Here is a 131001-nt window from a genome sequence, read left to right as displayed (position 1 = left end):
GTTTTCATCTATTTGACTGTAGGTTAGTCCATTGTTTATAGCCCACCAGCCACGTGGCTTCCTGTGCTGTCTGTATTGAGATTGCCTGGAGCTAAGCATATTGTGCCAATTAGCTTAGTCCTTCTACAAGGGAATCATCAGAGGGAAGCAAGAAGCCTAGTGTTTAACCTAATTCCAGGTTATGGTGGCATTGCTATCCTTGACCCAGGAGTAGTCTTTGTGTTTCCTCTGTTCATCCTGCCAGTGTTGTTTATTTTTAGCAGAGGCTCCCCTCTGATCTCAATTGACATAGCCATCCCTCAGAATAGGAGAGGACCAGTGTTTGTCTTGCCACCTGCTTGTGAACGTAATAGTTTGGCCCTTTCCTTAAAGCACCATTGTCATTTTAATCAGACCAGGATCTAGGCCATCATTCTGGACTGTTCAGAGTTTTAACTGATCCAAAGTATAATTAGAAGCTTTGCTGCTATGGCTGTAGGCACCAGACCCATGAGGGCTTTCAACTCACATAGGTCCAACTAGATAGAAAATGGTTGTTTTTCTGAGGATATAAATTTGTCTATGTCCCCTGAAATTCCTTACATCAAAATTCCGCTGGTGGCTGCTGCTTTTTTCCTGGCCCTACAGGGATCATCCTGAGATCTAAGATCCAAAGCCCACAGTGAGTAATACCACTAAAGAAAATTCTGGGACAGATAGAGTCAGCTATTTTTAATTGGTCTTATATCATTCAGAGTTTGATCAGAAAAACAGAACCACACTAAGTGATATAGCATATGGAATTTATTACAGGAATTAGACTTTATATAATTGTGGGAACCAATAGAGAAGTCTATGAAAAACTGCTTCTTCTTAGTTGTGCAGGGTTTGAAGTTGCTATAGGTCAGCTGAACTAGCAGTTGGGAATGGAATAGAGAACACTCCCGGGGAGCAAATCTAGGCCTTAACTAAGGAACACTCCCTGACCCCAAAGTAAAAGGAATTAGCAAATGCGCCTGGCAGGATTTCAGATTTGCCATGAACCAACAATTCCCATTGCTCCCCTTTTTGAGTAGGAGTGTCCTTTGTGGTTATCCTGTCCCTGTCTCACCACTGCATATTGGGTGGGAGTAGAGGGGTGATGTGGCAGATAACTTATTTCAGTTCATAAGTCTCTGAATCAAGAGAAGCCGTAATAGAGGAGAACCTGAAAATCACACCCAAGGAGCCTCATCCTCACCTGAATATGATTTTGATGAGAAGCTCCTGTACTTCAAGCCAGAGCCTAATGCCATAATGGTAGGTGACTTTTGGGGGGAAAATTAAGTATATTCTGTACGTGGACAGAGTATAAATAATGTGGTCATACGGCTATGTGTATTGATTGAAAAAGATGGCCATGGTATTTTTCTGCTACTCTCAATGTGAGACGGACTCTGTTTCTTCACTTCTTGAATTTGGGCTCACCTTGTATCTTGCTCTGACCAATACAATGTGGCAGAAATGATATGCGAGTTCTAGGGCCTGCACCTCAAGAAGGCTTGCAGCTCCTGCCTTTGCCCTTGTAGAATGCTCCCTGAGACTGACATGCTGTGAAAATACTTGGAGCCCAAACATCCCAGCTGTCTCAGCTGAGCTGCCCACCCCAACCCAGCTGACATATCACCAAAACTCAGTTATGTGAAGGAGCCCAAGTAAGTCCAAAAGAAGGACCTCCCAATCAACCGAAAAACTGAAAAATGATAAATTGATGTTGTTTTAAGCCTGTGAGTTTTGGGCTGATGTGGCCGATTGTGTTTTCCAATGATGGCCTCTCTGATATATACCATCCCACACGCTCATCTAACAAAGTGATATTGACACTCCCCCCATCTAGTAATGGAGTCTATGTCCCCTCCCCTTGAGCCTGGGTTTCAACCAACTGCGTTAAGCCGAAGTGATGCTACATGACTTCCTAGGCTGTCATAAAAGTACTTTCACTTCTGCCTTGTTCTCTTGGAACCAGCTGCCATGCCGTGAGAGGGTCCAGCCACATGGAGAGGCCAGGTATAGGGGTTGCAGGAGATGGTCCCATCTGGGGTCCCTGCAGACAGGTAGGTTCAACAGCTAGAGGTGAATTAGCCTTCAGAGGATTCCAGCCTCCCCCACACCCCCTGCCCTCAACCCCCCTCAGAGGACACCACATGAGCCAAGATGAGCTGCCCTGCCAAGCCCTGCTCAAACCCTTACAGATTTGTGAGAAAAAAGAAAAATAATGTTGCTGTTTGAAGCTCTTAAATTTGTGATGGTTTGTTATGCAGCAATTGATAACTGATAAATTATATCAGAGAGTGATATATATAAAGGCCTATAAAAATGCTTCAAATCACAAGTACTAAGACTTCCTTAAACCTTTCACTTTCTCTCCACATCTACTACCAGCACTAGTATTTGCCACAGATAGAAAGACTGTGAGTCCATGAGAGTTGTTACCTAAATGAAGAACAATCAAGAACAACAACATGGGCTTCCCTGGTGGTGCAGTGGTTGAGAGTCCGCCTGCCGATGCAGGGGACGCGGGTTCGTGCCCCGGTCCGGGAAAATCCCACATGCCATGGAGCGACTGGGCCCGTGAGCCATGGCCGCTGAGCCTGCATGTCCGGAGCCTGTGCTCCGCAATGGGAGAGGCCACAACAGTGAGAGGCCCACGTACCACAAAAAAAAAACAACAACATACCACCCTGTAGAGTGACTATTTTAATTCATTTCCCAGCAAAGTTATCAATTCCTATAAATCATGATCTCTCAAGGCCATTTAGAAATATTTTGATTACCAGAGGTCCAACACACGGGGCTTTGCAGTATAAAATACTTGTGTGTGATCCTCATGACCGCTCAATATAGAAACCCTGCAGTTGATTAACTTGTGAGAAGAAATGTTTAGCACGCACTTAACGTCCTCTACTCTTTTCTCCTCCAGGCCTCTTAATCTTGTTTGGCTGGTAGTTTGGGGAACTGAAGTAAGTGAATCTGGAATCTGGAAGTTGGTAACTGCTACTTAAAAGCAAAATAAATACCTCTTATGAGGTCAGTTCTTTTTCCTCCTTACCTGCAAGTTACCAGTGTCTCAAGTCTGCTGCTGTGTCATCAGCACTGGGCTAGGGCGTGATTGTGAAATTGAACCCCAGAGAGCATGAATATTATTGTTTGCACCAGGTGGAACGTGGAGCTGCACATTAAGGCCTAGAGTCCAGGAGGGCAAGTTAAAGAGGCATTGAAACTTCTCAGTTTAGCTTAACTTTCAGGGCTCATTTATTTCCAATCCTGGGCTGAAAGAATCCATTTTAATTCAGTGATTTCAGAAAGGAGACCCCTAATTTTGGAAAGGAGCTCAAAGGGATCTGCAAACCCCAGAAATGCAGTGAAATACTTTGAAAATGGAAGCCCAGCCTATCAATCATATCTCATTGAAATCAGTTAAGTCTAACCACTTGCTTTGTTTTTTAACATTCCTAATGTTGTCTTTATGACTATCCCCAATTAATTTTCTTTTTGTCACACTTGACTTTTAGTAACATAGAATATGACATAAGGCACCTACCGATACAGAGTTCCCTTTTGTTACAACTGCTGACAACAACTTGATGAGTATGATATCCATCCTCCTTCACGTGCAGGTTTGTGCCTGCTTACACATATTATATGGGCATTTTTAATTGAGAAAAAAATTCACACACCATAAAAGGCATCATTTTAAAATGTACAATTCAGTGGTTATTAATATAGTCATCAGTTGTGCAACCATCACCACTATCTAATTCCAGAACATTTTCATCAACCTGAAAAGAAACCCTGTACCAATTAGCATTCACTCCCCCTTCCCCTCTACCTCCAACCCATGGCAACCACTAATCTACTTTCTGTCTCTGTGGATTTACCTGTCCTGGATATTTCATATAAATGGAATCATAATATATGGGCTTCTGTGTTTGGCTTCTTTTACATAGAATAAAGTATTCACAGTCCTGTATGTTCTAGTATGTGTCAGCACAGATCTTCCTTGACTTACCATGGGGTTACATCCAGATAAACCCATCATAATTTGAAAATATCATAAGTGGAAAATATATTCGATGCACTTAACCTACTGACGATCACAGCTTAGCCTAGCCTGCCTTAAACATGCTCAGAACACTTACATTAGCCTACAATTGGGCAAAATCATCTAACACAAAGCCTATTTTATAATAAAGTGTTGAGTATCTCATGTAATTTATTGAATACTGTACTGATGTAAGACTACAAGAGCTTCCAATCTAAGTTTACATTTCAGTTCCTTATTCCTTTATTAAATTATCTTTAAAATTACAAAAGTAATCTATGCTCACTATATCACAAAAAACACAAAACATGCAGGTATATCATGAAAAAAAGTAATTCCATCTCCCTACCCCACACAGTGACTATCAAAACAGACTAGTATCTATCTTTCCACACTTCCATTCACCATTCACCAATAAATGCTTGTTGACAACCTACAATGAAGGTTAGATCAATGAACAAAACAAAGATTATTTCCCTTGTGGAACTTATATTACAGCAGAGGAGAAAGAAGCCATTTAAATATAATTGTTTAAAAAGATAGAATGGGGTCTCTCAGGTAAATATGAGTCACATGTTCAGGCTTTGAAGCCCTAAGGCCATGGAAAGGCAAAGGTTCAAGAATGAAAGGAATGAGAACTCTGATGAAAAAAGCCAGGCCCCCTGGGGTCTGGACCAGTCACAGAACAGCAATAACAGGATGTAATAGTGTTTGAATGTTTGACATGTGGTAACCCTTTACATGCTTTACCTAATCTAACCCTCACAAACACAAGTAGGTACTACTTTAATCCTTATTTTGCAGCTGATAACATGGAGGTTGAGTAAAATGAATTTGCCCAAGAATACTCCAGACAGTGAGCAGCAAAAGTGGGCTCAAACCAAGATCTGCTAACATTGGAGCCTGCCATATTGGAAGAAAGTATGCAATGAGGTTGAAAATAGTCTTAGTGAGAGCAAAACAGGGAACTAGCTAGACGGGATCTGGTCATAAAGTGGTGCTGTGATTTTGAAAATGATGCACAGTTGAGACTGTAGGGTATGACCTGAGAAAGGCTCGTGTTTCTCCTAGACACATCTCTGAAGGGTGGCCACAGATGGTCGTGCATACTAGATTCTAGTGTCTGGTCCTCAGCTTTGCTGGATTGGAATTGAGAGTTTGAACACCAGCTATGATCAAGTTCTAGGAGAAAAAAAATAATAAACTCAAAAAAGACTAATGCATATAAAAGCAAGAAGCAAGAGACTTTCCTGGTGGCGCAGTGGTTAAGAATCCACCTTCCAAAGCAGGGGACACAGGTTCAGTCCCTGGTCCTGGAAGATCCCATATGCTGCAGAGAAACTAAGCCCATGCACCACAACTACTGAGCCTGCGCTCTAGAGTCCACGAGCCACAACTACTGAGCCCGTGTGCCACAACTACTGAAGCCTGAGTGCCTAGAGCCCGAGCTCCACAACGAGAAGCCACTGCAATGAGAAGCCCGTGCACCTCAATGAAGAGTAGCCCCCGCTCATGGCAACTAGAGAAAGCCCACGTGCAACAGTGAAGACCCAACACAGCAAAAAATTAATTAATTAACTTTTTAAAAAAGCAAGAAGTAATTTATTAATTTACAAAGAGAAGTAGAACCAGAAAGTATGAATACCTAGTTAGCGTGCACTCATGAGTGTGGCTCATATAGGCTCATGAGAGCCGACTGTTAAATGTTCAGAAAATTTGGAAGCCAGTTGTTAAACATAGCCCTTGTTAAAAATTAAATTACATAAACTCATCATTAAATAGATTATATTTTTAAAGGTAAGAAAGACTAAGAACTCATCACTTAAAACTTATTTTACTATATTATATTATTATCTATGCTCAGAGGTTAGTTACATCTTTTATAGCTCTATGATGGAAATACTATATAATGTTGGAGCACATTTCTTCCCAACTCTGCATTCAGTTATGTCATATTGGTACCTTGAAGTTGGCCATGGTGGGAATATTTACACTATAGAAATCAGCAAATGCTACAAATCAGGACTTTGTTTAATGTTTTGTTGATTGTCTAGAGTTAATAAAGTGATGAAGAATGTTAATAACAATGCAAATTAAACTTAAAAGTCTTTCTTGACCTACATTAGAAATTGAGGAAATATTCTTCTAGTATTCAAAAATATTACTGGTTTCAGCATAGAAGATAACTCACAACCAATATACGTCTTTCTTGTTTCATTTTCATCTTAACTGTTAATATGAATGAAAATAGTAACCACCTTTCACATCAAAACTACACTCATTCACCAGTTGCAACCATAGGTTGACCATGAACACAAGAGTATAGCAAAAATCAATGAAAGCATACTGTGAGAATCAACTGGTTATATGGAATCTACAGTAAAGAATATTATATATGGACAAAGAATCTTACACAGAGAGGCAGTAGTCTCTAAATTTATTTGTTCAGATACTGTGTTGTGTTATAGTTGTTTTTCTCTGTGTTGAGTATAGCTGAATCATACAGCATGTCAGGATATTTACAACTTGATGAGACCATGATGCCCCAATTTTTATCTCCTGTCTGGGCCTCTGCAGTGATTCTTCAAACCTTTATAGCTATCAGCTGACTTGATAGCTCCACTTGGATGTTTAACAGGTTCTGCAAACTTGTTATTGTTTCACCATGCATCCAATTGCTAGAGCCAAACACAAGGCAGCAACCTTGATCCCTTACTTCACTTCCTCTTACCAGCTAATACCATTCATTCTAATGTCTTAGTGGGCTTGCACTGCCCAAACAAAATACCATAGACTCAGGGGTTTAAACACCAGACATTTGTATCTTCACAGTTCTAGTGAGAGCTCTCTTCCTGGCTTGCAGATGACTGCCTTCTCACCCTGTCCTCATGTGGCAGAGATAGAGAGAGAGCACGCTCTCCAGTGTCTCTTCTTATAAAGGCACTAATCCCATTATGAGGATAACACCCTCATAACCTCACCTAACCCTAACTATTTACCAAAGGCCCATCCCAAAATGGGGTTAGGGCTTCAATACATGAATTAGGGTTTAGGACTTCAATATCTAGATTTGGTGATGGTAGTTGCAGGATGGAGTTGGGGGTACACAGTTCAGTCCATAGCCCTCTATTCCAAAATATATTTCTGACTACTTAAGTCCATCTCTATTCCTTGTCCTGTAGCCCAAGTCACTATTATTCCCCACATAGACTATTGCTAAAGTCTCCTAACCTGTCTCCTTGCTGCCTTTCTCTCTTCTTATGATCCATTCTCCATACAATGGCCAGTGTGAGTTTTTAAAACTGTAGACTAGATTGTTACCCTCTTGCTTAGAATCCTCAGTGGTTTCCAAAAACGCCTTCCCATGACCCTCAAGCCCCAGCCTGTCCTAGTGGCCTCTTCGTGAACACTCTCCCCTTAACTTACTACACTCCAGCCACACTGGCCCTCTTCCTGTTCCTTAAACACATCAAGCTAGTTCCTGCCTTGGAATGTTTTCCGTTGCTGTCTCTGTGCCATAGATCTTCACATAATCATCATTCAGTGTTAGATCAAACATCACCTTTTCAAAAAGGCCATCTTTGGAGATCCGTCTAAAATAACTCCCTTTCCTCTCCTGTCTTCCCCCTTACCCTATTACTCTCTATCACATTGGGGTGGCAGTACTGCATAATGGTTAAGAAAATGAAATCTGTAGGCAAACTACTCTATGCCATTACCAGCTGTGTGACTTTGGTCAGCTTACCTAACCTTTCTGTGCGTAAGTTTTCTCATGGGTAAAGTGGGATTTATGTACAGCTTAAATGAATTAACGCACAGTAAATACTCAACACGTGTTAGCTGCTATTATTACCTTGTTTTATTTTTTTCATGGAATTTACCATTATCTGAATTTATCTTTATTCGTTTATATATCGTCTATCACTCCCCTTATGGCTGCCCCCACCCGCCACCGCCCCTCCAAGACGTGAGGTCTGTGAGGGCAGGAAATTTATCTTGTTTTGTTTGCTGTGATATTTCCCCAGTCTCTAGAGCAGAGGCTGGCATATAGTGAGCACTTCTAAAGTATATACAATTGTCAGAAAAGCCTCAGAGTAACCAGGGAAGTGTAGAGTCATTTAGCTCATACTCAGCTTCACACACAGTAGATTGAAACTTATTTGCTGGTGGTGGCACAGGGCACTTCAAAAACCGAAAGTAACATTCCTAGCACTAAGCTACTAGCACCTCCTCAATCACTTAAAAAGAAAAGTTTTATTTGGGCCCCTCAAAGAACCCACTTTTCTGCAATGACTGTTATCTTTTTCCTCCTTCTTTTCTTAGTGGTCAGCATTGGGCATGGCTCAGAAAAGGTGTGTCAAATATCCGTGGAATAAACATAGTCTGTAACATAAGGTTGTAAGTTCTATAACATTTGCATAGTGTTTACAGTTTACAAAGCAAGCCAATATTCCTTACAACATGGGTATCATGATGTCTGTGATCGACTTTAAATTTCTTCAGGACAGTGTAATATTCTGTGTGGGTCATTTGGTTGAAGCTATGCCCTAGAAGTTGCTGGCATTCTAGTATTAGGAATCCACACTCCAGGAGTAGTTAGCTAGCATCATACCAGAAAGGTCACATTCCAGAGATGGAGCTACAAATACTTTAGTCACCTTCACCTCTGATGACACCAGATGTTTGCTAATTATCAGAGTGAGTGCCAGAAATGGCTTTTGATTGACAAAAATAACAGCTTATTAATTATCATGATGAATACTAGAGATGAGCTCTCAAAAGAATGCTCTCCACTCCTGAATAAACAGGGTGAGCACTAAAAATTCGAGTCCTCAGCCTTTGGAGATGCCACCTGAGGCTTCATCGCTATTGGTCCTGGCTCTACCACGGGTCTGGAAGGTTTCTGGTTGCCAGATGCTGGCGGTAACTATGATGATAACAGAATCCTGTCTCTGCAGCCCTGTACTTCTGTTTCTCAGCTTTCTAGTGCAAGGTGGTGGTCAAACCATTTACAACTGCACCCTCCAATACTGTAATCTTTATCTACATGTGAATTTTGAGCATTGACATATGGTCAGTTTAAATTGTAAAACATACATATCAGATTTTGAAGACAGTACAAAAAATGTAAAATATCTCATTAATTATTTTTTATTTTGGGTACGTGTTTAAATGACAACCTTGTGGCTATGTGTTAAAATATAATACTAAAATTGACCCCACCTCATTCTTTTTACTGTTTTTTTTGTTGTTGTTGTCGTTTTTGTTTTTTTGGCTGTGCCAGGTGGCATGCAGGATCTTAGTTCCCCCACCAGGGATGGAAGCCATGCCCCCTTGCAGTGTGAGCTCAGAGCCTTAACCATGGGACCACCAGGGAAGCCCCTCTTTTCACTGTTTTAAATATGGTTACCAGAAAAATTTAAATTATATATGTGGCTGAAATTCTATTTCTATAGGACAGTGCTGACCTAGGACGGAGAGCTCGACTTTCAACAAGCTAATAGGACAGATTAAATACTATTTGTGCCTACTTTCTAATAAATATTCATTTCTGAATAGGGGACAAAATTGGGTTTGATATTTGCTTTCACTTAATCTAGTGAAGAAATTGTGGGATCCTTATCCATACTGTAACAGACCAGAAAGAATTTAAAACTTTTAGGTGATCAAATGATTTAGGTCACCTGTGAACTGTGAGGTTGTAAACGCATTAAATAGTAGCGATGACTACTACTAGGCTCACATGCAAGATAACAGAGAAAATATACTGGGTTTGAGCCATGTAGTTTTAAAACTATCACGTATATTCATTCTACTCGCACAACACCCTATTAAGTAGAAACCATCAATATTAATAATAAGAACTATTAATATTAATAGTCCCAATTTGACTCTCCGCTGCTTTAAGCATAACTTCAGAATTCCCATTTGAAAGGGCTTCAGCCGGAATCCCTTCTACCTCTGCCAGCTTCAGTAGCGGATCCGTACGACTTCCGCCCACGCAGCGCAGCCAATCAGGGCTGCGGGGTGAGTGACGTCCCTCTCCCAAAAGTCCTCGCCAATTCCCAGAGTACTCCTATTCTCCGTCCTGCCCCTTTTCTATTTGTCAGAGGCGACCGGCGGCCATTTTAGGTTCGGGCGGAAATTCAGTTAAGACCGTGCGGTTAAAAGGCTGAAAATTAAAATCAAGGCAAACTTGCACGTTCAACTCAGAGCCCAAGAAAAGAGACATCTTCACTGACCAACTAGGCGGCTGGGGACAGAGAGTGAACCGCTGGGCCGGCACCGCCGCCCATACTCAAGATGGCACCGGCCTGAGAATCACTAGCGAGGCCACCTCATCTCGGTTCCGGGTTCTTTCGCCCCAGTGGTGGCGTTGTAGGGCTGAAGGCTGGTATCCTGTCCGGCTTCCGGACCCGTCTCTATGGTGCCGGAGAGACCGGACCTCAGAAGATTGTGGGTGTAGTGGCCAAAGTATCACGGGGGAGGCGAGGGTGGTTGGTGTCAACAGGGGGCGAAGAGGGGACCGAAGCTAAGATCCTCGGCCGCCTCCCCCGCCGCCCTCCCACAGGTAACAGGGAGCCCCGCGCTGCGTCCTCCGTCAGTGCGGGCCTGGGCCGCTGGGGAGGGGGCCGGGCCGGGAGCGAGGCGCGGGGGTGGGGGGTAGGGAACGCGCGCCCCGCTCGCTGGTCCGCGCTTGGGGCCCGCTCGTGGGCGAGCTCGTCGTGGTGTCACTGCCAGTTGAGCTCTGCTCCCCACCTCAGTGCAGTCTCCTCCTGCTTTTTGCGGGGCGCCCTGCTAACCTGGGCTTCGCGGGCAACCCCCGCCCGGGGCGGCGCTGGCGGCCGGAGCTGTCGAAGGAAGCTGCGGAGCCCGGCCTCGCGGGCAGGTGTGGAAGGTGAGGGGCCAGCTAAGCGGGAGCGCCGCCACCGCCCCTCAGAGACCCCGGGGAGTCACGGTCAGACCCCGCTGGCCCCCAGCCCCCGCGCCCGGGCCGTCCTCCATGCCGCGGGGAGGGCGAGTGTGAGCGGCGGGGCCGAGCCGCGGGGAGCCTGGGGTTGCGTCCGCGCTGGGATACTGCCTTCATTCTCGATCCGAGACCAGTGCCAGGCCCCCAGAGGCCCAGCTGGTTCCTGTCTTTGGGTGGTGCATTTTGTTTAGAATGAAGATGAAACAGTTCTGGGAAAATCGTATGTTGGAAACCGTGTGAATACTCAGAGTTGGGTCCTGAATTTTGGAATCCCTGTGTGCATACCCACATAACATCCCATGTTTTAGCAGAAATCATACGTAGTTCTTTCGGTACGCAAAGGATTCATAATGTATCGCCGGATTGAGTTCAATATAGGGAATATATACGTGAAACAGAGCAAAGCAAAGGGCCCGAAGTCATGTTATCACTAGATAACGAAATACCAATCAATACCGGGTGTCCTTTGAACTCACAGTGCAAGCCCTTATCGTTGAAACTTCCAAGCTGAGGGAGCTAGGATAACGATCATCTCAGTTACTTGCTGTGAAAAGAACAGAGGGAGAGTTCCCCAGAGGACACTGATTTCTTAGTTTAGTGTATGAGTTGTCCAGTGACCTAGACAAGGGCTTTTAGTCCCACAGGTGGCCCAGAAACTTGATGTGCTGCCCAAGGAAGCAAAAGGGTGGAGGAAGATAGGTGAACAACATTTTAAAGAGAAGACCATGATGCGTAATCAAGTCAGAAACTGTGTACCCCACATTTTATTATAGAGTGTGGAGATGGTAAATTCTGCAAAATACCCATGCTAGTATTAAAATATCCTTTTCTGCCTTTTTGTGACTTTTTAATTTCAAAGTTAAACGATTTGGTGTTTTCCCCTTTACTCCTTAAAACAAAAACGATAGTATTTTGGAAGTCCAGGTGTTATTGTTTATCAGTATTACATTTCAGTAAGGCCCATTTAGCTGAATTATCATTTTTAAAGCACTGTTGATAGCAACCGTTTTTGTGCCTCTTAGGGTACAGTTTTGTGAAATTAAGAATTACTGCTTTAAGACCATCAGATTGCAGTCAACAGCACATCTTTTTTTTTTGCCGTACGCGGGCCTCTCACTGTTGTGGCCTCTTCCGTTGCGGAGCACAGGCTCCGGACGCGCAGGCTCAGCGCCCATGGCTCACGGGCCTAGCCGCTCCGCGGCATGTGGGATCTTCCCGGACCGGGGCACAAACCCATGTCCCCTGCATCGGCCGGCGGACTCTTAACCACTGCGCCACCAGGGAAGCCCAACAGCACATCTTATTATTTCCCCCCTAATGAAGTTTTCACTGGACATAGGCTATAACCCAGCTACTCTGTAAGCATTGCAGGATGGTATCAGTAGACTTCTGTCAACATTAATCATGCTTTCAAACCAATAAAATGTCAGCCTTTTGAGTTCTCACAAGGAAGGGGTTCATTCCTTTAAATTTTTAAGTGGCATTTCTTGGGGTCTTAGACCCAAATACATACTGCTAAGAAAAACTGTCAGTTTTAAGCTCTTCCTAAATTTTTTATAACCCTAAATTGTTAATGATCTTATAGTGGAATTCAGAATATTAAATGAAAGGTTAATAGGTGTTGTAAGGCCCAGTATTCCCACAAGAAGGTATTTTGCTATTTAGAAATGACTAAGTTCATTGATTGTCCATTGCTGTACCTCTGCTGACTGCCATTCATTCAGCCAGAGCGTGTCCCTGACTCTTGGGACCATTTTATCTACTTTGGAGAGTAATATTAAAGCTAAGTGAATGGCATGATTTTCTGCCAAGAAGATTATTTTCTTGCAGCAATTCCTTATGTGTGGATTTTGGAAAGCTGTATTTTGTGGCTAAGAGAGAGAGGGAAGTTAGACTAGCTTCAGATATACACTTTTCGAAGTAGCATTTCTCTAGCGCCTTCCTTTAGTCTGACTGGTTTTTCAGACAAGAGGAGTTAAAAAGAACTCCTGCTTATGAAATGGCAGTTGGTTTCAAAGAACATGGACCCATTCAGGCTACCTCAGGTGTGCCTCAGGCTACCCATGATTGTAAGGGTGGCAGTGAGGCAGTGGATTTGAAGCTGGGCTTCTTGTAGCCTCGAGTTGGAGTAGTAATGTGACTCTCTAAATCTAAGTTACTCTCCCAGTGTTTGCTTTTCCTTCTCCTGCTGCCAGCTGGCTTCCTCTGTACTTGCCAGGTTTCTGCTTTTACATGGCTTTGGCTTGCCATAGCCCTGACTCTACCTTATGGCATCCTTTTACCTTCAGCTGTGCTGCTAACAGACAAAAATATCTCACGTTCATTCAGATTCCTGGGGCAGACAGTGATTGTCCAGCTTAGCTCTTCATCCAGGTCATGGGTCCTAGAGATGGCTAATGTGTGATTTGACTGCCCTTTGGCCCAGGGTAGGCACCTGACCCATAAAGTGTGCCCAAGAAGAAGGCAGGTGCTAAACATGACCCTCCCGACTGGGGTGGGAAGTGGGAGGTTGCTGCAGGCACCACACCATCTCCAGAATAGGGGAATTAACAGTAATTGCTTTTCTCCAAGATCCTACATAAATGCGAATTTTATTTGTAGTCCCAGTAGAAAAGTGAGTGTTACATACACAGGTGACCCTTGAACAATGTGGGTTTGAACTGCACATGTCCATTTATACGCAGATTTTTTTCAATAAATATGCACTGCAGTACTTCAAGATCTGCAGTTAGTTGAATCCCCTGCGTTGTTTGAATCCACAGATGTGGAACTGCAGGTGTGGAGGATCAACTGTAAAGTTATACTCACATTTTTGACTGAGAGGGTGTTGGTGCCCTTAACCCCTGCGTTTTTTAAGGGTCAACTGTAGTTGAGATACTTTTTAATACTGTTTTTCGTTTTTTTTTTTTACTTTATCATTCTTAAGAAAGAGAAATTGCTTGGCAGGTAGGAACTCAGTGAATTTGTTACAAATCCAGCTTAGTTCTTATCCTCAGAAACATTCTTGGGTTTAAAAAAAAAAACATCAATTTTAGGTAGCTTTAGCCCTTATACGTGTTGTGTTCCTTATTCAGTGACGTATGTGGGTCTGTAGGCCCTTGAAATTCTCTGTTTGGGGTATCTGTTTTGAGCAGCATTACATACTCTGATAACCTTGTAAGCATTGTATGGAACTTCACCAAAGTGGAAAAAAATCCAAATAGAAGGCCAGTATATAATGATTCTTGGGTTTATATTTACCCAAAGGATACAGATTTTAAACTGAATTTTTTTAAAGATCCACATAGAATTTGGGGCTGTTTTTTAGAACTAGCAACTTGTTTCCCACACTGCCAGAGTTAGTAAGAACTCTTTTTATCTTCTATTTTTTAAATAATGGTAAAGCCAGAACTGAAAACTGACCGCCACAAACTTTTCAGACATGTGTTGTTTGGCCTGTACAGGTTTAAAAACATTTGAGCCAATGTTGGAAAATAGGAAATTTCCACATAACTATTCAGGCTCGTGGCTCTTTATGGTAAATGGTGTGACCTGCCAACTCTGAAATGGCAGTCCTGGTTGGAACCTTGTGATGGTGGCTCCCGTCAGAGTGCAAGCCCAGTCAGTAGGTGCCTGTGCACACAGTAGGCCTTTTGCTGTTCCACCAATACTGCTGCATTGCTGTGCATTGTCTTTTGTAACCATGCGAGTTTGTATCCCTGTTGTAAAGAAAGATATGCTCTTTCATGGAAGATTTGGGAGGTGCAGGCAAATGTATGTCTATGTTTGTATATATATGTGAATCATCCATGATCTGATGCCCACAACAAACCTCTGTTGATACTTTACATATTTTTTTCTTGTGTGTGTGTATGTGTGTGTGTATGCATGTGTACGTATATATATAGATAGCTATAGCTATAGATCCCTCATCACTATAATCATAATCCAAATACTGAATATATCCATTCTCCCCAAAGTTTCCTTATACCCTTTTGTAATCCTTTCCTCTCCTGTGGCCCCTCTAACTGCCCTCACCCCAGGCAATCACTGATCTATTTTCTGTCATTATATAGTAGTTTGCATTTTCTGGAATCTCATGTACATGTGGGTTGTCTTTTTAACATTTGAGATTATACAATTTTGCATTTTCCCCTTTTTAGCCTAACTCTGAAGACAGTTACGGGATTGTACTTTTTCTGATGTTTATTGTCATTTGCGTTCAATGAGTAGTCTGTTTCCTTTCCCATTAATCCACAGGTGTTTTAGTGTTTTCTCGGTTTATATGCACTCTCCATTTGTTAACATGTTTTTCATCATTTTAGAAATATTCTCCAGTTCGTATTGTTTTCCTTAGAATTGTAGGTTATTTTAGACATGCAGAAGTTCATCATCTTTGAGTGATCGAGTTTTGCGACGCTTTCCTCTGTGAGGCAGGACATGAGTGGTTTTAGGGAGCAGGAGAGCTCTTACTCTGTATTCGATCGCGTTTCCACTGCGACGGTTCTGCGTGTGCGCAGTGGGGGGTTGGGAGCAGCGGCAACCGCGCGTGTCTGTTTGGTTACGTGTATCTTCTCTAGACTGAAAGTTGTTAATTGACAAGCATTGCAGGTAATTTGCTGAACATTTACTAATTCTGTTGTCAAACAGCCTACTTTATGAGGGTTGTAGGAACTAGTAGGTTTGAGTGCCTGGGTCTGGGTACTCGGCTATCTCTGGCTCATGGATCAGATAGAGACTCAATGTTAGGAAATGCTTTCTGTTTTCTTTCAGGTCTGCTTGGCTTTGAGGAGGAGCTGCAGCACCCCTGCCTCACAGCCTAAGGGATGGGCTCAGAGAACAGCGCTTTGAAGAGCTATGCCCTGAAGGAACCACCATTCACCTTACCCTCTGGACTTGCTGTTTACCCCGCTGTATTGCAGGATGGCAAATTCGCTTCGGTTTTTGTGTATAAGAGAGAAAACGAAGACAAGGTTAATAAAGCTGCCAAGGTACTGTAATAGGTGACTACCTAATAGTTAGTACTTTTTACTGTCATCTTGTTTTCTATTAAAATATGAAATTAATAAACTTCAAAGGGGGTAGGTCATAAGGAATAGTATTTTTATTCATGTTCTTTAAAAATATAGTTGCCCTTTCTTCACGGGAATGTCTCCAACTTGCACAACAAGGTCAAGTACCATAGGTAAGCCAAAAGCTTTATGCAATTCAGCGTGATAGCTCTTATCATCCTATTTTTTTAGTGAGAAAGTTTGGGAGGTGATTTTACATGGCTCATAGAAGATAAAGGGACTTAATCTAGCTTAGGAAAAATGCTATTATTAAGTATGGGCAACATATTAATTGGTGTATTGAGGGTGGACCTGGAAATGAAATATTTTAGGAACTGTAGCTACTGTTTCCTGAGGCATTTTGATGCTCCCAGAAAGAATGTGAAACTGGAATGTGGGACTGGATGCCCCGGAAAGAATGTGACCTTGGCTCTAGTTCTTGCTGAGGGAGCTTAGAGCGTTAACTTCTGGTGGCTTCAGTTTCCTCCTGCCTCACACCTTCTAAGTGCTCCTCCGGGTAAAGGGTGCCAGTGCCATGCTGGCTGACCTGCTCTCAGGGGACCCTGGCCTCTTATTAGAAAAAGTGATTCCTCTTTGGAATATAATTCAAGAAAACAGCCCTAGGTGTCTTTTCAAATTTAGTGAAAACAAAGGTATTAGGTGATATTTCCTTGGATAGCTAGCTGCTTCTTTGGGTATTCAGGCATTCAGATTATCTTCAGGAAGGTTCTAAAAAGGCACGCATTAATTAACTCTTCTTTGTTTACTATGGCAGGCATACTTTTCAGATTGATTTGGTATCTTTATTTTGTTAGAGTTATGATCTGTACCTTGAGTCACTTTGTACTATCAACAAGAATGAAACATTGATATCTATTTCATAGGTCTGTTTAAATGGTTTGTACCTTTTTTATGATTATAAAGGGCTATGTTATAATATGTAATATTAGTAATATAATTTTGGCATTTTGTTTGTCACGCCGGTTCATTATTTGATGTCTCTGATCAGGCATGAAGTTAACAGTTGTAAGGTGGTTCCTGAGGAAAACGTTCCTCTCAGGATGCATTTTCCATTAATGGACTGTGGTAAAAAGTATAGCTGGCTGTTGTATTGCTAAGTAATTGTGCTTTTTGGTAAGACTACGTGTTTGTCTCTTTTCCATCCCAACTAGGAATTGTTAATAATTTTTTTTGTGATTTTGCAAAAGATAAAATGCCTTGCCTCCCTGTTTTATTAACTGTATGTACAGTTAATATCTGACATACTTCCTGTTATTTTCATTTGATAAGGTTGCACTTTTTTTAGTAATAATTTAGAGCGACTGTTCTATTAAGTACTAGCGATTTACAATTCTTAGGGTTTTTTTCATAAGACCATAAGATTTTTGAAAATTACATTAACCTTTATGGTGTATGTACCAAGAAAGTAGAACAACACAGGTCAGAAAGGTTCTACAGGAAAAAAACAAAGACCTGCGCTCAATGTTTGAGGACTTCCGTGCTGTAGGAATTGCAGAGCTTGAGAGGGAGGATTTTTTCCCCCTTGGTATCTGCATACTCTTCTGAGCCATGACTGAGCCTTTTCAAGTAGTTCACACTTGTCTCTTATGTTCTTCAGGCCATTATGTGGCTTTGAATACCTGAGCTATGAATCTGAGAAATTTGAAATGGCAACAAAACGATGAGGAGTTTAGATGTAGGTTACAGTACTTGAGAAATGTATGGCATTGCGTCAGGTTTTAGGAACTTGATTTCTGAGATACCTGAAGTATTAAAACACCATAGGTAGCTTGCCTCACTTTCTCTAGAGTTCAGGCTCCTAGTTCTACCACTGATAGTTCTAATGACCGTTTCAAGCAGGTATAGCAGTGTTTTCCTTACCAAATATTGTTAGGTAGCGATTATGCTCTTCCTCCACTGTTGTAAATAAAAAATAACAATCACAGCACACTGTTCAACCTCTGAAAAAAGACAAAATGCAAGTATAACCTTTGGCCACAAAACAACATCAGAAATACTTCAAGTCCATCGTATCTTCTCATCTTATCTTGAATTCATTAGCTACAATAGTATATAACTTTCTCACTGGTGATTATGACTCATTTCTAACCAATAGCCTATAAGGAATGATAAATCCTGAGTCAGAACTTGGTTACTGTGGTTTGCTATAATATAATCTAAGTGCTTAGTTAGGGCTTCATGGTGAGTACAGGCTCAAAGAATGATTCCTGAGTGTCTTTATACCAAGCAGCCACATCGGGGTAGGTATATAGATGCTATGTCAGTGCTCTGTTTAGTGCCTTAGGAGACATTATGCTCTTCTCCATGATGGGTTCAGGCTGCTTTGTGGAAAGGTTGGTCAACATATTTGAGAACCACATCGTGTGGGCACGAGAAAGAAATAGAAGGGGTGAATGCTGTGCTTGCATTCTGTTTGGAAAATGCTTTACTGCTCTTCCTTAAGTTGACATTTTCTTTCTGTTCCTCTCCCTCTCCAGTCCTTTTCTATGCTATTTACAACCCTCATTCCAGTAAATCAACTTCCCTACATCGTCAGCTTTTAAAAAAATGATTTCCTTCCCCTCATGATCAAAATCTGGTTCTCTTACAAGGCTTCTAAGCGTCAGCTGCTCAGAAGAACTTGGGAAGTATTCCCCCCTCTCTCAGGTAAGATAGGGTCACCAGATGGAACTGGCCCTTTGCCAGCTTCCACCACAGTTTTCAGACTTCACAGTCTCATCCTTTCTTCTCTAAATATCTGTCAAAGCCTCTTGTCTGAACTCCAGATCTATATTTCCACCTGCCTATTGAATATCTCCACCTGGGTATTCCAGCAGCACCCAAATGCAGGCTTTCCAACATAGAAATCTTTTTTTTTTTTTTTTTACCTTTTTATTTTATATCTAAGTATAGCCGATTAACAATGTTGCAATAATTTCAGGTGCACAGCAAAGGGACTCAGCCATACATATCCATGTATCCATTCTCCCCCAAACTCCCCTCCCATCCAGGCTGCCACATAACATTGAGTAGAGTTTCCTGTGCTATACAGTAGGTCCTTGTTGGTTATTTATTTTAAATATAGCATTGTGTACATGTCATCCCAAACTCCCTAACTATCCCTTCCCCCCCGGTAATCATAAGTTCTCTTAAGTCTGTGAGTCTGTTTCTGTTTGGTAAATAAGTTCATTTGTATCATTTCTTTTCCAATTCCGCATATAAGGGATATCATACTGTATTTCTCTTTCTCCGTGTGACTTCACTCAGTATGACAATTTCTGGGTCCATCCATGTTGCTGCAAATGGCATTATTTCATTCTTTTTAATGGCTGAGTAATATTCCATTGTATATATGTACCACATCTTTATCCATTCCTCTGTTGATAGACATTTAGGTTGCTTCCATGTCTTGGCTGTTGTAAACAGTGCTGCAATGAACATTGGGGTGCATGTATCCTTTCGGACCATGTTTTTCTCCAGATACATGTCCAGGCATGGAATTGCAGGGTCATATGGTAGCTCTGTGTTTAGTTTTTTAAGGAACAACATAGAATTCTTTATTCCTTTCCCTTTCTGCATTTTATTCCTAGTTTATGATCTAACCTACAGGCAGTGGGCATTTAAAGACAGAGCATACTTACCATCTTTATCTCAGATTTGCATCTTAGGGGTACAAGGAAGAATATTTCTTCCTGAAGATTTCTTGCCCTCTAGTATAGGCATCTTGTAATTTTGTCATTATTTCTTTAACAGAGTAAAATTAAGGCTTTCTCCCTGTCCTAAAACTTGTAAGTGAATTTGAGCTATAGTTAAGAACTACTACTTTGTGTTGTTTTCAAAGTGAAGTAGCAAATTAGAGGTAGAATGGTGATGAAAAGTTAAGCCCCTAAGGCTTGAATTAATTCTCTGGGTAGCTGAGTCATAACTGATTCCTGCAAAGTAGGGATAGTTCATATTCAAGACTAGAGTCACACACTTAACATCTCTGTGTGGGCATAGATAAGTATACATATTGGCACATTATCTAGTACTACTCATATTTAATAATAAAGGTCCTTACTCAGAATCCTTTTTCAAAGACCAGCACCTAGTACAGTGAATGAGATGTGATAGGCATTCAGTAACTTTGGGACAAATGCTTTCAAGTCACTCTCATCTGACAACAGTCACCTTTCTTCACCAGAACAAGAGCGATTTATGTCTTTAATTGATGTTCATTGAGAAAATATCCTAGTTACACTTAGCAAATACCTCTTGTTGTTCCCTCTGTTCTTTGGAGCAGCAGAAGCTTGGATCTATTTGATTAGTAACTGCTAACCTTTCCTGTGAATCTGCATTTTTTTTTTTTTTTTTTTTGCGGTACGCGGGCCTCTCACCGTTGCGGCCTCTCCCGTTGCGGAACACAGGCTCTGGATGCGCAGGCTCAGCGGCCATGGCTCACTGGCCCAGCTGCTCCGCTGCATGTGGGATCTTCCCGGACCGGGGCACGAACCCGTGTCCCCTGCATTGGCAGGCGGACTCTAAACCACTGTGCCACCAGGGAAGCCCTGTGCATAATTTTTGCATAACATTGTGTGTGCCAAAGGGGAGTGACAAGTAAGGTTTTTGCTAAGTTAAGAGCTTTGTTCAGAATCATGCAAGAGTTATTCCGTTCTTCATTCAACAAACAAGAAGTCACTTCGGATAAAGAATTTTGCTGGTCATGTAAAATTAAAAGGATAAACAGAAGCAAAATGGAACATATTATTTATTAATCAGGTGAACATTTATTGACTGTGTATTTTCATGCCAGCACTGGACCAGGTAGCATTCCTTCTGACTTACTAGTATGCCCTGAGTATTAGAAGGAGAATAAAAGAAGATTTAAAACCAAAGGAGAATAATTAGAGCCCTAGGACACAAAAGCTGAATGAAGACTTTTTCCTGAACAGGGGAAAATGAAGTATTTCATGTTTGGCTTGCAAATTATTTGAAATGTTTCTTATAATGAAAATATGAAAGAGGCTGCATAATTTTACTTAGAAACCACAGCTCCAAAGATACCTGTAGGAAGTTCTCTTCATTTAACACACACGCATTCAACCAACCTGCTAGCACAATTCTTGGCTTATCTGAGCCTTTGCTGTATTTATATGGGTATGTATGGATTGTTTTAAAAGCTGATATACAAATTAATAGTTTATAATTGCTAGTTTAAAAAATTTTCTTAACTCTTTGTTGTTTATTAGAGTAAATCAGGGGAAGGTAACGCTTCCTTCTTAAGAATAAACAAAAAATTCTATCGGGGCTATCCCCAGAGTTGGCAAAATTTGAGATAAGAAAATAAATTGGGCAAATGAATCCACTCAGAAGATTCTCCTATGATCTTACCTGGGAGAAGTTTAATAGACAAGTGTGAGGTGACTGATATAAAACTTGCACCAGTGCTGGGTTATGGGCTCTTAAACTATCCCACTGGATGTTTTGGAACATTCCAAACTAAGTGCTTATTTGTGAAAATGAAACCTGATATTATATTGGGGGCTGTTCTCCAAGTGAAATTTTCCATCAGTCTCCTCCCAATTCGATGATTGGTTTACAAGCCTTCCCCAATGTCCAGTGGATTGTACAGGGTACAGCTCAGAGATTTAAAGTCATGTAATTTCTTTTAGAAAAACTGGGTGATTTGTAAAGAAAACCACCAATCCAGCGTTTAAGTTTTGCTGTAAATACATGATAAGATTATTACCTGGGTTAGGAATTTTGGCTTATGGATCTCCTAAGTTACTCATGTCAAATTTTAGAGGATAAACAGCATGGGTGGAGATTGGAAAAATCTGGATCTGGTAAGTCTGTCATAAAACCAACCAGGGAAGGAAAGCAACTCAACAGAATTAATCTCGGGTTCAGACACAAAATTGTTTTATATTTGTCATCCATCTGTGTATACTCTTTGCTAAGAAAATAGGACAAAGGAAAACGGTGTGTGTTTTGGGGGAGAATACTCCATATTAGGAGGTTCTAAAGTGGGTTATCCATACCCTAGGGATTGTGCAGTATGATTCACTGCCATTTGGGGAAAATATATCAAGAATGTCTATTTAAGTTTACCTTTAATCTTTTATTTTGGTACTTTATCTTTTTTTCCATTTATTTATTTTTGGCTGCGTTGGATCTTCATTGCTGCGCATGGGCTTTCTCTAGTTGCAGCGAGCAGGGGCTGCTCTTCGTTGGGGTGCGCGGGCTTCTCATTGTGGTGGCTTCTCTTTGTTGAGGAGCACAGGCTCCAGGTGTGCAGGCTTCAGTAGTTGTGGCATGAGGGCTCAGTAGTTGTGGCTTGCGGGTTCAGTAGTTGTGGTGCACGGGCTTAGTTGCTCTGTGGCATGTGGGATCTTCCCAGACCACGGCTTGAACCTGTGTCCCCTGCATTGGCAGGTGGATTCACAACCACTACGCCACCAAGAAAGTCCTGGTACTTTCTATTTTGTGGGTGTTTTATAGTAGTATATGTATTTTATATATAAACATATATATACAAAATATATATTACACATTCATATATATTATGCATAAACTACATATTTAACCTTTTTACTGATGTGAAGTGTGTGAACAAAAACCTTTGACGATCACTTTTCTAGATGATAAAAAGAAGTTTTAAAGATGGTTAAATATTTTAGTATTTTTTAGTATTCCATTTTAATTTATCTTGACTTGGGGTCTGTATTTCTTTATTTTTTTAAAATGGTTGCACTAAGGACTTCAGTATACATAATTAACTTTTAATAGTCTACTTTAGGTTAGTATTGTACCACAGTCAAATAAAATGTAGAAGCCTTGGAATCATGTAGGTGTCTCCAGCCCCCAGCCCTGCCGTTCTTTGGTTACATATATATCAACTGTATGTGCACACTAGCACACAGGCATACATAGACATCACACACATTGACAACCTCACCAGGCAGTGTTACAATATTTACTTTACGTAGGTGTCTATATTTTAAATAAGAAGTAAAAAGTAGCCTTCAAATTTATCCTGAGGTTTATTATTTCTGATTTCTGATGCTCTTCCTTCAATCCTGAAGATCTAAGTTTCCCTTTGATATCATTTCCTCTTCAGCTTGAAGAACTTTAACATTTTTGTAGAGCAAATCTTGTAGCAACAACTTTTCTATTTTCCATGATCAAAAATGCCTTTATTTTGCCTTCTTTCCTAAAGGATATTTTTGCCAGATGCAGAATTCAGGGTTGATCTTTTATTTTTTCTTTCATTGCTTTAAAGATAGTTCCCCTTTGTCTTTTGGACTCTGTTTTCTTATGAGAAATTAGTATCATTCAGTTCGTTATTTCTCTCCACCAGTGGTGTTTTTCTCTAGCTGCTTCCAACATTTTTTAATATATCTTTGATTTTCAGCAGTTTGATCATAATGTAGTTCTATTTATCCTATTTGGTGTTCATTGAAGTTTTTAAATCTGTAAACTTAAGTATTTGGCCAAATTTGGGAAGTTTTCAGCCATTATATTTTTTAGCCCCAATTCTCTCTTCTTTCTTTTTTGGAACTCCAGTTATATGCATTAAATTTTTTGTTATTGTCACCCAGGTTTCTGAAGCTCTGATCTTTTTTTTTTTTTAATACTTTTTCCTCTTCTTTAGATTGGTTAACATCTTCAGGTTTACTGACTCTTGCCTCTGTCATCATCATTCTGTTTTTCAGTCCATCCATTGAAGTTTTTATTTGTAATATTTTATTTTTAATTTCCAAAATTTCCATTTAGTTCTTTTATGTAACGTTCATATCTCTTCTGAGAACGTCTATCTTACCACTTATCTCATAACTCTTTCCTTTACCTCTAGGGGGAATTGTTTTAGTAGCTGCTTCAAATTCTTTCTGATAATTCTCTCTCTGGTTTATATGGTGGTCAATCTTGGGGTTGATATTTGTTGGTTGTCTTTTCACATTTTCATGGTTCTTTGTCAGTTGAGTGACTTTGGATTGCATTCTGGGCATTTCGAATGTCCTGTCGCGTAGACCTTGGTTCTGCTGTAGTCCTCTGGAGAATATTGATGTTTTTTGTTTGCAGGCAGTCAATCCCCTTGGGTTCAAGCTTCTTCTTTTTGTTTAACTACTCGCCTTCTAGCCTTCCTGTGCATGGTAGTTCAAACCTTAGTTCATTTCTCAAAACTTTGCCATGCTAGTTTGGGTCTGTCCTATGCGTGTTTGGTTCAGGGGTTAGTCTGAGACCTGCGTAGGTATACAGATAACTAGGGCATCTCCTTTTCCCTCCCTTAGCTCTCTCTCCTCTGGGACAGCTTCCTCATACTCAGCCCTGCTTTGGTACTCCTGGCCAGAAAGATGGCAAGGTTTCTCTCAGAGTTTTAGCCACGTTTGCTGCACTGCTCTGCACCTGGGGACTGCCTTCAGTGCACAGCTGTGAGAAGGGACATTCCCTGAACCAGGAAACTCCCCCCAATGGGTGACTCCCCTCCGTAATCTACGTGTTTTTGTTTACTTTTCAGAGTTCTTAGGTAGTTGTTTTTGGCACTTTGTTAGGAGTTTATAGCAATAATCATTGGAGATCTAGGCTCTTGGGGGGCTTACCCTCCCATGATGGAACTGGAATTCTCTGTAGAGTAATGTAAATGTTGGTAAAGTGAATACTGTCAGAACAAGTCACGTATTCTTCTCTGCCTTTTTTGGAACTTGGGGGGTAGGTGAGAGAGGTAAGAAGCTGGAAAAGACCTTGAATGTAAGTATACATTTTCTGACTTGACTACAATGTTAATGAAACTATAGTTAATCTTGTTTTGAGTCATTAACTTCACCAACTCTTCTGTTTATATTTTTAAAGCACTTGAAGACACTTCGTCACCCTTGCTTGCTAAGATTTTTATCTTGCACTGTGGAAGTAGATGGTATTCATCTTGTCACTGAGCGAGTGCAGCCTCTGGAAGTGGCTTTGGAAACATTGTCTTCTGCAGAGGTCTGTGCTGGGATCTATGATATATTGCTGGCTCTTATCTTCCTTCATGACAGAGTAAGTAACCTGGACACAGTCTGCCTCACAGGCTTTCATGTAGACCGGGGGTGGGGTGGTGGGAGGAGGCTGATATATGGGGTAGTGCTGGTGAATTACGGTATGTGTAGAAATCATATAAGTTACTATTCTTATCAGAAGGCTTCCTGAGGGAAAACAGCATACAAGATGCTACAGACAGACAAGTGGTTTGTCGAACAGGCAACAAGTTCTTTGTCCCTGGGCAGTTATTTGTAGAACTTTATTTCAGTTTACTATAGTCTCTCTCTAGTTTTGGATAAGTCTTTATATAAAAATAGCTACAGCTGGTATTTGTTATTAAGTCAAGATAAAAGTTTAGTAACATCAGTGCTGCTGATGGACCAACCTTCCTATTTGTTTTCAGGAGTTTTTTTTTTTTTAGATTTTAAAGAAAGAAATTAGCATTTCTTAGAAAGAGGCAGAGTTTTACACACCCCTTTCCATTCAAGTAGGTGGTACCAAAGAGAGATAGCCCCTAACACTGTGGCAGTGTTTGCTATGAAGGGGATAGAGTATTTTGTTTACTTCTTGTCTATTTCTTAACAGTATTATTGAGCTACTGTTTGTTAATGGAATTTACATTCTGAAGTATTAAGGCCTTTGGCAGCCCCCCTCCCCACCCGAGATTTAAAAACACCAGTTACAAGTTAGAAGCACTTGCATTTGACTCATCTTAATGTGTTTTTAAAACATTTTCTGTTATTGGGAGACAGAGTCTCCAAATATCACTTTGGATTTATCATCTCTTAGAGTATGTCTAAGATTCACATAAGTAGAATTATTAATGACCCACTGTGGAGGAATATTTTCTTTGTTGGAGAAATGCATGAACGTGGTAAAAAGTTTGAATAGTATGAGGGTGCAGATAGGGAAAAACAAGTCCCTGCCTCATCCTTGAATCCAGCGCCCTACTTCTCTCCATCGACAACCATGATGATCAGTGTGTTAGTCCAGAGATATTTCTTGTGTGTATAAAGCAGACATCTCTGTGCTTATTCTCCTTGGCTTTTTCCCAAGCGGAAAGACACATGCATACTATTTTAAGCTTTCCTTTAAAAAATATATAACTTGGAGTGTTTTATATAAAAATGTGTACATATTTGATCTGGTGGGTAGAATATTTAAAATGCACTTATCTACTGGAATAATTTCTGGTTTGGAGAAAAACATACTTCAACCCTGTTCTCTTTTTCTTCTTCCCTCTCATTTATTTGACTGTACTATTTTTTATAGTTTTAAATTTGGCTCTTCTGTGGTCTGTGGGATATTTCTGGTGGTCCTTGTCATTCCATTTTCCTCTTCTTCGGGCAGAATTTTTTTAATGCCTCCTGACAAGATTTCAGGTGAAGTGGATCTGGGTTCATGATAGAATGTAGGTGAGAAAGAATTTAGAGGAGAAAATTAATACAGTAACCTATGGGAGCAAAGATAAATCGTACCTTTAAAGGCATTTGAAGCATACAATGTAGGTTAAAAAGACTTGCAAATTTATGTTTAAGGACACTTGTATCTCCTGACTCCCATGGAGATGGGGTTGTGTAATATCCCTGCAGTGGCTTTTACGTCTTTATTAACCTGCCTCACCAGGCAGGGGGAGATAAGCCTTTCTATTGTGTTTTTTCCCTTTTTTCTAACCTCATAATGTTTAAGCAGCCTCATTCAATTTGTCATTCCTTAAAGTTGTAGTTCTGTTTATTATGCCACAAGTAGGAAGACTTGCCATAATTTTTTTTTTTTTTTTTTTGTAATGAGTACTTAGTTTTTTAAAACTTCTACTCAGAAAATTGGAGTGGCAATCTTCTTCCTGTTCTTTTTTTCCAGGGACACCTCACACACAACAATGTCTGTTTATCATCTGTGTTTGTGAGTGAAGATGGGCACTGGAAGCTGGGAGGAATGGAAACAGTCTGTAAAGTTCCTCAGGCCACACCAGAGGTAAGCCAGGTGACAGGCCCTCTTTGTTATTCAGAATTTGATAGCATTTTGGTGTGTGGTTCTCCCCTAGGGACTTCCCTTCAATGTTAGTGTGGTCTCAGATTCAGAGACTTGACTTTTTTGTCAATACTCATATCCATAGAATTGTGGGATTTTACTCTCCAGGGGGAGACTAGGAGTCATTTATTCTTTTCGCCTTATTCTATACTTGAGGAATCAGACTGAAAGAGGTCGAGTGGCTTGGGCAAATTTTTAATTAAATGCCCATCCTCTGTGCTCCTGTAGTAGCCTGTACTTAATTTTCCCACTGAATGTTTAATATTGAAATTACCTTCATGTGTCTGTCTTCTTCACCAGTGGTTGAGCTTCTTGAGGGTGATAGTCTCGTATACTTATCTTTATATATCCACCTAGAATAGTGCCTGGCACATATTAGGTACATTAGAAATGTTCACTGAACAGTTGTTCAAGTTGTCCAGAGTCATACACCACGTCTTAAGAGCTGTGCATCGCAGCTGCTCCTAGTGCCGCGCTGTGTTGTTGCTGCCTGTGGTACTTCTTGAACAGTAACTTTGTCTGACAGAGATCTACGTATTTCCCTCCTGGGTTGAGCAACCTTGCTCTTCTCTGTTTTGTTTCCTGTTTTCACCATTTTGCATGTTGCCACTAGACTTAACTCTTTTTAAAACAGAAATACCACTCCCGTCATAATTTCCCTATTGACAGGGTGGCTCCCCGACTTACTGATGAGGTGGCTCCCCGACTTCCTGGCTCGGCCTAATTTCCCATGTTCCCTTGTGTGCAGCTTCTACATGGGGGCCTTGTTGCATGTGCACCTTCAGGGGCTCTGGCTCAATTCAAATGCTCCTTCCACCACGAAGACATTCCTTTTTTATTTCTGCCCCTGTTGATCGCTTTCTTCTCAGAAGTCAGCTTACATCTAGTTAGTATACTAGGACGTAATTCTTCCTGTGGGGTTCGTCCCAGATTCTTTACCGTGGCATACAAGGCCCTTCACAGTCTCCTCCCCAGCCTACCTTTAGCTCCGTATACCTCTCAGTTATTGAGCTACACTCCGGTTGCATCCTGTTGCACGCATCTCAGCTGTGTTCTCATGGGTGGTCCTCTTTCACCCTCTTCTTTCTTTGTGTGCCATTCTGTTGCTGGGATGCCTTTCTTCCCCTGGGTTCTCTGCAGGATGTAAGATCCGGCTGACGCCTAGCTGAAGTCTAGATCTGGCTAAGTCTCCTCTTTGTGAAGCCCTCCCCCAGGCGTTCCCTACCCAACAAGAGTAGTTCCCTCCTAGGCTTCCATGGCACTCAGCCAGCACACGTTATCGAAGTTCTTAGTTTAGTTCTAGGTTGTGAGCACCTGGCTGGGGACGGGGATTTATTGCATTCATTTTGTATTCCTGGTGCCCTAAATGGTGCTTGGGACATATAAGCTCTTGAAAAATAGTCTTTGAATCAGTGAATGAATGTACTTGTTCTGTGGATGTTGGCTTTGTCTCTGTAGTTTATAAGATCCTCATATATCTCATGTGACAGCAAACCTTATGATTGACTTGACTCAGTGAGCAGATTAATGATAGATTTGTTCTCTGCTGGAGAAGTCTTTTATTTGTTAATATCTATGCAGGATGAAAAAGAAGTATTTCTAATTTCCTTATAAGGAAATCAGTTACAGAGATGCCTCTGAACACCAGAGGGTTTCTGTTAAACCAGCTGAAGGGGAAAGGAAAGGGAACTCGTAATTTATTTTCCACTAAGCCTTGCGCCATGCCAGGTACCATATCTACATTTTTTAGTTATCAAGATTTTAAATTTATGCATTTAATGTGTGGCATTGGTTTGAAGGTTTCATTGCTGCTGTTTCCATTGCTCTTTGCTTTTGTAACTTAATGTAAGAGATCAGTTCACCAAACATATGCTTGAATTACTTTCCTTAATTTATTTCTCTGTCTAGTTTCTGAGGAGTATTCAGTCAGTAAGAGACCCAGCATCTATCCCTCCTGAAGAGATGGTAAGAGGATACGCTTCAGATGTAATGAAGGCTTCTTTGTGTAACTGAGTATGAAACTTTAAAAAAACCTTTCCTCTGCCCACCTCTTTCTTTGCTAAGTTATAGATGCCTCATAATTCCTCTGGCCTTGAAGGCTTCTAAGACTTACTGTATCATCACAGCAGAAAGCCTTTTTCTTGACACTCAGCTTACATTTTTTGGTCATATAGACACCCGTGATAGTGCTTAAAGATAAGAGGTACCTCAGTGTGAGCAGGGTTGGCGCTTCATAGCTATTTCATGGTAAGTCTTTGTACATTATTGGAAGCCATGAGAGCTGAGGAAGCAAGACCCTGGCCCTTTTCTGTGCTTCACCCAACCAGTCATCTGCCTATCTGGCCATTAGTTGGGATTCCAAGATGTAAGGAAGGGCAATTATTAATATTATGGTGGTGGTAAAGAAAGAGTATATTTACCAGTAAATTCAAAAGCAGCTGCTTTCTCTAAATTTGTTCTTAACCACTATAGACATTGACCCCCAAAGACATATTTAGTGTGCTTTACAGGAAATACAAACCCAACTATAAGCTTAAGTATAAACCTAAGACTTGAAATAACTCAGGTCTATTCAAATCAGTACTATGTATATATAGTGGTGTTTTTCAAACTGATGATTTGTGGGTTTTGAATCAATTTAGGGGTCCTGACCAGCATTTTAAGGGAGAAAAAAAAAGGAATAAAGTAGAAAATATCATTGGACGTGTTGGGTAGTAAAGCTGAGTACTGTCTTATGAAAATTTTGTTTCTGATATGTATTTATACATGTATGTGCATATGTTGATAATGATAATTATGATAATTTTTTTTCTCTGGTTTGCAGTCAAAAATATTTTTGAAAGCCACAGACATATATTCTGATCTTTTTTCTTTTTGCCCTTGTTTGATATTATTAGTATCTGATAAATTCTATTCACTAATAGTTTTAAGAGCCTATAAATTAGTGTGTGGTAATATGTAGTTAGCTTTGAGTATAATGAATGCAAAAATGGGAGAAAGTGCTTCAGAGAAAAGTAGAAATGGTTTGGAAAGCAGATCCTCTGGTTTTAACGGTCTTTACTGCTTTTAGCTTCCAGAATTCACAACTCTGCCAGAGTCACACGGACATGCCCGGGATGCCTATTCTTTTGGGACATTGGTGGAAAGTTTGCTCACAATCTTAAGTGAACAGGGTGAGTTGGAGTTATGCTGCTGCATCCACAGAATAAGTAGGAAAATCATCCATGGCTTGTTTTCTGTGTATTCAGAGAACTGCAGTCTTTGATCATAGTAAGGAGCAGTTGCTTACCAAGAAAGTTGTTTAGGGCAGATCCTAATAGCAGGGAGGGAAGAAGCTTCGGGTTTCTTTACTTTGCATAGTTAAAAGAATTTTAGGGCTTCCCTGGTGGTGCAGTGGTTGACAGTCCGCCTGCCGATGCGGGGGACACGGGTTTGTGCCCCGGTCCGGGAAGATCCCACGTGCCACGGAGCGGCTGGGCCCGTGAGCCATGGCCGCTGAGCCTGCGCGTCCGGAGCCTGTGCTCCGCAACGGGAGAGGCCCGCGTACCGCAGGAAAAAAAAAAAAAAAAAAAGTTCTAAGTAGGAAGCACTTTGAACTATGGCTATGAATATCATATGTTATTATCTTATTAATTGGTATTGGTATTTATGGTCTAAAGACGATTCTTTATCAAGCCAGCCAATAAGTAAGTGAATGCTGTTATTGATGTATATGTAATGATCTGAAGAATAGAGTAAGATTCAAAGTTTTTTCTTAATTTCTAAATCAAGATTAACGTTTCTTTATCTTTTTTTCAAAGTCCTTTTGGTTTTTTTTCTTTGTGATTTCATTTACTCATTACTTTTTTCTTTTGTTGGCCCTCAAAGCCCAGGCCACTGAACACATAGGTCTCTTCTGAGCTCTCTGGCAGCCTGCTACACTCTCCTCCAGCCACTCCAGGCCTTCAGTCGTCCACCCTTTAAGTGTACTGGGGTCCATGTCTCATTAGGCCCCTTACTGGCCTATATCTCACATTGCTGCAGCTCTAACGCAGTTTCTTCTTCCCGGTTCACGCAGTGCTCTGCAGTCACAAGCACCATTCAGCTGTCAGCTCTGAGTTGTCCCAGCCTAAACACTTGAGAATTAAACCCTAAGGCATTCTTGGTGGATGATGGACTCACTTTTCTTCACTGTGTCTAGAATGGAGGCAATTATGTACCACCCCCGAGAGAATTGAAAATATAGTCATTCAGATAACTTCCTGTGTTCTGTGGGTGAGGAGACTTGGTTGAAAAGGCCCTCAAACCTGCCGCTTATTAAACCTCCTCCTCTGGGCCTGAGCTGAGTTAAACTGACAGTCAGGAAATGAGAGGGCTTCCAAGGGGAGGCATGTGAGCACGGGCTTGGATGTGTTGTCAGGACAATTTTCTACACCTGTCAAGGAGCTTGGCTTCAGGAAAGCAGGAAGCTGTTCAGCAACAGCCAGGGCTTTGTTTGTTTGGGCTTTTACAGGTTGGTTTTTGCTCTCGTCAGTCTCCAGCTATAGAGGTCCTGAAAAGAGGGAGACGGCATTGGAAACTAACTGTCGCTCTGGATTTCAGTTTCAGCGGATGTTCTCTCCAGCTTTCAACAGACCTTGCACTCAACTTTGCTGAATCCCATTCCAAACTGTCGGCCAGCGCTCTGCACCCTCCTGTCCCATGACTTCTTCAGGTGAGGGCGCCTGGTGTGACACGCTGGCTGCTCCCCACTGATGCCCGCCTGCTCTCTTGTGGGTTTTGCTCCAGTGGTGGGTGTTGGAGGACCAAATGCTGCGGTCCTTTTGCTGCTGTTGTTGTCCTTCTTTATTAGAAGAGAGTGAATCATGTCCACATGGGAAAATAGAGGGAGAAATTGGGTTGCCTCTCAGCTTCCTATCACAGATAGGAAGTTTTCGAACTCCTTAATTGTCATGGAGGCCTGGGTCTAGAAATTATAGCTGGATTACTTAGGGCTTCTGAATGTGAAGAAGCTAGGCTATGTCCAGTGATTTACAGTTGGAAGTTAATTGAGGAACTTAATAAACATGGCCTCTCCTTTTTGCTGCCATTGTGATAGGAGTCTGTTATTGTTGAATTTTACTCGGGTGGGGGTGTGGAAATGAGCTTATTTTTCTTCAGGCGGAAGATTGTTTTCTTTGTTTAGTGATACGTGATGGAAGAGCAAAGAAGTCAATTTAGTGGGAGGGCACAGTGTAGCTGTTAATACTGTCGCTGGATTCAGATGTTTTTGAACCTCTTCCAGGTTAGTTTTAATTATGTGTCCTTTATTTTTTAATTTCCATGACTGCAGATCTTCTGCACAGGTTAACTCCACATTCGTGACTTTTATTAGCAAAATCAGTTTTATGTCAGTTGTGAAACGAAAAATCCTATGTGTTTGCAGTCAGAAAGCCTGAGAGAAACCAGAGTGAAGGGAAAGCTAATATTATCCCTGGAGGGGGACAGTTACCTCTAAGGATGGGGGTGTATATTATTAAACAAGGCAGAGGGGGTATTTTCCTTGTAGTTACAAGGGTTTTGTCACTTATGCTCCAGGGAAACTGTTCAGACCTTTCCCATTATGAGTCTTTTAACCAAGGTTTTTCCATGTCTTTTTGGGTGATTCATAGTGATACTTTATCTTGGTATAGAATCTCTACAAAGCAGAATCCTTTATAGTAAATAGATGCTCTCACTACCGTGTGTGATAAGAGTTCTTTAGTAAGAATTATGTGTTAAACAGAGATGGGAGAGGGAAGCCAAAACCACACACCGGCGCCCTGTCCCCCAAATCTGATTGTTACACGAGAGGGGAAAGCCCAGCCAGAGGCGGCGGCAGGAGGAGGAGGGCCAGCAGCTCCCGCTGAGGCAGCCAAGCCAACCTGATTGCACTTCAGTTAAGGCTTTGTGCTTTTTCTCTGCCGCTGAGCCAGAGGGAAACAGGTGTCGATGTGAGGAGTGGAGACCCAGGAGGTCAGCTCTCCTGGCGGGGGCTGCAGGCTGCTGCTGAAGCCTCCTTTCCAGGGGCGACGTTGGCTTGGAGCTGAGTGGCCGCGGGGCTCTCTGGAGACCCTGCAGGAAACTGACCACTCCTCTCACCGTCTTCCCTGCCTGGCTGCAAAAGTGACCAGACAACTACAATGGGAGAACCGAGAAGATTCCTGTGACTTATACCAGAAATTCCTCTTTCCCCAACCCTCTTTAATAGTTTTCACCAAAGGAGACTTGAGAATTAGCAACTATTTTGTAATGGTAATACCATTTCTCCCAGGATAGTTCATGTAACCACATCCTGTTACAACAAAACATTTGGATGATTATGGTGATGATTAAAACCACAGTGTTTGTTAGCGTTTGTGTATGCACATGTGTGTGTGGTTAAGCCTGTATCCTCTTGACAGATCTCTTTGATATTCTTAAAATATTAAATTCCCTGTGGACTTGTTCCATAGTATTTGTCTTATAAGCTACTTAGTTATAATAGAATCTTCCAAGTGGCACAGGGGAATGATTCTTTGTTGAATGTTATTGTGGTGTGGTCTGCGGTTATTGCTTCAATATTTGACAACGCCATCTTTAATCTGTTGTCCTGCATCTTTTTTTTTTTTTGGCATTTAGGAATGATTTTCTGGAAGTTGTGAATTTCTTGAAAAGTTTAACATTGAAGAGTGAAGAGGAAAAAGCTGAATTTTTCAAGTAAGTTTAGAAAATTCAGGCCTTAAAATTCAGTAACTTGGGTTAAGACCATGTAATCACTTCAGGTGTCCTAGAGAGGATGAGTCAGACATTTGTTTTCTTAAAGTTTAGTGACATTTCCTATACGTCAGGCTCTTTTCTAGGCCCTGGGATGGATAGTTCTGGTGAGGGAAACAGATACAGACTGATAACCCTTAAACAGTGATGGAGCTTGAGGGGGTCGTCCTGAAAACAACAGAGGACGGGGGGGAAGGAGGTTAGAGAAGAGGTATTCTAGGCAGAGGAGCAGCATGAACCGGCACACAGAGGCAAGACACAGTATGTCTTGTGCGAGGAATGATGAGCGCTTGGGTCCTGCTGGAGGGTAAGGGGTGGGCACCCTCGGACGTGGCACTTAGGAGTATTGACACTGTTGGTAAGCAGTGGACTTCAGGCCTTGAAACCATCAAAGGAGTGAAAACGGGCTGTGAGATGGCTGTTTCCCCTTGGGTGGATCGCTCTGTTTTCTATGGAGGGCACAGGTTTATTTCACATAAGACTTGGATCGGTTGGTAGACTGCAGTAGGCCAGGTAGTAAATGTGAGGCCTCATGTAAGGGCAGTGATGGTACAGTGAAGAAGACACAGATAAGAAATACTAAAACAGACTGACAAGCCTTAGTGATTATCACCAAAAGAGTTAGAGAATACTGGAGGAGAGAACCTACATGCAGAGAAAATGAAGAATTTGGCATTCAGTGTGTGTGTTTGAAGTGTCTGTGGGACTTCAGGTAGAGATGTACGTGGGCATTTGGGCAGATGGGTCAGAAGCTCAGGAGAGAGGTCTTAAGCTGATGAGCTAGAGGCGAATGTGAGGCTTCATCAGCCTGTAGTTGGTGACATTGCCCCATAGAAGGTGGGTAGCATGAAAAGTACAGTGGCCCAAATGTAACCCTGGGGCACACAACCTTGTAAGGGGGCCAGTGGGGAGGGAGTGGCTGATGAATGAGACAGAAGCAGTGGTTGGAGGAGATTGAGAGACAGCCAGGAGGCTGGTATTCCAAAGGAGTAGAAAATTTCAGAAAGATAGGAGCAGTCAACAGATACCTGTTCACTTAGCAGTCAGGAGAGCACTGATGACCTTGTCTTAGAGCTGTTTCAGCAGAGCGAATCAAACTGCAGTGAATTGAGAAGTGGGTGGAAGGTGAGAAAGTGGACTTTGGGTAAAATCTCCTGAAAAGCTCGGAGAAGAGGAACATAGAATTGCTAAAGAATTGCCAATGGAGTCAAGGAAGGATTTTTTTTTTCTTTTTAGGAAGGATGTTTTTAAGGCTGGAAGAGACAGGGGAGCATGTTTGTAGGCTGATGGGACGGAGCTGGTGGGGGAGTGAGGGAGGAGTTGAAGATGCAGTTTTGTTGGGGGGCTGTCGGTGCATGGCCCTGGGGGAGAAGGGGGTGTTGGGGCAGTGGCTCAGTGGGGGTGACCTTCAATAAGAGGAAGCCCTCGCATCCATGGAACCTGAAAAGGAGCTGGGAGTGAGTTTGGGTGTGGACCGGTTTGTCGATAGTGGCTGAGGGGCTTGCAGGAGATAAAGCATGGTGGGGCCTGTTTCCCAATTAAGGAGGAGGCAGGATTACCTGCTCAGGGTGATTGTATAGTGGCGTTTTACTACTGCCAACACCTGATATCTGTGTATTTCCTAACTAAGTGCTTGTACATAGCTTGTTTTAATGAGTAACAAAAGTTAGTATTTTGTTTACCGTGGAAACTTTAGATAATGTAATATGCTACGTCTTTTAAACTTGAGAAAGTACCTTTTATTGACCAGAAAGCCTCTGGCTTATTAGCGGGGAGAGAAGACACTCTTGCTATTAATGAGGGGCCATTTCTTGAAAAAATTTTCCTAGCTTGGATTGGAGGTTGTGTATGTACTGACTATCTGGCCTTGCCTCACACCTTCTTTGTTTTTCTTAAATACCTGGGGACTGACCTAGCTACAGTTTCTCTAGCTACATTTCAGATTCATCACTTTGATGGAAGTGGAATAAAGCTGCATGTGTCTAAACTGTACAAGTGAGTTGATACAGTGTCACAGCCAGTTTCCCAGGCTTTCCTTCTTTGCCCTCAGGTTCCTCCTGGACAGAGTCAGCTGCCTGTCAGAGGAATTAATAGCTTCACGGCTGGTGCCTCTTCTGCTTAATCAGTTGGTGTTTGCAGAGCCAGTAGCTGTTAAGAGTTTTCTTCCCTACCTCCTTGGCCCCAAAAAAGGTGAATTTTTTTTCAAAGTATTATTGGTAATTACGGAGTTTGGGAGTTATTAGTCCATATTTGAGCAGTGCAAGATAATTTCATGGTAATCTGAATCACCTGGGGAGCTTTTTAAAAATTTGCCTGTGCCTGATCCACTGGTTCTGGGACAGAGCAAGGATGGGTAAATATGTATTTTGAAAGGTCCCCAAATGATTCTGATGCATGTCTCTGTTGAATAACCTACCATAACTACTAGGAAGGAGAGGACCGTCAGCGCCAACTCTTGTTGTAGCATTTAACACACTTCCTGGCTTTGCGGATGAAATTGCAACAATCATATCCGTTGAATCTAGTATATGAAATTCCTCATTGATTAGATGTAAGTATATAAAGAGCTGTCGACTCAGGATTCTATTAGAACATAAGGTTTCTTTGTAAATAGTACATTAAGTATGATAGAGTATTTCAGAAACACTTCTACAAGGTGGAGTGTGATTAAGACAGTTAAGCCTTGAGTAATTTGGGGTCAAAAGAAGCACTTCCCTTTGGTTTGGGAATTTAGAAGAGCATTTAGAACGTGTGTGAAGTTCTGGGCTCAGTTTCTGCGCTGGGCTTCGTGCTCCTTTCACCGAAGTGACGCGTTGTTCTTTCGTCTGACCTGGGGAGAAGACGGTGCGAGGGGAGGAGCCCCTCGCCTGCTCTCGCCAGCCCTGTTCCAGGCGCGGGTGATCCCCGTGCTGCTGCGGCTGTTTGAGGTGCACGAGGAGCACGTGCGGACGGTGCTGCTGTCTCACCTGGAGGCCTACGTGGGGCACTTCACCCAGGAGCAGCTGAAGAAAGTCATCCTGCCCCAGGTAGGGGCGGGGCGGGTGCCCACAGCGCTGTCTAGGGGAGGAGGCGGAGCCAGGGCCCACTGCGGGTGCTGGGGGCAGGGGAGCTGGGAGGGAGGGGGGCTTTGGAGCGTCTGGGGAACAGCTGAGAAGGCCTGAGGCAGAACTTCAGTTTAAATGCCTCCTGGGATCCAAAGGGCGGGAATTAAAGTTGCATTTCCAGGCCAGTCACACAGGCAAATCAGTTAAACTAACATATTTGGTTTTCACCTGTATATAACCTGAAAAACTGTAATTCTGTTTGCTAATTCTTTGGGGGAAAACTAACAAGATTCATTTGTGGGATGCTTTGTGAACATAAAGTGCAAGTGTCATAATTAAATTACTATAAAATCATTAAATTATAATGAGAGGAACAGGGGATGATTCCTGTCAGTGGTTTTCAGCCTATCAGTCAGCCACCAGGGAGCCTGTTAGATTTGCCCACTCCAGGGCTCCAGGTTTGTATCGGTTTTCTGTAACTGAGGTAACAAAATTACCACAAACTGCGTGGCTTAAAACAAGAGAAATCTGTTCTCTTATGGTTCTGGAGGCCAGAAATCCAAAATGAGGGTGTCAGCAGGGCTCCTTCTGAAGGTTCTAGGGGAGAATTCTTCCTTGCCTTCTTCCCAGCTTCTGGTAGCCCTTTAGCGTTTCTTGGCTTGTAGCCGTGTCACTCCAATTTCTGCTTCTGTTGTCACGTGGCCTTTTTTTTTCTTTTTCACTTGGCCTTTTTATAAGGACACCAGTCATTGGATTTAACCCAGTATGACGCATTTCAAGGTCACATTCTGGGTGGACATGAATTTTTGGAAGACGCTATTCAACTCAGTACAAGGTTTTAAAAGATTTTATCGGTCACATGGTATTTTTCAAATAACTTGTTTTTCTATCAGATTAATTTATTTACAAATTATAAGGCCTGGTTTTATGCCAGTTCTTGTGCTTAGGTACTGGGGCCCTAGAGGTATGTAACACACTTCCTGCTTTGAAGGAGAGAGTAGGTCGGAAATAGATGTTTGTTGTCTGTGTAGCAAATCACCCCAAAACTTAGTGCCTTAAAATGACAATCATTTTATTAATTCTCACAGTTCTTTGGATTGATTGGGCTGTTTGGGGGTTCTGTTGTTCCACATGATGTCAGCTGAGGCAGCCGTCATCTGGGGCCCCATAACATCCAGAATAGCCCCTTGGCACCTTGGAGGGGAAGGTTGAAAGGTGGGCTTACCTGGGGCATCGGGACAGCTGGGGCTCCCTCTCCATAAAGCCTCAGGACATTTCAGGGCCCCTATTCCCCCATGTGACATCTCCACATGATTTCCTTAGCAAGGTGTGTGGACTTCTTCCATGGCTGCCCAAGGCTACCAGAAGTGCCCAAGCAGCCTTCTTGAGGCAGAGCTTGGAAACTGACAACATTGCTTCTGTCACATTATCTTGGTTGAAGTGAGTCACAGAAGTCAGGCCACGTTCACCATGGGGTGGTTTTATACAAGGGTGTGGATACTGGGTGTGTGGTTCACTGGGGGCTGGCTTTAGAGCCTAGCTACCACAACATAGCATTTTGTGTTTACATCTGCAGCAGTAGTTGTCACCCTACTTGTAGTTGTGTCTGAAAATTTAGAAGAGGAATGAAGCACTCTAACTCTGAAATAGAGATACCATCACAGGTCTCAGAATTGGCACTGAGCTGAGGTCAAATAAGTAGATACTCAGCATGTGAAAGGCAATGAAAATTCTCAGTGGAGCTACTCCCCCGTAGGGGAATAACTTGACTGATTTCAGTGTTCACTTTGGGAGCAGTGGAAGATGGACTAAGGGAGTTCAACTAGGAAGTTACTAGAATAGTCCTGCTAAGAGATGACAAGGACTGGGGAAAACATGGCGGCAGTGATTAAGGGTAGAAGGGGTAGGACTCAGTTTCTCACTAGATGGGAGAGTTTTGAGGATGACTCTTGGGTTTTTGGCTTTGGTGGTTTCTTATTTTATGATTACCATATTCAGTTGATAGAATTCTAACCATGATTTAGTTTACTTGTACAGCTTTGTTTCGAGAAAGTGCCTGGTTTGTTAGCATTGGACATGTTAGTCATTTTATTGAGTCCTGTTGGAAACCTTCATCTTGGATATATGAGGAAACTGGACCAGAATAATGAAGCGATTAATTGGCCGAGTCATATTGAGAACCCCTGGCAGAGCAAGGACCAGAGCCCAGGACTCCTGGTAGCCTTGTGTCTGGCTGGTGCACATGCTTTGCCTGCCATCTTCCTTATATATGTGTTTGCCAATTCAGAGCAAAATCTCTCCTGATAGCTCCATGTGAATGTCTTCGTCAAGATTCTTCTGGCTGCAGGTAACTGAAACCCACTTAAACAAGCTAAAGCAAAAAAAAAAAAAAGGAGAGAATTTAATCAAAGGATGTCATTCTGCCTTACATGGAAATCAAGTGCAGCTGGGACTCAGCCATATGGTCTTCATTGCGTTCCTTTGTCTTTTGACTTTTGAAGACCAGCTTTATTTGGTGTACACATGGACAAACATTGTTGACCCATAGCTTCTAAGTTCACTCTCCTCATTTTAAGCAAACCTCAGAGATAACCAGTGTCTCTAAATTCCAGTTTTTGTTACCGGGAAAGAGATCATAATTGGCTCAGTTTGGGGCAGGTGTTATATGCGTCAGATATAGAGAAGGTTTCAAGGTCCTATCCTTCTGGGTGTATAAAACTGAGAAGAGGCCAAGGACTGGTAACATAGCTCTTAGTGACCTAGATGAGTGTTTCTAAGTGAGCTCTGCAGAATATTGCCAGTCCATGTACTGTTTGTTATGGTTCTGCAATGAGGTGAGTACAGATATGGAAAATTAACATTTAAAACCTTTTTTTTAAAAAATTGAGGTACATTATTGATATATTCATTTCAGGTATACAGGAGAATGACTTGATATGTGTGTATATGTATATATATTGCAACTGATCACCACAATAAGCCCAGTTACCATGTGTCACCATACAGAGTTACAAAATCTTTTTCTTGTTGATGACTTTTAAGAATTATTCTGTTAGCAACTTTGAAATATGCAATACAGTATTATTAACTATAGTCACCATGCTGTACATTATATCTCCGTGACTTTTTTATTTTATAACAGGAAGTATGTACCTTTTGACCCTCTTCACCCATTTCATTTCCTCCCTACCTCCTCACTTCCACCTCTGGCAACCAATAATCTGTTCTCTGTATCTGTGAGCTCGTTTTTCTGTTTGTCCTCTGCCCCACCACCACACACACATGAGTATTCGTCTTTCTCTGTGTGACTTACTTCCCTTAGCATAGCATAATGCCCTCCAGGTTGATCCATGTTGTTGCAAATAGCAAGATTTTATTCTTTTTTATGGCTGAATAGTTTTACTGTGTGTGTACTACATTTTCTTTATCCATCAGTAGACACTTAAATTGTTTCCATATCATGGCTATTGTAAATAATGTTGCAGTGAACATGGGCGTGCATATATCTTTTTGAGTTAGTAGTTTCTTCTTCAAAGAAATACCCAGAAGTAGAATCACTGGATGGTATGGTAGTTCTATTTTTAATTTTTTGAGGAACCTCTGTACTGTTTTCCATAGTGGCCACACCAATATAAATTCCCACCAACAGCACACAAAGGTTCCTTTTTCGCCACATCCTTGCCATCACCTGTTGTTTCTTGTCTTTTTGATAATAGCCATTCTGACAGGTGTGTGGTGATATCTCACCGTGGTTTTGATTTGCATTTTCCTGTTGTTTAATGATGTTGAGCATCTTTTCATGTACCTGGTGACCATCTTTCTGTCGTCTTTGGTAAAATGTCTGTTCATATCTTCAACCTACTTTTTAATCAAACTGTTTTTGCTTTTGAGTTGTATGAGTTTTTTGGTATATTTTGGATATTAACCTCTTATCAGATGTACAATTTGCAAATATTTTCTCCCATTCAGTAGATTACCTTTTTACTTTGTTGATGGTTTCCTTTGCTATGCAGAAGGTTTTTAGTTTGATGTAGTCCCACTTCTTTGTTTTTTGCTTTTGTAACCTTTGCTTTTGGTGTCAGATCCAAAAACTCATCACCAAGACTGGTGTCACAGAACTTGCTGCCCATGTTTTTTTCTAGGGGCTTTATGGTTTCAGGTCTTATATTTAAGTCATTAACCCATTTTGAGTTAATTTTTGTATGTGGTATAAGATAGTGGTCCAGTTTTCCCAACACTTTATTGAATAGACTATCCTTTCTGCATTGTATGTTCTTGGCTCTTTTTGTCATAAATTAGTTGACCATATATGTATACGTTTATTTCTGGGCTCTCTATTTTGTTCCATTGACCTGTGTGACTGTTTTATGCCAGTACTATACTGTTTTGATTACTATAGCTTTGTAATATGGTTTGAAATCAGGGCGTGTGATGCTTCCAGCTTTGTTCTTCTTTCTGAAGATTGCTTTGGCTCTTCAGAGTCTTTTGTGGTTTCATACAAATTTTAGGATTGTTCTATTTCTGTGAAAAATGCCATTGGAATTTTGATAGGGCTTGCATTGGATCTGTAGATTGCCTAGGGTAGTATGGGCAGTTTATTAACAGTACTAATTCTTCCAGTCCATGAGCACAGAATATCTTTCCATTTATTTATGTCTTCTTCAGTTTCTTTCATCAGTGTCCTATAGTTTTTAGTGTACAGGTCTTTCATTTCCTTGGTTAAATTTATTCCTAGGTATTTTATTCTTTGATGCAATTGTAAATGAGATTGTTTTCTTTCTCTTTCTGACAGTCCATTATTAGTGTATAGAAATGGTACAGATTTCTGTATATTGATTGTGTATTCTGTGACTTTACTGAAATCATTATTAGTTCTAAAAGTTTTTTGTTGGAGTCTTTAAGGTTTTCTACATATAGTATTATGTCATCTGCAAAAAGAGACCATTTTACTTCTTACTTTCTGATTTAAATATCTTTTTTTTTCTTGCCTAATTGCTGTGGCTAGGACTTCCAATACCGTGTTGGCAAGAGTTCCTAATCTCAGAGAGAAGGCTTTCAGCTTTTCAGTATAATGTTAGCTGTGGACTTGTCATATATGGCCTTTACTATGTTGAAGTATGTTTCCTCTATACCCAGTTTGTTGAGAGTTATCTTGAATGGATGTTGAATTTTGTCAGATGCTTTTTCTGCATTTATTGAGATGATCATATGATTTTTATCCTTCATTTCGTTAATGTGGTGTATTACATTGAATTTTTGCATATGTTCAACCATCCTGGCATCACTGGAATAAATCCCACTTGATCATGGTATATGATCCTTTTAATGTATTGTTGAGTTTGTTTTCTAATTCTGTTGAGTATTTTGGCATCTATATTCATCAGGGATATTGGCCTGTAATTTTCTTTTCTTATGGTGTTCTTCTCTGGTTTTGGTGTCAGGGTAATGCTGGCCTTTTAAAAATGAGTTCCCTCTTCTTCTGTTTTTTGGAAGGATTTGAGAAGGATTGGTATTAATTCTTTTAATGTTTGGTAGACTTCACCAGTGAAGCCATCTGTGTCTGGACTTTTGTTTGTTGGTAGGTTTTTGGTTACTGATTCAATCTCCTTACTTGACCTGTCTGTTCAGATTTTCTATTTCTTTATGATTCAGTCTTGATAGGTTGTATGTTTCTAGGAGTTTATCCATTTCTTCTGGTTTGTCAAATTTGTTGGCATGTAATTGTTCATAGTAATCTCTTGTGGTCCTTTGTGTGGTATCAGTTGTAGCATCTCCTCTTTCATTTCTGATTTTATTTGAGTCCTCTCTTGGTGGATCTCGCTAAAGATTTGTCAGTTTTATCTTTTGAATAAATTAGCTCTTAGTTTCATTGAATTTTTTTTCTATTGTCTTTTTAGTCTATTTCATTGATTTCTGCTGTGATACTTTCTTCCTTCTGCTAACTGTGAGCTTCCTTTGTTCATCTTTTTCTAGTTTCTTGAGGTATAGAATTAGTCATTTATTTGGGATTTTTCTTGTTTCTTCAGGCAGGCACTTACCACTATGAACTTTTCTTAGAACTGCTTTTGGCTGTGTCCCATAGATTTTGGTATGTTTTATTTCCATTTTCATTTGTTGCAAGGTATTTTTTGATTTCTCCTTTGAATCATTGGTTGTTCAGTGGCATACTGTTTAACCTCCACGTATTTGAATTTTCCAGTTTTCTTCTTGTAATTGATTTCTAGTTTTTTTACTGTCAGAAAAGATGCTTGATGTGATTTCAGTCTTCTTAAATTTATCAAGTCTTGTTTTGTCACCTAACATATGATCTGTCCTGGAGAATGTTCCGTGTGCACTTGAGAAGAATGTGTGTTCTGTTGCTTTGGCATGAAATGTTCTTTGTATATCTGTTAAGTCCATCTAATCTAATGTGTCATTCAAGGCCAGTGTTTTCTTACTGACTTTCTGTCTGGATGATCTATCCATTGATATAAATGGGATATTAAAGTCCCCTACTATTACTGTATTGCTCAGTTTCTCCCTTTAGGGTCTGTTAATATTTGCTTTGTATATTTAGGTGTGCCTATGTTTAATGCGTAAATATTTATAAATGTTGGATTTGACCCCTTTCTGCTTTGTTTCTTATTACAGTCTTTGTTTTAAAGTCAGTTTTGTCTGATACAAGTATAACTTACCTCACCCTTCTTTTGGTTTTCATTTGCATGGAACATCTTTTTCCATTCCTTCACCGTCAGTCTGTGTATGTACTTACACCTGAAGTGAGTCTCCTATGACATCATATAGATGAGTCTTGGTTTTTTAATCCATTCAGCAACTCTGTCTTTCAGTTGGAGTATTCAGATTCACCAAGAATTTGGTTGGGGAATTGTCTACAGCCTTCCCACCCTGAATGCATCCGTCTCATCTGATCTCAGGTGCTAAGCAGGGTCAGGCCTGGTTAGTACTTGGATGGAAGACCACCTGGGAATACTCGGTGCTGTAGGCTTAAAAGTGCTGAGCTAGCTCTTGGGAGGACTCTGTGGCCTTGGTTTGGAGGCAAGAGTCAACAGGCATCATGGACAAATCTAAAACTTTTTATAGTAATTTAACAGAGTCATCTTATTCCTAATATATTTCTAATGTATTTATCTACTTAATTTCATTTTTATTTTTGAAAAAGTATCAGGCTGTGATGGATTGGGAGAAAATATTGGTCCTTGACCAGATAGGTTGCGAGCTACTGACCTAGAATGCGTATCTAAGAAATGAAGTTCACTTGAGCAAGCACAAACTGATTGCAGCCCAACTACTTGTTTACCAGGGGAGAAAGAGACAGGCAATATGGCTGTGTACACTTATTACCCAATTCACTCCTAGGTATTACTGGGCCTGCGTGATACCAGCGATTCCATTGTGGCAATTACTCTTCACAGCCTGGCAGTGTTGGTCTCTCTACTTGGACCAGAGGTGGTTGTGGGAGGAGAAAGAACCAAGGTCTTCAAATGCACTGCACCAAGTTTTACTAAAACTATGGACCTTTCCCCACAAGGTAAGAATGATTAAAAGGCCTAGTGTGTTGTTTTAATTTATTAGATTTTAAACATTATACAGATAATGCAGATAGATTGTATTCAAATGGAAAAAGTTAATAATTTCCCTCCCCCAGCTCCTTCTGGGGCATCTAAGGTAACCAGTTTTAATGGCTTAGTGGGAATTCTTTCATCCTTTTTTCTAAGCCCACAAAGACACACAAATGTATGTTTACACACACACGCAGGATTAAAAAAAAAAAAGAAAATATTATGCACAATTCTACAACTTGATTTTTTTCACATAGCAGCTTATCAGGGACCTGTCTCCAGGTCAGTACATAACTGCCTAATAGTTTTGTTTTATTTTGTTTTTTGACAGCTGCCTAATATTTCATTGAATATAATTCATTCAGTGATTTCCCTATTGATGGCTACTGCACTCATTTTTGGACTTCTGAGTCAGAATATATTGAATATTTAAAATTTTAATAGATAGTGTCAGTTTCCAAAAAGGTTGTAGCAGCTCTTAACAACACCAGATGTTTAAGTTCTTTTGATTTTGATGGCCTGTTAGGTGACAAGCTCTTGATTTTTAGGTACTTCAAGAAATCAAGAGAAAAAAATATCCTTATTTCTGGTATGTTCCCATTGGATGTTACGTGGAAGTAGCAGTAGTTTCTGATCTTTGTAGGCTATAAGAGTCAAGGATAAGAATTTTTTATCAACAGTGTCATTGCTTCTTTGCTCCTTTGTATAACCCTGAAGGATGATGACGTGTTATGAAGCTCTGGATCTCTAATCTGGTTCTCAGTCATAGTGAGTAGATAGCATGGAAACAGTTATTAGTAGAAAGGAACTGTCAGATAGACTGCTCTCTAATTTTGATGCCAAGAGAATTTTTAATGCGACACTGACTTCCTGACGTTTTGAAGAGAGTTCAGTTCTTCCTTGGTGCTAATGAATCAGTGTCAGTGTGGCTACAGGGAGCTTAAAGAGGGCGATGGAGAAGCTGTCGCCTCCTCTTCAGCCATGAAATGTCCATACCAAACTGAGTGAGGTCTGTTGTTACCAGTTTTTCTTTTAGCGGAGTGCACAAAGAGCAGATGAAAGATTTATATTTCATCCCAGAGGAATTTCTGGCAGGAGGAGAGGGTATGTGTAATTTTGAGATAAGGCTTAGGGGTTGGTCTCTGGGGGCAGCTTTACATGTTGAATTAGCAAAAGTTCCCACTCCGAACATCTTTTTTACTTATTGGATGGAGTTTTCTGGTTCTAGATGTTACAGCAGATAAGTTTTTACTAAAATAGATTTTCCTGAAAACTTTGAAACTAATCCCACTGACTTGCCACGTTAGGCTTTTCATCCAAGATGGCTGGGAGCCCTGGTGGCAGCCTACATTCCAAGTTTATAGAAAAGAGAGGCCCTTCTTCTACAGGACATGGGGGACTGCTGGGGAAGGGGCATGTGTAAAAGAGGTACTCTTAGACTTTTATCTTTTTCCTTCTGTTCTTTTACAGTTTACCTGCATGGTCAGACATAAGGGCTAATATGGAGGTTAGTGAAAAGTGTACCTAAGAGAAATAAGTCTGCATGAACAAGAGTTAGGGAGGACAATTTAGAGAAGGGGACATTTTGTAAGAAAAATGAGTAGGACTTCAGCAGGGAGGAGAGTGGCAGAAATAAGCAAGAGGGTGGAGGGCTTGTAGAGGTCAGGCTGCGCTGAGGAGGGGAGCTGCGGCCTGTGATGAGTTAGCCCAGGCCATCCCCCTCACTCTCACTTTTCCAAGGCAGAGGAAGTGTTCGGCCAGAAATTTTGCTAGGATCCTTTTGAGCAATACCCGCTCTTGAGTATGAACTTTCTGATAAGCTGTTAAAGACAACATTTTCGTAAAACACTTTCCTTTTCCCAGTTGGGCATTAAATGTCTGTAACAAAGTTTACCATTTTAAACATTTTAAGTGTACAGCCTTGGGGCATTAAGTACATTCACATTGGTGTTTGTACTCTTTATTCTTAAAAGGAAAGTAAGTAGAATCAAGTATGATTTTAAATAACCACTAAGATGTTTTTAAAGGCTGTTAACTTTTATAACTAGGTATCCTAAAGGTTTTGTTTTCTGTCTACTTCAACTGCTCACCTATGCTTGAAACCTTTCTGTGCCATTACCACCATGTGGACACAGCCTGTTCTTAAATGCCTCTAGGACAGGCAGTCCCTTCCCTAGTAACTATGTTTCTTCAAATATTTGGAGGTGCCCTCTTTCTGCAACTTATCTTTTATCTGTGTTAAATATACCCTTTTCCCTTAACCATTGCTCACCTAACATGTGATAGGAAAAGAAGCAATTTACTACCCCTTTCATTTTGGGGGGTTTTTTATTTATCTTCAGATTCTCCCATGCACGTCGTCTGCAGCCAGCGCAGTCAGATCTCACCTGTCTTGAAGAACCCCTCCTCTAGCATATTCCCTAAATGTTTTTCTGGCAACATGCCCATCACCAGCAAGAAGCACATACAGTGAGATTACTACAGTACTCTTTCACAGACAGGTAGATTCATCAAACTTATATAGCTGTTCCACTGCTTGGGTGAATGTTTCCCTGAGTAATAAGTTTAAATTCTGAACCTTAAGGGCACTTTGGGAATATTGAGACTGATTTTTCTTATTATTTGTAATTATGTAGTCAGCTTGGGTCTTTTTTCCCTGGACTATAGGGTATATACCTGTCTTTTCTTCATAACTGGTGAAGACGTTGCTTGAATTCTCTTTTTGCACCAGATACTTTACTTTGGGACTTCTTTTGGAAGAATGATAGTTCTGGAAGATGTTAATAGGTGTGCTGTGAAAGAGAAGTTCTGTGGTTAAATAAGTTTGGGGAATTGAGCACAGAATCAGACCACACTGCACAAGACTTCAGTGACTTGACTGCACTTAAGAAAATCTGTTTAAAATGAGGATATGTTGGGCGAGGCAAACTTATTTGAGCACACAACACTTTTTCAGGGTGTACGTAATTAACATCTCAAGGGTAACATCGCCTGGCTTAGAACATTTTTATCTTTGTTTGTAGACAGTTATGCCAATAAACAGTATGTCTGAATATTTAGTAAAGGATTAGATGCTCCAGTTAGTTGTTGCTTGGGATGCTTCCATCAAATTACGATTTAAGTATTTAACTTATATCTTTGTTGATTTATGTTCTGCTGGGATATCTCATACTTCAGTGTACATGGATATTTCCAAGGAATTGGATCTATACGTTTCTGTATAGATCTGTTAACTTTCTCCTAAATATATTGCTTGTTCTTAAAACCAACGTTTTATGAGAATAATTCTTGTACTTATCCCCCACAGGCGATCAGTTTTCTCAGCCTGTTAAATTTCCCATCAACGGAATCTCAGATGTGAAAATCACCTCAGGAGACAGTGAAAAGTTCCCGTCGAGTTCTAAAAAGTCTGAAGAGTGGCCTGACTGGAGCGAGCCTGAGGAGCCTGAGGACAAACCTGTTGACACAGAGATTTGCCCTGCAGACCCCCATGCTGCTGCCAGGTCCCCATTCACCGACTTGAATGCAGAGGAGGCGGCTTGGGATGACTTTGAGCCCAGCAGCGTAGATACTGAAATAAACCCGGGAGGTGGAATCACGACTGCAAGACCTGTTACCTCAGGGGAGCAAAAGGCCACTCCTACTTTGCGTCCACTCACTGAAGAGGCCACGCCTTTGAAATCAAGCCTACCCCAAAAGACCAGTCTTGCACGAAGCAGGGATGACCCAGACCAAACCAAGCCACCAAAAGTGTTGTCACAAGAAAGGCACCTTAAAGTTCCATCAGAACTTGGTTTAGGAGAGGAGTTTACTATACAGGTGAAAAAGAAGCCAGTAAAAGACCCAGAGTTGGATTGGTTTGCTGATATGATCCCAGAAATTAAGCCTTCAGCTGCTATTCTTATTTTACCTGAACTGAGGACAGAAACAGTAGCTCCCAACAAGGATAACGTCTCATCAGTGATGCACTTTTCCTCAAAATTTGCTGCAGCAGAAATTACTGAGGTGAGGATTATTAAATTGTGCTACTAGTTTATGCTTCCCTCACATGTAGCAGCTGCACTGTCCCACTGATAGCAAACATGCTGTTTTCCCAGTGAGAGAGAAGATTGATGTCCACAATTGGATAACATGATCAAGTATAAAATGAATAAGATCAGTTCCTATAAATGGCATCTTTCGTCCCCTAGAAAAATGTAGCAGTGCTTGGGCTAATAAATGGGCCACTTTTTACAATAATCATCTTTTTTGTCTGGAAAAGGGATTAAACCAAGAATGTGGTGTCATCAAGCTGATTTTATTGGCTTATATGGTCCTTGGTACGTTATTTTCCAATACTGTGGTTTTGTAATTCTGGAACCAAAGTAATTCTACTTTTCAGCTTCCTAGTCCAGTAAATTATTTTACTTAGTACAAGGAAATGTATTCTGGCATCAAAACACACGCGTTGCGCCCCTTTTCAATTCCTGATCTTTCAAATCTGAACATGATTTGTTTCAGCAGGTTGCCCTTGGCTTGCTTTCTCTTGTTGCAGGGAGAGACTGCAGGCTGGGGAGAAGACGGCGATCTGAACTGGGAAGAAAATAACTGGTGACAACGGATGTGAGTTAATCTTTAGGAAAATGGATTCCTTTTTTAAAAAATCAAATACCTCAAAAGCAGGCTCTGCAGACAAGAAAACCCAAAAGCATCCTGTTTTTCTCATACCAGGAGCTCTTTTTCCAGTCAGTGCCGACAGAAGTGTGAGACCTGGCGTGCTGGCGGGGAGCCCTGGGTGGTGCAGAGGTTCAGAGCCCTTCTCAGAGGAAGAGGCTGTGTGTCTGACTGAGGCCAGTTTCTGTGAAGAGCAAGTGGCTGTGGAAAGGTTGACCTTACTGCTTTTTTCCAGAACAATTCTGGAAGTAAAGAAAATAAATACAAAAACTCAAGCTGATTAGCTTAATTTTGTGCTATTTCTTTGTCAGAAGAGTAAGCTCTATTATGAAATCAACTTACTGAAAAAATTTTAGCTATAAAGTGTATAAATGATTTTAAATTGCTAAGGTTTCCTTAGGCAGCTTATTTGTTTACAGATGTACTGAGTGAGTTACCGACTGTTCCTGTATTATTACCTTGTACCAAAGCTCTTCATGAGATATATCCCCACCATCCTGTTCTCTAAATGTCCAATAAAGACTATTTTAACTAGAAGCAACTTTAGAAAAGTTTTATGTGTTAGAAAATGTACAGACATATAATTACATCAATATTTTCATCTATAGGTGAAATGCACTGTAGGATGACAAAAAAAAAATCCAGCTCTTACCTAGCGATAATATGGTCCAGTCCATTCAGTTTTCACCCTAGAATACGTGATGTTTTAGCTTATCAATCCTTTCTTGGAGTGTCTCCATTTTTGTCAGAAGCCAGTCTGGAGGAGGAGACTTTTGGAGTAATAACTCGATTGCCTCCAAGGCCGCTGTTGCTGCTTGCAGTGCTGACCTGTACTCTTCTTCCAAGGGGAGCTCGTGACGGGCTCTTTTTGCAGAAGGCTGGCAAATGAGAAAAACAAGTAGTGCCATGATACCCATTCCAAAATGGTAAAAATAAAGAACTTTCCTTTGGACTAGGGTAAAGCTTATAAGGACAAATTCTAAACCTGTAAAGTTTTATATGAAAATTTTATTCCGGTTATTGGTTCACAAGCGCAGGAGGGCACCCGCCCCCTGCAAGCGTCTGGAGAGATGTGAAGGCATTTTTGGTTTGTCACAGGGATTCAGGCTGCTACTACCATTAATGCTCAAGGTTGAAGGAAACTAAGAAGTGCTGCCTTGTCCAGTAACTTCCAGTGAGTATTCTTTAGCCATAAAATCTGTCCTTACAAAAAAGCTCCAAATATGAATTTTCTAAATGCCTGCTGTTTTTCTTTTTAATGCTGAGTTTATAATGATGCTTTCGGAGCCAGTTCAGTAAATTGCCACGGTTTCTAACATCACCGCACCAGGAAGGGGAGGAAGGATTGGGGCCAAGACAGTTTTTATAATCCCTGTCTTCCTAAGGAAGGTCATAACATATAAATTCTTGAGGGCTTATTTATACTACTGATACATTTAACTTTACAGATGTAAGGCATAAAAGTTAACATGTCTTAAAAACAAGTTTTTTGTTTTTTTTTTAATGAGAACTGTAACTTAAATTTACCATTATGGATTACCGTTCCAAATATACTATTACTGCTCAAAACAATATCCTTAGAGGTATCAGATTTCTGCCTTTTAATAGGTAGATGTGATTTCTAGACAGTGCCAAAAACTCTTAGGCTGATTTGATGAATGAGGCAAAGGATCAAAGTAAACATTTTGGAAGGTAAGTTAACTGGTTTTCTTCTGTGGTTCAGAAACTACTGCATTTGTAGCATCACTGGTATAAAGACATAACTTTCCCAAAGGTTACTACAAATAATTGACAGTTATTTTAAGAGTATATTTTGTATGATTTTTAAAACTTTTTTTGTAGTCCCTCCTCTGTTCTATGTGTTGATAACCTTTCAGGAAGAAGAAATTTGATTTTTAAGAGTAGCTACCATAAAACCATTTTACATGTCTAGATCTATTTATTTTGATATTCAGTATGAGGCCAAGAACCATGCTAGTTTCTGTTTTATCAGTAAGTAATAAGGCAGAATTTCTTATTAAAGCTTGATCCACACTGAAAAGCAGTCCATACCTGTAAAGATGACTTCTTTGCTTCTTCTACAGTAACTTTAGCAAAGGGCTCCCAGAAAGTACCTTTTTCCTGTTTGACACGTTCCACTCTGGCAGCTGCAGTTTCGTCTACAAACCCCGTCTGCCAGAGACCATGAAAAACCAAGCAAACGTCAACATTAGCATTCTCTACTCAATATTAAAATGGTGTGATATTCAGAAGGTGAAAGGCCTGCGTGTTTAAGTGCCGGATGTTAAACTGCTCTGGTTTAGCCTGTGAATTAAGCAAATTTGGAAGTAAGTTGGAGTCATCTGAATGTATCCTCAGTGTAATTTGGGTAAAATTATTCCACAGTGTTCTCCTTCCCTACAGAAAAATGATAGTCTGATAGCCTTTACTGAATAGGGTGAGAAATTGTTAAAAGCAACATGTGCCCACACTTACTTATCATCCAGCTGATATGTAATATATGCATATATAAAAATAATAAGAGACACAGTCCAGTTCAATAATGAGATTATATTAAAAAATTAAGTACTTAAGCATAATTCACTTTCTCCTAGCATTCTAAATTTGTGGTGTAACTGTTCTATGAGTGCTTCAATTAACCTTTAACTTACATCCTACCACTATCTCCATATAAGTTTCAAAGCATGCACAAATATGGGAGCCATATGATTCAACAGTTTGGAAAGTCACTGTTTGGAAAAGCCGTGACTAAATTACAGGAGTGAACATGATCCTCGCAGGCCTACGATTCTACATGTGAATCTAATTATGATGAGTAACGGGTGAGGGATCCTCATTCTTCATCTCACTGCCTGAACGATCAATGCAATAGTATCCCAAGCTACAGGCAGAGCAACTCCAAAGTGTTTTACTTCTGACTTGTAATGAGGTCCCAACTGCTTAATAATAATGTGGGTCACCACTGTGTTAAGCACTGTGAAAAACTGGAGCTAACAAAGATATTCAACTTGGTTATAATTTGAAAAAAAAAAGTAACATGATAAAGAACAAAAGTATGTGCCACTACTATTTTGATTCTATATAAATAAAATACCTTCTCCAGAAAAGATACAACTTTCTTCTTTGTTTCTTCAGAACTGAGACATTGTGGAACTATCTCTTCATGATTTGTTCCCTATTAAAAAATTTGACAAAACTAATTTCAATATATTTCAACAGCTTGCAAAGACAAGTACATGAGTTTTAAGAGCTACCTTAATTAAAAATGCATTTTAAAAGAAAATACTCAGTGCCAGAGGATACTCAAAAGATAATAAGCTCATAGTTATTTCAGGATGCCTTAGGATAATTAATACAATATTCCGCACAAGTGTGGAGCTGTAAGCTGTAATGACTTCTGCCCAGTCATCCCAACATCTCTGGGCCCCCTTATGACCACAGGCACGCTGCACTACCGTGGGTAAAAGTAACCCAACGGCAGGGTCGCCTTCTCTACAGAACCAAGCTAACAGGTCTGTGTTCATCAAACTCTAGCCCCTGTTCAAACTCTAGCCCCTGTGATAGGTGGAGATGAAATGTACTCTCAATCGACCCCAAAATAGTGTCTGAGTTAGTACACCTGGTCTGAACGCCTGTTCTGATTGTTACTACTCATAGGACCTTAGGAAAGTCACCTCACTTCTCTGGGCCTCATTTTTAGGTCCTGTAAAATAGATGACTAGTAATATATCCTCCAGCAGAAAATATTATGACTGAGATAAAAAAGCAGCTCAATAAATGTTTCTGGAATGTTTTGGAATATCTGAGATACTAAATTATTTTAGAGGTCACTGTGATAGACTGGCCTTCTAATTACCTCAGCAAACTGAGTAAACGCCTCCAAGGAATGTTGTTCTAGTAGCCAATTCCTGTCAGCTAGCAGTAAGGCAAAAACAGAAGATAGGTGGGGCAGAATTTTGTCCTAGAAAGAAAACCAAACCTTATTAAATAGAGGAAAACCTCAGCAGAGTACACTGATTATTCTAACGTTGTCAAATTTCCATAATTCTGTCCCAGTGAACACGTGTTAAAACATGTTAAATCATGGCACTCTTTTGCTCAAATCCTTCCAGTAGCTTCCCGTTTCCCTCAGAGTAAAAACCAAAGTCCTCACCACAGCCTGCAAAGCCCCACTTCCTCTGCGTTAGCTCTCCTATCAGGCGTGCTCCCATCTCGGGGACTTCCATTTACTATTTCCCCTGCTCTGGAAATGCTTTCCCCAGATACCTGCTTGGCTTGCTCTCTCAGCTTCAGGTTTTACCCACATGTCACCGTGGTGAGGACTCCAGTGACAAAGTTCGATTTAAGACTGCCCCCGTAACATACACATTCTTTCTTCCCCTTCCCTGCTTTATTTCTCTCCGTAGCACTCACCACCATTTAGTACACTACATATATCCCCACTTTATTAGTCTGTTGCCTCACAACAGTTGAGTCAGTATTTATTAGTTTCATTCATTACTGAACCCCCAGTGATTAAAATAGTGCCCGACACATAGCAAGAACTCAAGCTTTTTCTTGAATGAATAAATGAATCAGTTTCATCATGTGGCTTCAAATGCCTCTCATATGCTGATGAATCCCCAAAATTTCTTCACACCTTAACTTCACTCCTGGGAATATGTAAGGTAATGTCTGCTAATAAAACATTTGTTCCATAGGTTCTGGGCCCATTAGGGTCAGTAGTTATGCACTAATGAAGCAGCATTTTAGAATACATTCGTTTTATGCTAAAAAGAAGATAGCTCAAATCCAAGTATCTTTGAATACTTTTGTCCAGAGACAAATGTAAAAGAAGCTGGCGAGTACACACTTATCTCATGAGACACCTTACGTGATGAAAACAAATGGTATGGTATTGTTTACCTGTGAACAGGACGGCCCTTTAGAAACTAACCAGTTCAATTTTTGGTTTCAAAGGTTTTAATCAACACGTACTGAGATAATGTCCGTCCATCATGTTTTTGCTCAAGTTAACGTAAAAAGTTCTCATCACTGAACTCTTTACAGTATAATATCTCCCGTGGAGGTGGGAAAAAAAGGTCAACTGTCTAGAATTGTTGTTTTGACCAGACAGTAATAAGGAAGAAAAAACTCAATTTAGGAGGAAGACCTCCTTTTGCTGTGAAGCATATCGTAAAGTTCAGTAGAAGTGTATTGCCAGGCCTTTACAGTTTTATAAATATCCATTTGTCAACTCTATATATACTTTGCAACATTTTCAAAAATATCGTCTTAAACAAAGAGGCTGCCTTTCATGGATATAAAACCAAGAGAATAACTTTTATAAATCACCCCATTTCCTCATTATACACCACTCTCTAGAAGACATAAATATGTTTTCCTTCCTCAGGAACTTTGTGTGCTAGAGCCTGACTAGAATAAATCTCACACCATAGCCAACCCTATAAATTACTTGTATGTCAACATATATTTTTCTAAAAGTAAATAAAATGAGTTCTATTTTGACAGTCACCCTCTCTTCACAAAATATATTTTTCCCCCAATTTTCTTTGTCAACAATCCACAGAATTTCAGAAATTAAAGCCTGAAAATCCATCAGTAATTCTTAGAGATTTTGTTAACATGGGAACAAAAGAATTAAAAGAGTATTATTACCTGGATGGCTTGAGGTATAAAAAGTTTTCCCAGGGAAGACAGAAAATCAAGAACTGCCAAACGAACATGGTCAGGAGGCTCTGATTTGAGTAGTGAGGTCTGCAAAGTTATTACCTAAGGGCACAAAGACCAAAGAACAGTTATAAGTGAAAACAAATGCTTTGTAGAGACATGACTAAGATTTTGATGGGTATGTAGGAGGGGAAACAAAACCAAACCCAGGACAGTCGAACATTCCACAAAGCCTACACTTCACAGGTGGAATTTTAATAAAACAAAATGACTGAGTCAATCATTACAACATCAGTCCTACCAACCACTGTAAAAAAATGAAAAATCCATGTGTTTCTGAAAAATGATATACCAGTGCTCTTCTTTTAAATCTTCAAAAATTATTTTGTATTTTAAATTCTAGAGAGAGAAGTTCATTATTTAAAACATGGGTTGGCCAACTTTCTGTAAAGGGCCAGATGGTAAATATTTTAGGCTTTGCAGGCAACATGTTCCCTGTTACATATATATACATACACACACACACACACACACACACATTTTTTTTTAACCTTTAAAAATGTAAAAATCATCCTTAGCACTTGTGCTGAAAACAGGAGGGCAGAATCTAGCCAGGAGGCCATAGTTTGCCAACCCTTGGTTTAAAGGAGCACTGAGCTAGTCTATAAAGGAGGCAATATCTAAATGAACAATTATGTTGAAATTTTAAAATGTTATTTGGAGTTTTTGAAGGTAGACAAAATTATTTACATTAAAACGATCACTATTTAATTTTTCAAAAACTAGAATCTTCAGAATCAACATAATTTGAGTCAATTATTATATTCTCATTCTCTGTAATTACACATAATGGTAATTTAAAATATACCTAATTAGTAAATATTTGTTAATGCTAAGTTCTTCATGTGCACAACCAGAAACCAGAGTTACTAAAAACGAAGTGTTGCTCGTCTCATTCTGCAATATGCTGTGACAGGGTATTACTTCTTCTATCATCCTCCTGAATAGGAAAGGTGAGCGTTACCTTGGGACAGTTTTTGTTTCTTAAGTGACTGTAAGCTTAAGCCACTTCTGTATTTGGGGATCAAGTCTGTCCAGTATGGACTCATTCCAAAGCCTCAAATCACTTCAGGTAAGATGAAGGCCTTCCTCGTTTTTCCCTCTCTCCATCGCTTAGAACCTCCAAAAGTGAGGCATACCTGAGGCAACACCACACGGATCCCACAGTGACCCCTGTTCTGCCACGCAAGCTGGGGGCCAGAGAGAAAATTCAGTAGCGCTCCTCCTTAGTCATTTTATTTCTTCAAAGAAACAATGAGGATTATCCTTAAGTCCATGGTGGTTATATTCCACACTCCCACAGCTGCTGGCATGCCTTTGAAAATGCTATGAATGCAGGGTTCACACGTAAACTATGACTCCTAACCTCAGGGATTTTTCCTGAGCAGTTAGCAGCAACAATGAAAAAGGTCTGACTACTCAGCATCAAGGAGATAGAGAAGAGCAGATAACTTGCTCACTATTCTTACCTGACTTATCAGCTGAGGATCTAGAGTTTGAATGAAAAATCCCAGCAGTGGAAGTAAAAGGCAGAGTGTCTGTTGAACATAAGGTTGACCTGTTACCTTAAATAAGCACAAAATAATTTTGGTGAAAATTTTCAATTACATGAGAATAGCAACATTTGCATTTATTATATATGCTAAGCACTTTATTACCTCACTTATTCCTTATAACTGTGAGATAGGTATTATCACTTTAATAAGAAAAAGGGGCAGAAAGGTTAAATAATTTGCTCTAGATCACAGAGCTAGGAAAAAGCAGAGCCATGTTTCAAACCAAGATTTAACTCAGATGGGGATCTAATTACTTTTATCTGTCACTGAAAAAGCTTGCTTATTCCTTAGTCTTCTTAAAATTCCATTTCTCCTCTCCATAATTGTTTCTATCATGATATTGTAAACTATATCACCAAGAGAGATCCTCAGTGAATATTTATTGAATGATTTTTAAGGATGAGAGGAAAGTACTTATTGAAGTCAAAATGCTGCAGTAGTGAAATCTGACCTTAGACATAAACTTCAATGATAAGATGACATCTGCAAAACCATTTCTATTATTTCCCAAGTGTGAATGTTGCCTTCAGCTTCCACTGACCGGGACAACCAGAGGTCACACATTTATTTCAACTTAAATGTCATACTTAGATATTTAACTAAATATGATTTCTAAACTACAATGATCTGTGGAACATACATCATTCTAATTCTAGCCTGTTCATCACTTGGCTTTCTGGCTTTTCTGGAAAAGAGTAATACCAATTAGCCACATCCATTTACTTGCCCCTTCCACCTTTAAGCCACATCACTCTCCATTGCCCAAAAGATTTTATAAAAAGACCCTGGAATAACAAACAAGCTATACCAACCAAAGACAGAAGAAAACAATAGAAGAGATTTTTTTAAAAAAATAGGATCAAACTGGTCTTGAAAATAGTTAGCTAGAACATCACTTTCACTTCAGTAGGTTCTAGTTTTACTAATATAATTTTATCACACTTTTTTCTTTTTTTAAAAAAAAAATATTTATTTTTGTCTGTGTTGGGTCTTCGTTTCTGTGCGAGGGCTTTTTCTCCAGTTGCGGCAAGCGGGGGCCACTCCTCATCGCGGTGCGCGGGCCTCTCACTTTCGTGGCCTCTCCCGTTGTGTAGCACAGGCTCCGGACGCGCAGGCTCAGCAGCCATGGCTCACGGGCCCAGCCGCTTCGCGGCACGTGGGATATTCCCGGATCGGGGCACAAACCCATGTCCCCTGCATCGGCAGGCGGACTCTCAACCCCTGCGCCACCAGGAAAGCCCTATCACACTCTTAAATACAACTGGCTGAAAGAGTACTAGTAGGTATTTTAAGTTCTAATCACAAGTTCTACCAAGAACCTAAAGAAATTACATACAGGGCTTCCCTGGTGGCGCAGTGGTTGGGAGTCCGCCTACCGATGCAGGGGACACGGGTTCATGCCCCGGTCCGGGAAGATCCCACATGGGCCCGTGAGTCATGGCCGCTGAGCCTGCGCGTCCGGAGCCTGTGCTCCGCAACGGGAGAGGCCACAACAGTGAGAGGCCTGCGTACCACAAAAAATAAATAAATAAATTACATACATTTTACTCTACAGGGAAATTTCAGTATTATTCTTTTTTCAATATTTTATTTGTTTTTCAGGGAAATGATTAGTTGCTTTCCTTACCAGTTTAATGTTTAAAAGAGCCCAAAGCTGACTCCCAACTTCCTTAACTGCAGTTTGCTGTCCCATATCCAGAGCTTCACTAGCAGAATTACATACAGCAAGCAAAGCAGAGAGCACTGTGTTCTAAAGGGGAGAGACAGGGAAAGGACCTGAGTTTAGATACCAGTCTAAAGGAGCTGGAACCCAATTACCTGGAGGTTTTCAGTTACTTACAACTCTTCATAAAAACCCATGTAGAATTACATTTCTAAGACCCAAAGACTTCTAAGACTTCAGCGATTTCTTTAATACATGTATATATATATATTTTTTTACATGTATATTTTGCTAAAACTAATTTTCCTTATACACAGAAACATTTGCTTCATTTTTCTAAATAAAGAAACTTCTTTTCCTTTTAGGTTGAAAATTTAACAAAATGTAAACACCATCATATTTTAATAAATAGGTTTGATACAAATGGCCAGTATGGTCAAGCTAATTTATAATCTTCATCAACTAAAAATTTTATATTTTTACATTATGTACTTCGCAGTCTTTTAAAGTTACCAGATTATTGTTGCTGCTGTTCTATAAACTTTAAAATTTTTCAGCAACACTGCATTCAATAAACAAATATAGTACCTAAGTACACTATCTAGAATTTGAAACTAAAGACAATTTTCCCTGGATTCGCTCTTATCTATATATCACCTCTCTCTGGCCAGGAATGGGGTTGGTTTGGGCATGGTTAACAATCAGTAACCTTGCCTTTCATCCATTATACGTCAAACAACCACACTTAATTTTATGTAATTACCATACAGCTTTTAATTTATGAGTTACTTATTTCCTTTTACAAGTAAGCATGTTAAGTGACCTGCTGAACTAAAGTTTTGGTCATAGAGCAAAAATCTGCTGAATTTTAGAAAATAGGTGCTTTTATTTTATCTAATACAAAAGACTTTTTGTCTTTACTATAGAAATCTGTGCACAATAACTGCAACATCTGAACAAGTTCACCTACTCCTAACTAGGTAATTAATACTTTTCCCAAAATAAAGGCACATAAAAATTTATATTCCCTTTCAATGTATGTAAATGCTTTAAATTATCCTGATGATATGGTCAAGTGCCATCATGTAACAGAGTATCAGAACATTTACACTCATTATAGAAATATAAGTCCTGAGAAAACCCTGAACTCATAATTTAAAACTGCAAATAGGTCCTCATCCCCTTGAATGCCCTGTCTTCATCCTTGCTTGATTCTTCTCTACTTATCACAAACCGATATATAATATATATTATGAATATATATATTTATTACTTCTCTGTCCACAGCTAAGCTAGAATGTAAGTCCATGAGAGCAGGAATTTTTGTTTTGTTCCCTGATATATCTCCAATGCCTAAAACAGAGTTTGACACATATGAGCATTCAAAATATGAATGAATGAATCAAAGAATGAGCAAATAAACACTTAACTACATGTACTATATTCAGTTTTTTAAATTGTATTTTTCTTTACTTACAGATGAATTTCTTTTTTATTCCATTATTTTAAGAGGGAGCATTCTAAATAGAAAGGTACATAAAAGCTCTGAAGAGGTTTGCGTAAAATGAGGGTTGTACATCAAATAGAAGACTCATGTCTGCCTAATCCAGAGATATGTCAGCAAAAATACTACAAATAAAGTATTTCATAATGTGTTTCATGTTGTTCCAATGTGTCTTGAGCTACGGACACTCTCCCCCCCTAACATTTACATCAATCAAGATAATAGTAGTTTCTCAAAGACTTGTACAATGTAGAAATCTGAACCTCTTGCTAGATTCTAACCTGTCTGTCTTTTTAACAATACATCCCCAGTAACTGAGCTTAATAAACAGCTACTGAATGAATCAAGGGCATCAAAATTATCTTACCAGAGACTCAAGTTCTCCCAACGTGCGACTGCTGCTTAGCCACTTCCTGCACTGTGCAGTGCCTGATCTGCTGACCTCAAGTGCAGTTTGTTTCCTAAGCTCAGCAGGTAATGCCTGAAAGGAAATATATTGCCACAGAAGCAGATTTTCTGCTTCTTTTGGGGAAAATTTCTGGATAAACTCCACCTGAAACAAATTGTTAAAGAAACAAAAGTAACATAAAACAGTCTAGTGAATGGATACACCAAAGCTAAGTATTAGCTTCCATATTTAATATTTTTTAAAAGTTCTTAACTGAATAGCAGTATCACAAGGTACCAGACCAAGGTAGCTTAAATGAACACACATTTTAGCCGTTATTCTTGTTGCTGCATTTGTTTCCAAAATGAAAAACACAGGTTAAGTGGAGCACAATATAAATACATTAAGAAATGTTAAATAATGTATTTCATTATTAGTCACATCAGCTATTTTACATGCTCCTACCCAATAATTCTATTTTTTCCTAAGAATTTGTATACTCATCACCTTGCACAGCTCAATCAAAAGTAATATTCCCAAATATGCCAATGAGATTGATTTAGCCAACTTTTGTGGCTTACTACTCAGCTGATTATCATAGAGAACTTAAAGAAGCAAAGGTCATAGGTTCAGTTTTCCAATGGGCTAGCCACCAGCTCTGTTCTACTTTAGACAACATATGAAACTCATTCACAAGTGTTCAGGATAGTATGGTTGGCAAATCCATTCTACCACTGAAATAATTCAAAGTGCTTGCCAGTTTAATAGGAAAACAGAACTGTTTTAAAACGTGTTGTCAACAGACTAGATAAAAATGGAAAACAAAAGTTCTAAAAAAAAAGAGTTAAAATATTAAATTAGTTTCTGGTGGAAAAACAGCAAAAACTGGTGCACTTACTAATTTAGGTATACTCTAACTAGGAATATTAATGTAACTTTTTAGAAGAATAATTCACTTTACAATCCAAACTCGTTGAATGAAATTTTTCCTATATCAAAAATGAAAAAAAAACCCACTATATTAAATTTGACTGAGAAACTCTTCTACGTTATATATTTGAATTTTCTTTTGTTTAGAGAAAATATTTAGCTAAAATATTTAGTCAAAACAAGGGAAAAGTCATGTGGCTATCTTTTGGGATAGCTGATAAAGCCAGAAAAATGGATCCCTTCATGAGCTATGTGTCTATTATAATAAGCAGCTTTATTCATGAAACCAAACTGCTCCAGGAAAGCCAAGAGAATTGTGCCAACTAATAAACACCTGTTCAGACAAGACCTTTCTTTGTAATAATGAAGTCCAGTGAGTGACTGAGTTCCATTCCCAAAATAGAACTATAAATAATAACATTCTGGACAATATTAAAGGGTAGGTGTTGCCAAGATTTGTTACATACAAAGACTGATTGATTGATTTACTATTCTGAGTTTGAAATCCTTGGCCTCAACACAATTTCCAAGATTTAAAACTGCGAGTGCTGACAGTTTACAAGGAATGAAGCATAAGGGGATGATGCGCAGAGCATTATGACTTCCCTCCTTAACACTAAGAGAAAAAATACACCAGTGGGCTTAAAATGCAAATATATAAAGTAATCTTTCCTTTACATAAATACGGTAGAACAACTAATGTGCTTAAATCAGGTATATTATATCCCTTCCCCTCAGGTAACCTCCTGGTACTTTTCCTTGTTTCTCTAAAACAGGAATATTGTTAATTTCACACACTAAAAGAACAATAGGCTATGCAGTAATTACTCCCCATATTGAAACAGTGGATACATCTTAATCACCTTATATACTTGCATTCCCCCCCCAAATTATTATCTATCACAGACACCATACTTTTTTAAAGTAAAACACCACTATACTGAGATTAACTATTTTCATTTATGTTAATGCTGCATCATAGATCCAAAATCTGGGATTTTATTTCACTATCTAAAAAGAGACCATCTTGTATGCAAAAGAATAATTATTTCCAGCTTCACTGCCTGCCTCTCCTTTTCCCCTAGCACGTGCTCTCTCACCTTTGCTCTCTATTCCTGCCCACTCCCTCCCAGTTCACCCTTCCTTTAGCACGAATCTCAAATGCCACCATCTTCAACAGCTTCGCCATTCCTACCTGTTCCCACACCACACGTCCCCAATAAACACCCAACAAAACCTGATTTGCACCTCAGTCTTGACACTCATCACATACTACCTTTTATTATGAGTGTTTTTATAAATTTATAATTTCTACTAGGTTATATGTTCCTTGAGATGTCATGATACAGTGCAGTGGAGTCCAAGTTTTTTAAGCAACAAAACACTATTAAAAATTTGTTAGCAAGCTTTGTATGTCTAAATAAAAGCAGATTTCCTAGGGTAAAAGGGAGTAAGGAGGCAGAGTCAACAGCCCACAAACAGAGGAGGCCCCTGAAGTAGCTGCATGAAGACTGAAAAGAATACTGGAGCTGTGGAAAGAGCACAGATTTGCGAGCAAGACAGATCTGATCGGAATCCCAGCTCAGTCATTTATTATGTTTGAGTTTGGGGTAGTTCTTTAATTTCCCTGAGTTATTATTTCTTCATCTGTAAAATGGACATAATATCATCATCTATCCCACAAGGCTGATGTAAGGACTAAAAGAATTGAAGTGCCTAGTACAAAGCCTGGTCCATATTTCAGTCTCAAAAAATACAGGTTTCCTCCCTGACTACTTTAAGAAGAGGGATCAAGTCTTAAGAGAAAAGGAAAAAGAGCTGAGCATGACAGAAGAACTAACACTTGTTAAATGCTCACTTGATGTATAATATATATATATTCTCTATCTCCTCTGGTCTCACAACTGCCATCTGAGTAACAGTATTTCAATTTTAGGATTAACTAACTCTCCCAAGGACTCTCAGAACAGGGATTCAAATTCAGGTTTGTCCCTTAATTTTTAGTACAGTAACTTGACCACAGCAGGAAAAATCAGTATTTGATAACTGAAGGAAAAAATTAAAAGTAACCGCTCATTTATCTATAACTTACATATCTGATAGCTGCAATTATTTGGAAAAATTTAGAAAACTGAGGAGTATGTAAGAGATCTCTAAACATAGAGTTTATCTATAACAAAGCTTCTAAAACTCAGGGCTAATTCATTCTGAGTTGTATTATCCTAAAAATTAAAATTTCACAACCCTGGGAAAAGGATCTTATTCCCATTTTGTAAGTGAGAAAACTGAGGATCTCTTCCAGACCCCACTTCTTCAGGAAGGGCCTCCCAGTTAACAGGGCTTCTAGGAAGAACAGTGTACTGGAAACCAGGAGTAAGACATTTGATAGAGGAGAGAAACATATTAAAATTCTAAGAGATCTGGAGCAGACAACTCTTGAGGAGTTTTGGAGGGAAGAACAGCAACCCTAACATGTTTTCTAGAGGGCTGTGAGGTGGGCCTGGTATGCTTTTTGCCTTGGAGACACCGGTAAGGAAGAGAGCTAGGAGGTCAGCTAGGGGTTCTTCTGGTGCCTGGCCAACCTCTCTCAGGCAGGAAAGCAGGCATGGGCTTGGGGTAAACACTCTAGTCAGAAATAACTCCCAGCATTTATTGAGCATCCTCTAAGCCTGGTACTATGCTAAGTGTTTTGTATATATTATCTCTAAGTCCTTACAAAATTTTTCAAAATGGTTACACGTATCTGTCACTTTGTAGACAGGGAAACAGTTTCAGATAGGATGACTTGCCAAGGCACCAAGGCCTGTAACCCCCTTCACTAACCCAGTGTTTCCCCAGCTTGTATCTATGTCAGAATCATGTAGGAATTTAATAATAACAATAACAAGAAGTTAAAGAGCCTCACCTCACAGCCACCACTCTATACCCACTCCATTCACAGGTTTAGGTCCCAGAACCTGTATTTTTTAAAAAGCTCCCAAAGGAGCTCCAAACTGACTAGTCCAAGGGACTATGCAAGGCTACACAGGTTCCTGTACCTGTACAATCTCCTCTGTCACAGCAGAGTTTGTTTTCCTCACAGTAGCAGACAACTAAGGCTCATCATACTTTGTTTTCCCCAAAAAGTTCAACTTAGTTACTTAAAAAAAAAAAAGGTATCATTATCATTAAGAGCATAATTAATATTCTAGTTCTTCAAAATAAGTTAAAAGGGGCAGAGGATATAGAACCACTTCAAGTATCTTCAATTTATGAGAAACAAGGAGAAAGAAGACAGAATTACCAATAGAATGATTATCTGTAACTTGCAGCAAAGACATTAATAAGGACTCTCTCCTTGACCAAACTTAAGTCAGGCTTTTCTTAGCCCTCCTCTCAAGTAGCCTTTGACCTCCAGCTTGTGTCCATCTTTTTTGGGCCTGCATCATCCAATTTTAGCAAGAATCCTGCTAAGTCAATTTAGAAAAAATCCCTCACCCTTGGTATCTGATCATCCTGGTCTGTGTTCAGCAAGAATCCTGTCAAGCCAGAATCACCCCCTGACTCCTGATGCTTCTTCTTAGTAATTTTTATCCACTGGCCCCCACCCTGCTCCTTGATTATAGATCCGCACTAGTTTATGCTGTATTCAGAAATAAGCCCAGTTCTACACTGAAGTCTCTTTGCTCCTATTGCAACAGCTCTGAATAAAATCTGTTTTTATCACTTTAACTACTGTATAGCTCTGGCTTTTCTTTAACATCAAAATCTAAACACACCTAAAACCAATAACCAAAGCAATGAAGACATTAAAAATTTATGTTCAGATCATGTCAGCATTTAAATGTAGAACAAATGGGGGTCAAAAAGCCTTCCAAAGTATCTGGATCCAGTTCTCCTCAGGTGTGCAAAGACAGTGACGCAGATGGTATCCTTGCCTGCTGGGGTGGGGTCATGAAGAAGAAGAGGCGCCTCAATAGTACTGATAGGCTGGTGAGCTGATGACATTCTCCGGGGCAAGATTTTATCTGGGAAAGGCAGGAGAGAGAGGAGAGATTGACTGACTTAAAAGCATAGCTTTTACAAGCTTTTATATGCCAAAATATTAACAGCAGCTCTTTCTGGGAAATAACCTGGGTAATTTTAATTTTTAACTTGGAGCTTTTCTTTATTTAATTTTTTCCCTTTCATGAACCTAGATTACTTTTATAATGAGAAAACAATTTTGATATTACTTAAAAACAATACTTTGGAATTTCTATTTCTAATTACCATTTTGATTATTACTTGATATGTTAATTCCCCTGCTCAAAGATAATTCATGGAATTGTTTTAGATCTAAGCACAGAAGTGCAGAGGTAAATCTCTATAAGATGGAAGCTTCATTAAAAGATTTTATAAATTCCTATCATAATGTACTAGGAGAGCTTTTATTTAAAGTAGATACAATACACAAAACTTAAAAAACACTCTTTGTTTTGTGCAAGATGTACTGAGGATTTAGTAAAGTAGGTAAGTGCTCCAGACCATTAGCCATGGAGATACAGATGTCAGGCTGTCTGGTTATCATACAACTCACTGGATTTAGTCTACAATATCCTTATAAGGTAAACCAAGAAATATATGACACAATGACTCTACTAAAAGACAAAAGACACATGGACCCACATAAGATCTTTATCAAAGACCAGGGACAAAAAAAACCAAGCAGGTCATGACCATCTTATATAGAACATAAACATCTTGGAATTTAAAAGCAAAAAAAGACCAACATTGAAAAGATTAACATAAGTTGTCATTAAATAATTTTCTCTTTGTATCCATTCACAAAGCATCACTTTTTTTTTTTAATTTTTACTGGAGTATAGTTGCTTTGCATTGTTGTGTTAGTTTCTACTGTACAGCAAAGTGATTCAGCTATACGTATACGTATATCCTGTCTTTTTTGGATTTCCTTCCCATTTAGGTCACCACAAAGCTGAGTAGGGTTCCCTGTGCTATACAGTAGATTCTCATTAGTTATCTATTTTAAACATAGTATCAAGTGTATATATGTCAATCCCCATCTCCTAATTCATCCCACTCCCCCCTTCCCCACCCCCACCTTGGTATCCATATGTTTGTTCTCTACGTCTGTGCTTTTACTTCTGCACAAAGCATTACTTCTTTTCCCAAAAGGCATCGATCACTATCACATTTAGTCCCTCTCAGAAAGAGATACAACAAAATCAAGAGTCAGACTGTAAGTCAGTTCAGAGAGGGGGATTGGGGGGAGAGAGAGAGAGAGAGAAACGGGGGAAGGAGACAGTAAGAAGAACTCTTGGTCATCAACATTAAAGCTAACTCCTATTTTCTACTTTACATTCGATTTTAAATTTATCCTCAATCAACCTAGTCTTTCTTTCCCAGAACAATCAATGAAACTCCATAAAATTTTGAAAATATGAGACAATTTCCCCAGTGCTACACTCTTTCTAGTATATCTTTCTCAAAGCATCAGCATTAATGAAGAGCAAAGAAACTGTCAAAACAATTTACCATGCTATTTCTCCTTTTGATATTCACTTTAAGATATCATATCCTCAAAGGAAGTGCAAGGAAAGTGAGTGTTTTAGGCCTTATAATTCTACTCACCAGATGAGCCACTATGGTGACATGGTGGGCACAGAGTTCAGCAGTCCCATATCTATGATTTAAAGAGAAAGCAATCTTCATACAATTATTTATACAATTATTCAGAAAAGCAAGGAGATGACTTCCATAAAGCACTAAATATTCTAAACTGCAGTTATTCCATGGCCAAGGAATATCATAATATACAAAACTACCTAAGCAATAGGTTCTTTGACTTGAACCAAAGAAAGGAAAGAGGGAATTCAGTCTCTAATTTAGTGTTATGATATGAAATCAAACCATTTTGGGGGGCTGTTAAAGGATTATCAAGACAGAATTTTTCTATAAACTTACAAGTATAAAGTCATTTACTGTCAATCACTACTATAAATCAATCCAAACTCTAAAAAAAGTAAGTACGTTGTACCGAGCAAGGAAGCACCATGCGTCCATAGCTAGCAAAGAGGTGATCATATTAGCACTAAGCACAGCATTCAACAGAGCAGTGTCCTAATGAAAAACAAAAAGCTATGATAAATTATCATTAATATTACATTTCTCAAAATAAAACAACAAAATACTATCACAATCCAAAAAACAACAGATCCTCAGTAGGAAAGCTCGACTTTCTAGTATCTGAAAGAAGCTATGTTGCCATTCCCTCAACATTTATTGAGCACTTACTACATGTTAAGCATTGTGCTGAGCTACAGAGATTCAAAAGTGGTTTTCAGTGTGGTAACTCAATCACAAGGCTCCACAGAAATTCTCTATGTAGGCTGAAATTTTTAAAACAATATATACAATACACACGCCTATACTTTTGTTTCTGCCTTAAACCATTCAAATATGATATTTAATATGTGCTGAATATTAGCCATTGTATAATATCTTAAATGATACTGATCCTTAAGTAAATTCTAAGAATGTTTTTCCTAAAATTTTATCAACATCTTTTCTAATCCAATTACACTAAAAAAAAAAAAATCCACATTAAGCCTAGGATCGATCTATAGGAGACTTGGTACTACATACCATTTACTTCTTTTCTTTTTATGAAACTGAATTAGGTGAAATCCTACCCATTTTTCCTCTTCTCACTGTCTTTCCATACCTTCCCACCCAAAATGTTTCCTCAAATATTTTAGCTAAATATTACATCTGAATACTATAGGACTCTAGGATTACCATTTCCTAGGAGCCAGCTGAATTAAAGGGTAAAATGTGCAAGCTGAGGGAATGACATTCAAAAATAAATACACATTTACTACCCCACACTTTCTTCTATATCTGAATCACAATTTCAATGAAAAGAAAGCAAAAGTGTAATCTCAGCTTAGCCCAGCAAGTAACAAACTTACCAGTTCAGGGAACAGTGAGGGATGAAGGGAAGCAATAAATGTACACAGATGAACACAAACATGCTGATATAAGGTGACAGCAACCTCAGTTTGCCCTTTACTCTTTACTTCCTGTACATGAACAGGTAGAGACAGTTCACCAGAACACTGCTCAAAACTGCAGAAAATGGCTTTGAGTAGAGACACCCTGCAGGGAAATTGAGAACACTGAACCCAAGATTATTAACATTTAACAATTAGCAGGTGTAATAATATGCCATACAGAGGTTTATCTTAGTTAGCAAAGCCAAATGTCTCAAGATGTATATATCAACAACAGTTTCCAATATGTGTGAATATGTATCCGTAAAAATAAAATACAGTTAGAGAAATCCCTTAAAGGAGAAGAATTTTCATATATATCTTTTATCATTTACCAAGTGTTTATCATAATACAGAACTATAGAAAGTCTAAGACAAAATTCATCAAGGAACTTGAAACTTAAATAGCTAAGCTAGGTATCATATATAAAATAGAAATTAGGTATTATCATTCAGATAGGGAGGGGTTATTTTAAGATTTAAATGATTTAAGAATTCTCATAGAGGATTTAGATAACAAATTAAAAACAGGCAAACTATAATAGGTAAAGAAGACAAAGCCTGAGTATAAGGTAGACAGGAATCACCAGTCTGACAGGAGCAAGGTATATGTATAGAAAATGAGTGACATGATAAGGAGCAAAAGTAGATGATGAAAACAGAATGGGTGGGTTTTAAATGCAAAGCTGGGGAGCTGGGATATTATGCTTTAGTTACTGAGCAGGAGAATAGGAAGCTCAGAGCTGGGGTGTAAGGAGACTACCTGGTAGTGGTACACAGGATGCCACTAAAGGATAGGATAAAAAACTAGAGTACAACAATAACCCAGGACGTAAGAAACTAGAGCCTGGTGTTGGCAAGGAAGAGGAATACAAGTGAAATTTCCCAGGAAATAACTTATAGTATCTAAGCGCTCTATTTAACAGACCTCATTTTTAAATGTTACTAACTACATCTAGTCTGCTACACTCAATGTTTATAACACTATTAGCAATACCTTCTAAAAGAGTGAACAAAATTAAATTATTTTCCGTGCCTATCATAGATTTATGTATTTTATATTTTTATTAAGTAGCAATATGCATGAGGTCTACACAGTAACTATTAATTAGAATATGTGACATAACAAAGAACTTAATTTCAAGGTCACTGCAAACAAATAGGGCATTCTAAACCATTGTAATGTGATTGGATATCAACAACACGTTTAATACCTGGTTGTAGCTTCTGAGACCTGGGTCTCTGTGCACCACAGGGTCTGCACGTCCTCAGGCTGAGAGGGCAGCTCATCCATGATGACAACCAGCAGTAGACACTGTGGAAACTGTAGTTCACATGGCAGCTCTTAAGGTGGTAAAATTAAGTTACAACAAATTAGTAAACACATACTCTACATACTTTCAGCAGAAATCTGATTGTAACATATAAAAAAATTAGAGGCATAATTTTTAAAAAGCAGAACTATGTTCCAAGAAAAAAAGTAGAAGTAATTTTAAATAAAATTTTTAAAACTTAAAAAAAGGATGACTGGGACTTCCCTGGTGGTGCAGTGGTTAAGAATCCTCCTGCCAATGCAGGGGACACGGGTTCGAGCCCTGGTCCGGGAAGACCCCACATGCCGTGGAGCAACTAAGCCTGTGCACCACAACTACTGAGCCTGTGCTCTAGAGCTCGTGAGCCACAACTACTGAGCCCATGTGCCACAACTACTGAGCCTGTGCATCCTAGAACCCGTGAGAAACCTGCACACCACAATGAAGAGCAGACCCTGCTCAACGCGACTAGAGAAAGCCTGTGCACACCAATGAAGACCCAATGCAGCCAAAAATTAAATAAATAAAGAAACAGGATTAACTGTATGAGAGAAAATTACCCTGTCTCTAACATGTAATAATTAATAAGAGATGATTTAACACTAAATCTGTTTTGAAATTTACCCAATTCACTGTCCAAAACCACTTCCACGAAAGGTTGGAATTTGAGAAGCTGACTGACAAGTGGATCCAGTGTGACCAGGAAAGCACCTGCTATTTCCTCCTGTTGTGCTTTAGAAATCCCAGCAGCATACAGGCTTGGAGGAAACTTACTGGGAAGGAAGGGAAAAAAACTCATTCATTAATAATTATTTTCAAATTTTAGGTAGAGGTAAGTACTGTTTTTCTTCCAGCAGTGAAAATATATTTAAAAATTAAGTAGCATGTGTTTTATAAAACAAAATTCAAAGTACTGAACTGATATCATAATTCTATGAAGAACCTCTGAACTAAATAACATGGCTATAATTCTATAAAATTAAGTTTATAATCTTAAAGAAAATGCTGGTATGGTTTTGATGCATTTTAATACATTGTTCACAATGATATTCTTAAAAAATACTGTAAAAATATGAATCAAATAACTAGTAAAAACATATGTAAAAAAGATATTTCTGATAAATTCTGGGGTAATTACTTCTATTGAAAGTTATTTTAAAATAGGTAAAATGCTGAATTTACTATGAATTTAATGCTCAGTTTCTCAGAAGCAAGAGTTTTATAAGAACAAACTGTATACTAACACTGAAGGGAGATGCAAAGAATTTCATGGAAAATGTCTCAGTAACTGAGGTTTAAACTAAACTTCGATCAAAACCTATGTGAGGGCTTCCCTGGTGGCACAGTGTTTGAAAGTCTGCCTGCCGATGCTGGGGATGCGGGTTCGTGCCCCGGTCCGGGAAGATCCCACATGCCGCAGAGCGGCTGGGCCCGTGAGCCGTGGCCGTTGAGCCTGCACGTCCGGAGCCTGTGCTCCACAAGGGGAGAGGCCACAGCAGTGAGAGGCCTGCATACCGCAAAAAAAAGAAAAAAAAACCTATGTGAAATAAGATATGTATTCAGTATTTTTTGCCATGTTATTTTAACTGTGGCAAACTTGATAGTACATGAGAAAACCCTGTCTAGCAGGGAATGACAGCATTTAAAAGGAAGCAATTAATATAAACACTTGAGGCCTTTGTAGTGTGATGGAAGAAGCACCAGTCTGTCAATTACTAGTTATGTGACTTTGGTTCATTCATTCGACCTCTCTGAGCCTCACTTTCTTCACTTGTAACACTGATTCAGAGTTGTGAGGACTAAATTATAAGTGAAATCATAAGGTGAAAGACATATAAAATACAACAAAAGTAAGGAAACTCCACAGATTTGAACTACAGCTACTGAACATCAAAGCAAGTGTGTGTTTTTCAATCAAATGATACATTTTTAAATTAATTTATTTGACAAATATTTATAAAGTGCCTATGTATATGCCATGTACCTTTCTAGGAGCGTGTGATAGAGTAGTAAACAGAATATACAAAGTTACTGCCTTTACCAAGTGTACACTCTAATGAAGGGGAGAAGTTAACAAGTAAGTGAGTAAGTAAATACACAATATAGTAGATGTTAATAAGTGCTAAGGTGGACAGGAAATTCCATTGAATTTCTATTTGAAATTCTATTGAATTGTTTGAATGTGGGTCATTTGAGAGTTTGTGCAGAGAAGTCACATGATCTAATTTATGTTTTATCACTCACTTCGGCTACCGTATGGAGAACAGACCAGAGCAAGGCAAGGGTGGAAACAGAGACAGTAGATACGATGTTCTTTTGCAAAAATGCAGGCAAGAAAATAATAGTGGATGAGATTGAATGGTAGCCGTTTAAGTGGTGAGAAGTGGCTGGATTCTCTTTATATACAGGGCATATACATATTTATACTGAAGGTGATACTGACAGAATTTGCTGATGGACTAGATGAGGGGTATGAGAGCAAGACAAACATCAAAGATGACAGGAAGGTTTTCTGACCTGATCAATATGAAGAACCAAATTACCACTTAAACTGAAATGAGGAAGCGACAAGAGGAGCAGATTTTGGGGGTTGGGGAGTGGCGGATAGATGAAATGGGTTGGAATCAGGATTTTGGTTTGCGTCAATTTAATTACACATGTCCTGACTGGCAGTTAGACATTAAAGGGGAGAGACATAAATTTAAAGTCTTGAGACTAAATGACCATAGAGGAGAGAAGAGGCCTGAAGACGGAGTGCTGGGCACACCCAACTTAAAGTAGCTGGAGAGATGAGGAGGAACCTGCTGAGGAGAGGTGTCTTGGAAGCCAACAGAAGAAAGAGTCCAAATGAAAGGGTTAAGTGCTGCCGACAGGTTACATAAGATGAAGCCTAAAACTGCCCACTAGATGTAGCAACATGGAGTCACTGATGACCTTGACAAGAGCTGTTTTGATGAAGTAGTGGAATAGAAAGCCTGACGGGAGTAGCTTCGAAAAAGAAATTAGAGACAGTGGTAAAGACAACTCTTTCTAAACACATGCAGAAAAATGGGAAGGTGTTTATTTGGAGGAGGATGTAGAGTCGAGAGATTTTGTTTTATATTGTTCTTAAGATGGGAAAAATAACAGCATGTTGGTATACTCATGAGAATGACTGAGAAAGCAGGGAACACTGATGATGCAAGTGGGAAAAGAAACAACTTCTAAAGTAAGGTCCCTGAGCATGTGAGAGAGGGTGAAATCCAATGAATGAATAGACGCTGGCCTTAGATAGGCACACAGACAGTTCACTCATGGGACAAGCAAATATATGGGCCTAGATACAGATAGAATAGTTGATATGTCAGAAGGAGAATATGGAAGCTCTCTTTCAATTGCTTCCACTTTTCTCAGGGACACACACAGTGAGGACATTAATTGACAATTAGAAATGGGGAGGTGGTGCTGGAGATTTAGGATGTTTGAAGAGAGGTATGAAAAGTCTGGGAGACTAAATGGATTAAGGAAGTATAAGAGGGTTGCTGATGAATGAGCTGACAGAGTCTTTTAGTGTCAAATCAAGGGCTCTTCTGAGGTTACTATCAATTTTAGATGTCATTTAGCCCTCATCTAAATTGACACCCTTTCTGTAACTCACTTTTTTTCTGGGATGGATTTAACTACTACTTGAATTAAATCTCACAGAAGTAAAACAAAAATTAAGAAAGATAAAAAACGGTATGCTGATACAAAATGTATGCACGTATATATAACCTCTTTTTTTTCCTTTGGTATTTATCATACCAATATTCATCACTTGGATATAAAGTACTAGTTAAGAATATAAAGATAAGTAAAACTCATACGGAACCTATTCCTTAAAAGCTTCCATTAATTTTAAGCAAGCAGACAAAAATTCACTAAAACATTAAGAAAAAATTACTGTGATATTTTATTTTTAAATGATATACATTAATGTTTGCATGGCTCATATGGCTCTATTACATTTTAATGGTCATATAGCAGTCTTCTTACCTGTGTACCTGAAGATAAAGCTGGTGCAATGTACAGCAAGAATCAGACAGGAAAGGAAGAAATTCCTAAAAATAAAGGAACTCTATTCACTCTTTATACACAATGTGCTTTGCTAGAATAGATCCTCTCATCAAAGACATGCAAAATAAAATAAAATCCCAGATGTGCTACATAGGGAAAAAAATTTTCTTGGATGAGAATAAAAAAGGGGATGAGGCTAAAAGCACCTAAAATTCTTTACTGTTAAAACTATCAACGCAACCACAATTAGGAACTATCATTTACTGAGTATCTCCAAATGCTCAGTAGACGTGTAGTGACTTTACGTACATTATTTTAGTCCTCTCAAAAATATTATGACATATTACTGCCCCCATTTTATAGACTAGAAAGCTGAAGCTAAGGTATCAAGCAACCTGAGACACATAGCTAAAAACCAGTAGGGCTGGGATTCAAGTACAGTTGTGACTGCTCTAGCCATTATGGTTATGCTATCTCTTAGAATGTCAAAGAAATAGTTTTAATTGTATTATATGATATAGAAAACAAGCTGATAGTTAATTATTTAAAAAATTTAAATTCCCCTGAAAGAAAAGAATTGATTTAAAAATGGAATGATTAGGCACAATTTTGCCTCCTAACAACTCCGGCAAATATCAGATGGGTAACTGCTCAACAAGTGCCACTGGCGCCAGGACCCTCCCACCCTGTACCTCTGCCACTGAAATACACACCCTGCGAGCTGTAGGGAACCCGGTGTTAGAGCAGCCAACCACGGTAAGTGGTAGTGGCCCTGAAGGATGAACTCGGACAGCACACCAACAAGGATGGTAATGTGTCAGTAGTCAGTGAGCCTGCCATGGAATTCTGACTAATAAACAGTCATCAGAGATCCTTATCTTTTCCTCAGAAAGGAGGAAGACAAGGTCAAAAACAAATTCGACATGGACAATAGTTTTCTTCTTTTAGTTACAAATATTTATTCCTATTGGTATTTCTTTCACTGGCTGCTGTAAGTATTCTCTCCTTTTCTTTCCAAATAATCTCCCTTGACACCTTATCTATTCTATTCATATATCTTCAATAATCACTATGCTATCCTGATGAGTCCCAAATAGACAGGTCTTCTTAAAATTGTCGTAAGTTTGAACATTTAAACTTTAACAACCTAATTTAGAAATATGGTAGAAATAATTTATAAACAGTATTTAAAGGCAAATTGAATTATCTTCCGAAAAGTGATCTGTGCTTATAGAAATAATTTTGTTTATGCTTACAGAAATAAATTTTTCAGAAAACTGAATAAAACTAGTAACAATATGGACTTCCCTGATGGCGCACTGGTTAAGAATCTGCCTGCCAATGCAGGGGACACAGGTTCAAGCCCTGGTCCAGAAAGATTCCACATGCCGCAGAGCAACTAAGCCTGTGTGCCTGTGCTCTACAGCCCACAAGCCACAACTACTGAGCCCGTGAGCTACAACTACTGAGCCCACGTGCCACTGACAACTACTGAAGCTTGTGCACCCTAGAGCCCACGTGTCACAACTACTGAGCCCATGAGCCGCAACTACTGAAGCCCGCGCACTCTAGGGTCTGTGTGACGCAACTACTGAGCCTGTGTGCTGCAACTGCTGAAGCCGACATGCCTAGAGCCTGTGCTCCGCAACAAGAGAAGCCACCGCAATGAGAAGCCCATGCACTGCAACAAAGAGTAGCCCCTGCTCGCCGCAACTAGAGGAAGCCCACGCGCAGCAATAAAGACCCAATGCAGCCAAAAATAATAAATAAATCTTCAAAAAAAATCTTAAAAAACAAATCAGTAACAATATGATGGTAGCAACTTAAATAACAGATGCTCAATATTTAACAATTAACAATATAAAACCAAAAATCCTACAAAATATAATCTTGACTAAATAACTTCAAAAGATTGTTTTGGGCAGGAATGATAAAAACAGGATAACTTACAATGTATTGTAGATTTCACATTCACGCATTATTAAAAAAAAATAAGCCTTACCTTAGTATAGTGCAAAAGGGAGTTGGCAAAGAAACGACACAATTTGAGTGTTTTCTGAAATAATTTGCAGTCAGTATTATCCTGTTCCAAAAAAAGGAAATAAGAAAGCATAATGAATAGGAAAAGAATATGAAATTAGCTAAACTTGTAAATGAGACAATATTTTCTAAAAAGATCTCTTAATAAACAGAGTGTAAACATTTTCCATAAAAAAGTAATTCTCTGAGTTGTTATAAGCAATACAAACACACACCAAATGATAAAATATGTCAAAAAATTAAACTCTACATCACTGAAAAGAAATCTTAATCTATAACAGCAAAAGAGGTGATCATTTTTGATTGATCTGAAAGTGAAAGAAACTTTTAATACCTTATTGTTCTTTGCTATATGGGGATCAGTAGCTGGTCAAAAGAAAAAGGTCTTACAAACAAATAAAAGAATGAGATATAAAAGAAAACAGGTAAGACATGAGAAGGCAGTTCACAGAAAATATAAATTTCCAATAAACTAAAATTGAAAAATTCTAAATTACAGCCTAATTACATATCTTTTGAAGGGGGAGGGGAGAAAACTATTTGATTAGCAAAGATTTAAGGCTGATAATATCCCAGAGTTGAGGAAGTGGAGTGGCAAGCACTTTAACAGTCATGGGAGCATAAAATAATACACTCTTTGCATTATTATTAAAAGCTAGAGTGTTATAAATTCCTTGACCCAGTAGCAATCCCACTTTTGGAAATATATCCTATAGAAATACCAGCACAGGTATGCAATGCAATCTTTCTTATATAATGAAAATGGAAATAAATCCAGTATCCATCAGCTGGAGAATGGTTAAATAAATTCAAGGTATAAAACCGGATGATGAATACATAGAGATTCATTATTTAAGAAAAAAAATTCAAGGTATATTCACAAAATGTAGTAGCATAGAGCTATTAAAAGGAATTGGGTAGATATACCTTCATGAATACAGAAAGCCCTAAGACAGAGTAAGTAAAAAATCATGCTGCAAAACAGTATGTATAATATCATCCTATTATTATTTTTAAATGTGTGCTATGTGTTAATATTTCCTCCCTAACCCTCCCAAAATAAATTGAAATCTTACCTGTGGTTCTCTGTAGCACATTAAAGTAGGATTTCACTGTCCATGTTAGGTATTTGTGTAATGTGAGTGTTTTCTGAGCATGTATTACATTTGTAAGTTGATAAAACACTGGGTAATGCCAAGATATCTATGTGTATACAGGGGATGTAGAGGACAGTGGAGTCACCCTACCTGGATTGAAATCCTGGCCTTACCACTACATCTGCATGATCGTGGGAAAGTTACCAAGCCTCTCTATGAGGGTGCAATGTGGCTTACACTAAGGTTACTGTGAGGTTTAAATAGTGTCTGACACTTAGGCAACTTAGCTTAATAAATATTGGTTGTCATGTCATCCAAATGTGTAATACACACTATACGCCAAAGAGCTTTAAATTAGTACCTTAAAATTAAGTCAAACAGATACATTATTATCTTTAATTTGGAGAATAATTTCAAATGAAATAACTTTATTAACTGTGTATGTTCAATCTCTTTACAAAAATATATCAAAACCTTACTTAAACCAATCAAAGTGGAATTGAATGATCCACTAATCGAATATGACCCTTCATTTTTACCTTTTATAAAAATATTTGGAAATAGTCAATTATCCTCAGCAAGATTAAGTTAGGTGAAAATTCACCTCTTTGATAATTATGAACTCTCTCATACACTGCTATGGAAGTTTAAAAGGACAGAGATTAAAAATGAATATAAGATACTTAATAAGAAATTTTATTCAGCTTAGATTTCACATCACAAGAAACCGTTATTGACTTCATGATTGGGTTCCTACCTTTACTCACATAGGCCAACCTGCAATTCGCCGAAGATCACACTAGTCTAATTACCTGCTTATACTATCTCCCAACCTAGACTATAAGTTATTGGAGGCAGAAAGATATGGCTGATTTCGTACCCAGCACATTTTCTGGCACACAGTAAGGACTCTGGAGATAGCTGGTAAATGAATTAAATGAATAAATGGTGACACACAACTTATCATGTTTGCCTACTTTAAATTTTTCTTTCTCATTCAAGAGGAAATTGTATAAGATTTGGTTGAAGACTCTGGTTTTACTTCATTACTAAATAGCATACCAATTAAATCTAGAGCTGATTTTCACATTTTCAAAAAGCAAGTGTACAACACAAATACTATCCCACCTTGATTTACTCAACTGTTTGTCAGAAAGTTTGCATCTCAATGCCAATAAAAAAGGGGGGGTGGGGATATAAACAAGGAAAACCATTTTTAATGTTTCAAAATATTGAGTATCCAGTCTTCCTTTCTTTAAATAAAACAAGAAAAATACCGATAAAATCTGAATGTAGTGAGCAATGAATCTAAGTGTAGGCAATAGATATAAAAATATGACTTTATTTTCTGAATATAACTTTCAGTAAGCATTCTATGAACAAAAGTAGGAATTACAGTGCAAATTAAATTTATATCTAAGCGTTACAAATAAATTTCCCTATCTTTATAGAAAAACTAAATTATTTGTGGCTAAAAAGCTTGTTACAAAGTCTAATACAACAGTCTCATTTTGAAACCATGTTCAAGACTTAAGAGAGAATAAATATCAATTTTAGGGGCTGTCACGGGTTGACTGTGTCCCTTAAAAAGACAGCGTGAAGCCCTAACCCCCAGTACCTTTATTTGGAAGTAGGGACATTGTAGGCACAATTAGTTCAGATGAGGTCATACTGGAGTAGGATGTGCCCTTAATCTAACATGACTGGTGTCCCTATTATGAAGATGATAAGAAGAGATAGGGAGAGGACACCACTTGATGATGGAGGCGGAGACTGAAGTTATACAGCTGCAAGCCAAGGAATGCCAGTGAGAGCAGAAACTAAGAAAGGCATGGAGCAGACTCTCCCCTAGAGCCTTCAAGAGAACAGGGCCCTGCTGACACATTTCAGACTTCTATCCTCTAGAAGTGTGAGCGAACAAATTTGCCACCTGATTTGTGGTAATTTGTTATAGCAGCCTCAGGAACCTAATTTAGGAACTGATACATCTACATGCTTCCATAAATAGCATATTGCCTATGAAATCTAGAGGTTTTATTCTGATGTTTTTAAAAACAAGGTGAAAAAACTGCTTGGAAGAATTTAATGAAATAGTTTGATTCTTCAATAAATATCAATAGTGAACAGCAGAGGGCGATGCTAATCAAAATTTAGAGTTAAGAATGGAAAAACTACACAGACCTTCTCAAAGCTCCGTTTCAGGCAATGGACAGTAAGTAGTGCTAGTGACGTTTATCAGTACCAAATAAGTAAAGAAAAACAAGTAAGGCAAAACATGAAAATTTGCTTGGACAGTTAGGAAAGTTTACTATTTAAATTCTCTGATTTTCATATACAAGCAGTTTATATACACTGCACTTATGTATTCAATACTTCATGTACAAATAGCCATCCTGGTCAGGTACCCTCGGGACTTCTCTTTCTTCTTCTATTACAGACTATACTGTGGCTTGGGCTTTCCCCATCTCACTCCTGTCCAGGAAACTCTGTCTAATCTTACTCTCCAAGTAACTCTAACTGGGGGATCTGTGGTGTCAAGATAAGCAAGATGGAAATTGGAAAAAGAGGAGGTGGAGGTTGAGGATACAGGGGTATAGGATAAAGGTGGATAGGGGAACATCCTTCCTGCCATTGACACAGGATACCCAACAAAATGCCTTCTCCTTTCGGGAAGGTGAGGGGAATTAGAAAGGGTATATGAAGGAAGTGGGGACAGAAAAGAAAAGGAAAAAAGAAAGAAAGAATGTAAGGGAAGGTAAAGAGAAAAAGAAGAGAAGCAAGAAGGAAAGGGTGTGCCCCTTCCTAAAGTTACTCCTCACTCCCTCTTACCAACTTCAGGGCCCTTTTTCAAACTTCCACCCTCCTCTCGGGTTTGTCTTTCCAGATCATCCCTGCCCCATGAGTTGTGATCAGTGTTTAGGAACTGGATGAATCCTTACATGTCCACCCCCATAGCTGCTGGGCAGGGAAGAGCACAGGTACAGAGGAATACCCTGTATCAGTTTGCAGGTCTACAACAGGAAGGGATGTTACTGTTATTCTACGGAGAAATATTTAACTCATTTTCCCACTGAAATTACTGCTTATAACTGTGAGGTCCTGACTACTATTAATCCTATAATTTAGGACTATTACAAGTTAAACAAACTTTAAAGAGCTAGTGTGAGAACAGAAGGCACTATGTATAAACACTGTTATAGGAAAATATACTGCAATTCCCAATAAGCATATTAAAAATTTTTAGAATACAATCTGTTTTATAAAAGGGATGCCAATTCAACACTATAACTTTTTGAAATCAATATAAATGTAAATATACACCAAGTATACACACAGCTGTATACTGCATCTCTACAGGTTGTAATGGATTGGTGAAGAAAAGGTTGACTGTGGCTATATCATCAAGATGACCTTAAATAAATACAGGACTAAGGAATTAGATTTTTGTCCAAGGGTAGAAAAGATTCTGAGGAGAATGCCTTGACCAACCAGTGAGTATATAAAAAGGCAGGGACAGATAGACTATAGATGGAACGAAAGCAGATAGGGGTCTAATGCAATGCTCTGAGTGAAAAGTAATTATGGGCTGTAAATAATCCCACAGATTGAAAACAAAAACAAAACAAATTAAAACCCTTTTAGGTAAACTGATCCATAGATCTAAATGAGATTTAGTAACTGCCAAAAGAAAAAGAGCTACAGTTCACAGTGTTGTTAGACCATATTTTTACCTGGGCATCTGATTGTGTCATCTGCTCAGCTAACTGTAAACAAGAACGGAAGGAGAAAAGAATGTCTTCGCACAAGCTAGTAATTATATCTTTGTGTTTCAGCTGACTCTTTATAACCGACTGGTGCTTAAGGCTCTGCCTAAATGAATAAAAAGAAAAGAATATAATCACCACAAGTAACACATCAAGTAACTTAGGACCATAAAAATATGACTTGAAAGAACATGTAAAAAATCAAAATGCATCATATATATCAGACACGGCATAATTAAGATGTATTGACGTTACCTCTGAAGCTGTCATGTTAAGTTTAAGTTGATAATTTTTTATTTCTCCTTATAAAATATTAATTGAACTCTTACTATATGCCAGGCACTCTGTGAAGCCCTGGAGATAGAGGGGTGAATGAAAAGACACAATCTCTGCCCTGTCTGCATGGAATTTGTGGTCTAGCACAAAAGAGAACATTAAATAATGTAAGAATAGTTAATTGATTACAGCTGTGATGAATGTTAAGCTGGAAAAGTCCAGGATGCTACAATAGAGAGATCTAATCTAACTGATTCTCAGGGTGAGGATGAAAAGAATGCTACCATCAAGACGTAACACTTAAACTGAGAACTGAAAGATAAGCAGGAATTAGCAAGGTGTAGAGTACAAGAGAGAAGCATCCCAGGCAGAGGGAAAAGCTGTGAAAAGGCTCTGGGACAGGAGAGTTTGTTATGTTTGAGGAGCTGAGAACAGGGAGAGCGCAATGGAGATGGGCTGGTGAAGAAGGCGGGAGCCAGAGAGGATTAGGTTGTTACTCTTAGTAAACTGGGATGGATTTTAAGCAGTAGAGTGACATGATCTGATTTACATTTTTAGAAGATCAGTATGAATGCTGGATAGAAAATGAATCAGAGCGGGGCAAGACTGGAAGACATTCAATGGTGATGGTGATGGCGATGGTGATGGTGATGGCGACAGCAAGGCGATGGTGTGGTGTGGTGTGGTGTGGTGTGGTGTGGTGTGGTGTGGTGTGGCTAATTCACTGGGCACTCACTGGGTGACTTGCAGAGTTGCAAGCATTTCACACTGATAAACTCAATTCTCACTATAACCCCACAAAGAAGGTGCTATTGTTATAACTCCCACTTTCAGATGAGCAAACTAACACTCAGAGAAATTAACCAAATTGCCTAAGAGTTCCAGAGGGGTAAGTCATTTCAGAATGGATTCAAGCATATGCGGTATGGCTGAGTTGACACACTTTGAACCACTGCACTATTACTTGTTGGCAACGTAATGAGCTGGTGGTGCAAGAAAAACACCTAAGACCTGAAAGTATTACACTACCTTTAATGTTTTATGCATATGTATAAAGTAGAGGTTCTTAACCATTTTTACATCTCAACTATATTTCCTCCCACCCCCAAGAATCTGATGAATGCTATGGACACTCTCCCTAGCAACCCTTCATAACGCTCTAGTTAAAATTATAAATGGAATTAAAATTGAACAACTCAAAAGTATATAATGAGGGGATTATATTCAGCTCTAATTATGATTATTAATTTATCTAAGCCTGGAAGTAGGATACTCGATAGTCAGTTAAACAACAGTAGCAGTAGGCAAATGGTTAAGACCCATGGCCCATTATTTCAGATGTACTAGCTAACTGAGTAGAACTTTTTTTTTAATTTTAGAGAGAGCAGGATAAAGAAGTATGATTTAGTTTGGGAGCTACATGTACAACATTTGGATTATAAGAGAGCAGTGTCAGTAAACATTGTACACACCCATACAAAATGTTTTAAATGCAATCTAAGAAAACTTACAAATAATTAAGACTTTTGGATATGGAAACTATATTACAAAAAGTAAAAACAAAATAAAACAGAAACTTACTTAATTATAAATTTCCAAGTATTGGCATGAAATGCATGGTCCATACCGGAAATAACAGAGCAGATATCCAACAATGAATGAATAACTACAAAGAAAGATAACAGAACTCTTAGGACATTCAAATGTCATATGGGGTGAGTTTCTTCTATATTTAAAAATATCTACTGAACAATTTTGACATTTGCTAAAATAGGCAATACAATTTGAAAAAAATTATCTCAAAATAATTAGTGAAAGTAAGTGTCACGCTTTTGATTTAGGGTTTTTATAAATTATAGAAAATTAAGTTTGATGTTTACACCTACTCTATGACCTAAATAAAACTAAAAATGTTCAGTGGACTAAAAATTATGCCCTATTGTAACTGAAACATTCTACAGATATTCAAATCAAAAATGACAAAATATACTGCTAAGGAAAGAAAACCTAACAAGGAAGAATCAAATGGATTTGCACAGTACTCATTAAGGCTTGTACTTTGCCTGAGGTAGATTATTTGTTAAAATGGGCACAATAAACCCCCTTTCTGTGTCCACGCTCTTAGTCAGTTCACTTCCACAGACCCTGGGCTTCGTGACATAACTTGCTTTGGTCAACAGGACAAAAATAAACATAAATCAAGCAAAGACTTTAAATGTGCCTGCACACTGGGGCCTGCCCTCTCTTGCTGCTCTTAGGACCCCTGAGGCCATCAGCAGGTAGCTGAGCCTGGGCTAACCTGCTGCATGATGGGCTACATGGGACTGGCTCAGGACATTATCTCTCCCTCTGCCGACAAACAACGTGAGTGAGGTCAGTGACCACAAACTGAGTGAGCCAGTTACACCATGTGAAGCAGAGAAAGCTGTTCTACCTGAGCCCAGCCTGAAACACTAACTCAGAATCATGAATAAATGAAACAGTAGTTGCTTGATTTCTTTCTTCCTTCCTCTCTCCCCCCACCTCCCTCTCTTTCCCTCCATCTCTGCTTCCTCCCTCCCTCCCTCCTTTCTTTTTTCCTTTCTTTCTTTCCTTCTTGCCATGCCATGCGGCTTGCGGGATCTTAGTTCCCTGACCAGGGATTGAACCCAGGCCCCAGCAGTGAAAGCACCAAGTCCTAACCACTGAGTGGTCTGGGAACTCCCTAGTAGTTACTTTAATGTAATAGAATTTTGGGTTGGTTTGTTACAGAGCAAAAGATACCTGATAATACTGCACAAAACCACCTTACTCTCTTTATGCTGAAGCTATGAATGCAATCTTTTTATTAGAGTACTGCTTTTCAAACTCTGGGCCATGATCCATTGGTAAGTGATGAAATTAATAAAGTAGCAATCAGCAATTCTTTAAAAATGAAATAGACTATAATAGAGTACGTTATTTCAAGTATAATAAATAAATGTAGTATATACATACACATTCACAAACATACATACAAGTATGTAATTATATGTGTTCCGGGAAGAAATGCAAACTTCATTTCTTACTATGAAGTTATGGTTTAAAAACACTAAAAAGCTACTGCTTCAGAATTTGGACTACTTTAGAGGGTATAAAATTGCATAACTTTCTTTGTTAATCACTGTGGAGTAACAACCTACTTTGAACATTGACTAAATATATAAATCTATGTTAATGCATCAAGTATCAATTTTACAAAATCTAAAATTTAAGAGATTAAAAGTTTATTGGGTAGGATTTAAATGTTTTTACACATAATATCATGAATCATTAGAAACATTGGGTTCAATAATTTAACTGATGTACAGTTTATAGTCAATATACATCATATACTAAGTAGTAAGTTTTTTTCACTCACCTACTACCATATTCAAAATGTCATCATTCTCATCTATTAAAGGGTCCATGCAAACCATATCCAGCAGTTCCATTAGCTGCTTTTGAAGAGAATAGGCCTCCTTGAAAAGAGCCTGCAGAAGGTCTGAGACTAGGTGTAAACGCCCAGAATAAACAGATTCGCTATTCTGATCACAAAGGAATAAAAACGAGAGAAAAAGCAAATCATAAAAAACTCAAGAGCCAAATTTGTTTTAATTCATTCTATCAGAGCTCATAAATGTAATGCTTTTAGAGAGTAGGTGGATGGGGAGCATATGCAAAACATGGGGTGCAGAATAGCATCAGAATGTAAGCTGGTGCAGCCACTGCAGAGAACAGTACAGAGGTTCCTCAGGAAACTAAAAATAGAATTACCATGATTTAGCAATCCCACTCCTGGGCACATATCCGGACAAAACTATAATTCAAAAAGACACATGCATGCCTATGTTCATAGCAGCACTATTCATAATAGCCAACACATGGAAACAACCTAAATGTCCATCGACAGATGAATGGATAAAGAAGATGTGGTACATATATACAATGGAATACTACTCAGGCATAAAAAAAGAACAAAGTAATACCATTTGCAGCAACATGGGTGCAACTAGAAATTATCAGACTAAGTGAAGTCAGAAAGAGAAAGACAAATACAATATGATATCACTTATATGTGGAATCTAAAATATGACACAGGGACTTCCCTGGTGGCGCAGTGGTTGAGTCTGCCTGCCAATGCAGGGGATATGGGTTTGATCCCTGGTCTGGGAAGCTCCCACATGCCACAGAGCAACTAAGCCCGTGCGCCACAACTACTGAGCCTGCGCTCTAGAGCCTGCGCACCTAGAGCCAGTGCTCTGAAACAGGAGAAGCCACTGCAATGAGAAGCCCACACACCACAATGAAGAGTGGCTCCCACTCGCAGCAACTAGATAGAGCCCACGCACAGCAACAAAGACCCAACGCAGCTAAAAATAAATAAATAAATTTATAAAATAAAAAAAATATATATATGACACAAATGAACCTGTCTATGACAGAAACAGAATCACAGAGAACAGACTGGTGGTTGCCAAGGGGGAGGGGGTTGCAGGAAGGATGGAGTGGGAGGTTGGGGTTAGCAGATGCAAGCTTTCATATATAGAATGGATAAACAACAAGGTCCTACTGTATAGCACAGAGAACTATATTCAATATCCTATGATAAATCATAAGAATAGTAAAAAAGAGTAAGGTACATATATATATAACTGAATCACTTTGCTGTACAGCAGTAATTAACACAACACTTTACTTCAATTAAAGAAAAGTATTCTCACCAGCAAAAAAAAAAAGAAATTTAATGATTCTTAGTGAATGATATATTCATTCATTAAACATATGTTTAGTGAACCTCCATTATACATAGTGTACTTTGAGAGATGCAGGTACGTATAAAATATGATTTCTGACTTCCAAGATCTTACAAATATAGAATTAAAAGGGAGCTAAATAACATTAGGTCCAGTGCATGACATTTCAGTACCCTGTCACCAAAGAGAAGCATTAGTTAACTAGCAATTTTCATTCATCCAACAAACAGCATTATCAAAACTTCCTGTGACCCACAAATCCTAGGTCAGCTTTTGTGCTTTAAAGCTGTCTCAGGACTAAATAAGGGTCAGTGTCCCTTTATAGGCACCTAATTGTTAAGCAATTCATCTGAGCCACCAATGCCATGACAGAAATATTTGAGGATCCCTGCGACTTGACACAAATCTGTATCACTTCTTTCCTTATCAAGAGGAAATAGAATAAGACAGCAACAAAACTGCAAGAGCCCCCTTTTTAAGATTTCTTTATAACTACTTATTTTGAAACAAATATTTACATACATGCTCTTTGTTCTATGGAAAAATGCACTGCAATAATATAGGTTAAAATGTAAACTTATGAACAAATACTATAAGGACCACAAACTCAGCCCCTTTGCCCATGGATTTTAGGCCATTTAAAGTGTACTTAGGGCTTCCCTGGTGGTGCAGTGGTTAAGAATCCGCCTGCCCATGCAGGGGACTCAGGTTTGAGCCCTGGTCCAGGAAGTTCCCACATGCCACGGAGCAACTAAGCCCATGCGCCACAACTACTAAGCCTGCGCTCCAGAGCCTGCAAGCCACAGCTCCTGAAGCCCGGGTGCCTAGAGCCTGTGCTCTGCCACGAAAGAAGCCACTGCAATGAGAAGCCTGTGTACCACAACGAAGAGTAGCCCCCGCTCACCGCAACTAGAGAAAGCCCGCGCACAGCAACAAAGATCCAACTCAGCCAGAAAAAAATAAATAAAAATTTTTTTAAAACATTAAAAAAAATAAAGTGTACTTAGACCCATCACTCACCTTACAATGTACAAATGTACTTTTGATTACATGTAGGACTGAGGAGGGAAGACTGTGAATATTTTCTAGAATGATGGATTCCTGAGTGGCACAGACATGCTGAACACATCCTGTAAGAGCTCCTAATAGCTGTACCATTTTCTGGAAATATGGAAAGAAGTTTCATTCAGAATATATTTTCTGTGTACCTAAAAGGTGTCAGACAATATGCTGAGTGCTAGGGATACAGCAGTGAGCAAAATGGACCCTCTCTCTGTTCCTCCTTATACATAACTATAGTCTGTCAGAACTACAAATATTAAAAGTGGCTAGGGACTTCCCTGGCAGTCCAGTGGTTAAGACTTCGCCTTCCAACGCAGGGGGTACAGGTTTGATCCCTGGTCGGGGAGCTAAGATCTCACATGCCTCGTAGCCAAAAAACCAAAAATTAAAAAACAGAAGCAATATTGTAACAAATTCAATAAGGACTTTAAAAGTGGTCCACATCAAAAAAATCTTAGGGAAAAAAACCCCCCAAAAACCTGGCTAGCCATTTGGTTAAAAAAAAAAGAAAAAAAGAAGAAGTTGGAATCCTAACCCACAACATCAAAGTATATGGCAGGTGTTCTACACATACGCTTTAGAATTACAGGCAGGGCATGCTATCTTGTTTACTTATCTTCTTATACGAGTTTAGATATTTACTAAGCATGAAATTGTATAATAAATTCAGAATTTATGTTTTTTGCAATATCTTTATATCTTTAATTCTATAAATTTAATTCTAGCATTGGGGCATTATATAGAGAATATAAAGTTAATTAATATTTCACACTCTTTAAGCTCTCCCACCCCCCTTTCTAATATATTTGACATACCTGTAAAATATTTCTTATAGTGGTCTGGATTTCTAAATTTTGGCTTGATAGTCCTCTGGCTTGACTGGTTAACTCATACATCATGTCATCAAATAATCTCACAGTCTGTGAAAACAAAGCAGGTCATAAACAGTAGTAACAGAAGTCATTAAAAAAGGAAAGGCGTATCTTTAAAGAAATAAATTAGATTTGATTTTGCATTATTAACAGCCACGGGATATTGTCTAGTGTAACAACTGCACCTAATAAAGTTAATAAAATATATATTTTGTATAGTGTTTCTATAGTATTTCTATTTTTGTATACTATTTTTCTACAATAGAATCTCCTTAAAAAAAAGCCTCCAACAAAAATTGATTTGTCTTCCATTTCTGTGATTTGAATCTACTTAATAACATCCGTAAAAAAATATCACTCAAAAGTTCATTTTTTGGTGATGTAACAAAAGTGCTACTCTTACACTTAAATAAATAAAAGATGATGATCTTAACCAATCAACATCCATGTGAACGTTTACAAGGATATTTTCTGGTAGTGGTAATGAATTTGTGCTGAATTACCTATTCACTTGTTTTCTAACCAGTTCCCCTTTCTGACCAACTCAAAATACTACTCCTGGGTTAGAGACATAGTACGTGACCTCAGAACTAAGTGTTTTTGTCTGTGAAACATTAGCCAACCTAAGATCTTAATACTCTAAACAAGTTAAATGGCCTAAACACTACACTACAAGAATAACCATAGTCAGCAACACACTGTAACTAAAGAGGGTACTGCTTCCCATAAGCCTGTTAACACTCAACATCTCGTTTTCATCTATATACTAGCTGGACCTTTTTTTGGCGGTCAAGAACAAAATTTAAGACACTTTTTAGATAGAGAACAATTGAGTGAATATGAGTAAAAGGAGTTCTGATAATTATTTGTTTCAAAGCTAAACTTAGAAATCCATTCCAGTAAGAGATAAGTTATCATAAAAAAATGTTTCATTTTGTCACCAAAGTATGTTTAGTTCCCACAATTAAAAAGTTATGACTCTGCTTTTCAGAGAAAAGGTATACCACATATATCTAAAAGGTAACAATGCAGTTGGTGAATCTGATATTTTCTTTTAAGTTACTTGATATTACCAATATTCCAGCCATTTTTATTCTAAGGCTTCTTTAATAAATTTTGGCTCCATTTTTCCAGAAAATGAAATTTAACAATTATTAATAAATTCTACAGAGAAGATAAAGAAAGAGACTTAACTAACTTCATCATCCATCCCAATTTTCAATGAATAGCTTTAAAATACAAGAGTATTTAAAACCAACTACAAATAATGTAAATTCAATTAGTAAAGGATCCATACTCTCTGAAAATATGTTTTTTAATCACCTAATGATCATACTGACACCATCACATTCTCTATTTTTTAACTATTTTATTTGCATTTCAAATATGTGATACATTGGGAATTCCCTGGCAGTCCAGTCGTTAGGACTCGGCACTTTCACTGCTGTGGGCCTGGGTTCACTCTCTGGTCAGGGAACTAAGATCCCACAAGCCCTGCGGCGCAACCAAAAACAAAAAAAGTGATACATTAAGAAATTAAGAATAAATGGTCTAAAACTGAGGCCAGATCTTAACAGCCTTTATAACAAGTAAATTGATTAAGATAATAATAGTACTATACCTTTGGCAGCACTTGTGAAAAGAAAGTCTGTTCCAATGTCAGGTGGTTCATATGAGGTAAAAACATTTCTACAATAATTTTCAGAATTTCTATAAAGGAAAATAGTAACATATTTTGTAGCAATATTAAGTCATGTCAGCCAACAAAGGTCACTACCCTTTCCCAGATTCGAGAATATGTAAGAACTAGCAATCAAAAGCTTTGTACAGTTTCAAAATGCCATATTCTATGTAGAGAAACTATTAACAGTTAAACAACCTGAAATAATAGAAAAATTTTAAAAAACAAAACAATGTATGTGTACAGCAACTGAAGATCAGTTAATGGATGTGGGTACATCTACTGAATAGGATCTGCTATCATTAAAATGATTGTTAGAGATCGTTTAAAACCATGATAAAATGCCCACAATACATTAAGCTAAAATGAAAAACTTCCAAATAGTGTAATTCCAATCTTAATATATATATAAACATGTATATACAAAGAATAACCGATAGGCTGGCAGGAATATATAGAATCAAGATGAGAATATCCTATGCCAAAATCTTAAACATTTCAGATTAATGATTGTTTTATTATCTTTTATGTTTTTCTGCATGTTACAAATTTTCTATAATGAATATGTACAACTCATACACAGGATAAAAACTAACTGTTCCTTAAAAAAATCAGACCCCACAGGCAGCACACAGATCCAAGATTATAAACAAATATTCCACAACCAAGTGAAATGTAAATAGAAAACTCAAAATATATGAGTAAACTCTGCAGATAGACTTAACTCTCTACCTCTCCTCCTAACTAAATAAATAAATTACGTCAAGTAAGATTAATGAAGACAGATGAAGAAAGTCAACTTTTCCAAATGACAAATTTGTCATGCCTACACAATCAGCCTTTTGTAACTTAGAAAGTATTTTCTAATTGACACTAAACATGTTAAGAGGCTGAAAGTTATTAAGTAGACTGCAAATTATGTTTTATATTGGTCTAACCTGTTTAACAACTAACATTTAAAATTTACAATGCGGGGCTTCCCTGGTGGCACGGTGGTTGAGTCCGCCTGCCGATGCAGGGGACACAGGTTCGTGCCCCGGTCCGGGAAGATCCCACATGCCGTGGAGCGGCTGGGCCCGTGAGCCATGGCAGCTGAGGCTGCACGTCCCGAGCCTGTACTCTGCAACGGGAGAGGCCACAACAGTGAGAGGCCCGCGTACCGCAAAAAAAATAATAATAAAATAAAATTTACAATGTGCTTATACACACATTATCAAACAGAACACTTTTGGTATCTATCCAAAATGGAATTTAAAACTTTAAGTACTGTAATTTGAAGTAATTTGGTCATTTTAAGTAACTGAAGATTACAAAGCCTGTAACGCTACAATAGGAAGAATAAACTTAAAGGGTATACAAAACCATATTTAAATTTAAAGGGAATACGAAACTGGGATATGTGGGACTCAGGCCTTAAAGACATCAAAGTAATCGTACAATTAAGATAATTTTACTTACGAATATGCTCAAGCCAACTGTCAGAATGCTGATACATAGAGTAAAAAAATTAAGGAAGATACTAGTATCAGTAGTAAGATATTCACTACTGAGAACAGATTTTAAAAGGACCCTTCTTGAAGTTTAAGCAATGATCAGTAAGAGACTGAAATTACTCAAATTACTGGCTTAATTTTGCTGTAAAACATGTAATGTTTACTAGGTATAATGAAATATAATGAAAATACTTTAAGGAAATGTTTTCAAAATCGCTCAGGGATAAACTTATCTTTTCAAATTATGTGTAGTTATGACTTATTTCTGACAGATGAGAAACAGTCTATAATAATCCATGGGTTTCTGGTTTCTGAAACAGAAATTTCTTCCTCCTCAGCACTTCTATAGTACTTTATTTGCACCTTTCTTAAGTCACTGATCAACTCTTATCTTTTCATGTTACTAGCATATCTATCTTACCACCTTATCAGACAGAAACTCTTCTGCACATAGAAGCTTACAAATATGTCATAATAAATTATGCTATGTTCATTACAAACGTTAATGGTAATCACATTATAAACTATACACTTTTCTACCATTCAGAATAATTGTTAGAAATGTTTTCCTGTAAAAATAATATACGAATTATTAAAGTATGTCTCAATAAGAAAAATGAATAAGCCATAACTCTGTCACAGTAATACAGGAATTGATTCTTTTTCTGAAATCTTACTCTGCATATACATCTTACAGCAGCAATCAAAATGAGATATAGTCATTAACTCATTTTAGTTCAGTAGGGTAGAATTTGCATCGTGGATCAATTTCAGTAAAGGTCAAAAAATTCTAGCCTCTTCCAAAATTAAACATAAGTTATGATTATGCAGACATGCAGGTAAAGACTGGAAAATAAGGGACTTCCCTGGCGGTCCAGTGGTTAAGACTCCGCGCTTCCACTACAGGGGGCACAAGTTTGATCCCTGGTCGGGGGACTAAGATCCCGCAGGCCAAGCGGCGCGACCCCCCCCCCAAAAAAAAGACTGGAAAATAACGTGTGAAATGCAAAACATGAAAATAATTATGTTTGGGTGATGGAGTTACTGAAAATTTCTTTCATTTGTAGAAAAAGTGCTGAAGTAAAACCAAAAGCTGAAAAAAATTTATCTAATGAGATTTTCAGGCAGTTTTAAAACATGACAATATCTTTTAGCCCTTCACTGAATGCTTACTATGTGCCAGGCACTATTCTAGGTGCTGGAGAAAACAAAATTCCTGCCTTCATGAACTTTACAGTACAGTGAGGAAAAGTAAAAAGAAAACAAAGTAAACAAGATAATTTCCATTAAGGTTGCTTCTGCTCTTTAGAAAACTGAACAGGGCAACGAGATAAGTATTACAGACTGGGTTTGGGAGAACCACCTAAGACTGAGGACACTGAAAATGGCTTGCTGGCGTGACATCTGAGCTGAGGTCTGAATAATGAGATGGACAAAAGGCTGAGAGAAGAACAAACTACGCTGAAGGATCAGCAAAAATGAAGATCCTGAGGTAGGTTAGCTTCATGTATATGTGGACAGAGTGTAGTGAGCTAGGTAAGCGAGGAAAAGGCTTAGAACATGAGGAGCCTTGAAGGTAAAAGTTTAGATTTTATTCCTAATTTGTTAAGAAGCCACTAGGGTGGAGGGAGTGGTTTAAAAAGGAAACAACATGTTTTTCACTTTTTTGTGAACTTTTTTTGGAGAATGGATTATAAGAGGACGTGAGTAGAAGCAAGGGAGCTATTAACAATAGTTCAGGTGAGAGGTTATGGGGGTTTGAAAGAGTGGTAGCAACCAGGATGGAGATAAGCATTTGGATTCAAGATATAGTCTAGGTCAGAAACAAAAGGACTTGCTGATTGGATGCGAGAGAGAGAGGACTGAAGGTTTTGGCTTGTAAAACCATTTATTTAGATGAAGAAGACTGGGGGGAAGAACAGGTTTGGGTTCTTTTGAATTTTAAGTTTGAGATGCAAAACCAGGTGAGAATGTTGATTTTTTTTTTAATGTAAATAAACAAGCTTGGGAATTCCCTGGTGATGCAGTGGTTAAGAATCCACCTGCCAATGCAGGGGACACAGGTTCGAGCCCTAGTCCGGGAAGATCCCACACATCGCGGAGCAACTAAGCCGGTGTGCCACAACTACTGAGCCTGCGCTCTAGAGCCCGCGAGCCACAACTGCTGAGCCCACGTGCCACAACTACTGAAGCCCATGCGCCTAGAGCCCGTGCTCCGCAACGAGAAGCCACCGCAATGAGAAGCCCGTGCACCGCAATGAAGAGCAGCTCCCACTTGCCACAAGTAGAGAAAGCCCGTGCGCAGCAACAAAGACCCAACAGAGCCAAAAATAAATAAATTTATTAAAAGAAAAAAGAGTAGTCCCCACTCGCGGCAACTAGAGAAAGCCCATGTGCAACGAAGACCAAACGCAGCCAAAAATAAATAAATTTATAAAAAATTTAAAAAATAGGGCTTCCCTGGTGGCGCAGTGGTTGAGAGTCCGCCTGCTGATGCAGGGGACATGGGTTCGTGCCCCGGTCCGGGAAGATCCCACATGCTGCGGAGCGGCTGGGCCCGTGAGCCATGGCCGCTGAGCCTGTGCGTCCGGAGCCTGTGCTCCGCAATGGGAGAGGCCACAACTGTGAGAGGCCCGCGTACCGCAAAAAAAAAATAATAATAATAAAAATAAATAAATAAATAAACAAGCTTGACTTTCAATTATTGAAATCCCCCTATAAGCTTGAGAAGAAAAAGAGGAACCGTGTTTCTTATCTTTGTTCCCCCGAAGCCTAACACTGCCTGGTACATATAATATTCTGTACCTAGTAAAATTTTTTGAGGAGGAGGATGGCTTTTTGTTACCAAAATCAAAAATCCTTGAGGACGGCAGTTCCATGTCTACACGGTAACTAAGAAAGCGCTTTGGTACCTAAGTGGGACCACCTGCCAATGCCCAGGTGAATGATTTCTATGTGACCGTAATATTTATATTTGGCTTCAGCTGTAAAAAATTATTTTTGCAGTGTTCAGACTCTCTCAAGTGAAGGTCTTTTTTTTCTTTTGAGTGTAGTTTTATGTGCTCAAAGCTGTTTAAAAAAAAAATTACCCTTTAACATGAAGGGCTAGGACTCCAGGTACATTTACAACCAAAAAAGGATTCGACTACTAAATGACCTGCATCTGGACAACTGAGACGTTAAGTACCTCACACCCAAGAGATGAAAGCCAATTAGCAAAAGAAGCAACTCCTTCTCACCAGCAATAAACCGAAAGAGGTTCAAAAAGGGGAGGGGAAGAATATTTGTATTTACTGAACATCTTTTACAGACTTGGCACCATGTCAGAACTACGTCCTTTAACTAGATTCTCAAAATAGTGAGGAAGGTATTCATTTTCTCCACCCATTTTAGAGATGAGAGCTCAGAGTACCTAGCTCTCTCTACTTCATCCAGTCAGCTCACCGTACAGCTCAAGTCTGAGTCCTTGCCTCTTCCCGCCCCATGGAAAAGTACTCACGCTTAACTGCACGTACAGAGCAACTCAAAGGCCCAGAGAAATGGCAGAAAACGCCACATCCACTGCCAAATCCACTGGCAGAACACCTCTGCAAGCCCTTCGGATGCCAAAGCCAGGCATGCCTTCGGTCTCGGCACCCACGGCTCTCGCTCGCCCTTCCTTCCCTCGCTTACTCATCTCGCTCATCAACAGGGAAAGGAGAGGGTTGAAGCCGCAGGAACCCAACACGGCCCTGCAACGGGTGTGATGAGACAGGAGAGAAAGTTGGAGACAGGCCCCACACCCCTCTCTAGGTGGAAGTGACAATGAAGGATATAAGGAGCCGAGGCAGGACAGATGGCAGTTCCCGGCAGCATAGCTCCTCCGGCCAGCTACTTAATTCTTCCAGGGGAACCGCGCTCGCCGGGACAGCCCGTTCCTGAGACATACTTTCGCCCAAGACCGAAGCTTCGAAACACTCCCGCCGGAGCCAAGACCGGAAACTCCCACCGTCCCGGCAGGCCTTGCGAGCCAAAACCATAGAGAGGAAGGGCGCCGCTTACCTTAGTGAGCCCGGGCCCCACACAACTGGGAATAAAGCCGGGCTTGTCTGGCCCGCGGAGGCCTCGACTCACTGGTGCGCGCTTTCAGTCGGGAGGGTCTGGCCGGATTACCCTGGAGCTGGGAACCTGCCGGGGAGCTATCGTCCACAGGTCTGGATCGCTGTAACGTTGCTTTTGAGACGCTTTGGGGGAGGTGAGGGCCGGGAGTCCACAGATTTGCTACACTCCGTCCCTTGGGGCTTTGAGGTTGCACATCTGGTGTCGGGTTTGACCTGGGACTTACAGCCAGAAATGACTCCAAGCCCCGCTGTGAAGTGGGATAGAAACAGGCGCCTTCCTACCCATTTAATGTGTTGACCCTACTCTGTACATCCTATGTAATGGGAATAAAGACCCACCTGCCAGAATTGTTGTGCAAATTGAAGTAGACGGTATATTTTAAGTGTCTAGCCAGTAGATACAGAGAAGAGTCTCTTTAAGTTGCTTCCATTTTCTACGGATCTCCCCGCACAGTTCAGTGCCCTTATTCTGTGTCAAGCTAATCTTTACTAATTACTCCACAGTTACCTCACTCCCAGTACACTTAGAACTGCAGGTCTCCACGAAATGTTTGTAGTGAGGTCATCTGAATGAATTTACACACATCAGAGCATACCTGTTCCTGTTTTTAAAGGGATGTTTATTTATCAAAATACAATCTTGAAGTCCTGTTACTTGAAATGATAACAGATTGAAGAGATTCTGGCAGTTTAGGAGGTTAATATGTTTGGGCAGGGTCGTGACAGATGAAACACACTAAATAGCTAGGCTTGGTGTTTCCTGCCTGAGAATTTTGGACTTTACGTTATTTCTAGTTGTTGCTGCTGCTGTTATTTTGTTTGTTTTTATGGTTTATTCTCTTCTCCAGCTTTTTTTTTTTTTAAGATGTTGGGGGTAGGAGTTTATTAATTAATTAATTTATTTTTGCTGTGTTGGGTCTTCGTTTCTGTGCGAGGGCTTTCTCTAGTTGTGGCAAGCGGGGGCCACTCTTCATCGCGGTACGCGGGCCTCTCACTATCGCGGCTTCTCCTGTTGCGGAGCACAGGCTCCAAACGCGCAGGCTCAGTACTTGTGGCTCACGGGCCTAGTTGCTCTGCGGCATGTGGGATCCTCCCAGACCAGGGCTCAAACCCGTGTCACCTGCATTAGCAGGCAGATTCTCAAGCTCTGTGCCACCAGGGAAGCCCTCTTCTCCAGCTTTTGAAACCTGAAGGGTGTGTGTGTTTCCAAGTCTCTTTATCTCCCTGTCCCTCCACCGCTTTCATAGAAAAGGCAGCTGCTGGGGGTGGAGCAGGGGACTGTTTAATATTACATTTACGTAAAATGTGTGTCATTTTGCTTTTTAATAACAATTTTCTTTTTTTTTTCTCCAGAGCTAAATTGAAAAAAGAGCAAAGACCTCTTAAAAGTCATTTGGAAATATCCCTGAATATTGTAACTGTTTATAAGCAGCTAAAGAGAAATGGACCTCCAGCAAAACTAACAGAATAATTGAAGCAGGTTTACGTGTGTGTCATCAGTTCTATCCAGAAGTTGAAGAATCTTCCTTTGAGTTTAACGATTGTGTGCATTTTATGAAAGAATGACTTTTCAATTTAATTTCACTATAGAAGACCATCTGGAAGATGAATTAACATCCCTTGGAGATGGAGCTTTGGCCCTAGATTCCTCAAAAGAGTCTTCAGTCTCAGAAAGACAAAAAGGTACACATAGAGACAAAAAATGTTCTACAGAACAGTTTGACCTGCTTCAGGATCATTTGTGGGAGCATAAGTCAGCAGGAAATGCAGGTCCCTCTCAAGACACAGACAGCTCACTCAATGCAGCTAACAGTTCAAGTAGCTTGGAGCCACATGAAAAACAGCCCTGCTTTAGAGTCGCCAAAGAGCATGCTATGCCTAAAGATTTAAAGAAAGTGTTAGAAAATAAAGTCATAGAAACATTACCAGGTCTCCAGCATATGAACATATCAGTAGTGAAAACCATCTTGTTGAAAGAGAACTTCCCTGGAGAAAACGTCATTTCAAAAAGCTTTTCTTCTCACTCTGATCTGATTACAGGTGTTTATGAAGGAGGTTTAAAAATCTGGGAATGTACCTTTGACCTCCTGGCATATTTTACAAAGGCCCAAGTGAAATTTGCTGGGAAAAAAGTGTTGGATCTTGGTTGTGGATCAGGGTTGCTGGGTATAATGGCGTTCAAGGGAGGTGCCAAAGAAATTCATTTTCAAGATTATAACAGTGTGGTGATTGATGAAGTAACCTTACCTAATGTAGTGGCTAACTGCACTTTGGAAGATGAAGAAAATGATGTAAACGAACCAGATGTGAAAAGGTGCAGGAAATCAAAAGTAGTACAAGAACTATGTAAATTCCGGTTCTTTTCTGGGGAGTGGTCTGAGTTTTGTAAGCTTCTACTAAGCAGTGAAAAACTTTTTGAAAAATATGATCTCATTCTTACCTCAGAAACCATTTACAATCCAGGTTATTATGGTCCTTTGCACCAAACATTCCTTAGATTGTTAGATAAAAATGGACGGGTGCTTTTGGCCAGCAAAGCACATTATTTTGGTGTGGGTGGAGGTACTCATCTCTTTCAGAAGTTTGTTGAAGACAGGAATGTATTTGAGATGAGAACACTCGAAATAATTGATGAAGGACTAAAGAGATTCCTAATTGAGATGAATTTTAAGTACCCCAGTTAATGCCCACTGAGTGTCCTAAGTGAAATAAACAAAATAACCAAAACCTTATTTTGAATGTTTGATTTCTGCTTTGCTATTATTTTTTTCTGAAATTATGATGTTTGTTTAGTTCTGTTTATCCAAATAAGAGACCAACTATATTAGCGACATTGTACTTGCTAAGTGAGACTGAAAAAATAGTGTTCCTCAGCATTGGAAAAGAGCTCCTAGGAAATCATTTTATGGGAAAGTTTTCTGTTCTCCACTTTCATTCTATTTGACCTTTCTACCACCTTTGGCATATAAATTTGTTCCCAGGAAAATCTGCCATTTCTTACCTCAAGTTTGAATCTCTTCCCAGTCTTTGTCAGTTTCTGTTCACATGAAGTGCCTGATCAATCACCATGCTGTTAATTCTAAAGGCATACATATGCATCAGTAAATGATTCTGAATCTAAATATTAGATTGAAGGCCTTGGGTAACTAAGAAGAAGTTTTTGTTTTGTTTTATTTTTATATTCATTTATCTTGTATAATAAGAATTAGAATGCTGAGCAGTTGAATTCAACATTAAGATGGAAGAAATAAGGGGAATCATGATAGAGAATATAAAGATGGTACAGAAAACTTACAGTGCTTGTAGCCCTTTTTAGCCAAGGAAGTAGGAGACCCTAGGGTCTTGGTAGGAGGAAAAAGAATAGGAAACAGAATTCCAGATTCTGGGGAGTAAAGACTCTTCACTCGTTAAGTAGGGCAAAGAAGGGGAGAAAAAGTATTTTGATTCTAATGCAAAAATGTTCACACTTAACATATCTAAAATTGGCGTCTACCTTACTGTCTAATAATTATTGTACAACTGGCAGTATTTTTTTCCTTCTTTAAGGTACCTAAAATAATGGTACGACTTGGATTCAATGAAATGTGATATTTACTGGACATCTGTTAACTAGGCACTTTGTATATATCTTGCTTAATATTTATAACCTCATAAAGTATATATCATCCCCATTTTAATAATGATCATAATAGCTAACAGTTTTCAGCATTTACTATATGCAGGGTAGAAGAGATTTACATATACTAACATATAATATTCGTAACAGCCCTGAATTAGGTTATAATTACTATCTAGATTTTATAAAGAAATTGAGGGACTTCCCTGGTGGTGCAGTGTTTAAAAATCCACCTGCCAATGCAGGGGACATGGGTTCGAGCCCTGGTCCAGGAAGATCCCACATGCCGCGGAGCAACTAAGCCCATGCACCACAACTACTGAGCCTGTGCTCTAGAGCCCGTGAGCCACAACTACAGAGCCCGTGCACCACAACTACTGAAGCCTACATGCCTAGAGCCCATGCTCCGCAACAAGAGAAGACCCCGCTTGCCACAACTAGACCACATACAACAACGAAGACCCAATGCAGCCGAAAATAAATTAATGAACAACAACAAAAAAAAAATTTGAGACTCAAGAAAGTAATTTGATCCCAATCACATTCCTCACATTCAGAATCAGAATCTGAACTGAAGTCTTTTTAAAAGCTTCACTCTTCACCACCCTAGTAGTCTTACAATGCCTATTTTTCATCACATATATTTCTTAGCACCCTTTTATTATTCCGAAATAAAAGTCATTGTTAAAGAAACTTATTTACACACATCATTAAAAATTATATGTATTATACATAAATCCCTAATGCATATATATCATCTATGTGTGTGTATGTATGTATATATATATATATATATATATATATATATAAAACTATAATATGAAGAAAGTCATTTATAATCAAATAATTTGTATTCCATCAGGTAAATGCACAGGTGTAGCTACTGAGAGGACATGTAGTAGTCAGATGCTTTTACCTAGGATACTGTTACTGCAAGTGTCACAGCTACAGTTCCAGACCCACCTACTAGATAAGGTAGAATAGGCCCTGACAGCAGTTTTAGCTAATTGAGGAGGTACAAAGCATTAGATAGAGTCCCATAACAATAGTCAGCATCAATAATTTTGAGACAAATAGGTATCTCTCAGTTCTCCATGACAAATTAGATACCCAAAGAGGTGTCATCTAGGAGGCCTCTCCAGGAGTAGAAGAGACACCGGCCCTGAACAGGAGGGGGGTCCAGTGAAAACAGCAGGAGTCAAAGCAGAAGCCCAGTCCTAGGAACTAGATAATCCTGGGCATTAAAGATAATTCTGGAGGTGACAGCCGAACAGGGACACATCTACCCAAGATAGCTGGCAGCAAAAGAGACTTGAGATAAAATTATGGATATAAATCCAGGAGAAGGATGCATAGTGCACTTTCTCATGTAAATAGCTTAATTATTTAAAGAGGCATATATGTTAAGACAATGAGCTTTGGAGTCCAATACTTGGGTTAAAATTCAGTTTCCCCAACTGCAAAATGGGGTTTATAGTAATATCTCCCTAACAGAATTATTTTAAGGAATAATAGTTAATATTGGAAACCTTTCAGGGAGTTTGGAGTTTTAGAGCATGAGTCACCCATTCTCCTTGCACTGGTGCCTTACAATAAATGCTGCACCTTCCTTCACTACAAAAAAAAAAAAAAAAAAAGTAGTATTGAGCACTTATCATGCTTCCTTCCACATGGTTCCTATGTATAAATGGAAATTATGTTCATGAATTCTCATAATATTTTTCATCCTGTCATCCTGTTTTCACAATCAAATAGGAAGCCTTGTTCACTTTTCTTAAAAATTGGGTTTGTGACTTTACAGTTTACAAATCCCAGTTCAGAACTTGGAGAAACAAATAGATTCCAGAACTTTCACTGCCCAAGACCAACCCCATTCTCTCCCTCCACAACCCTCCCCAAACTTCACCTTGCAGTTTCCAAGTTGTCTTTTTTGGATGCTTTGGCATTGCAGAGCATTAAGGATGAAGAAGAATGCATCTTGTAAATTTTTTTCTAAAAACTCATTCACATGTAGCCTGTGTTCTGCCTTTAAACTCCCCGTTTGTCAGATGTGCCTGTACCCTTAGTTCCATTTCCACTGCCCCACAGAGGCTCTCTGCCTGAAGCTCAGAAACAGGGGATGCCTCCATGCAGACCAGGAGCTGACACACTTCCTTGTCAAATGCAGTTGCCAATGACACATGTGCTGTACTGTCCTCAGGGGAGATGGGGTCTGATGGGGTCAGCTGCTCATCTAGAGGAGAAAATATGCCTTCACTCTTCAGTACCCTCCATAGTGTTTTATTCAGGTTTTATTATAGCTTAATACATAGCTATTTGAAAAAAAGAAATAGCAAGTAAACTATGTGACAACGTAAACTTGATTCTTTGCCTACACCTCAGCTAGAATTTCCTTAACTTCTCATACTGTGATATGGTGGCACTGAGCTTGCTGATATTAAGTCTTTTCTTTGGGTGAAAATACACATTCAAAATCACCATCATAACTTGGGTGCAGCCCAGCAGAGGAAACTCTCTGTGCCATAAAAGAATACTTTTTTGCAGCCTGGGATGCAGCTTCTAGTCAACCAGGTTGGTTGGCGGAAGCTACAGAACCCTTATCACCATTAGATAGTCTCTCACAATTCCAATTGCTGTTTTCTTAAGGAATTAAAAGTGAACTCAGATAACGCTTAAAAATAGCTTCATCATCTATACAGGAAGTTGTCAAAGTGCGTTTTCAGGAGAAGGATTAATACTCTGTTTGAAAGAAACAGTAAAAATTACAATAATAACAAACAATTTAGTAAGCTAAATATTACTAAAGAAAGTATTGTAAAGGAAGTGTGTCAGCTCCTGGTCTGCATGGAGACATCCTCCACCATCACCCACCCCAGTTTATGAGCTATGGGCAGAGAGCCTCTGTGGGGCAAGGGAAATGGAACTAAGTGTACAGGCACATCTGAGAAACGGAAAGTTTAAAGGCAGAACATAGCCTGCATGTGACTGAATTTTAGCAACAAATTTACAAGATGCATTCTTCTTGATCCTTAATGCTCTGCAATGCCAAAACACCCAAAAAGGACAACTCTTACCCCTTACACAACAGGATAAGTGGCCGAGAAGGTTATGATCTTTAAAAATACAATGAAGGGAATGCTGCTGCTATCTTTTTTTTTGTGGTGTATACTGATGGGATGGAAAGAGTCGATGTGAAGGTTTGCTTTTGGCAGTATGTACCATAAGCTTTTGCAGTAGAATCAGATGTACTCATTGTCACAGAACCCCCAGTGCCTCGGCCATGCTGCTGCCGGACTGTGGTGGCTTGGTGCAAAGAAAAAGACACTCTGCCCTCCAGGCAGACACAGCTTCAGGTTAGAGAACAGGATGGGGCAGAACAGGGCTGTTTTCAGCTCCATTTGCTCCCTCAGCACTTCTTAGTAGCCCTGTGCTTTAGCCTTACAAACTTCCACAACTTTCTGACTGATAAAATATTGGAAAATGGGCAATAAACTGATGAACACCAGAGGATCATGTAACATCCACTAAATCCAGGAAGTGGAGGCTGTCAGAGACGGTGCTTTTCTTTTCTCTTCTCATGGTGATTTACAGTCTCTCTGTCAGGAGCAGCCAGCACAATTCTATGGAGTAAGGTCTTAGGGATCTTATTTTACAGCAGGTGAACTCAGAAGGAATGTTTGAACTGGGGTATGAGCTACAGAGACAAGAATTCCCACGTAACCTCCCCCTGCACGCTGGACACTGCCACGGAGGTTATCAACATGATAACTGGAAGCAGGTGGCTACTGAGACCTGTCCCTAGCACCCCATCCAGGAGTCTCAGAGGCCTTTGGCTGTCCTAGCTACACCATAGCCTCCTAACATATCCAGTTAGCCACATAGCACGAGGATAGCTCTAGCAATTTTCTCAGCTTATTCTGAAATTCAACAGGTCAGTGAGGTTCAACTCCTGGTCCCAATGTAATGAACAGCAATCATTCAACCAGCCCAGTCATCTTTCAGATCTGAGGCGACAGAGAACTCAGTGCCTCAGAACCTGTCGACAACTAACCCACCCACCCTAAGAAAATTATTTAGTCAAAGAGGTAAATAGAAAAATTTATCATCCTCATTCCATTAATGGAAATCTGAGATAGGAAAGGTCAAGACTTGACCACATTCTTTATGTGTGTCTATAATGTCCTAGAACTCAAAATTCTTCTAGATCTTTGCTGTTCTGGGCTAAATTATTTCTGGTAAATTTTTATAAACTTGACTCTGAACTTGTTTTAGATAGCATGAAAAAGAGTGTTTGGGGTGCATTTTTTAGAGGAGACTTTGTGTAAAAGGGTAGAATAAAGCCCTAGAAAAACACCAGTCAGTCACTGGCACACCATATTCTCATTAACTTATCTCTATGCCAGCTTTTTTATTATCATTGCTTTCCTACCTTCTGTGTTTAAAGAATCTTCAGAGGGAGCTACATTTTCAGTGATTTGCTTTTCTTTTCTGAGCTTTCCACAAATTGAATTCTGTTTCCTGTTTGCTTTGCTGTTTTCAAGCTTCTCCAAGATTTTTACAATAAGAACCAAAAAGATTCTCTCTTCTAAGGAAAATCCCTCAGAGAAACATTTTCTCGGAAGAGTGGCCCACATGTTTCTAATGTGGAGACATTTTAGTACCTTTAACAGGAAATGTGTTCCGGCCTTTATTTTAAACATTAAATGTTTAATTTATTTTAAATATTTTTCATTTTCTCAGAGTAGGAAAAATATCTTATTCTGTAATTAATATCTAATTCTCTTCCCAAAACACTTCAGAAACTCTTCTGTCCTGTCTTCTATAATCCTATAATTCAGCATAAAGAGAAATAACTTTAGAGTCAAAATCATTAGATATTTTTATGTCTCTGATAATTTTAGTTTCCTAACATCTATTACTATCATACTGACATTTTATCCAATTCCTTAATAATAAAGGACAAAACCAGATGTCAGAGGCTGAATGTAAATTGCTCTACCCATAATTGGTCTAAAGAGGCATCTTAGTTAAATTTATTCCTAGATATGTTATTCTTTTTGATGCAATTGTGAGTGGGATTGTTTTATTAATTTCTCTTTCTGATAGTTCATTGTTAATCTAAAAAAGACAAACAAATAAACAAAACAAAACTCATAGATACAGAGAACAAAATTGCCAGAGGGGAAGGGGGTTGGGGTGAAGTGGGTGAAGGGGATTAAGAGGTACAAGCTTCCAGTTATAAAATAATTAAGTCATGGGGAGGTAATGTACAGCATGGTGTCTATAGTCAATAATATTGCATTTCAAATTTGAAAGTTGCTAAGAAAATAAATCTTACAAGTTCTCATCCCAAGAAAAAATTATTATAACCTTGTATGGTGACAGATAGTAGTTAAACTTATTGTGGTGATCATTTCAAAATATATACATATATCGAGTCATTATGTTTTACATCTGGAACTAATATAATGTTGTATGTCAGTTACATTTCAATTAAAAAATAAAGACATCTTGTATGGTCCCACTGTTTGGTCACACATAAACATGCATGGGAAGTTTTTAACTCTCAGGAGTATTGTAGTAAGAGGAAGAATTGAGCCCCCTGCTAGGAGCCACTTCCTAGGTGCCAGTCCATTCATGTTGAATCTTGTCCAATACTTAACAAATCAAACGGAATTCTGTACTATGCTAAAGCCCAAATGCATTCTCTTGCCAACAAGAATTCATCGAGTACTTATTATATGTCAAAAAGACTATTTCTATCTTTAATAATTTCTCTCAAAGACACGTAATACTTCTAAGAAAAGTTTACTCTTGTGTTCTTTGGTAACCAAACACACTTCCAGTTACCCCCCTTTTCTCCTGGATCTTTATAGAAATGGTGTGATGAATAAACAAGTCCCCAATTATATTTGACTTCTGTGTGCCCCCTTTACTGTGACTTGTGCATTTCCTTTGTTAATCAAGAGACTTTGTCAAATTTAATTTACGAAGGGTCAGAGATTAACTAATGGGAAACAGAACAATAGATAACTGATAGGATTCAAACCTCAGAAGAAGAGAGATGTATGAAAGCAAAACAGACAAATCTGGGAAGGTAAGAGGGAAAGGAGAGAAAAGAATGATAGAGAGACATATATGGAATTATATCAGTTAAAATTTAGAGCACTAGAAAGAGTCTGGGGAAAGCTAAGATGTTGGAGCCCAAGGAAAAAGACCAATCAGGGAGTCAAGAGATTTCCTGGAATTTGCACAAGAGTTGAACCTTTAAACAAGTGACTAGAAGTGGAACTGCTGGTGACTCACAGCGGAGAAGACACTGAAGGAACAGGGTCATGTGACCAAGGTAAGAGGACAAGGAGAAGCATTTTATGGTAGCCCAAGTGACCTGGCTGTACCCCTAGCATTTCATCCCAGGTGGAGATTTGGTTTATGGGGCAACACTGCTGAGCTTCAAACCTAGAATAACCATATGTCCTAGTTTACCTGAGACAGTCCCAGGTCCATACCTGTTGTCCCAGTGTCCCATCTGGTTTAACATTCTAGCATTCTCAAAAGTCTGCTGATTTGGATGATAATTGTATGGTTAGCCATTTATACCAATTTGGTAGCACTATCCTTAACCTTATAATTTTGTGGAATAAGTCACAATCGAAAAAATAATCACTCAATAAATCAGTATTAACTTCCAAGTTCAGTCTTTTAAAAAACCTACACCCAAGAATCAAGAAAAATGTCCCTCTTCCTATCATATGTCAGACACTGAGCTTGACAACGGGATGTAAAGATAAAATGATACATTCTGTGTTTTTAGGGAGCTTCCAATGTGCGGTAGAAATAGTAACACAACTAGGGAACCTCTTGTGTGAATGTCACACATACTGTGCGGGTTTCTGACAGGGTTGTCCTTTCAAGCTCTAGATTAAGACCATATGCCTGTAATGGGGTGTATAAGGGAGAAAGTGGATGGGGAAGAGGATAGGTGGATATTTCCTAGTGTCAATCATCTGATGGTGACTTAGTAGATTTTCAGATAGAAGCAGAAGTTGCAAGATTGGTCACAGAGCTAGGAAATTCTGCCTTTCTTTTTTTAAATCTTACCTTCAAAAATTGAGACAGTCCTGCAGGGACAGATAGCCTCTTCCAAGTGGAGGCAAGAAAAGGGGGACCTTGGGGTTTCCCTGGTGGCGCGCAGGGGATGCGGGTTCGTGCCCCGGTCTGGGAAGATCCCACATGCCGCGGAGCAGCTGGGCCCGTGAGCCATGGCCGCTGAGCCTGCGCGTCCGGAGCCTGTGCTCTGCAACGGGAGAGGCCACAACAGTGAGAGGCCCGCATACCGCAAAAAGAAAAAAAAAGAAAAGGAGGACCATAGGCTAAAGATGAGTGAGCTAGGTCTCATAAGGGGAATGTGGGGTGAGTACTACCTCCCTTCTTAATTAAGAGTTTCCCCATTGCCAATCCTAAAGGATAGGGGTTTTACTTCATTAGAGGAAGTTACTAGTTTCTTTACATAGACATGCAAACAAACAATTAACATGCAAGAGGAGAATAGCAATACTGGCAGTCACCCCTGATCCAGGGCTAACACACAGGAGAAATTCCTTTGGGCCTGTGAGGGAAGACTTCTCAGAAGAGATAACACTTGATCTCAGACTCAAATGTAAGTAGATTTTTATCAGATGGCTAGAGGAAGGGGGTTGGGAGGGCAGAAGGACTGGTCCGTGAAAATGCACTGAACTCTGAGAATATGTTAATTCCTTGACTCATTGAATATTTACTGAGCACCTACTATCTGGCAAGCACTTTTCTAGGTGCTGCGGGAGGTGGGCGGGGGGAGATTCTGGATTTCTAACAAGCTCAGGCGCTGTTGCTGCTAGACTATGGCTGGCACCATATAGGAAGCAAAGCTCCAAATCATGGCGCTACATGACCTCAGTCAGATGTGAAGCTGACTCATGGTAACAGGTAAAAGCTTCTTCTTGTTTTGTTTTTAATTAATTTATTCTTGGCTGCGTCGGGTCTTCATTGCTGCGCACAGGCTTTCTCTAGTTGCGGCGAGCAGGGGCTACTCTTCGTTAAGGTGTGCGGGCTTCTCATTGTGGTGGCTTCTCTTGTTGCGGAGCACAGGCTCTAGGGACGCAGGCTTCAGTAGTTGTGGCACACGGGCTCAGTAGTTGTGGCTCACAGGCTCTAGATCACAGGCTCAGTAGTTGTGGCGCATGGGCTTAGTTGCTCCGTGGCATGTGGGATCTTCCTGGACCTAGGGCTCGAACCGGTGCTCCCTGCACTGGCAAGCAGATTCTTAACCACTGCACCACCAGGGAAACCCCAGGTAAAAGCTTTTAAATTCAATGCTTTTCCTGTTAAAATTTGCCATCAATTATATTTCTTCAAAACTTCACTTTACCAATCTAAATTACATGTTCTATGGGCACATTACAAATTGGCATTCTTTTAAAATAAGCTAATACAGTTTAGTACTTTAGTTTTAAATTGTGTTGAGAAAAAAATATTTTAGAGAGTGGGTTTTTTTAAAAAAACCTACACCCAAGATTCAAGGAAAATGTCGCCCTTCCTATCTGTTAAGCCTGTAATAGACCTCTGAGCATAAGCCCTTGGATTTTTCTTACCACACATAATGATCAATCTGTGAAGATGTGTTTATTTCATTCAAACATCCATAAAATTCTCAGGGAAAGCAATAGAAACCTTACAGGCCTGAATATTTCTTGGGGGCATCTTCATACCAGAGTGTTGTGACTTTCTGTTGTTTCTTAATCACTAAGCACATCTCAGAGCCAGGAGCACACAGCAAAGACACACATCCAAGGAAGCAGCCGGTAGCATGGTGTTGTGGGAAGGCCACTGGAATAGAAGTCAGACAGACCTGAGTCCTGGACCTGACCCTTGCCCTGAGTAACTGTGAACATGCCCTTCAGCAAATGACCAAGATCTCTCTAATATCTCCTCTTCAGTAAAATGTTGGGTATTTGTTCTGTTTATCCCCACTGAGCTCTGAGTTTCAAATGTAATATTGTACACGAAAGTTTCCTATAAACATGTGACATTAGTCTTATTTGAAACCACTGTTCTTGATTCATGTTTCATTTTCATACCCATATTTGGCTAAAACAAACTTTCTAGAGCTGCCACTGCCATTATTTAGTTAATTGCTTCCTTTGTTCTTCTCTCTAATCAAGGATTTCCCCCATTCACCCAATGCTAATTTGACCAGTCCTAATCCATTCAACCCATACCACCAGATAATAGTTTTCAAAGCACACCTGATTAAAATCTTCTCGTCTCTCCCCTCATTAAAATCTTTAATAGGTTCCCATTTTCAAAGACTGTGGTCTCCAAAGTGGGTATATAAGACCCCTCATTGTAAGGAGAAAGGAAGAAAATATTAGACCATACATTTGCATTCATTTTTTAAAAATCTAAAACATAAGAAAGACATTAATTCTTGATTTATCTCCTATGGCATAAAACACACCAGGAGTTCACCATAATCTCGTAATACTCTGTCAACAGAACTGTTTCTGTCTTTATTTACATTATCTCAGAACCATAAGGACCAAGTGTATGGAAAAGAGGACTCAGGATGTCTTCATAAAGAAGTGGTAAAATTGGGGTCACCATAGAAGACTTTCTGGGGGAAATTTTGAGAACTTACTTTGGTAGCCCTGATTATTCCAAGGGCAACCTCCTCCTACCAGACTTCTGGAGAAAGGCCCAAGTGCCTGAGAAATGGGTCAGTATTTTATTACATCACTCCTTTACTCAAAAACTTTCAGTAACTCTTTTATTATCTCAAGGGTGAAGTTCAAATCTCTTAGTCTACATTCAAGACTCTCCTTAATTTAGCCAAAACTACCATTTGCATCGTGTCTCTAGAACACTGCTATAACTATTCCTCATAAAGCAATCTTTCATTATCAAAGGTTACTTACCCCATTATGACTACCTGGGCTTCCTTCTCTCTCTTTTTATAAAAATTTTATTTTTTCATTCCGTTTCATTGAGATATAATTAATGTACAGCACAGTATAAGTTTAAGGTGTACAGCATTATGACTTGACTTACATACTTTTGGAAATGATAACCACAAGTTAACATCCATCATCTCATATAAATATGAAAAAAAAGAAAGAAAAAAGCATTTTTTTTCCTCGTGGTGAGAACTTTTAGGATTTGCTCTCTTAGCAACTTTTCAATATCCCATAGAGCAGTGTTAACTATAAACATCATGTCCTACATTACATCCCCAGTACTTATTTATCTTATCTTCCAGGTAGGTATAAACTGGAAGTTTGTAACTTTTGACCACCTTCATCCAATTCTCCCACCCGCCCCACCACCCCTGCCTCTGGCAACCACAAATCTGATCTCTTTTTCTATGAGATTTTTTTTTAAGATTCCACATATAAGTGAGATCATACAGTATTTGTCTCTCTATGCCTGACTTACTTTACTTAGTAAAATTCCTTCATAGTTTATCTATGTTGTCTCAAATGGCAGGATTTCCTTTCTTTTTCATGGCTGTGTAGTATTCCAGTGTGAGTGTGTGTGTGTGTGTGTGTGTGTGTGTGTGTGCGCGCGCGCGCACGTGCGTGCACGTGTGTACCACATTTTCTTTATCCATTCATCCATTGATGGACACTTAGATTGTCTCTCTCCTTGGGATCCCTTTGAAAATACAATTACATTAGAACAATAATACTTTCATGTAAATTATTTTATCAAATCACTTTTTTTTCTGTAAAGGTGAGATTCAGTGACCACAATACTTCTGATGCCTATAGAAAGAGAAGACACACACAAAAAAAGGGAAAGGGGACTCCAAAGATTAATTTTGCTTGCATGACAGTTTCTCCAGTAGTTGCTCTGAGAAAAGGAACCCATTTGCAGATGAAAAACTCTTATTTTCCATTCAAGCTATTTCCTATTAGTTATCCATGGTGTATAAATCTGTCCATTGTCAGTTTGCTGAATGTACAGCAGTTCCCCAGAGGCTAGCCAACCCTTGGTAAGTTTATGGATTTGACAATTTCAGGAACAAAGGGTGGAAAAGTAAGATACAGCAAGCCAAGAGGTTGGGGGAAACAGCTAACACCCTTTGTCTTACCATATTAGTCACTGAGGACTATTGTCTGATTGCTATGGAAAATGTCTTCTTAAAACAAATCTTGTTTGAGAATTATCTGTCCATTGTCTAAACTAGTCAAGTATATCAACGATTTTCTTGTTACTGACAGAGTTTTGGAAACAGTTAATCCTAAGGACCCCGGTGAACCTTGGGACTTTCCAAATGGTACTTCCAGGTTTTTATCCTGAACAGGAAACAACTTTGAAAGATATTAACCACAACCAATGAAACACCAAAACTTTTCCACCAGAAACATGTTAATATCAATGATCACTTTTTGAAATTCTAAGCAAATAATTGCATCCAATTTTTTCCCTCCTAGCTCACTACACTATAGGCACACTAACCTTCTTTTTATTCCTTGAGCAGGCCAAGTTTGCTCCCACCTCAGGGCATTTGCACTTACTATTCACTCTAAATGTCTGTCGCACATCTTTGCACATAGCTTCTTGATATCCTTTGGGTCTCAGTTCAAATGTGGTCACCTTCTCAGAGAGACCTATTCTAACTATCCAAAGATAGGTAGCTTTCCTTCCCTCACCTTCTCATTGTCCATAGCCTTGTTTTATATTCTTCACAATAGATATCATTGCCTGAAATCACCTTGTTCAATTACATGTTTACTTATCTGTTGTCTTCCTCTCCCTCTTCAGAATGTCAGTTTCGTGAGATGTGGGACTTTATCTGTCCTATTCATGGCTGTATCCTCAGTGCTTAGGAGGGTGCCTGCACATAAAAGGCTTTCAATCAATATTTGTTGAACAACTGATTGAAACTCTTCAGCTGCTGCTTATGGCATTTAGGATTATGTTGAGGGTACTTCACAGGGTTTACAAGCTGGTCCCTGCTTCCTTATCTAGTCTTATCTTTCACTACCCAGATTCTCTGAACTCTTCTTGACTTTGACCATGTACTGTCAACTATTCACCAATCCTGGACCTTCACGTATGTTGTTCTCTTTCCTTGGATGCTCTACCCCCTCTATATTCATCTTTGCCTGACTCATTTCTACTTACCTTTTAACTCTTAGCTTAGAGTTCATTTCCTTGGTGATGGTGGTTGATAATCTTGCCAAACTGCTTCCTATGCAGACCAGAAAGCTTGGAGTCCTCATTTAGAAAGTTCAGAGGTCTCCTTGTCTTCTTGGAAATGAATGTTTCCATAAATGTCAATAACAAGAAAAATGTTGATAGTTTTGACTGAGACAATGATGTGACAATTCTTTCTTTTTTTTATATATAAATTTATTTATTTTTGGCTGTGTTGGGTCTTTGTTGCTGCACGTGGGCTTTCTCTAGTTGTGGCGAGTGGGAGCTGCTCTTCATTGCAGTGCGTGGTCTTCTCATTGCTGTGGCTTCTCTTGTTGTGGAGCATGGGCTCTAGGCACATGGGCTTCCGTAGTTGTGGCACGTGGACTCAATAGTTGTGTCTAGAGCACAGGCTCAGTAGTTGTGGCACACGGGCTTAGTTGCTCTGCAGCATGTGGGATCTTCCTGGACCAGGGCTCGAACCCGTGTCCTCTGCATTGGCAGGCGGATTCTTAACCACTGCACCACCAGGGAAGTCCGTTGTAACAATTCTTAATGAAGGCTTGTTTTAAATAGTCTATTACCATAGCAATCAGAAAATAGTTGTAGTGACTAATATAGTAATAAAAGTTTTGAAGGTTAGGTTGAGCAAGTTGTTTCCTATGCAAACTGATGGGTTTTAATTCCTTAGCCCTCTGCCCTTGGGCCCCTTCGCTGTTCACTGCATGTTTTCTAAGGAGTGGTCATTTTCAGGAATTGGTCTTTAATTGCCAAGTTTCATGAGCATATTTCTAAGTCAAAGTCAGACATATGATTAATTTAAACCAGGAAATATCCTTGAACTTAAGAATGGGACATCTCTTCAGGGAAGACAACTGAGGAGGAAAAAAAACAAGCAAATATCATCATATATACCAGTGCACTCTAATCTTACAAGTATCTTCAGCTTCCAGACTGGACTGTTTCCCCTGCTCTGTGCATTAATACTTCTATCACAAAACTTACTACGTTATAATTATTTTTCTACTTGTCAGTTAGCAAATAAAATCTCAAACACGTCTGTAATCTACTTAAAGGCAGTAATCTTATTCTGACTTGGAATTTAATACATACTTGTTGAATTTGTTGAATGTATGAGTTATTGAATGAAAATTGAAACTAAACAGGTCAACATGGAATATCATAAGATCATCTATGGGCAAATGTGAATCAAAGAGTCAGAAGAATGTCCCAAAGCTCAGGTAAAAATCACTGTAGGCAGAAGTAGTCAAGGGAGGCTTTGTAGGAGGTGGGGTAAGAAAATGGCTTTGGAGGTTGAATACAGTTGAGTAACCCAGATGGAGAAACGACACTACTCTAGAAACAGTCAGTGGCAGAGCAAACTTAAGCAAGAGGCACAGGACCAGTGAGTGGATAAGTACTGCAGTGGAATGAGGGCCATGAAATCAGCTTGAGATCTGCCTAGGGAGAGCTCTGATGCCCAGGCTAAGGGGTCAGAGCCTTTTACCCACAGATAGTGGGAAAATGTTAAAAATCTTTAACTGTACAAGTAATATACTGCAAATTCAATTTAAGGTAAATTTATCTTGTCATGGAATGCAGGGTGTGTTGGAAGGAGGAGGAACTGGAAGTAGAGAAACTAGCTGATTGGGCTTTCCTGGTGGCACAGTGGTTGAGAGTCCGCCTGCTGACGCGGTGGATACGGGTTCGTGCCCCGGTCCGGGAAGATCCCACATGCCGCAGAGCGGCTGGGCCCATGAGCCATGGCCGCTGAGCCTGCGCATTGGAGCCTGTGCTCCGAGAGGCCACAGCAGTGAGAGCCCCGCGTACCAAAAAAAAAAAAAAAAAAAAGAAAGAAACTAGCTGGGAGTCTCTCATGTAGTAGTAGTAAGTAGTAGTAAGGGGAAGGCTTAGATTAGGCAAGTGGCTTGGAAAAAAGTATTCAGAGGAGAAGGATAGCCACCAGTGTTGGTGATGCAACACATTAGGGAGGAGATGGTCCATAAGTCCTTTCCTTAAAAGAGTAAATGTGCTGGACTTCTGGTGCCTTTGTGGACTCTTCTCCCTATATGCTTTATACGTACCAAGTTTCAACGCCCTTCATCAATTCTAAATCAAGACTCTAAAATTCTTAAGATTAGGAATTTCCTCCCTTCCTCCCTCCCTTCCTTCTTTCCTTCTTTCTTTCCTTCCAACCACTTTACGGAAGAATAGATATATGACAAACTGAATATTTTAATTTAAAGTCTGCAGTTTGGTGAGTTTTCACATGTGTACAGCCACGAAACCTCATCACAAACAAGATCATGAGCACATCCATCACCCCCAAAGTTTCTTGTGCCCCCTTTTTAATCCATTTTCCCTCCTCACAAATTCTGCAAACCTCACCCCTATCCCCACCTAGACAACAACAGTTTTGCTTTTTGTCGCTATCGATTAGTTTCCATTTTTTAGAGTTTCATATTAATGGAATCATACAGCAGGTATTATTTCTCATTTACCTTTGTTATTGTTTTGAGATCCATCCTTGCTGTGTATCAATAATTTAATTCTTTTTATTACTGAGTAGCATTTCATTTTACGGATAACCATAATTTGTTTACGCATTCACTTATTGGTGGACATTTGGGTTGTTTCCAGTTTGTGGCTCTTACAAATGAAGCTGTTATAATCCTCATTGTACCAGCATGTACAAAGAGATTTATGTTAAGGAATTGGCTCATGTGTCCATGGGGACTGGCAAGTCTGAAATCTGTAGGGCAGGCCAGTGGACTGGAAACTCAGGCAGGACTTGATGTTGCTCTTGAGGCAGGACTTCTTCCTTTCTGGGAAACCACAGTTTTTCCTCTTAAGTTAGACCTTCAACTTATTGGATGTGGTTCATTCACATTATTGAAAGTAATCTCCTTTACTTAAAATCAACTGATTTTGTATAACTAAAGTCCAATATCAAAACTGGGATGTTGACATTGGTATAATACACAGAGCTTATTCAGATGTCACCAGTTTTACATGCTTGTGTGTGTGAGTAGTTCTATGTAATTCTGTTCTAGTGTAGATTCATGAAACTACCACCTCAATCAAGATACAGAACTCTTCAACCACAAGGCTCTCTTTTGCTACCCCTTTACAGTTACATCCACACTTTTCCCACTCCCCATCCTGAATCACAGGTAACCACCAATCTGTTCTCTATTTCCATGATTTTGTTATTTGAAAATGTTATATAAGTGAAATCATACAACACGTACCATTTTGAGAACGACCTTAAGATCATCCATGTTCTTGCGTGTATTAATCAAATTATAGTTCATAACTACAATTCATTTCCTTTTTTTAAAAAAATTGAAGTACAGTTGATTTACATATTATATTAGTTTCAGGTATACAACATAGTGATTCAATATTTTTATAGTTTTTTTTTGACACTTTGTGACTTCCTTTTATTCACATTTGGGAGGAGAGTGGGAGTGGAATGGGGTGGTCTGGGGAGGGGGAGGTTCCAGGCACTGGAGAGGAAGATGGAGAAGGCAGCCTCTCAGGCACCACATCCTTCTGCTCATCCTTGGCAAGTTTTGTGAGCCAAGGAAGGATAACGGCGAGCTAGTGCTGTGGAAAAGTCAGCAGACCGAGTCGGAAGATCTGCAGAATTCTGGTTCTGCCATTACCTGCTAGGTGTCCTTGGGCAGGTCATTTCCTTTTGCTGGGTCTGTTACTCCACATGTGGAAAGACACAAGGTTCTGCTGAGAGCCAAGGAGCCCAAAGGGGCTCAACCTTGGTACCAGGTCTATAGTCAGACAAGACCCCATAGAGCTGTTGTGAGGATCAAGTTGAGATAATATGAGTAAAGGACCCAGCACAGTGCCTGGCACATAAGTGGGCACTCGATAAATGTTTTTGCTGTTGGCTCTAGGAGATGGGGATGAGAATGGGCACCCAAGCGTCCACAGTACAGAAAAGAGGCCAAAAGACATTTCCACAGCAGTCTGAGGGGGTATGGGGGACAGCCCACACATATATCATCAAGAGGGGTTTTAGGAGCAGCAGTCCTGGGCACCCTGGTACAGCACTCATAGCTTTTGTTGCCAGTCTGTCATTAGTGCTCACAGTGGGATTGCTGTCCCCATGTTACAAATGAGCAAACTGAGGACTCTCCGAGTCACACAGCTGGTAGACAGGGAGAGGGGCTGAGTCCAGTTTTTCCTGGCTCCTGAGAAACCCAACTCTACCAGTTACTGGTTGTGTGATCTTGGGCAAATTACCTAACCTTTTGGTGCCTCAGTTTCTTCATCTGTGAAAGAACTTTAAATTCCATTTAAAGTTATTTAAAAATATTGGCTATATTCCCTGTGCTGTACAATATATCCTTGTAACTTATTTATTTTATACATAGTAGTTTGTACCTCTTAATTCCTTACCCCATCTTCCCCTCCTCCTTCCCTCTCCCCACTGTACCTGTGTACAGGTACACTGTTTCTGTTTTGTTATATCCATTCAATTGTTTTATTTTTTAGATTCCACATGTAAGTAATAACATATAGCATTTGTCTTTCTCTGTCTGACTTATTTCACTAAGTGTAATGCCCCCCAAGTCCATCCATGTTGTTGCAAATGGCAAAATTTCATTCCTTTTTTAAAGTAAGGTTGAGTAAATATCCCATGGTATATATTGAATGGATACACCATATGTTCTTAACTATTCACCCGCTAAAGGACATTTGGATTTCTTCCAGTTTTTTATGAATAAAAAACGCTCAGTGAATAAATAAGCTCTCAAGTCTTCAATTCCTGGGTTATATGGTGAGTATATGTTTAGTTTAAGAAGCTGCCAAACCATATTCCATTTTACAATCCCACCAGCTTGAGGTTATGCTTCAGACCTTTGATTCCAATTGTTTGCTGGGTGAATTGCCCTGGATGTCTCACATCCTGGACCTCAGTATGCTAAGACGTGAGTTCATTATCTTCCCCTACACACCAGTCATCCTCCTTTATTTTCTGTCTTCACTAATATAACCATTTATTACCCAATCCAGACACTGAGAGCCACCTTAGATTCCTCTCTCTCACCTATTCCCACATTAAATCCATCACTTGGATAGGCCCATTTTATCTCGTATCTCTCAACCAGAGACGACAGATCCTTATCATCCACCAAGAATTATAACTATCTGAGCATTCGCATAATGATGTCCTAGCTTGGGGTATTTTTTTGTCAAGTTAAGAGCAGGTATTTTAGAGTTGGTTGGTACATTAATGCTTAAGGCATGGAGAAGTGAAATAGATTAGCTGGTCACACATAAGCAGGTCTAAATTGACAAGTGAACTCAAATCCCTCTATGTAGTAGCAGATTAGAAAACAGATTTATTTGGGGCAGAGCTCTAGCCCAACATCTGGGTCAAACCTGCAAAAGAGTTCTACTGTATTTATGAAACAAGTATTTTAGCAGTGTGGAGACTGTCAATCATATGTGGCATAGTCTGCTGGCCTGGATCCACTGTTAGTTATAATAATGTGTAAAACTCTGTTAAAGTCACCGAGGGGTCTAGTTAATCGTAACTGTGCCTTGATGACTTAGCTACTAAGTGTCTACATTTAAAATTTTTGAAGGAAATTTTCAAGTTGTCTGTGAGATGGGCCAGAGCACACTTGTTTCTGGTCAGCACTCTGGCCGTTCAACAGAATTTGAGAGTCAAAACTCACTGTTGTTACTAACTATACTTATCTAGTTAGGTCAACCACATGACTCCAGACCCCAAACTAGGTCTTTCTTGTCCAAGGAACAAATTCCTTGGATCAAATTCTCAGAGACATGACTTAATACTCATCAAATTGATATGCTGAAATAAAGGCCCTGTCAGTGCTGAGAAGTAAAATAAGGAAATGTACAATGCAGAGTCAGGTGCCAATTCATTTAGTGGCTTCTTGGAGATTACCCTGTCTTCTTTTCCAGTTGGGTAGCCAATTCCACTTCTGGTGGAAAAGCCATCGACTCTTTTTGCATTTAGTATAAATGTCTATTAAGAAGTTGGTAGTTTGAAAGGAACCACTAATACCATGTCCCTAGAGACTGTGTAGTGACTGCTTGGCATAACTGTAGGTGAGGAAGCCAAACTGGCTTTGTAACAATAGGGAGTATGTTCAGGAAATTCCCCATTTAAGCTCATTTCCAACCAGATTTGTTCAATGAGTGCTGTGGGACATTGGAATCCCTGGAAGTCAGAGCCATTATCACTGTCATATCCTTCATATGATCCAAGTTCCATCAGGTTACTGTACTGCCAACAACAGTAGTGAAGGGGAAGCGCGGGCTTCTCATTGCGGTGGCTTCTCTTGTTGTGGAGCACGGGCTCTAGGCACATGGGCTTCAATAGTTGTGGCAGGCAGGCTCTAGAGCGCAGGCTCAGTAGTTGTGGCTCACGGGCTCTAGAACGCAGGCTCAATAGTTATGGCACATGGGCTTAGTTGCTCCGCGGCACGTGGGATTTTCCCAGACCAGGACTCGAACCCGTGTCCCCTGCACTGGCAGGTGGATTCTTAACCACTGTGCCACCAGGGAAGCCCACAATATGTATTTTGAAAGATGGCTTCTTTCCCTTAGTAACATACATTCAAGTTTTCTTCATATCTTTTCATGGTTTGATAGCTCATTTCTTTTTAGTACTTTTCCATTTTCCAAGTGTACCATAGCTTATTTATCCATTCACCTACTGAAGAACACGTTGATCATTTCCAGGTTTTGACAAATATGAATAAAGCTGCTATAAACATCAGTGTGCAGGTTTTTAGGTGGACATAAGTTTTCAATTCATTTCGGTAAACACCAACAAGCCACATTGCTGGATCATATTGTAAGGGTATATTTAGTTTTGTAAGGAACTACCAAATTGTCTTCCAAAGTGGTTTACCGTTTTGCATTCCCACCAGCAATGAATGAGTTCCTCTTATGTCCTCACCAGCATTTGGTATTGTCAGTGTTTGAGTATTATATTTTGTGTAATTTTTCCTAGATTTTCTTTTTCAAGGAAGATAACAGAGAAAGGATATATAATGACAATGCTATCTTTTATTTGTAGTCCATCAATTAATGAGATGCTCTGGCCACAGTTGGTATTGAGAACTCTGATCCTTCTCTCCCACCTCCAGCACCACCCCTGCTGGTGACATACACAAGAAGGAAAGGAAGTTTTCCTATATCTCAAACCTTCACTGGTTGTGCCCTTCTTAAGCTCCCTGTAAGTGAAGCATGACTTTTGCTTTAATTAAATGCAATATTGCATTGTTATCAAACTATTTGAAGTGCCATATCTCCTGAATTAAATTGTAAGCTCTTGTAGGCAAAAACCTGTATTTATGAATGCTAGTGTGACACCATAGCACACATCATAAGCCTTTATGTATTGTTACAGGAATTGACTCTTTCTGAATTAAAGATAACTCTCACAGTATTACATCCACATCATTAATTCCTCATTTCACACCCAGCCCCTGATCTGTGAAAAGTGAACTGAATCAGCAAAGGAGTTAGAGATGGATGACCACACACCACAATTATGGTTGTCTGAGAGTCTCCTATATTGTCAGTTCCCTCCCAGGCCTCTTCTCCTTGTAGACAATATGTGGCACAAGAGAAAATTCAGCAGATAAATTTGCTCAATGCACAAATTCTTTATCACCTCTCAGTTCACAAGTGAAATAGGACAGAACATCCAATGCCTCGTAAATTTTCTGGTATATAGTAGGCACTAAATAAATATTTGTTGAAAAAAATGAATAAGTCAATGAATGAATTTTTACCTTTAGATAATTTAGTAGGCACAGTAATGGACCTCCCAAAATGCCCAAACTCTAATTCCTGGAACTTGTGATTATGTTGCATGACATGGCAAGAAGGAATTTCCTGATGTAATTAAGGGTACAGACCTTGAGACTGTGAGATTATCCTGGATTACCCATATGGGCCCAGTCTAATCACATGAGACCTTAAAGGCAGAAAACCTTTCCTGGTTAGGTTATAAAAGGATGAGATAGAGGAAAAAAGAGAAGAGATTCAAAGTGAGAGAATGAGTTTACCCAGTATTGCTGGCTTTGAAGATGGAGGAAGAGGGTCACAAACCTAGGAATGTGAGTAACCTCAAGAAACTGCGAAAAGCCCTCAGCTGACAGCAAACAAGAAATCAGGGACCGGGACTTCCCTGGTGGCACAGTGGTCAAGAATCCGTCTGCCAATGCTGGGGACACGGGTTCGATCCCAGGTCCAGAAAGATCCCACATGCTGCGGAGCAACTAAACCCGTGCACCACAACTACTGAGCCTGTGCTCTGGAGCCAGTGAGCCACAACTTCTGAGCCCACGTGCCACAACTACTGAAGCCTGGGTGCCTAGAGCCCGTGCTCCACAACAAGAGAAGCCACCGCAGTGAGAAGCCCATGCACTGCAACACAGAGTAGCCCGCGCTCGCAGCAACTAGAGAAAGCCCACACAGCAACGAAGACTGAACGCAGCCAAGAATAAATAAATAAAAAATAATAAAGTCCCCTTAAAAAATTACATATTGTGGGGCTTCCCTGATGGCGCAGTGGTTGGGAGTCCGCCTGCCAATGCAGGGGACACGGGTTCAAGCCCTGGTCTGGGAAGATCCCACATGCCGCGGAGCAACTAAGCCTGTGAGCCACAACTACTGAGCTTGCGCGTCTGGAGCCTGTGCTCCACAACGGGAGAGGCCGCGACAGTGAGAGGCCCACGCACCGCGATGAAGAGTGGCCCCCGCTCGCCGCAACTGGAGAAAGCCCTCGCACAGAAACGAAGACCCAACACAGCCAAAAATAAATAAATTAATTAAAAAATTACATATTGTATGATTCCAACCACATGACATTCTGGAAAAATCACAGCTATGGAGACAGAAAAAAGTTCAGTGGTTGCCATGGGTTTGGAGGCACAGAGGCTTTTTGGGGCAGTGAAACTATTGTGTATAATACTACAAAGGTGGATATATATCATTAGAAATTAAAAAAAAAATTTTTAACATCTTTATTGGAGTATAATTGCTTTACAATGGTGTGTTAGTTTCTGTAATATAACAAAGTGAATCAGTTATACATATACATATGTCCCCATATCTCTTCCCTCTTGTGTCTCCCTCCCTCCCACCCTCCCTATCCCAGCCCTCTAGGTGGTCACAGAGCACCGAGCTGATCTCCCTGTGCTATGCGGCTGCTTCCCACTAGCTATCTATTTTACATTTGGTAGTGTATATATGTCCATGCCACTTTCTCACTTTGTTGCAGCTTACCCTTCCTCCTCCCTGTATCCTCAAGTCCATTCTCATTAGAAATTTATCCAAACCCATAGAATGTATGACACCAAGAGCAAACTCTAAGGTAAATTATGGACTTTGGGTAATAATGATGTGTCAGTGCAGGGTCATCAGTTGTAACATATGTACCCCAGAGTGGTGAGGCCTGTGGATAATGGGGTAGGCTATGCATGGGAAGGGGTAAGGAGTTATATGGGAGCTCTGTACATGCTGCTCAAATTTCCTATGAACCTAAAACTGCTCTAAAAATAAACCCTATTTTTAAAAATGTTATTGCTACTATTTTTTGAGCACCTATTCTGTGCCAGATAGCAGGCCGGGCTATGTTAGCTATTTCTTGTCCTCACAGCAATCCGTAAAATAGGTGTTATTAACTTTATTCTACAAATTAGAAAACTGTTTTTTGTCCAGAATAAATGAGTTTGTCAAGGTCATTCAGCTAATAAGTGAGAATCTGAGATGTTAACCTTGATTCCCTGGCTGCAAAGACCTGTACTTTTTTTTATTATATCATTTTCACTAATAAACAACACTATATATTCCTTTTTATAAATACAAGGGGGGCATTATATTTAACAATATGGAGGACATGATAACAATCACTGAATCTTCAAGCAGAAAAAATACCTGACAAAGAAGTAAGGAAATAAAAAGATTATGGCTGAGAAAAATGGAAAATAAGGAGGTACACAGGAAGTAGCTAAAAGTCCTTTCCAGAGAAGAATGCTGTTCAGAGGCCAATTATATCTGGAAGATTCCAACTTCCAGCTACAGGGAAGTAGTCTCTAACAAACCAACTCTCCAAGAGAAAACAACCATAAACTCTGGACTCCAGAGAGCAGCCCAAAGCAGGTAGACATTGGGGAGGGGGGTCATCTACACTTGGAAGAAGGGAATAGCACCAAGATGAAAATTTTTCCCATTTTCGTCAAATTTTTGCCTCAGACAAGGCTAAAACTTAGATAGAAAATCCAAAATCTTACTGACCTGAAGAATCAGAAGGCAAAGTTCAGGGCAACCATAGCAGCTAGAGGGAAAAAATCTAGAAAAGGAGAACTCCAGAGAAAGGGAGTCCCAAATTCTGTATATAATGTGCCCAAATCTCTAGCTGCTCATGAACTGCTGTGTGGATGGTAGAGGTCAAGCATATGGCTAAGTCTCAAAGAATTGAACAAAGATTTCTGCTGCTGTCCATTATGAAGGAGTTAGAGTTTAGAGTTTGAGTTCAGTTGAGTTACCTGCCCGGTAGAAAAAATATTCCATAATCTTCAGGGAATCCAGCATCTCCACAATGAGCAGTTCAAAATGTCCAGGTAGCAACAAAAAAACTATTATACATATAAATAAACAAGAAAATGTGACCCACACTTTTAAAAAAGGCAATGTAATAGAGACTGACCCCAAAATAACTCAGGTGTTGGAAACTGAGACAAAGATTTTAGATCAGCTATTATAATTATGCTCAAAAATGTAAATGAAAATATGGTCATAATTAATGAACAAATAGGAAATCTCAGTAGAGAAATGGAAACTACAAAAGAGTGTGGAAATTCTAGAACTAAAAAATAGAGTGTCTAAAATTTTTAAATTCACTGGGTGGACTTAACAGTAGATTGGCGATGACCAAATAGAATTATTGAACTTCAAGTTAGCTAAATAAGCATTACTGAACCTGAAGAACAGAAAGATTGCATACAGCAAAAAAAAAAAAAAAAAAAAAAAAAAAAAAGAAGAATAAAGAAAAAGAAAAAAAGTTTCAGTGACATGTGGAACTGATAATGATAATGTGGTTGGGTAAGATAATACAAAGATATTTTCTTACTGACCATAAAACCCACATTCTAAATACATGCTATTTGCATATACTAAATCTGCTTTCAGGATGATGTCAATATTTGACTATAGTTTTCTTTCTATGAGGCCTGCTATTCCCATCTTCAATGATTTTTATTAGTTAATTCACCCAGCTGTTATGGAGCCTTTTTTCCTTGTATCAGCCACTGTGCTAATTGCTGTAGAAAATAGATGAAATGGATATTATTCTTGAAAGGGCATGAAATGAGTGCTACACTAGAGATGCAGGCAAAAGGCTATTGTGTTATTATGATGAGAGGTTCACTGGAGTAATTCTTTCAGCAACTGTCCACCTCCTTACACTGGAGAGATCAGGAGAAGGAGTTGATCCTACAGTGTTTCAGTCCCTCCCTCCCTTCTCTTTGGGATCTGCTTGCCCGTAGAGAACTTGTGTCCTACTCTGTGATATGTGGTATAAGGTGTTGTCCTTGCAGGAGAAGACTTGTGTTTGACATGTGAGGTCAGAGATGAAGTGGGTAAGTCCAGTTCTAGGTGCAATGTTAAGAAGTCAGTTGCTTAAGACCTAAGCCAAGTTCACCAAATTGTATGTCTATATTAACATTCTTAGTGGTGGTGTAGTATTTTGATGACCTATATGTACCATAGTTTAGGTTGTTTCTGATTTTTTCTTTTTGCTGTTACTAATAGTACTGCAATGAGCAAATTTTTATATGTATATCTTTTTTATTTATTGGAAGTTTTAAATTTTATTTTTTTATACAGCAGGTTCTTATTAGTTACCCATTTTATAAATGTTAGTGTATATATGTTAATCCCAATCTCCCAATTCATCACACCACCACTTCCCCTGGACACTTTCCCCCCTTGGTGTCATATATTTGATCTCTACATCTGTGTCTCTATTTCTGCACTGCAAACCTGTTCAGCTGTACCATTTATCTAGGTTCCACATATATGCCTTAATACATGATATTTGTTTTTCTCTTTCTGACTTCCTTCACTCTGTATAACAGTCTCTAGATCCATCCATGTCTCTACAAATGACCCAGTTTCATTCCTTTTTATGGCAGAGTAATATTCCATTGTATATATGTACCATATCTTCTCTATCAATTCATCTGTTGATGGGCATTTAGGTTGCTTCCATGTCCTGGCTATTGTAAATAGTGCTGCAATGAACATTGGGGTCCATGTGTCTTTTTGAATTATGGTTTTCTCTAGGTATATGCCAAGTAGTGGGATTGCTGGGTCATATGGTAATTCTATTTTTAGTTTTTTAAGGAACATTCATACTGTTCTCCATAGTGGCTGTATCAATTTACATTCCCACAAACAGTGCAAGAGCATTCCCTTTTCTCCACATCCTCTGCAGCACTTGTTGTTTGTAGATTTTCTGATGATGCCCATTCCAACTGGTGTAAGGTGATACCTCATTGTAGGTCTGATTTGCATTTCTTTAATAATTAGTGATGTTGAGCAGCTTTTCATGTGCTTCTTGGCCATCTGTATGTCTTCTTTGAAGAAATGTCTATTTAGGTCTTCTGCCCATTTTTGATTGGGTTGTTTGTTTTTTTAAATATTGAGCTGCATGAGCTGTTTATATATTTTGGAGATTAATCCTTTGTCCGTTGATTCGTTTGCAAATATTTTCTCCCAGACTGAGGGTCGTCTTTTCATCTTGTTTATGGTTTCCTTTGCTGTGCGAAGGCTTTGAAGTTTCATTAGGTCCCATTAGTTTATTTTTATTTCCATTACTCTAGGAGGTGGTTCAAAAAAGATCTTGCTGTGATTTATGTCAAAGAGTGTTCTGCCTATGTTTTCCTCTAAGAGTTTTATACTGTCTGGTCTTACATTTAGGTCTCTAATCCATTTTGCATTTATTTTTGTGTATGGTGTTAGGGAGTGTTCTAATTTCATTCTTTTACATGTAGCTGTCCAGTATTCTCAGCACCACTTATTGAAGAGACAGACTTTTCTCCACTGTATATCCTTGCCTCCTTTGTCATAGATTAGTTGACCATAGGTGCGTGGGTTTATCTCCATAGGTGCGTGGGTTTATCTCTCGGCTTTCTATCCTGTTCCATTGATCTATATTTCTGTTTTTGTGTCAGTACCATACTGTCTTGATTACTGTAGCTATGTAGTATAGTCTGAAGTCCGGGACTCTGATTTCTCCAGCTCTGTTTTTTTCCCTCAATACTGCTTTTGCTATTCGGGGTCTTTTGTGTCTCCATACAAATTTTAAGATTTTTTGTTCTAGTTCTGTAAAAAATGTCATTGGTAATTTGATAGGGATTGCATTGAATCTGTAGATTGCTTTGGGTAGTATAGTCATTTTCACAATATTGATTCTTCCAATCCAGGAACATGGTATATCTCTCCATCTGTTGGTATCATCTTTAATTTCTTTCATCAGTATCTTATAGTTTTCTGCATACAGGTCTTTTGTCTCCCTAGGTAGGTATATTCCTAGGTATTTTATTCTTTTTGTTGCAATGGTAAATGGGAGTGTATCCTTAATTTCTCTTTCAGATTTTTCATCATTAGTGTATAGGAATGCAAGAGATTTCTGTGCATTACTTTTGTATTCTGCAACTTTACCAAATTCATTGATTAGCTCTAGTAGTTTTCTGGTGGCATTTAGGATTCTCTGTGTATGGTATCATGACATCTGCAAACAGTGACAGTTTTACGTCTTCTTTTCCAATTTGTATTCCTCTTATTTCTTTTCCTTCTCTGATTGCCGTAGCTAGGACTTCCAAAACTACGTTGAATAATAGTGGTAAGAGTGGACATCCTTGTCTTGTTCCTGATCTTAGAGGAAATGGTTTCAGTTTTTCACCATTGAGAATGATGTTTGCTGTGTGTTTGTTGTATATGGCCTGTATTATGTTGAGGTAGGATCCCTCTATGCCAACTTTCTGGAGAGTTTTTATCATAAATGGGTGTTGAATTCTGTCAAAATAATTTTCTGCATCTATTGAGATGATCATATGTTTTCTATTTTTCAATTTGTTAATATGATGTATCACATTGATTGGTTTGTGTATATTGAAGAATCCTTGCATCCCTGGGATAAATCCCACTTGATCATGGTGTATGATCCTTTTAATGCGTTGTTGGATTCTGTTTGCTGGTATTTTGTTGAGCTTTTCTGCAACTATATTCATCAGTGATATTGGTCTGTAATTTTCTTTTTTTGTAGTATCTTTGTCTGGTTTTGCTATCAGGGTGATGGTGGCCTCATAGAATGAGTTTGGGAGTGTTCCTTCCTCTGCAATTTTTGGAAGAGTTTGAGAAGGATGGGTGTTAGCTCTTCTCTAAATGTTTGATAGAGTTCACCCGTGAAGCCATCCAGTCCTGGACTTTAGTTTGTCGGAAGATTTTTAATCACAGTTTCAATTTCATTACTTGTGATTGGTCTGTTCATACTTTGTATATCTTGCTGGTTCAGTCTTGGAATGTTATACCTTTCTCAGAATTTATCTATTTCTTCCAGGTTGTCCATTTTATTGGCATACAGTTGCTTGTAGTAGTCTCTTAGGATGCTTTGCATTTCTGCTGTGTCTGTTGTAACTTCTCCATTTTCATTTCTACTTTTATTGATTTGAGTCCTCTCCCACTTTTTCTTGATGAGTGTGGCTAATGGTTTATCAATTTGTTTATCTTCTCAAAGAACCAGGTTTTAGTTTTATTTATCTTTGCTGTTGTTTTCTTTGTTTCTATTTCATTTATTTCTCTTCCGATCTTGATGCTTTCTTTCCTTCTACTAATTTTGGGTTTTGTTTGTTCTTCTTTCTCTAGTTCCTTTAGGTGTAAGGGAAGATTGTTTATTTGAGATTTTTCTTGTTTCTTGAGGTAGGCTTGTCTTGCTATAAACTTCCTTCTTTGAACTGCTTTTTCTGAATCCCATAGGTTTTTGGATCATCGTGTTTTTGTTGGCATTTTTCTCTAGGTATTTTAAAATTTCCTCTTTTATTTCTTCAGTGATCTCTTGGTTATTTAGTAATGTATTGTTTAGCCTCCATGTGTTTGTATTTTTTACAGATTTTTTCCTGTAATTGATATCTAGTCTCATAGCATTGTGGTTGGAGAAGATACTTGATATGATTTCAATTTTCTTATATTTACCAAGGCTTGATTTGTGACCCAAGGTATGATCTATCCTGGAAAATGTTCCATAAGTACTTGAGAAGAAAGTGTATTCTGCTGTTTTTGAATGGAATGTCCTATAAATATCAGTTAAATCTATCTGGTCTATTGTGTCATTTAAAGCTTGTGTTTCCCTATTAATTTTCTGTCTGATGATCTGTCCATTGGTGTAAGTGAGGTGTTAAAGTCCCCCACTATTATTGTGTTACTGTAGATTTCCTCTTTTATAGCTGTTAGCAGCTGCCTTATGTATTGAGGTGCTCCTATGTTGGGTGCATATATATTTACAATTGTTATATCTTCTTCTTGGATTGATCCTTTATGTAGTGTCCTTCTTTGTCTCTTGTAATAGTCTATTTTAAAGTGTAATTTTTCTGATATGAGTATTGCTACTCCAGTTTTCTTTTGATTTCCATTTGCATGGAATATCTTTTTCCATCCCTTCGCTTTCAGTCTGTATGTGTCCCTAGGTCTGAAGTGGGTCTCTTGTAGATAGCATATATATGGGTCTTGTTTTTGTATCCATTCAGCAGGCCTGTGTCCTTTGGTTGGACCATTTAATCCATCCACATTTAAGATAATTATGGATATGTATGTTTCTGTGACTATTTTCTTAATTTTTTTTTTTTAACATCTTTATTGGGGTATAATTGCTTTACAATGATGTGTTAGTTTCTGCTTTATAACAAAGTGAATCAGCTATACATATACATATGTTCCCATATGTCTTCCCTCTTGCGTCTCCCTCCCTCCCACTCTCCCCATCCCACCCTTCCAGGCTGTCACAAAGCACCGAGCTAATATCCCTGTGCCTTGCGGCTGCTTCCCCCCAGCTATCTACCTTACTACGTTTGTTAGTGTGTATATGTCCATGACTCTCTCTCGCCCTGTCAAAACTCACCCCTCCCCCTCCCCATACCCTCAAGTCCGTTCTCCAGTAGGTCTGCGTCTTTATTCCTATCTTACCCCTAGGTTCTTCATGACATTTTTTTTCCCTTAAATTCCATATATATGTGTTAGCATACGGTATTTGTCTTTTTCTTTCTGACTTACTTCACTCTGTATGACAGATTCTAGGTCTATCCATCTCATTACAAATAGCTCAATTTCATTTCTTTTTAAGGCTGAGTAATATTCCATTGTGTATATGTGCCACATCTTCTTTATCCATTCATCCGATGATGGGCGCTTAGGTTGTTTCCATGTCCTGGCTATTGTAAATAGAGCTGCAATGAACATTTTGGTACATGACTCTTTTTGAATTTTGGTTTTCTCAGGGTATATGCCAAGTAGTGGGATTGCTGGGTCATATGGTAATTCTATCTGTAGTTTTTTAAGGAACCTCCATACTGTTCTCCACAGTGGCTGAACCAATTCACATTCCCACCAGCAGTGCAAGAGTGTCCCCTTTTCTCCACACCCTCTCCAGCATTTATTGTTTCTAGATTTTTTGATGATGGCCATTCTGACTGGTGTGAGATGATATCTCATTGTAGTTTTGATTTGCATTTCTCTAATGATTAATGATGTTGAGCATTCTTTCATGTGTTTGTTGGCATTCTGTATATCTTCTTTGGAGAAATGTCTATTTAGGTCTTCTGCCCATTTTTGGATGGGGTTGTTTGTTTTTTTGTTATTGAGCTCCATGAGCTGCTTGTAAATTTTGGAGATTAATCCTTTGTCAGTTGCTTCATTTGCAAATGTTTTCTCCCATTCTGAGGGTTGTCTTTTGGTCTTGGTTATGGTTTCCTTTGCTGTGCAAAAGCTTTGAAGTTTCATTAGGTCCCATTTGTTTATTTTTGTTTTTATTTCCATTACTCTAGGAGGTGGGTCAGAAAGGATCTTGCTGTGATTTATGTCATAGAGTGTTCTTCCTATGTTTTCTTCTAAGAGTTTGATAGTTTCTGGCCTTACATTTAGGTCTTTAATCCATTTTGAGCTTATTTTTGTGTATGGTGTTAGGGAGTGATCTAATCTCATACTTTTACATGTACCTGTCCAGTTTTCCCAGCACCATTTATTGAAGAGGCTGTCCTTTCTCCACTGTACATTCCTGCCTCCTTTATCAAAGATAAGGTGTCCATATGTGCGTGGGTTTATCTCTGGGCTTTCTATCCTGTTCCACTGATCTATCTTTCTGTTTTTGTGCCAGTACCATACTGTCTTGATTACTGTTGCTTTATAATATAGTCTGAAGTCAGGGAGCCTTATTCCTCCAGCTCCTTTTTTCGTTCTCAAGATTGCTTTGGCTATTCGGGGTCTTTTGTGTTTCCATACAAATTGCGAAATTTTTTGTTCTAGTTCTGTGAAAAATGCCAGTGGTAGTTTGATAGGGATTGCATTGAATCTGTAGATTGCTTTGGGTAGTAGAGTCATTTTCACAATATTGATTCTTCCCATCCAAGAACATGGTATATCTCTCCATCTATTTGTATCATCTTTAATTTCTTTCATCAGTGTCTTATAATTTTCTGCATACAGGTCTTTCGTATCCTTAGGTAGGTTTATTCCTAGATATTTTATTCTTTTTGTTGCAATGGTAAATGGGAGTGTTTTCTTGATTTCACTTTCAGATTTTTCATCATTAGTATATAGGAATGCCAGAGATTTCTGTGCATTAATTTTGTATCCTGCTACTTTACCAAATTCATTGATTAGCTCTAGTAGTTTTCTGGTAGCATCTTTAGGATTCTCTATGTATAGTATCATGTCATCTGCAAACAGTGACAGCTTTACTTCTTCTTGTCCAATTTGGATTCCTTTTATTTCCTTTTCTTCTCTGATTGCTGTGGCTAAAACTTCCAAAACTATGTTGAATAAGAGTGGTGAGAGTGGGCAACCTTGTCTTGTTCCTGATCTTAGTGGAAATGCTTTCAGTTTTTCACCATTGAGGATGATGTTTGCTGTGGGCTTGTCATATATGGCTTTTATTATGTTTAGGAAAGTTCCCTCTATGCCTACTTTCTGGAGGGTTTTTATCATAAATGGGTGTTGGATTTTGTCAAAAGCTTTCTCTGCATCTATTGAGATGATCATATGGTTTTTCTCCTTCAATTTGTTAATATGGTTTATCACATTGATAGATTTGCGTATATTGAAGAATCCTTGCATTCCTGGAATAAACCCCACTTGATCATGGTGTATGATCCTTTTAATGTGCTGTTGGATTCTGTTTGCTAGTATTTTGTTGAGGATTTTTGCATCTATGTTCATCAGTGATATTGGCCTGTAGTTTTCTTTCTTTGTGACATCCTTGTCTGGTTTTGGTATCAAGGTGATGGTGGCTTCGTAGAAGGAATTTGGGAGTGTTCCTCCCTCTGCTATATTTTGGAAGAGTTTGAGAAGGATAGGTGTTAGCTCTTCTCTAAACGTTTGATAGAATTCACCTGTGAAGCCATCTGGTCCTGGGCTTTTGTTTGTTGGAAGGTTTTTAATCACAGTTTCAATTTCAGTGCTTGTGATTGGTCTGTTCATATTTTCTATTTCTTCCTGATTCAGTCTTGGCAGGTTGTGCATTTCTAAGAATTTGTCCATTTCTTCCAGATTGTCCATTTTATTGGCATAGAGTTGCTTGTAGTAATCTCTCATGATTTTTTTTATTTCTGCAGTGTCAGTTGTTACTTCTCCTTTTTCATTTCTAATTCTATTGATTTGAGTCTTCTCCCTTTTTTTCTTGATGAGTCTGGCTAGTGGTTTATCTATTTTGTTTATCTTCTCAAAGAACCAGCTTTTAGTTTTATTGATCTTTGCTATTGTTTCCTTCATTTCTTTTTCATTTATTTCTGATCTGATTTTTATGATTTCTTTCCTTCTGCTAGCTTTGGGGTTTTTTTGTTCTTCTTTCTCTAATTGCTTGAGGTGTTCTTAATTGTTTTGGGTTTGTTTTTGTAGGTCTTTTCTCCTCTTGTGTTTCACACTTAGAGAAGATCCTTTAGCATTTGTTGTAGAGCTGGTTTGGTGGTGCTGAATTCTCGTAGCTTTTGCTTATCTGTAAAGCTTTTGATTTCTCCATCGAATCTGAATGAGATCCTTGTCAGGGAGAGTAATGTTCATTGTAGGTTCTTCCATTTCATCACTTTAAATATGTCATGCCACTCCCTTCTGTCTTGTAGAGTTTCTGCTGAGAAATCAGCTGTTAACCGTATGGGAGTTCCCTTGTATGTTATTTGTCATTTTTTCCTTGTTGCTTTCAATAATTTTTCTTTGTCTTTAATTTTTGTCAATTTGATTACTATGTGTCTCGGTGTGTTTCTCCTTGGGTTTATACTGCCTGGGACTCTCTGCGTTTCCTGGACTGGGTGGCTATTTCCTTTCCCATGTTAGGGAATTTTTCGACTCTAATATCTTCAAATATTTTCTCTGGTCCTTTCTCTCTCTCTTTTCCTTCTGGGACCCCTATAATGCGAATGTTGTTATGTTTAATGTTGTCCCAGAGTTCTCTTAGGCTGTCTTCGTTTCTTTTCATTATTTTTTCTTTATTCTGTTCTGCGGCAGTGAATTCCACCATTCTGTCTTCCAGGTCACTTATCCATTCTTCTGCCTCAGTTATTCTGCTATTGATTCCTTCTAGTGTATTTTTCATTTCAGTTATTGTATTATTTATCTCTGTTTGTTTGTTCTTTAATTCTTCTAGGTGTTTGTTCTTGAATTCTTCTATGTGTTTGTTAAACATTTCTTGCATCTTCTCGATCTTTGCCTCCATTCTTTTTTGAGGTCCTGTATCATCTTCACTATCATTATTCTGAATTCTTTTTCTGGAAGGTTGCCTATCTCCACTTCATTTAGTTGTTTTTCTGGGGTTTTATCTTGTTCCTTCATCAGGTACATAGCCCTCTGCCGTTTCATCTTGTCTATCTTTCTGTGAATGTGTTTTTTGTTCCACAGGCTGCAGGACTGTAGCTCTTCTTGCTTCTGCTGTCTGCCCTCTGGTGGATGAGGCTATCCAAGAGGATTGTGCACTGATGGGAGGGACTGGTGGTGGGTAGAGCTGGGTGTTGCTCTGGTGGGCAGAGCTCAGTAAAACTTTAATCCACTTGTCTGCTGATAGATGGGGCTGTGTCCCCTCCCTGTTTGTTGTTTGGCTGATGCGACCCAACAGTGGAGCCTACCCGGCTCTTTGGAGGGGCTAATGGCGGACTCTGGGAGGGCTCATGCAAAGGAGTACTTTCCAGAACTTCTGCCACCAGTGTCCTTGTCCTCACGGTGAGCCACAGCCACCCCCTGCCTCTGCAGGAGACCTTCCAACACTAGCAGGTAGGTCTGGTTCAGTCTCCCCTGGGGTCACTGCTCCTTCCCCTGGGTCCCGATGCACACACTACTTTGTGTGTGCTGCCAAGAGTGGAGTCTCTGTTTCCCCTAGTCCTGTCAGAGTCCTGCAGTCAAATCTCACTAGGCTTCAAAGTCTGATTCTCTAGGAATTCCTCCTCCCATTGCCGGACCCCCAGGTTGGGAAGCCTGACATGGGGCTCAGAACCTTCACTCCAGTGGGTGGACTTCTGTGGTATAAGTGTTCTCCAGTTTGTGAGTCACCC

General features: G+C 39.3%; 3 protein-coding genes and 1 pseudogene across 12 annotated transcripts; 3 read left to right on the top strand and 1 right to left on the bottom strand.

Annotated features, from left to right (window-relative positions):
• Positions 1–10168: 10168 nt before the first annotated feature.
• Positions 10169–49634, top strand: SCYL3 (SCY1 like pseudokinase 3). Of its 4 annotated transcripts, none has more exons than XM_032623241.1 (14): positions 10195–10631; positions 15783–16000; positions 24890–25075; positions 26918–27031; positions 28997–29053; positions 30159–30261; positions 31670–31781; positions 33707–33784; positions 35892–36031; positions 36683–36867; positions 44242–44413; positions 47752–48449; positions 48979–49046; positions 49155–49634. In XM_032623241.1, exons 2-13 carry the CDS (start codon positions 15836–15838, stop codon positions 49036–49038), a joined length of 2070 nt encoding a protein of 689 aa, XP_032479132.1. In that variant the 5' UTR covers positions 10195–10631; positions 15783–15835; the 3' UTR covers positions 49039–49046; positions 49155–49634. The 4 variants fall into 4 exon arrangements, with proteins under 4 accessions (XP_032479121.1, XP_032479132.1, XP_032479114.1 ...); XM_032623223.1 differs by having other exon boundaries at positions 36680–36867; XM_032623230.1 differs by having other exon boundaries at positions 10169–10631; positions 48979–49634.
• Positions 43753–43870, top strand: LOC116745564 (annotated as a pseudogene).
• On the bottom strand, positions 45944–94287 carry C1H1orf112 (chromosome 1 C1orf112 homolog). Of its 7 annotated transcripts, none has more exons than XM_032623189.1 (25): positions 94105–94281; positions 90255–90294; positions 88737–88825; positions 87059–87163; positions 86202–86342; positions 83807–83972; positions 82009–82093; positions 80119–80257; positions 75253–75333; positions 73230–73294; positions 69840–69988; positions 69117–69246; positions 67822–68008; positions 66888–66970; positions 66482–66533; positions 64786–64875; positions 59918–60103; positions 58011–58133; positions 56297–56392; positions 54756–54869; positions 52954–53058; positions 52192–52272; positions 51150–51269; positions 49750–49975; positions 45944–47236 (listed from the first exon to the last, which is right to left on the bottom strand). In XM_032623189.1, the coding sequence occupies exons 1-24, from the start codon at positions 94213–94215 to the stop codon at positions 49787–49789; spliced, it is 2727 nt and encodes a 908-aa protein (XP_032479080.1). In that variant the 5' UTR covers positions 94216–94281; the 3' UTR covers positions 45944–47236; positions 49750–49786. The 7 variants fall into 7 exon arrangements, 5 of the variants coding, with proteins under 5 accessions (XP_032479080.1, XP_032479061.1, XP_032479070.1 ...); XM_032623170.1 differs by lacking the exon at positions 45944–47236 and adding an exon at positions 48726–49339; XM_032623179.1 differs by lacking the exon at positions 45944–47236 and adding an exon at positions 48726–49031.
• Positions 94288–94311: 24 nt separating this feature from the next.
• On the top strand, positions 94312–97128 carry METTL18 (methyltransferase like 18). The gene is made up of 2 exons (XM_032623254.1): positions 94312–94480; positions 95743–97128. Exon 2 carries the CDS (start codon positions 95952–95954, stop codon positions 97071–97073), a length of 1122 nt encoding a protein of 373 aa, XP_032479145.1. The 5' UTR covers positions 94312–94480; positions 95743–95951; the 3' UTR covers positions 97074–97128.
• Positions 97129–131001: the final 33873 nt, after the last annotated feature.

The sequence above is a fragment of the Phocoena sinus genome, chromosome 1 (genome assembly GCF_008692025.1).
Source record: "Phocoena sinus isolate mPhoSin1 chromosome 1, mPhoSin1.pri, whole genome shotgun sequence".
Classification (NCBI taxonomy): Eukaryota; Metazoa; Chordata; class Mammalia; order Artiodactyla; family Phocoenidae; genus Phocoena; species Phocoena sinus.
This window is presented reverse-complemented; position numbering and strand designations above follow the sequence as displayed.

What these genes read in the sequence shown, in the direction of transcription:
- SCYL3 (XM_032623223.1), top strand. Translation starts at nt 15,836, where the DNA reads ATGGGCTCAGAGAACAGCGCTTTGAAGAGCTATGCCCTGAAGGAACCA. An exon ending in CACAATCTTAAGTGAACAGG is followed by an intron (nt 30,262 to 31,669) that starts GTGAGTTGGAGT and finishes TCTGGATTTCAG; the next exon opens with TTTCAGCGGATGTTCTCTCC. An exon ending in CTGTCCCATGACTTCTTCAG is followed by an intron (nt 31,782 to 33,706) that starts GTGAGGGCGCCT and finishes TTTGGCATTTAG; the next exon opens with GAATGATTTTCTGGAAGTTG.
- C1H1orf112 (XM_032623189.1), bottom strand. Translation starts at nt 94,215, where the DNA reads ATGTCTCAGGAACGGGCTGTCCCGGCGAGCGCGGTTCCCCTGGAAGAA. An exon ending in TCATGACCCCACCCCAGCAG is followed by an intron (nt 60,104 to 64,785) that starts GCAAGGATACCA and finishes AATTTGTTTCAG; the next exon opens with GTGGAGTTTATCCAGAAATT. An exon ending in TTGTATCTTTTCTGGAGAAG is followed by an intron (nt 51,270 to 52,191) that starts GTATTTTATTTA and finishes GGTCTCTGGCAG; the next exon opens with ACGGGGTTTGTAGACGAAAC.
- METTL18 (XM_032623254.1), top strand. Translation starts at nt 95,952, where the DNA reads ATGACTTTTCAATTTAATTTCACTATAGAAGACCATCTGGAAGATGAA.